The sequence below is a fragment of the Budorcas taxicolor genome, chromosome 5 (genome assembly GCF_023091745.1).
Source record: "Budorcas taxicolor isolate Tak-1 chromosome 5, Takin1.1, whole genome shotgun sequence".
In the NCBI taxonomy this organism is placed as follows: Eukaryota; Metazoa; Chordata; class Mammalia; order Artiodactyla; family Bovidae; genus Budorcas; species Budorcas taxicolor.
In genome coordinates, this window is record NC_068914.1 from 18,810,636 (window position 1) to 18,954,814 (window position 144,179).

At 49.4% G+C, this 144,179-nt stretch overlaps 1 protein-coding gene across 1 annotated transcript; it reads right to left on the minus strand.

The window, feature by feature from the left end:
- Window positions 1–12,612: 12,612 nt before the first annotated feature.
- Window positions 12,613–109,860, minus strand: ADAMTS14 (ADAM metallopeptidase with thrombospondin type 1 motif 14). Its single transcript, XM_052640147.1, has 22 exons — window positions 109,779–109,860; window positions 107,580–108,022; window positions 83,482–83,638; window positions 77,966–78,156; window positions 43,444–43,527; window positions 42,637–42,784; window positions 40,561–40,666; window positions 38,516–38,659; window positions 37,761–37,893; window positions 35,862–35,975; window positions 34,227–34,375; window positions 32,125–32,300; window positions 29,586–29,719; window positions 29,079–29,202; window positions 28,057–28,137; window positions 23,727–23,890; window positions 22,126–22,294; window positions 21,541–21,673; window positions 19,079–19,286; window positions 15,081–15,210; window positions 14,850–14,960; window positions 12,613–13,082 (listed from the first exon to the last, which is right to left on the minus strand). Exons 1-22 carry the CDS (start codon window positions 109,858–109,860, stop codon window positions 12,613–12,615), a joined length of 3,651 nt encoding a protein of 1,216 aa, XP_052496107.1.
- Window positions 109,861–144,179: the final 34,319 nt, after the last annotated feature.

Genomic DNA, 144,179 nt, shown 5'->3' on the forward strand with positions numbered 1-144,179 from the left:
CGAGACTCAGGTCCCAGGTAGGCCCTACTGCAGGCTCCTATTCACTAAGACCATCACAGTCACTCACTGATTCATTCATACATGCTGCTGCTGCTGCTAGGTCGCTTCAGTCGTGTCCGACTCTGTGCGACCCCATAGACAGCAGCCCACCAGGCTCCCCCGTCCCTGGGATTCTCCAGGCAAGAACACTGGAGTGGGTTGCCATTTCCTTCTCCAATGCATGAAAGTGAAAAGTCAAAGTGAAGTCGCTCAGTCATGTCTGACTCTTGGCGACCCCATGGACGGCAGCCCACCAGGCTCCTCCATCCATGGGATTTTCCAGGCAAGAGCACTGGAGTGGGGTGCCATTGCCTTCTCCGTCATTCATACATACATTTATTCAAAACACACTGTCTTAGTTTCTCCCCTACACCAGGTACTTCCTGTGACCATCTGTGCTCAAGGACTTCTCTGCTCTTCCCCCCTGACCAGGTGGATACACTATATGCAGACAAAGCCAGCAGCCCCCAGACTCTGGATCCGGCCAGCCTCCGTCAGATGCAGCTCTAGTCTGAGACAGCACTGGGGCAAGGGTCAGGAGAGGTCAGCGACACCACATGGCCCCCTGCCTGCCTGCCGCCCAGGAGATGCTCTGCCGCCCTTGGCAGAGATGGGAGCCACAGAAGAAGGTAACCTCACACACTCTGCCCTCTCACGAGAGTCCTCAGATATAAATGGAGGAGCTGGGCCAGATGATTTTGAAGTCCTCTGAGAGCTCCTGTTCTCAAAAGTGCTAGGCTCTCCTGAGCTTAATGTTCTAGGCTGCTTCACCTCTCTGGGAAGGTTGGTTTCTTTTTCCTAAGATTCTACAAGTGGCAGACTTTTATGTTTTGGCAACTGATTTAAAAATCTTATGTTTCAATATTTTTGCATATCAGGGGGAAAAAGGGCTGCCCCTAACAAGAGGACATCATTAGCCTCCACTCAAGTTACAAGAGTGTACTGCCTCTGGTGAGAAGAGGCAGAGTGCTATCTTTACATGTTGCTATTTTTCATTTTCAAAATAACCCACGCTCATTGCAAATATTTGGAAAACAGAGAAAACTGGGAAAAGTAAAAATAGAGTCAAAACACTAAAGAAAAGTACTAGTGTATTTTTAATGTCTTTTTTCATTCTCTAAGTCATAATGATAAATAAAAGAGCATCGTGGATTAAAACGTGTTTTAAAATCTTACACTCCAGTTATTTCCAGAATCCCAGTACCAAGTATTTCTGGGATTCTATGATTCAAACACTCTAAGATTTCATGATCTTAAGATTCCCTGGCTTCAGGGAGACCAGAGTCCTCTTTTCATGCCCTTGTGAGCTTCCACGTGGGCAGAAGGGGTAGAGAAAGGGTCATCCCATCCTCACAGCTCCCAAGGACCTGGTCAGGTTGTCTAAGCATCTCATCCATGCCCACACCATCCCTTTAAGGGCCCCTGCCTCCTCTGCACCCTTCCCCGCAACTCACTGAGGGTGGGGCTCTTGTGTTTGCCTCTCATAAAGTGCTGGGGGCGCCAGCTGCTCTGGCGCCTCAGCCACCAAGGCCTTGGCAGAGCCTGACCCGTGAAGTGCTGGCTCAGGAGGACCATACTCTTTCCTTCACTCACCGGTGGGAGCTAGACAGCTCCAGGTGGGTGCTGCCCACCAGAAGCAAAGGTCTAGATTAGGCTGGCGGGGCAGGGGCTCTGGGCAGATCAAGAGGACTCACCCAGGAGCTCAGCAATTGGGCCTTCCCGAGGTGGGGGTCAGAGGACTGATGGTGGAGGAGGGGGCTCTGCAGGCTGCGACCCACCTCCCCATGAAAGCATGTCATCCTCTGCTAACAGCTAGGGTGATAGAGCTGGGGCTGGGGACTGTGGGTGCCTTCTCTCTGCTGTTCTCTGTCCAGGCAACACCCGGAGCTTGTCTCTTTGTCTGTGGCCAGCTCAGTCAGGCTCCTCCAGGCAGAGCATGCAGGAAGCCCTGGCAGCGACTGGGCAGCTCTCCCCTACCGCCACCACCAGCCAGGCACGAGAGGCCCCGCCGCCTTCCCACCCCTAGTCTATCTTTCCTGTCCCTGCCACACCAGCCTATTCCTCACTCTGGGTTAGGAGCCACCCAGCTCTGCCACTGGATGACTCCTGAGAGCGTACATACTTCCTCCCTGGGTCCATCACCCCATCTGCAAAGTTGAGGGTCCAGACAATTTTCAGTCTCCCTCCAAGTACACAAATGCTTGCCCTGGCTCCATGGGACAGGAGTGGGGTCTCCTTGCAGGGAGGCCCTACTCCAACTATCCCAGCACAAATACTTGCCTCGTCAACAAAGCTGCTAAAGCAGAGGTGACTTCTCTACTGCAGCTCAGATGTCAGAGTGTGGTTCCCGCTCCTTGAGCTCCTCACCGCCCAGAATCTCTGCGCAGTTTGGGGCACTCCTCAGAATTTCTGTGACTTCCTGGAGTGTGCGGAGGGTGGGGGGCAGCCTGCTCAGCACCTCAGTCTCTGCCCTGCCCCACTCTTGCTTTCCAGGGCTATGCTCACTATTTTATCTTCAACTGTGCATCGTTTCATTTTTCTCAATTTCTACCAAAATAAACACAAATCCTGACTCCTGCAAAGTCCTCAATGTGGGGGTGGACATTCCCCAAGGATTGAGGGGACAATGCCAAAAAATAAACTATTAGACCCATTAAGCAAAACTGTATCCCCCAAAGTCCCCACCCAGCCATTCCTCCCTGTCCCCGCTGCCATCTCGGTCTGTGGTTCCCCCACCCCTTCTCTACAACCATTTTTTCTCCCCATTGAGGGTGCTCCCATGGTTACAAAGGGCCCCTTCTCCAGCCTCACTTTCCCCAGTGCCCCCAGCAGCACGGAGCTACTTACTCTGTGGTATAAATTCTGCTGCTCCCTTAGGAGGCAAAAGTTGTTGCAGTCATTTGCTTTCAGGACCTTGTTCTCTTCTTTTGGTCAGTGGTGATCGCTTTATCAAAGCCTCTCAAGATTTCCTTAGTGAGCTCCCCTAGCTACGTTTAGACCAGCATGAGATTTTCATACATTTGAATTCCAAAGAGTTTTTCCTTTCCTGCAGCACCACACTGAGATAAAGCGCAATCCTGCAATTCGGGCCTCAGGGAAGAGTGAGATTTATTAACCTGCAACCTGATGGAAGCCTCATGCCAGCCTGGCAGTGCCCAGCATGGGTGGGAAGGTCGAGGGGCCACAGGAGGAATAATCTACCCCAGGACAGTGAGCTGAGACCAGTACACCCTGAAGCCCCAGCCCTCCCAAACTTGGGTGCGAGGCTGCCTCCAGCACCCCTCTTCTCCCTGCCGCAGTTCCAGCACGCCCTCTCCCCACCCCAGCAGAGGCTGCCAGGTGGCTCCTCTGTTCAGGAGCCTGAGGAACTGGAGGGGCCCCCTCTCCTCACTGCTTATCCAGCATATGCCCCTCACCTGTCTCGGCCTGACCCAGGAGGCTTGGTCCCATCCCTTCACTCACTGGCCTCCTGGGGGTAGGGTCCAGATGCTCCATGGCAGAATCCCCACCTGGGCTCACATTCCAGCTCTGGATGCCTTCCTTGGGCAGGTCTCTTGACTCAGTGCATCTGTGTCCACGTCTGTAAAGCAGAAGCAAAGAGGTTACTTAGAGAAAGCACCTTACAAACTGGCCCTCTGCCAGTGTCAGACCCAAGCACAGTATCAGCAAGTCCCTGGGACTCTGGGACCCTCTCCCCTTGCCCATGGCTTCTAGGTGAGAAATCCTTGAACTGTCCCTGTTCCCACTGTCTAAAGATTTCTGGGGCTCCTGGAGACATAGAGACTTGGGGGGCTTGCTGCCTTTGACCCCAGCTCTGCCCCCTTATATCAACCCAGAAGCAGAATTTGGCTCCTGCACAAATCACCAGGATGAATCCAGTCATAATGAGCATTGGGGATTTCTGGAGATTTTGCAGTTTTGTGGGTCCTAGGGAAAAGCTCTGCTGTTAGCCCCTGGCATTCTACCACTAGGTGCCCCCCTCATCTCTCTTCTCCCATTGCCAGAAGCCCCCAGATAATGCCCTCACTTACAAACCATCATTCCCAGCCTTCAGCAGTCTTAATGCTAGGGGACCCTTGCCTTGAATCAGCATTCTCCCAATGGATGTTACCAAGGGCTCTCCCTGAAGGGCACCTCCCTCCACCTAACTGCCCAGAAATAGACGAACCACTCTCCCCAGTTCCCTCTGCCCAGGAGGGGACCCCAACCAGCATCCCTGTGTGGCTGAAAGCCTCTTTCACCTGTGCCCTCCTGCCACCTTCTCAGCCCCAACAGTGTGGCCTGGCCCGTGCACACCCCCATCCCTTCTTAAGCTACCTCTGCTCAGAGTCACCCTGGTCACACAGGAAATTCCTGGATGTCAGCAGCCCGCAGCAGGATAGCCTGCTGGAGATGGACGTTCCTGTGCCCCCGGCCATCCCCAGACCTCCTGAATCTGCAGCATGGGACCCTCACCACCACTCTCCCCTCAGGAGGCTGGGGCAGGGAGTGAGGGGGAGTGAGGCTGAAAATGGCAGCTAACACTCACACAGCACTTACCGTGTGCAAACACTGTCCTAAGGGCTTTGCATGGACCACAAGTATGTATGCAACGCAGGCAAAAATAAGCCATTTGATCCTCACTCCAACCCTGTGAACGGAGAAGGCAATGGCACCCCATTCCAGTACTCTTGCCTGGAAAATCCCATGGGCGGAGAAGCCTGGTAGGCTGCAGTCCATGGGGTCGCTAAGAGTCGGACACGACTGAGCAACTTCCCTTTCACTTTTCACTTTCATGCACTGGAGAAGGAAATGGCAACCCACTCCAGTGTTCTTGCCTGGAGAATCCCAGGGACGGGGGAACCTGGTGGGCTGCTGTCTATGGGGTCGCACAGAGTCGGACACGACTGATGCGACTTAGCAGCAACAGCAGCAACCCCTGTGAAATATGTATTATTATCCCCGTTTTATAGATGAAGAAACTGAGGCTCAGAAAGCTTAAATAACTCGCCAAAGGTCACACAATGAGGGACGGAGTCGGAACTAGAACCCAGGGACTTTTCCGGTGGTCCAGTGGTTAAGACTCATGCTTCCAGTGCAGGAGGTGTGGGTTTCATCCTTGGTCCGGAAACTAAGATTCCACATGACTCACAGACAAAAAACCAAAACATAAACAACAGAACAATATTGTAACAAATTCAATAAAGACTTTAAAAATGGCCCACATTAAAAAAAAAATTTTTTTTTAAAGGTAATCACAGTGATGTCTCTGTTTAAAAAAAAACAGAACTAGAACCTAGTAATCTGGTCTCTGCTCTTTTCCACAGGAGACTCCTGAGGCCACACCTCTATCACCTCCCCAGGCCTACGCTCTGCCTCAGATAGCACTTAGACCTTTGATGGGACAAAGGGTGGGAAACCACCAGCCCAAGAGACTTGAGATCTGTCAGGAACATACTGCTTGACCATAGGCAAAGCTTGACTCTTGGCCTGGACCCTGCCACCACTAGCGTGATTTGGGAATAGCCATTTGCTCTCTCTGGGCCTCAGTTTACCCATTTGTACAGGTGGATCAGACATCTGTACACAGTCTCCTGCTGATAATCCTATATACATGGAAGGCCTAAGCTTCCTCTCACTGATCCAGCCTGTGACAGTCTCTTCCAAGGAGACATAACCTCCAGCTGCAAGACCCAGTGGGCTCCCCACCCCCACCCTTGGCTTCCAGCTGCCTCTTGGTTTCCAGGGCCTGACTCCTAGGGAGAAGCTCGGGAGCCCTGTGGGGCCCTGCAGGGAGGCAGAGAACCCACCACCTCTGTGCATCCCTGTTTCCTTATCCTGCAAATACTGCATTTATTCAAAGCAAGTCCCACTGTCACGGGCTTATGGTCTAGAGGGAGGACAGGCCTTATTCAGTCACCACAGAGATCAACGCATAAGTGCACCAAGTTTTCTAAAGCAGAGGTGGAGAAGCATTCCCTGAAGAAGACCACCAGGCCTCAGCAGCCAGAGGAAGGACTTTGGTCTCCTCCCTAAGGGCGACGAGAGCCACCAAATGGCTTTAGTGGGGGCCTCTGTGAGGCAGAACTGAACCAGGCCCCAGCCCAACTCCCGGCTCCCTGCAGGTCTCTTTTATGTTACTATCCATCACCAGAATTTTAGGAGTAACCATAATCCCTCACTTGCTAAACACTTTCATAGACACTGTCTCCTTTGCTCTAAACCAACCTGTGAGTCATTTCATATTCCCTTTTTGCAAATAAGGGAGCTGAGGCTGGAAGGTGGGTGGTGACTGGGCAGCCTGCATGTGAAGCCAAGTGCTGGTGTGGAGCCTGAGCTTGTCCTGGGCCTCTGAGCTGAGGCGGGTGCCCTCTTGCTGCCACTTCTCTGGGATGAGGCGCTGCCAGCCCTGGGTGGTCACCTGCTCCCAGGGAGTCCTAGCAGCAGGAACAGGTCCTTTGCCTAGGAGCCGAGGACTTGGCCTGGGTGCCTCTGGCTGTCCTTACAAATTTCTTGCAGCATCATGCAGCCAGGAGTCCCAGAGGCCTCTATTGAGGCCTGTTGGGAGGCAGGGGGTGGAGGGAGAAGGACACAAATAAGAAAAGAAGCGTTCCTCTCCTCCAGCAGCCTACCTCCTAGGTAAGCAGAGACCCAGCACTCAGCACCTCAAAGAGTGATGAGCAATCCTGATAGAAAGAAGTATGCTCATTTTACAGATGAGAATCTAAGGCTCAGAAAGGTAAAATAACTTTTCCAATTCCAGGTGATAAATGGTGATGCTGGGAATCAAATGGGAGAGGGGAGCAGATGTTTTCTGCAGGAAAACAGTACAGTGTATTTGCAGAGATCTTGGGTGAGATGTCTCCCATTACCTTCATTATGTGATTTAATATTTTCTACGATACATAATTGGCATATAGGAGAGTTCACTTTAAAATGAGTGGGACCACCGCAATCCAGGCACCTCTGCGTGTCTAGTCCTCGACAAAGTCCTCCCATGCCCACTCACAGTCCTCCCTCCCACTCCCAGCGCTGGCAACCAGTGGTCTGTTTTATCTTTTCCAAAGTCTCCTATGAAGGGACTCACCTGGTATGTAGTCTTTGGGGCCTGCCTTCTTCCCTCAGCAGAACGCTCTGCAGATCTGTGCACGTTGATGTGTGCACGTCCATATGAGTGGTTCATGCCTTTTTGTTCTTGAGTGGTATTCCCTTGTATGGATACGTCACAGTTTATCTATCCATCCACTATTTGGTAAATATTTGGGTTGTTTCCAGTCAAGGTCTATTTTGAATAAAGTTGCTAAGGGACATTTGCATACAAATTGTTTTGTGGACAAATGTTTCATTTCCCTCATGTGAATACATAAGGCAGTCATCACTGAGTTGTAGGTAAATATATGTTCAACTTTATAGGAAGCATCTGAATGTTCTCCTAAGTGGATGTACCACTTTGCATTCCTACCTAAAAGAATGAGAGTTCCAGATGCCCAACATGCTCCCAACACTTGATGTGGCCATTCTTGTTAACTGTAGCTGTTCTGTGATGTGCTTAGTTGCTCAACTGTGTCTGACTCTTTGCGACCCCGTGGACCATAGCCTGTCAGGTTCCTTTGTCCATGGGGATTCTCCAGGCAAGAATACTGGAGTGGGTAGCCATGCCCTCCCCCAGGGATCTTCCCAACCCAAGGATCAAACCCAGGTCTCCCACATTGCAGGCAGATTCTTTACCATCTGAGCCACCAGGGAAGCGCTTAGCTGTTCTAAAGGTTATGAAATAGAAACTGCCATTTAAATTCCCCTTTCCCTAACAATCAGTGATGTTGCATATCTTTTCCTGTACCTATTTGTCATTGTACATTTTCAGTAAAGTGTCCAAATCTTTTGCCCATTTTGTGTGTGGGGGGGCATTGTTTAAGAACTCTTGATACATTTTGGATACAAGTCCAGTATCAGATACATTATGTGAAAATATCTTCTCCCAGCTTGTGTTGTTGGTTGGTTTTTTCCATTGTTGTTTTTGGGGTTTTTTTTTTGTTTGCTTTTTGTTTCTTGCTTATTTTTTTTTTGCCTTTTCATTTTCTTATCACTGTTTTTTGAAAAGTAGAAGTTTTAGTTTCAGTCAAGTTGAATTTGTCAACATTTTCTTGTATGGTTTGTGCATTTAGTGCCATCTTGGTCTAACCCAAGATCACAAAGATATTTCACAAATGTTTTTCCTCGGTAGGTTTTTGGTTTTAGCGCTTACCTTTCAGCTGATCACCCATTTTGACTGAGTCAGTTTTCACATATGATATGAGGTGAAAGTTGAGCTTTCTTTCTTTCTATGCAGAGCTTCCACTTTTCTAACATCATTTATTGGAAAGACTATCATATCCTGACTCAATTACTTTGGCATCTTGTTAAGAACTTATGGTTGCGGGGGTCTGTTTCTGGATTGTCTATTCCGTTCCATCGTTTCGTGTACCTATTACACCAAAGCCAAACCATCTTAGTTAGTGTAGCTTCACAGTCAGTCTAGAAATCAGGTAGTATAAATTCTCCCACTTTGTTCCTTTTCAGAATTGTTTTGGATATCCTAGGTCCTCTTTATTTCCATAAAAATTTGATGATCAGTTTGCAATTTCCAAAGAACACCCAGCCTGCTGGAATTCTGAGTGGAATAGCATTACATTTCTAGGTCTTTTTGAGAACTTGACCATACTGAGAGTTCCTGTAGCTATTCTTACACTGCTCTGAGCGAGGCTTTCTAATTTCCCCGTGTACAAGTAGCCTGCATCCTGATGCACTGTGAATCGGAATTGCTTCCTTAATCTGCACTCTCAGACTTGGTCAGAGCCCCAGAGGGTGCTCTCGAGGCTCACCTGTCCTGCCCCAGATCTTCCTCGTGTGCATCCAGCTGAGGACCGTGGACACGAGTGGATGAGTAGGTGCAGGCTCGCCTTGTGCATGGAGCTCCCAAAGATTCCAAACTGTCACCCTAACCTTTAAAAGCGTGTGAAAATTTCAGTTGCATTTTATCTGCTTCTCTGTTGACCACTTCCTTCCATGCTCTGCCTGAGGTAGATGAGCACGTGGAGCCTCTCTCTCCCCAGCGGGACTTGTCACCCTCTGAAATTTAACCCACCTGCTTACCTTGAAAACTCAGCCCCGTCACAGGCTGAAAGAGGCATGACACTGCAGCTTATCGGCTTCTTCTTATTTTAAGGGTAGGACTGATGTCTTCCTGCAGCTTTCTACATCCTAAGCAGGGTGTGGGTAACTTTTGGTCAGGGCCGTGGCCTGGGTTTCCAAGAGCAACAGTCCCCACAGGGATGAAAGGGCTTCAGGGAGACTGGGAAAGGGGCAGGATTCCACAGGGGGAGGCTGGGGACATCGAGGAGCCCAAGCCCTGACTCTGGTCTACTCCTGTGGCACAGCGACAGCTCATCCACCCTCCACGCTGACTGGATCCCTCAAGCCCCATTCCAGGAATAACCCAGGGACCAACGCCACACCCAGGAGACCCCTCGTCCACCATCTCTTGCATTTTCTGGTCACACTGTTTTCACAGGTGAGCAAGGCAAATGCTTTCACTGACATTTCTTCAGATGAGCAGAAGGGCTGAGGGTCCCACAGAACCTTACAGCCCACAGGCTCCCTAGAGCTGTCTCGTCCACACACAGGACTCTGCAGGGTCCTCGAGGCCAGAGGGTCCTCGGGGCTGGTTTCTTGGTCCCTCTTCCTCCACTTGGGCCATTGCAGTCCTGCTTTGAGATGCTGAGCCTGAACAAAGGTTCCCAGTGGTGTAAAAGTTTAAATTCACTGACCCAGTCTAACATCACTGTTTCTTGTCCTGGCCATGGCAACTGACCAGAGGTCGGTACCTGGAGCACTATGTGAAGGCCTCCGGGGGGAGTCTGGGCTCAGTGGGGAAGAGTGCGATGATGGATTGGCAATATCCGCCATGGGCACAAGGCAGGGCAGCATTGGCATGTTTCCATGGGCTATCCCTGCCCCATGAAATGTGCCAGTTACTGCTGTTAGAGCTGGGGTGTTGGAGATCTTAGAGCACCCCACTCCACCCATACTACCCACCACGGGAAGGCGGCTTGCACCAAGGTCAGGTACCCTCCCCCAAGGCCCATGAGTCCCCTCCTGCAGGCTACACTCGGAGCACACTGGCCTGCAGTATTCCTTACCCCAATAGTCCTGAGTGCAGTTCTGGGGCCTGTGGTGGCATCTCCCTAGGTACCCCGCTACGTGACTGGGTCACCACGTATGCACCCCTAGGTCCAAGCGACAGAGTGTTTAGAAGGGCTAGTTTCCACGGGGAAGCTGTTTGCACAGGGATATAAGTGGAGCTTGGACTTGAAAGCTAGACACACGTGGGCATGTGAGGTCCCTGGAGGGGGCCTCTGTGCCCTTGCCCTTGGCCCCACAACTGTCAGGGAGGGGCCTGTGGTACACTCATTGAAAGTGTGTGGTAATGGATTAGTGAGGTCTGTCATGGGCAAGGAGTAAGGTGTGGATCCACAGTTTTAAATTATACAGCAACTTCCACATCAGCCCTCCCCGCCCAATAGACCCATCATGTTCCTTCCACCTCCTGTCTGACATCCATGTCCCGCGTGGACTTTTCCAGGGAAAGAGTGCTCACCACCTTGCAAAGAAGCCACCCTCTGTGTGTTTGAACAGCTCTGCTCATGAGCATGTCCTCCATACGCAGACCCCCAAAGTCCTGCCAGGTGCTTCCACCCTTTGGACCAAATTCTGAACAGTGACTTGCCTAAGACCACACAGCTACTTGGTGGAACAGCCTAAGTGGGACCCCCCAGGCCCCCAGCCCTGCTCTCGCCTCTCCACCAAGGTGATGTCCAGAGGAACCCCAGAATAAGTGCGACCAAGGTGAGGAGGCTGGGGGCCATGTCTTCCTGTGGCTCTGACCCCTCCCTGTCCACCCGCAACCCCAATCATCTTACCAGCCCAGGACAGTAGAGCTCTGGCTTTGCTGTCCCTTTTTCGCTAAAATGGAGAGAAAAAGAAAAACACACCACAACTTTCTCGGGTCCAAAACAAACACCAAGGACAATGTTAATAAATACATAAAAATTTAAAGATCTCGATCTCAAAGGCACTTGATACAGGTGGGCTGGGTCGCACAGGAATGGTTCAGGGTGTATCCCAGCTGCCCTGGGAGGGGGTAGGCAGCAGGTGGAGAGGGCACCTGGGGAGCCCCTCTAGGGCCTCCATTCTCCAGGGGGTTTCAGGCCGGGGCCCACTGTCCCTGTTTCTCTAGCCTGGCTCAGAATGGCCTCTTTGCCCTGGGAACAGAAGAACTGGCCAGCACCTTACGGCCTGCTGAGGGGTCTGGGGGTCCTCAGAGTGCATGCCTCAGAGTGAGGATCCTTGGGAAAGGTCCTGGGAACTGGGTGGCTTCCAGAGAGCCAGAGGGCCCAGGGAAGTTACCTGCCACTGGAGGTAACATGGGGGGCGGGTGCAGCTGAGGCCCTACAGCACAGTGGGCCAGTGTCTCCACGAGGCAGAGGCTCACGTCCTGCCCTGGGGCACCTGGCCCTTGTCAACCCCAGAGTCTGGCTATGGGTGGACTCTGGTCCTCAGCCTGGGAGTCTGGTCACCCTCCTACCCCAACCCAGCACCACAAATACACCTCTGGCCCAGCTTAAGCCAGGTGAGAGAAGACCCTGATTCTAGCAGGAGTGGTCTTTGATAGAGGGCAACAGCGGATGGGGCTCAGCCTGAGAACTCACGTCTCTGCGTGCCCCACCAAGTCACCTTCGAGGCCGTGCTCCCTTCATGCACCAAAGCAATGACCACAGTGGCCATTCCTGGTCCAGCCAGGGGTCTAGCACCAGTTGGGAATCCCCTGGATGGTGAGGACACATACTCCAGGCTGTCCAGAGCTCACTTCTCGGGGGTGGGGCCTGGGGTGAGGTTAGGAGCCCACCTGTAACCTGGAGGCACCGGAAGTCACAGGACATGCCTCCTGCAGGTCCAGAGGTGGCCCCCGACACTGCCCTCCCGCCAGCACACTTAAGCTGGACTCTGCTCCTTGGCCTTGGCCGGAGGAGCTGTGTGGAGCTCTTGCTACAGAGAGCTGAGTCCGAGATGAACTTGCACGCTAGGCCTGTAGCTGAATTCCCCCAGCCCGCTTCCTCTCAGGCCACCTGCGAGTGTTCCCTGCACCTTTGCCTCTCTGGGCAGAGGGGCCCAGCAGACAGGGCCTCCACCGGGGTCCTCGTAAGTCCTGGCAAACAGATCCAGTGTGGGGCCCGGTGGCCGGGGGTGAGCAAGGGGTGGTAGCAGGCCCTCAGTCCCTGCAGGAGAGACAGACAGGAGCCCCTGAGAGGTTCGGTGCGGTCACCTGGGCTGCTTGCTGAGGTATCTCCGGTTAGGACTTTCCCTGATCTTTTTCTTCCTCATACACCCATTTCACAGGGTGAAAAGTGTCACAGCCCCAAACTAGAACGACAAGAAGGCAAATAATTTAAAAGGCAGTCCGTGCAGGCCCCCGCCCCGCTGTGTGTCCTCTGAGCCGGGGGTCTCGGGGCAGCACAGAGATTGTAAACTTGACTGGCGGGAAGGGCGAGGCGGGGCTCATGTCACTGGGGCCGTGGAGGGAAGGCTGGTGCCTGGGTGCTTCGGGTCTTCCCTGAGCAGCCCTTTGTTTTCAGAGGCTGGGGTAGGGGCCCCGGTCCAGCCCCAGGGGGCACTCGGGGAAGTGCCCCGGAATGCTGTAGGGGTTGGTTTCTGGGGAGCAAAGTAGCTTCGGGTCACGGGGGCACTTGTGCCCAGAGGTCCTGGGAGCAGCGTGGGTTGGTCTCGCTGACGGTGGTCTGATCCCGTTGGCCCCATAGAGGGCTCCACAGCATCTGGAGGGGCCACGGGTGCTGAGAAGGGGCTCCCAGGAGTGGAGAAGGGTGGTGGTGAGGCCAGGCCAGGGTCTAGGCTCAAGGCCTTCTTGGTGCAGGACTCGCAGCACAGCCGGTGGAAGCCGGGGATGGAGCAGTAGCGATTGAGCTCTTCCGTCCGGCAGAAGATGGACCTGTCCCGCACGCAGAGCTCCGCTGCACACACAGCACAGGACTGATGCTGGAGGTGCCCATCCGCCAGGCCCCACCGCCTACTCAGTCCCTCATCTCCCACCCTCACCATCTCCCAGTCAACCCGGAGGAATCTGATCCGCTCCGGCCAGGACCAGGCAGCTGGTAACGCAGTGTGACAAGCAGCCTAAACGTCCTGCCAGCAGTCAGCACGCATGTAAAACACGAAGCCCCCTTACCACTAACTATGGAATCTAGCAAATCTAGGTTTCATTCAAGGCTCTACCACTTAAAAGCTGCAAGGCCTTAAACTCTTCAACCCTCAGTTTCTTCGGTAAAAACGGGGATAATGCTGACATTTACCAAATGATAATAATATTATTATTGAAAATAGCATTTAAAAAGTTTCCGGCATAGAAGGGTGCTCGCTATATTAGTTTTGTTTGCTTTGGCTTAAATGTCATCTAAAAACGTTTTTGCATTTCTGTGATAACTTCAGGTAGGTCTTTCCAGACAATGTGAAGTCGGGAGCTTAGCTTTCCACTAATTTTTGCCAGGGAAAGAGGAAAGGAGGAGAAGGAAGGAGAGAGGGAGGGGACAGCGAAAGAGAAAAGGAGGAGAAGAAGGAGAGAGGGAGGGGACAAGGAAGAAGAGGGGAGGGGGAAGGAGAAAAAGCAAGGAGAGAAAATGTAGGGTGCAGGCTAAGGGGAATGAGGAAGATTAGAGAAAATGGAAAACAAGTGGCCTCTAGACGGCGCCAGAGTCCTAGGACCAGAGTAAGAGGTCCCCTTCGCTCCCGAGTGAAAGGAAAGGAAACCAGACTCTTGCACCACTTGAGCCTCAGCACAGGAGCAGAGCAGCAGCAAGACTAGAGCCAGGAGGTAACCTGAAGACATTTCATCAGACCCCTTTGTTTTACAGATCAGGTTGCTGCGCTCAGAGAGGTTCACAGATGTGCACGAGGTCACACAGCCAACCAACTGGTTCTCTCATTAGGAGTCAGGGTCTGGGATCTTCCTGCTACTCATCTTGACAGACCCTGGTCCTTGGGACAGTGAGAAAGGGAAACAGAGAAGAAACCTAGGAAGGAGCACAGAACCTAAAGCCTGGTAGGTTCTTGGTCAATGTTTATTAACAGATGGATAGGCAGATAGATGGATGGGCGGGCAGATAGATGGAAAGATGAGAGGGTGATCTGATGGGCTCAGGATCATGAAGCAGAGAGAAATGACTGCTACTGTTTTTGTTGCTGTTAGCTGACAGCTAGGCAGGAGTGCATACATTATCTCATTTAATTCTCTCAAAAGCCCTATAAAGACAGCTCAGAACTACCACTGCCATCCCCAAACCTTGGAACTAGATATGATTCACAGTTCAGAACTTTGGAAGTTAGAAAAGTAATCTTCACCGTATTCATATTATATAACATCCCCGGTGGGCCTGAGAGGTCACCTTGTAACCAAATATGGCAATGTTCCTGTAACAAAAGAATAACTAATCTCTTGTTAGTTCAGTTCCGATTTTGCTGCCCAATGAGTCTGCACCAGATTCAGGGAGACATTTGCAGCTTTCAGTTACTTTGGAACAGCAGATAAGGAACCATGGACCATTACAAGCATCACCCCCGCTCACAGCTGAGGAATCCAAGGCTGTGAGGTGGTGACAGTCACCTCAGGAGGCTAAGGTCACACGAACAGACTGGAAGCTGGGTCTGCTCCACTGCACGGCCCATGCTTGTGATGCTAGACACTGGGAGGCTGGGAAAGGGATAGGGTCCAGAGATATACTTACTGGATGATATCTTGTTGATGGGATCCAGAGGCCCAGACTGTGGCACCCACTGCCCCTCTGGGGTCACAAGTTCCCGGACGTCAGCCTTCACTGTGGAGTTCTGGAGATTTCCTGGGAGGGGCGGGGAAGAAGCTCTAGTACTGGAGGGTACCAGTGGGCTGGGAAGCCAGTCAGGCTGGGCCTCAGGTCTAGGCCAGAGAAGCTGGCCAACCCCCATCCTACCTGGCTCACCTCCGCAGGCGGGCAGGCTGCAGGCCTGGATCGTATCTGGCTTGGCCCCCTCACACTGCCCCAGACTGTTGGCATTGGTCCGGCACACCACCTGCCGCTGCTGGATGCCCTCTCCGCAGGTGACAGAGCACTGTCGTGGGGGGGCGGGCAGGCCAGGGTGGGGTGGAGGGGGGGCAAGGTGGGGCGGGCAGGCCGGGGTGGGCAGAGAGACAGAGGAAGGAGGCGGTGAGCTCCAGCCAACGTGCAGGACAGAAAGGGTACAGAGGAGGGTGCCAAGCCTCTGCTTGACTTGATCCTTGACCAGGATGCACAAGGACGGCACTCAACAGCCTCTCCAGGTCAGTGCAGCAACTTCAAATACCCCGCTGCTGCTGCTTAGCCACTCAGTCGTGTCCGACTCTTTGTGACCCTGTGGACTGTAGTCCACCAGGCTCCTCTGTCCATGGAATTCTCCAGGCAAGAATACTGGAGTGGGTTGCCGTGCCCTCCTCCAGGGGATCTTCCTGACCCAGGGATTGAACCCGGGTCTCCCACATTGCAGGTAGACTCTTTACCATCTGAGCCACCAGGGAAGCCCAAATATTCCTCAGCTAGGTGGGAAAGAGCCACTGTCCTGATCTCAGAACCCCCGAACCTCCCCACCTCCTGGAGGGGGCCTATGGGACCCCCTTTCGGCACTACTGCTTATGTCCACTGTGTCTAGTTTGTGCCTGGGTCCTCAAATAATTTGTGTATCACCCTGGCACACTCCCTGTTGCCATCCGCCAGTCCAAGGGACCTGCGGCAGGTCTATGCACTTGATGATACCTTGTCAAGGGGATGCAGGAACCCAGACTGTAACACCAGCTTAGCCAAGAGAGCTAGATGTCGGGGTCCCCACGGACCCCTCTATCTCTGACATTCATTGACTTTGCTCTCCAAAACTCAGCATGCAGAGACATGCTCAAAAGTATCCTGGCATGGGTGCTAGGAGCAAAAGGCCATTGGTGAGGACCACCACACACACCATCTCCAGGACCCGCCCCCAGGCTCTAATAGATGGGTAGGGTCACTTCAGGAAAAGCAAGGGAGGGGGCCCTATGTGACCAGGCCACTGGGCTTGTTTGTTTTGGGCTGTCTTTTGGCCACTGCACAGAGCATGCAGAACTCCCCCAACCAGGGATCAAACCCATAGCCCCCTGAGGTCACTGGGTTTTGCGAGCACTGACCACAGCCTCTCCCAGTGGGGTGGGAAGGACTTGCAAAGGTCCACTTCGCATATGGGGGCAGGTGACAACCCAGGGAGACACAGGGGTCACACACCACACAGAACCACGGGACAAAAACAGCTCATCTTCCCAGGATGAAGAGTTACAACACAATAGCTCTGGAATGTTTCCGCCAGTCTTACAGGGGCAAGATCTTCCACCAGCTGTCACCTCTGTTTTCTGTAAGGGGTCCCTTATGGACCAGCAATCTGTCTGTTTTACATTCAAACAAAGCTATATGTTACGGAGAAGAATATAAAATCTGCATGGGTTGTGTGGGGATTTTTAGTTATTTAAGATACTCTGTTTTGGACTTCTCTGGTGGTGCAGTGGATAAGAATCCACCTGCCAATGCAAGGGACATGGGTTTGATCCCTGGTCCGGGAAGATCCCACATGCCTCGGAGCAGCTGAGCCCGTGGGCCACAGCTACTGACACTGAGCTCTAGAGCCTGACAGCTGCAGCTACTGAGCCCTCGTGCCCTGGAGCCTGCTCTCTGCAACGAGAGAAGCCATCGCAATGAGAAGCCCGGGCCCCACAACCAGAGTAGCCCCCGCTCACAGCTAGAGAAAGCCTGCGAGCAGCGAAAACCCAGCGCAACCCCCAAAATTAATAACAATAAAACCCAGATACTCTGTATTGTGCCCTACTTCAAGTCTACAGAAAGGTATGAGGAAGCTGGTCATGAACGCCTGTTCAAACAGCCCACTAGCAAAGTTAATAAACCAGCATTCTGGCATATTTTCAAATATTGTGCTGTGTCTTTTTAAACTGTACATAAATAGTAGCCCCGTTGGAAGTCTTTTTGTCCTTCATACGTCAGTGCTTTTTCTCACCTATTTTTCTGAGGTTTATCTATGTTGATAAGCACAGTTCAAGCTTATTTATTTTTCTTGCTGTATAGTATTTTATTACGTGAACAAACCATGGGGGGTTTTTTGGTATAATTTCCTATGGATGGATATATATATATATAAATATTTCCTGGTATTTTTCTATTATAATAAGCATTATTGTGCTTATCTCTGTGATCAGTTGAGGTTTCAAAAATTATAGTCAAATATACAGACCTTATAATTTACATTGTGACCATTTTTAAGTGCATGGTTCAGTGGCATTGAGTATATTTACACTATTATGAAACTCTCACCACCCGGCTCCAGAACTGATTCTTCTTCCCAAGCTGACACTCTGCGCCCATCAAACATTAACTTCCCAGCCCCTCTCCCCCAGCTCCCTGGCAATCACCCTTCTACTCTCTGTCTCTATGGATTTCACTGTTACAGGTACCTCACGTTAAGTAATCCTACAGTATTCATCATTTTGTGTCTGGCTTATTTCACTTTACGTCATGTCTTCAAAGCTCAAACCCGATGAATTTTCAAGAAAACACAAGACCCTGTGGTCCCTGGACCCTTCCCCAGCCTTCTTATTGTCTCCCTTCTCTTTCGCTGACCTGCCAACAATGAACTTGCTACAGAGCTGCCAGAGTGATCTTTAAACCTGAAATCAGAGCTCGTAATACATGTCAAAACCTTTCAAGGTTCCCACTGCTCTTAGAATAACTGCTAAGTCACTTCAGTCGTGTCCGACTCTGTGCGACCCCATAGATGGCAGCCCACCAGGCTCCACCATCCCTGGGATTCTCCAGGCAAGAACACTGGAGTGGGTTGCCATTTCCTTCTCCAATGCATGAAAGTGAAAAGTGAAAGGGAAGTCACTCAGTCATGTCCGACCCTTAGCATGGACTGCAGCCTACCAGGCTGCTCCATCCATGGGATTTTCCAGGCAAGAGTACTGGAGTGGGGTGCCATTGCCTTCTCCGAAAATAGCCTCTGGGTATATTAAAAAAATTTTTTTAGAATAACTAACTCCTCATAAAGCCCTGCAGCGTCTGACCCCTGCCCACCTCTCCAAAGCCACCCTACAACCTCTGCCCCTCCCATTCAGCTCTAGTCCCTTTCTGTTTCTGGAATGTAACAAGGTTGTTCCTGCCTCAGGGTCTTCCTATGGCTCATGCCTCAGGTCACAGCTCTGATGTCACCGCCTCAAAGAGGCCCTCCCTGATATGTTATTCTGTTTATTTCTGCTCAGACCCAACTGCAACTTGTACATGCTTTTGTTTCTGGTACTTGTCTCATGTCTCCTTCACTGGACTGGAAGCACCACAAGGACAAGAGTCAGGTCTGTTGGAAATGGGTTCTAGGCATTCTTAGCACAGTGTGCCTGGAATGTAGCTGGTGCTCAGGAAATATTCCCTGAATGCAAGAACGTGCTTCAGGGACTTCCCTAGAGGTCCAGTGGCTAAGATTCTGTTCTCCCAATGCAGGGGGCCCAGCTTCCATCCCTGGTCAGGGAACTAGATCCCACATGCCACAGTGAAGATGGAGGATCCTGGTGAGACCCAGCACAGCCAAATACACATAAATACTAAAAAGAATGTGCTTCAATCCACGTATCTAAAACACAGGGATATTAGCCCAGGCCTCCTAGCTCTCAGTGAAGGTCAAAGCAGATACTGAATAATATAGAGGCCAAGAGCAAACCCATGTTCCAGCATACATGGGAGCTGTTGGACTTTGTTTTGAGAAAAATCAAATCAGATGTGGGGAGAGAAATTCAACCAGAAACTCTGCCTGCATGGACAACCAGAACTCTCGGCAGCTCCCCATCCCAGACCCACCTCTTTCTGGACTTTCCAGGGTAAGCGCCTATTAGCCCAGCCCCTTGCACCCTCTGAGAACAGCTCACCTGGGACCAGGCTCCTGTCCTCCACTGGAGTGGACAGGGCACGCGGAGGCAGGGCCGACGGGCCTCAGGCCGCTCCCCGGGGCAGGCCTTGGCCGGCATGGCCTTGTGAGTACCGTTGGTGAGGGGCAGCAGGCACTGCACCCCCCGACTCTGCACCCCGAGCTTCCCACAGCTCCGGCTGCAGGTGCCCCACTCCTCCGTCACCCACCTGGAGACAGACAGGGAGAAAGGTAGAGGGAAGGCAGGACTGTGGCATACTTTCTCCCAGAGCTGCTCCCACCCTCTGAACCACAGGTGGCAGGAGCCAGAGAGAAGGTCTGGGCTTCAGAATGCTTGGGGGCCAAGCCATCCACCTGACTCTGCAGCCACCAGGTGTGCGGCCTTAGGGAGGTCATTTATTCCCTCAGTTTCCTCGTCTAAAAAACGGGTATGCTGCTGCTAAGTCGCTTCAGTCATGTCCGACTCTGTGTGACCCCATAGACAGCAGCCCACGAGGCTCCCCCATCCCTGGGATCCTCTAAACAAGAACACTGGATTGGGTTGCCATTTCCTTCTCCAATGCATGAAAGTGAAAAGTGAAAGTGAAGTTGCCCAGTCATGTCCGACTCTTTGCAACCCCATGGACTGCAGCCTACCAGGCTCCTCCGTCCGTCCATGGGATTTTCTAGGCAAGAGTACTGGAGTGGGTTGCCATTGCCTTCTCCGATAAAACGGGTATAATGCCTATTTAAATCCTGCCACCCTGCATGTCCTTGCACCCTGCAAGCTCTTGACCGCTCTAAGCCACAGTCAGCCCACCTTTACATCAGGATTCTTTCAACACTCTGGATTTTCCTGGTGGCCGAGTGGTTAAGACTTTGCCTTCCAATGCAGGGGACACGGGTTCAATCTTTAGTTGGGGGACTAAGATCCCACATGCTGCAGGGCAACTAAGCCCGTGTGCTGCAGACCACAGAGCTCATGAGCTCTGGAGCCCACACTGCAGCTAGTGAGTCCGTGTGCCACAACAGAAGCAGAAGTACCCCAGCCCCCAGGGGGCTCTCGGGACAGTCAGAGGACACGTGTACGTAAAGCATGTGGCAGAGTGCATGGCACACGGCAGGTGTGTCATAGATGCAGGCACTGCCACCGTCACTGCCAGTGCCGGCAGAGCTTTGGCTGATCAGCCAAGCTGGTGGTCTCCAAGCATCTTTTAGCTTTAGCCACGGAGCAACTTCCCAGTGGCATCTTAAGCAGATGCCCACTGGAAGAGTTAGACCAAAGCAAAACTGCTCTTGTCTAGAAAGAGAAAATGCAAGACCCCTGTGGCAGGATGGAGGGAGGGCAGCCCCCAAATGCCACCTCTCTGTTTCCTGAGGCATCGTTTCAGCCAACCCTTTCCTTTAGAAAACTACACAAAAAGCCCTCAAACTTCACTTGGCATTTAACACATGAAGAGACAAGCCATGTTTCTGCCGGGCGACCTGCTGAGGGTCACGAAGGCATTAGCCCCACATACTCTGTGACCACCAGGGTCTATGGGGAAAGTGGCCGGAATAAAAAGTGATGCGTCAAAGAAAAGCATGGAGGGCTGGGGGCTGGGGACCATGGCCTGGGGCTGGACACAGGGAGGCCATGGCAGGCTCGAGCACCGGCCACCAGCTCCCACCCTGGCTCCAGGCCCCTCACCCTACAGGGGCAGAGCTGCCATGGGTCAGCAAGGATGAATCGGAATCCCCTTCCTAACCCTGAGAGGACTCCAGGGAGGCAGCAGGGCAGACTTGGTTCTCTGTGATTTCCTGCTGGCCCACTACCCTTGGCCCTGCCTGAGGGCCCCTAGAGAAGCCTGCTAGGGGCTGAGGGGGTGCTGGGCAACAGGCTCAGAGGCCAGATCTCGATCCTACACCAATCATGGCTCTTTTCTCCCCTAAGTCCCAAGAGAAAAGAAAAAAAGCCTCTCTTTTCTCCAAATACCCCCAAGAACGTGACCCTGTGCTCAAAAGAGCCAGGGAATCCCAACCAGGGACTAGACCAGGGCTGGGAGCTGGCAGGCCAGGCCGCGTCCCTGGGCCCCAGATGACTGGCCAGAGGAACTGGTGAACATGCCCCAGCCTAGGCCCTGGAAGCACTGAGCTCCTCTGCACCTCCATGGACCCCCTGGATCATGGAGAGAAAGCTGGGTCCACAGATGGGGCCTCAGCCTCCCCACCTGTAAAAGGATGCTGGGAGGGACAGAACAAAGGAGACATCTTCCTCTTTCTGGAAGTGAAAGCTAATCTAGAAACCTCAGAGGGGATGGATAGGCAAGGAGAGCAGTGCTGGCCATGGGCAGCGTCTGGTGTGTGGGTGCTCTCTGCTCAGAGTCCCGGCTGCCGGGTCTGTGCGCCCCCACGCTCCAGCGCTGGAGGAGCACCCCTCATCCTGAGGTCAGAGCTGCAGGACGTTTGTGTTCAGCCTCCTCGTCCCTCCCCCGAAGCACTCACCCTGGCTGGGCGCACGGGTGCTGGTTGCAGCGTCGGCGGATCGGCTTGGGCCTCTTCCTGTGGTCGCACAGGTGCCGCTGGACCATGTGGTGATCTCGTCGGCGCCGGCAGCCGTATTTGGTGAACTGGATCCCTGGAAGGAGGGCAGCCAGCTGTGGGGGCTCGGTTCTGCCAGGCCCCCCACTATCCTGGCCCAGAGCCTCAGGGACTGTGAGCTCTGAGTCCCACCTCCCTCTGGGCCTTTGCAACATCTCCTCCCCAAGTCACTTTCTAAGGAAGCCCCCTGACCAGCCCATCTCAGGTGTCCCTGCCACGGTGCAAGTGGGGACGTGGCTCTGCACCACAGCCTCTCCGCACAGAGGCGGAGCCCTTGCCGGGCAGAGACCCTGCCCCAGGTTTGTCTCTAGCACTCCCAGCCCAGCCCCAAGGCCCTGCCCAGGCAGGCTGTCACACCCCAGAGACCTTTGTGGAGAAACTGAGGCATGAGCTGGGGACACGGTAAGTGGAGACAATTTCAGGCCCCTGACCCCTCCCGCTCCTCTCCCGAGAGGCCCTGGGCTGCCCCACAGTCAGGCAGGCTGGTACCTCCTCCGCAGGCCTTGGTGCAGGGCGCCCAGCTCTTGAGTGCCCACTCGTAGGTGTCTGTCTCCTCCAGGAGCACGTTGTTGCTCCCGATGAGGGGCAGCAGGTCCTCGTGGATGATGTACTTGTAGGCCAGACTGCTGCGGGGGCCGCTTTCAGCTGGGGGGAGCACCTGAGGGGAGACGGAGGAGGTGGCCCAGGACTGGAGGCGGGGAAACAAGGCCAGCATAGAGAGACCAGAGAGGAGGCGTCACCAGGGAGGATGTGGGGTCAGAAGCAGAACCAGTGGAAGCCAGGAGGGGGCAGCACCGAGTATGGCCTGGGGAGGACTTTCAGACCCACAGCCACAGGGAAACTCAGGCCAAGCACCTACTGTGTGCCTGGCCTGAACAGGCTGTGTGCCCATCGGTGATTCTCCCTCCCACACACCTAAGTTCCAGCAAGGGCAGAAACCATGTCTGCTGGTCTGTCCTGCTCACGAGAGCTCTCACACTGCCTGTCTCCAGAAGATGGTCTATGACAGAGACGCTTATCAGATATATGACTGCAAACACTTTCCCCCATTCTGTTCAGGTTATCTTCTCACGTTCCTGAAAATGTCTTTCCATGTACGAAAGCTTTCAGTTTCCATGAAGACCAGTTTATCTTTTTTTTTTCTTTCACTGCTCATGCTTCTGGTATCGTATCTAGGAATCCAATCACGAATCTAATCATGATCTATCCCTCTATCTTCTCCAAGAGTTCTAGGGCCTTAGCTCTTGTTCTTGGGGCTTTGATCTATCTTGAGCTGATTTTGGTATATGGTGTGAGGCCAGGGTTCAACTTCATGCTTCTGCCTGTGGATATCCCGTTGTGCCAGCATCATTAGTTGCAGAGATTCTTCTTTCCCCATTGAATGTTCTTGGTATTCTTGCTGGAAATCAACTGGCCATAGGTGTATGTGTGGGCAGTAAATATAGGGTGAACAGGAAGCCCATGTTGGATTGAACTGATATACTGACACCGATTGGCTTCAGACCCTGTCCTCTAGGACCTCCCCGACTAGCGAGTGTCTCACCAGAAACAAAGCATGTCCAGGGTCTCCAGTCAGTGACGACAGAGGCTCTCCTGACCTGCTCTCCTAAGTTAATGATCCCTGATCCACAAGCTCTGGCTTATGGTCTAGGAAGAGGAGGTATGGGCAGAGGTGGGTCCCAGCTGGGACAGTAGCTGGCAGTGTCAAACAGCACCCGTGAGCCACAGGCCACTGGACGCACTTCCTGGCAAAGTCACAATGCAAGTGGACACCAGAAGACGGCAGAATAACAGGGGGAACCAACCCAGGTCCTCCAGCTCCTCCTGGGCCCTATCTCCGAGCCTGCATTATGGAGGACAGGCTCCCGCTTCAGGGAGTGCCGACAGTGAGACAACAGTTTCTTTTTCCCTTCTCACTTCCCATTCTACCAGCCTGGAAATACAGAGGGCACCTTGGCCTTGCCCAGGCTCCCAAAGACACCTGAACAGGGACAGGAGTGTTGGCTCGGCAGCAGAGACGGTGGGTTAGGGGACTGGACTGGGGCAGCAAGGGGAGTGGGCAGGGGCCACTGAACAGGGCGAGGGCTCACCAGGACAGTGACGGCTTCGGGCAGGGGCCCGCTGGTCTTGAGGCTCTCCTTGGCATCCTCCACCGCGTACTCCCACTCCAGGCCCATTGCGGTGAAGGTCCGGCTCGTGGCTTCCTTGCCCTTGGGGTTGAGGATGAAGCTGCCTGTGACCTGGTTCTTCACCGCTGGCCATGGGGAGAGGGTCACACAGATTTCTATTCCCCTCCACAGGAGCACAAGCCACACCTCGGGGCTTCAAGGCCGTCCCCGTGGGCCCCTTGGGGCTCTCTGCCTACCTGTCACTCCGTCCCCACCTGAGCCTTTCCCCAGTCAGATGGGTTGTCTACTGCCACCCGGCAGCACCCCTGCCTCTGGACCCCGGTGCACACCATTCCTCTCACCTGGCCTCCCCTTCCTCCTGCTGACAGATCTCCACCCACATTTAAGGTTCAGCACAGTAACAACCTCTATGCTGCTGCTGCTGCGACGCTTCAGTCATGTCCGACTCTGTGAAACCCCATAGACGGCAGCCCACCAGGCTCGTCTGTCCCTGGGATTCTCCAGGCAAGAACACTGGAATGGGTTGCCATTTCCTTCTCCAAACAATCTCTACAGCAGAGCATAAAGGCTAAGAGTATAGGCTCTGGAGTCAGACTGATCTGGGAAAGTTACTTAGAGTCCTTACGCTGCCTCAGTTTCACCATCTATAAATTGTGAATGCCCTTTGAGGATAATCACAGTATCCCATGCTCACCTACCCTGCCAAGGGGCTTTTGGGACAATTAAAGTTCATATGTGTAAAGAACGAGGCAGAGTACATGGCATGCAGTTGGCACATAATAAATGGTAGGCACTACTACTGTCATCATAGCCGCATCTGAGTTATAGTTGCCATTACAGACATCCTGTCTCTCCCACAGCCTGTCAGGATATCTCCTCTACCTGGTGTCCCTGGCCCAGAACAGGGCTGAGCATAGAGTGGGTGGATAAAAAAATATATATCTGTAAATGTCTACCCCTTACAATCCCAGCCAGTGAGTAACTCACAACCTATAACTGGAACTGGCTGGCAGGCAGGTGTGTAGGCTGCAGACACCCCAGCAAAGGCCCCGGTTCACAGCCTTATTCACCCTGGAAGCACCAGGGGTCGGAGAAAGGCTGCACCCTGGGACCCGACCCCCCAGCCAGGAAGGGAGGACAAAGGCTCTGGAGCCCTGGGGTGTCCCCACCTGGTGTAATTATAACATAAGAGCCAGGGATACAGGGCACCAACCACAGGCTGGTCACACTGCTCACTGCCAAAGTGCAATCCTCACATGCATTCTGAGGTTGGTGCTGTTATTAATCCAGATGGGGAATCAGAGGCTCCAAGATGGGCAGGGGTGTGTCCTGGACACGCAGAGGCTGCTGGTCCAGCTCTCAGCAGAGCCAGCCTCTTTGGTGAGCAGGAGGAGAGATGCCCCTACCCCCTACAACCTCATCTCGCCCAGCTCCAGAATGGCCAGACCCTCCGGGCTAGCGCCAAGCATCGCCTTAGGCAGGGCCCTTGTCTGTCCCCATAGCCCATGGCTACTGCTGTCCCCCAGCCCCTGGCTGTCCACCCCACCTGCCAGGGGGTGGTGGGCTGGACTCTCCACCATCCAGGTCCTACCAGCTCTGAGCCCAGGCCCTAACGACTGACCTGCTCCATATTTCCAGCAATTCTCTTAACCTCTCAGGGCCTCAGTTTCCTCAACTGCAAAACGGGGTAACAAGAAGGTTGTCACGAGGCTCCAACAAATGAAGAATGCCAGCTTCAGGCCCCGCACACAGTGGGTGTTACCAGCCTGGCTTCTCTCCCTTCACTTCCTTTCAGAGACCATGCCCCTAAATTCCAGGAGTGCCAAACGTGTTTGGACAGGGCCTTGGCCTTCACTGCCAAGGCGGCCACCTGTCCCAGGCTTCTCCAGAGAGCACACACCCTGTCAGCACACGTGTGCACACACAGGCACATGCGCACACACTCACACATATATATTCTGCACATTTTTGCCAGGGTTGCTGCGGATCTCACACACACAATAGTCACACAATCTGTGCCAACGACAGGTCTCAGTTCTGCTTCCTTCCCACCCAAGCTCCTGGAGAGCTCTAACCCTCAGGGACTCACCCCACAAACACATAGTGAGCCTGCCCTGGATGCCAGGAGCCTCTACCCCAACCTCCACAGAAGCGCATCTGCTACCTACAAGCCCATCGAGCTAGCTCCCTGGGAAGGCTAGACATCCGCACACGGTAGGGATGGATGGGAGGAGCTGGGCAGGCAGCCCAAGGGGCTGCCGACAGTATGGGATCATCCGTAGGGCTGCAGAAAGAGAAGCATTTGTAACCACCTTCTTTCAAGGGTAAACGACCTTCTCTCCCTGCCCCTGTCCCTCCCCAGCCCCTGTGCTGGCACAATTCCCCAGAGCCAGGCAGGCAGGTGTGCAAGGAGATGGCCCAGCCAAAGCCGTCCCATCTCACAGCCAGAGGTGTGGCTGGCAGGGGCATGCAGCTGGGAGATCGGACACCAGGGTCCAGACTGGCTCATCCTGCAGGTGAATGAGGGTGCACAAATCACCCACAACCCACTTAGGGCCTCAGTTTCCCCTTCTGCCTACTTCAACTCCATTCAGGTGCCCTCCAGAGCAGGTGAGGAATTTCTACAGCTGGGCTAATGTAGACGCGCAGGGAGCGCAAGTTCTCCAGGAGACTTTTTAAATGTTTTCTATTACTTTAATCGTAACCTAAAAATACGAATGTTGGCATTTTTGTAATATATGAACTTTCCCAGAGATGTTACATTTTGTGTTTGTGTTCATGATGAGCTGGTAACAAGCAGTGCGACTTGGTGGCTGTAGTAAGTAAGAGGGGGCTCTGGGACATGCCGTGGCCCAGGGATCACAACCATGCACCCTCCGTAAGGAGTCGGAACATAGACAAGTGTGGGGAATCCAGCACTGCCCAGCGTGTGGGCAGCAGCCTTCTGCCCACCTGCTCACCAGGAGCCTGCTCCAAACCATACTAATGTGCTTTCAATTGAGAAAAAATTTACCTTGGTGTGATTCTGTGACTGTGTAATCATCACCACTATCTAATTCCAGAACATTTCATCACCCCTGAAAGAAATCTGAGACCCATTTATAGTCACTCACCATTCCTCCCTCTCTCCAGCCCCTGACAACCATTACCATACTTCCTGTCTCTATGGATTTGCCTATTCTGCGCATGCTCATTTTTTGATGCCAATTTTAGTTTCAGCAAAAACAGAACGAAGCACAGAAACACACAAAAACCTCCCCTTCTTACATTCATGGGCTTAATTTTAATTCTACTGATTGATTTGGGGGGGCTGTCATTTTTAATGTCTTGGTTTTATAGCTGTATAACTGCTGTACGCATAAAGGGTAGGTATCTAGCTTAGAGATTATGTGTTTAAGCATCATTATAATAAGGATAATTGAAGGGTCCCTCTGGTAGACTGCAAAAACAGCCACAGATGCCTCCTACTCCTGTGGGTTCACCTCTCTGCACTGTGAGGTACCACATCTCCCGTTAGGAGATACTCTGCTTCTGCCTCTTGAGCCTGGGTTTGGCCATGGGGCTTGTTTAGACCACTCGGCCATGAGAAAGCAGGACACAAGCAGAGACCTGAAATGGGCTTGCACACCGGGGTTTGCCTGCTCTTGCCACTTCTGAGGACCATGCAACAGATCCCACGTGCATAATCCCAGGCTAGCCAGCTGGGGACATGACCCTGTCACCCCTGTAACCCCAGCTGACAGCCAGTACCAACCAGGTCCCTACACACCCACCAGCTGACTGCACTTGGGTGAATGAGTTTCCAGGAGGATGAGTTAGAAGAAGCACCCAGCTGAGCCCAGCCCAAACTGGGGATCCAACTGGGGATCCACGGAACTGATGCTAATAAACACTTGCTGCATGAAGCTGCTAAGTTTGGGGATGATATATTATACAGCAGACATTAACTAATACATTCTATGAAAAATGGGTTACCTTTAAAAGGTACCTATGTGCACAAGAAATGAACAGTGGTTGCCCCTGGGGAAGGAAAGTGCTCCTGGGGTAGAGGGTGGAAGGAATCTCCCCTGGATCCCCTTTCATACCTTCTGAAATCTGAAGCATGGAGCCTTTTTCCAATGCAACACAAACGAAAAATCAATCAATCAACAAAAAAGCATTCTCTCACATTATTCAAATTCAAGAAATGTCTCCCCTACATTAGAATCTTCTCTTCCATTCTCCCAGCTCCCCCACACCCGAGGACAGGTCCCAGGGGCCGGCTGCCCATCACTTGGCACCCTGTACTCACCAATGTGGTGGGGAACCTTCTCCAGCTCCTCAATCTGGATGTGCCTGGCACCTGCGGGGATCTGCACCAGCTTGAGAGCCCCTGCCATAGAAGTTTCAGCAAAACCATGAGCATCCTGAACTGGCAGCACCACGCCCAGCATCTCCCACCACCCCGCTCCTCATGGGTACCCAGGAAGCTCAGTTTCCTTATCTGCAAATAGGAATGGGCCCTTCTTTACAAAGTGCTGAGAGGATCACAGTTTGCGCAGCTTAAAATGCTCTATAAAAGCCACGGACTCAGTGTGTGTGTCACTTGCTACTTCCCACTGTCTTGACCCTCCTCTTCTCTCCTTAGGTTCCCCTCTCCCCTTTCTTCTCATACTTAAAGCCACTGTAGGGATTTAGATGAAACAAGCAGTGAAGACCCAGCATTAGGGGGTCCCCATGATCCTCCCAATCCGATGCCTGAAAACTAACCTTTCTCAGAACCATCAACTTTCCCCCAACAAGGAGAGACAAGACAAAGCTGAAACACCCCCCAAGGGGAAATGAATCTAATTCAAACTAAAGTGTAAAGGACTAATATCTGGCCCTTTGCAACAGAGGTATGGAGAGAAGTCAAGGAACTTAAAGGACCAGGAGTTCAAAGCAGGAAGCACTTCAGTTAAAAAACAACAACCACAAATGAAAAAGCAAGGAAAAGATGAGGATAGAAAGGGAAATTGCTAGTCCAGCCTGGGCCTCATCTTTAGACCTAGCTCATCCTCACTCCCACCAACAGGCCCAGGCCAAGCTGAGTTCCTATGACCCACAGTGCTGAGCAGGACATGCTCCGGAGCTCCTGAGCCCAAGCAGAGGCACAGCCCACCTGGATGGCGAGGGACCACAGTCAGGGCAGAGGCTCCAGGGCCCCCTCTCCCTGCCTGAACTGTGGCCTGGCTCAAGCAAGGAAGGGCTCAACTAGGGATGGCTCATTCTCTAGGGCCCTGGCTGGACCAGAACGCCACTGCTCCTGGTCATCCGCCACCCCCACCTGCTCACCTGCCTGCTTGGAGGCCTTGCCCAGTGTCCCCTTCACAGTCCTGCAGTGGGAGTTGTCGCCACCACAGACCCCACACTTGTCATCTGCCTTCATGGACCCCACTTCCTTGTCACAGCCGACGGGCTGAAATCAGAGATGGGGTCAGCAAAAGGAGGCTTCCACATCCGCACTGCTGCGTGCGGGTTGGCAGCCCCTGGCCCCCTCTCCAGTCCCCAGACATGTAAGGACCGTAGACTGAGAGGCATTCCTGGATGGGACTCTGCCACAAACATGCTATGTGACGCAGTCAAGCTCTGAAACCTAGCCGCGCCTCTCTCCTTGAATGCAGCTGGGCAGTGACCCCTTTCTAGCAGCATCCCAGAGTTACGCTGAGGACGAGACGTGTCATGGGTGGAGAAGGTGAGGTGATGCCTGTCTTCCCAGGGAACAGAAGGAGGAGGAGGCACTGCAGCCCTCCAGTCTCCTGGGGCAGGCAGACGGTGGGTGGTCCAGAGGGGGCCACCTACCACACACTCGCCGCGGGCACAGACACTGTACAGGTCCCGGTAGCTGCAGCGAGTCCCATCATGGACCACCTGGTTCATGAAGACCACGTCCCCTGTGTCCTCTGACTGGCAGATTAGTTCACACTTCTGGGCGTCTGTGGGGAAACAGAACACACTGAGCCGGCGGGGCTCCCAGAACGTGGGCTGGCCTAGGCCGACACTAGCGCGTGGCCGGAACAGGAAGTCCCAGGGGCCAGCTCTGGGCAACGCAGGGAAAACTAGGTGTGGAGCTGGGCATAAAATCCCTGCTCTGGCACTTAGGAGCCATGTGACTTTGGGTAACTTATCTGACCTCTCTGAATCTCAGTTCCTTATTACCCCCATCAGTAAAATGCCACATCATGCTGTTAAGAAACAGCAAGTGATAAAACAATAACAATTAGCCAACACTTAATGAAAGCTTACTATGTGCCAGACTTCGAAAACCTTTATACATTCTTGATGTACGACGTTAAATGCTTTTTGTGAATTAGCTAATTTAAACCTCTCAATACTCCCCAGGAAGTATGTTTTAGCATTACAGAGGAGGAAACCAAGGACCAAAGAGGTTAAGGAATTTGCTCATGGCCATTCAGCCAGCCAGGAAGTGGCAGAGCCAGGATTCTAACCCAGGCTGTCTGGTTTGGGCCAGACTCTGCTCTGATCTCTACATACACATCACCAGTCACACATATGATAGTGAATCTCAACATGTCTGTGAACAGTGGTCTGGGCTTGGGCTTACAAAATGGAGCAGCAGCGACGGAAGGAAGGAGGTCCCTTCCGGAGCTCCTTTCTAGTTTTAACAATCAAATGTTCTCTGTCTAGGCTATTAATGTCCTATAAAAGTAGATTCCAGAGAACATATAAACATTTGCTGTGTTTCTTAGAAAAAGGGAGATTGGGGTTTAGCTAACTTCCTGGAATTTGTGTAAAAGTCCTGGGAAAACCCAAAGTCCAACCGTCCCATTGACCTTGCAGCCCTTCTCCACCCCATGTTACAGCAGCCTGTGTGGGTTCTGGATGGATCTGCAAAGCTTCCAAAGCAAAATTTGTCAGGAACCATCTGGCTCCTGGCTCCTCAACCCTAAGGTCCCTGTTGCGCAGTGACATCACGTCCCAACACTCAGGACTTGAGTCTAGAGTCCTAACATCCTGTTTCATTTTGGATCTCACACACAGGAGCAGCCATACTTCCAGTGGGACCTGGGCCAGGGGCCGAGGGGTAGGGAGCTTTCACCCTCCCAAAGGCAAGACCCTGACCAGTACACCTCAAGCAAAGGGGTTTCCAGGCAGCCCCGAAAGCCAGCCAGCAGTGGCATGGAGGTGGGAAGCTCCCCAGACTAGGGGGAGTCTAAGCAGGGAGGAGACACTCCCTGCAAGCATGTCCTGGAGGAGTCTGCGCACTGGCAGGCAACACACAGGCCCTCTGAGGTCCCTTCCAACTTGAAGACTCTCATTCTAAATGAGAGCTGAAGAAGGGAGGGTCTTGCAATGGATACTTGGAAACCAGGGCTACGAGGAGGAGGCCCTGGGCTCAGGAGAGCAAAGGCCAACCTGAGGGCTGGCTGGTACGGAGTGAGCATCAGGTCGTGGAAGGATCATGGAGAGGCTGGTGAAGCAAGGGAGATTCAGAGGACAGCTGAAGGTCCTTCCAGCCTGAAGGCACTAAGCTGGTGTGAGTCCCAACCCTTCACTGGCTTCTCTCTGCCGCCACGAGTTACTGTTGTTCAATCACTAAGTCATGTCCAATTCTTTAAGATTCCGTGAACTGCAGCACACCAGGCTTCCCTGTCCTTCACTCTCTCAGTTTGCTCAAATACATGCCCATTGAGTCAGTGATGCTATCTAACCATCTCATCCTCTGCCACTATAAGAGATATCACTAAAAAAGCTCCAAAATAGATAGGCACTGGCTTAGCCCCAAAGTTCTGACCCTCTGCATGAGTCCCACGGCCTGTGTCCAGGGCAGTTTGGAGGGGCTCAGTGGGAGGATCCCACAGGTCCCATTGACCTGACTTTCCAATCATTTTCATTAATGCCTGAAACAGTAGTACAATCAGTAAAAACCTAAAAACACGGTCAGTAATAGCACTGAGCTTCTCTGGACACTGGTGATGCAAGGCGAGGAATGCCTGCACCTGTATAGGGCCTTCCGCACACGGCAGGACATGTTTGAAAGCACCCACCCCGCCACCAGCACTGCCTCCAGCCTCAGTGGTACTTCTGGGCCAAGTGACCCCTGCTCAAGACATTGCCCTCGCATCAGCCAAGAAACAGCATAAGAATTCAAATCCAGGATGATTTTCATGACGATGGCAGGCCCACAATGTATACAGTGCAAAGGTCTGCACAAAAGCATGGGGCAAACCTGGCAACTGCAATGCCCCTTTGGGTGCCGCCACTGTCCCTCCATCTCTATTGGTGGGCCAGGCATAGAAGGCCCTGCCTGGGAAGATAAGGACCCAGCAGATGCCCAAGGCCACGGGGCGGGAGGTGGAGGGAACAGGGCCCCACTCACCATCGTCCGGCTCATAGGGGATCCAGTTGTGCTTGGCGTTCTCGTGGACATAGTAGGAGTTGCGCTTGGCACACTGCTGGGCCCGGAAGTCCTCATAGGGCCCCGGACACTCCTCGCTGTTGCAGATCTGGTACTGGAACATGGGCCCTGAGCACATGCGGCCTCCGTAAGCTGGGCTGGGACAGGCATAAAGAGACTGTGCTGGCTGGAAAGGCTGGACGGGTGGCAGGCTTTCCCATAGCCACCTGGGTGGCTCAGCCCTTTAGAGAAGCATAAAAAGGGGCCCTACTAACTTGGAAATTAGGGGGGAACCACACTGTGAGGGCTGCTGAGCTCAGAGTCTTTTTGGTCCCTTCAGGCATATGCCACCCATTTGTGTGTTTGTGTGATCAGAAGAAGAGAGAATGAAAGAAAGAAATGGGGCAAGAGATGGGGTGGAGAGGAGGAAGACAAGAGGGAAAGACTGACCGCTCCAGCTGGCCTGGAAGAGAAATCAGTCTTCCTCATCTGCGCATATTCTTTCACCCGTTACACAGGCCTGACACACAGTAGGTCCCCAACACACGACTCAACTGCTCTGATTTGCATCCACTTCCATTTAATACCACCATAAACTAAGGAGTGGTAAAGGAGACTTGGGTTTGGAGTCAAAAGATCTAGCTGAATCTACACCCAAGTCCTGCTATGCCTTAATTTCCCCTTTCAAGGAGGGACCATAACACCTCTTATTTTATCTACTTCCTGGTGTGTCTGTGAAGAATAAATTTTAAAAAGGTATCCTTAAGCAATCTGTACTCTCATCCCCATTAAATTAAAAGGATTCGGTAAGATTACGGGTACAAAGTATTCAAGTGAACGGGCTTACTGGAACTCTGTACAGAGGTGCTGGGAGGGTTATGTGGGTTTATGCACAGGAGCGCTGAGCACCCCACCTGGCGCAGAGAAAGTGGTCCATACCCTGGAATAATTAGAACAGAGGCCATCCTTCATTAGCGCTTAAACTGTGCTGGGGAGAATACACATAATATTTCATTTAAGCCTCATAAAATAAAAATAGTTATTTCAGAGCAGTTTAATAAACAGGAGCTTCGATCAAGGGAGTAACTATGTGCCATGACCGGGAGGTGGTTTATCCAGAGTGGGCACCACTGGCCCTTTCTCTAACCTAGCTTTCATACCCCCAACAGCCTGAAGTTACAAGGCTGTTCTCTTTGGCTCCTACTTGTAAAGGGTCAGTACAGCCATCTGACATGGGAACAGGCTGCTCCAGGAGGCACTGAGAGTCCCATCCCTGGAGGTATACACACAGCATAGTAGGAAGGACTACTCCTGAAGATGCTGGAGAGAAAATGACCACCTGAGCCTCTGTGATCCTAGGACCCTGCCGTTCTGAGGTCGCCGTCACATCACTCATTGCTGTGAGGGCTAGGCTGGCCCTGCCACACGCAGGTTCTGTATCCCTGGTTCCTGGGACCAGCAGACCCACAGGGCCAGACTGGGCAGCCCTCAGCTCCCACGAAGCTGTTCTAAGCAGGCTGCATCAGCTTGGGAGATGGAGGCCATAAAGAGCTGGTGCTCAGAGGTACTGAAACCACTGGAGGGGAACCCCATGAAGAGGATAAAAGGGAGAAATAGATTGCTCCCCCAGGATGCTAAAAAATGGAGGGGGGGAGGTAAGGAGAGGATTTGACATTAGAAAGAGATAAGAAAAATTGAAGAAGTTTTGCCTCATGTAGTAGGAAACAGACTCGGGGAATTTATTCTCCTAAAGCATGGCTAGTGAACAGTGTTTTTTCAAAGTTTAGCTAGAGGATCAGGGTCACAGAAGGGCTTGTTAAACTGACCAAGCCTTGGGCCCACCCAGACTCCCTGCACATGAGATATTGAGAATCACTGGCTCAGACCCACTCTCAGATGTCAGACCCAATGGGAGATGTCTGACCGAGGTGGAAGTGATTTGGTGCCTGCAACAATTTGGGGTCCTCATCTACTAGAATATGTAGCCACCTGCAGGGGACCTCTTCTTGGGCCCTGCCCCCCAGTGCCTCCCCCTCCAAGCCCCTCAGGCCCCTGTCCTGCCCACCTCAGCCAATTGCACTCACGTGGGATTGTCACAGCTCCGGCTACGGGATCGAACCCCGCCCCCACAGGACCGTGAACACGACCCGAACTTGGTCCAGGAGCTCCAGCCTCCATCCTGGCCATAAGTCTGCTCCGGCGACTTCCAGATGCAGTGACCTTTGAAGCACCACTGGGATGGAGCAGAGGGTGTGAGGTCACCCGGGAGCCACTGCCATAGAAAGTGCCCAACTGGGTATTGTGGGTGAGCCCAGAGAAAGGGATGCTAAGAGCACCAGCCTCGGGGTTACATGGAATCCAATGCCTACTGTGCGCTGAATGACCCTCAGCAAAGAATATCCCTCTCAGAGCCCAATCCTCAGCTGGACAATGGGGATAACAGCACTCGCCCCCAGGGCTGCCGTGAGCACTCACACACGGCCCTCCACTAACAGCAGGTGATATAACAATGATGACAGGAGCTGCAATTATTTGGTTAACCACCCCCAGAGGCACAAAGAGCTGATAAGGAAGAGAAGACATAATCTTCCCACACAATCTAGAGTTGGTCTTGGCTCTGGACCTCGAAATCACCATCTGGGACCCCAAGCAGGTATGTTCATAGGAGGGAAGCCAGCTACCCGGGAGGTCTAGCCACACAGTGGAGGGTGTATGCCTCAAGTTCAAAAAGCCCGGGTTTGAATTCCGACTTGGTCATTACTAGCTGTGTGTGGCTTTGGCAGAGCTTCACCTTGTTGAATCTCAGCGTACTTGCCTGGTAAATGGGACTGTTCTCAGAACTGAAGGCAACCACACTCACAAAGGCCTCAGCACAAGGCCAGGTGCAAAGGAGAGCTCAGTACAGGTTAACTCCCGTCCCTCTTCTTGTTGGGTCATAGGTAAGAAATACAGTAAAGCTGTCCAGGCCATTTGCAAGAGAGAACTCAGTGTTTCTCAGCCTCAGAGTCACTAGGGGAACTTTTAAAACTCCGGATGTCTCAGCTTCACCCCCAGACTGAGTCAGACTCTGTAGGGATAGAGATTTTTAAAAGAAGCTCCACCCATCTGTGAAGGGACAGACCATTTACAGATGCGAGTCTGCTGAGGGCCGAGGGTGAAAGGCAGAGGACAGGCTGGTGGGGGCAGCACCCTGCTTCTTCCCAGTGCCCTCATTTGCTTTGACAGGACTCCAAACTTCACAAGAAGCCTAGGAGAGGGATGTGCTTGGTTAGAGGATGGCCCAAGGTCACCACACAGAGCTGCGGGGAGAAGCAGGGCCAGCGAAAGAGCAGAGGTGGGGTTTCAGACGTCAGCTCAAGACTCTCAGACCTGGGGACCCCCTGAACAACTGCCCCCCCTGCTAATCAGCCTCTGTTTGACCTCCACAAGTTCCCTAATCAGCCTCAGCCTCACTCTCCTCATCTGTAAAATGGGAGTAAGCATGCCTGCTGATGCACTATGAGACAAGGCCAAACTTGGTCTCTGTAGAAGCCGAAGACTGTGGTCCCAGGGAGGAGAGGGGGTGTGTGTGAGTTCACGTGAGGGCTCCACATCCATCTGCCTGCACGCAAGGCTCACCCTTGTCCCACACTCCCACGCCGCCCTGGCCACCATGCATTCACATCCACACTGGGTGGAGGGACAGGTTCCCCTGGGGGCCGGCACCAGCCCACAGCTACCTTGCCTGGCGCACACTCAGTCCCGTCCAGCGGGGGCCCCTTCTTGGTCTTGCAGAAGTACGGGTTGTCGGGGTGGCTGCACCAGAGCTGCTTGCAGGCCTCGAAGGTCCTGAACTGCGCGGCAAGGGGGACAGGGTCACTGGGCTGGACTGGCCCTCCAGCTCTGGCAAGTGGTCCAGGGGAAGCAACAGTGACAGAGAGGGGCCAGGATGTGGATGGGCGCTGAGGCCAAACACTGCCAGGGAGGCAGGAGGGGCCCATCCAACCAGAGCCCCGCATGTCCACCAGCTCAACCCCACCCCAAGTGCCAGCGGCCTCCAGCAACCCCACCGAAAAGAAGGGCCAGCCACAGCCCACTGCTCTCCCCTCCAAGGCCTCCCTCCTTGCCTCGCAGAGGCCAGTCTGTCACCAAGCAGGGACCAGGGTTTGAGGCTGTGGGGAGGCTGAGTCTGCTGATGCCCCATGAGCTGTGTGCCTGTGGGGGGCTTGGAGGGAGCTGCCAGTCTAGCCCAGATCCTGCAGCATCCAGACAAGGTCAGGACTCCCATCTCCCTCTCATATAAGGTTGGGGTGGTGGTTTAGTCGCTAAGTCATGTCCAATTCTTGTGATCTCATGGACTATAGCCTGCCAGACTCCTTTGTCCACGGGATTTCCCAGGCAGGAATACTGGAGGAGGTTGCCATTTCCTCATATAAGGCTGGTAACCTTATATTTCACATTGTCTAGGGAAGCCTCAATGTCCTTTTCTCTATCATCCCCTGCCAGCCAGACTCATGTCCTACAAACACACCCTCTGGGCATTGAAACCCCATTTCCCAGATGCTTCTCCACCCTCAAAGCGGAGACCAGGTGTCCCAGGGTGGCCTGGGCCATGCACAAGATTGCCACACACAGGGCCTTCAGGTCCTGCAGAGCTGAGGAGGGGGCTGCGTTCCTGCATGCGGGAGGTATGACGTACTCAAGGCACCAAGGCCTGACCCCTTGGGACATCCCCCTTGCCCTGGGATGTCCCCTTCTCTGAGCCTCTGCCTGGGCCCTGCTCAGTGGCTGTTTGATTCTCCCCTGGGGGGCTCAACTGATTGCCAGGCTCCAGGCTCTCCCTGCCTTGTTCTGCAGGGGAGGACAGGGCTCTGCTCCCTTTAATCTATCATCTCAGGCACAGGGCAGAGGAGGGAGGGAGCATGCGACTGACCCCCTGGAGAGAGATCACGTGGGACAGAGGAGAACTTCACCAGGGTGGGAAGTCTGCCCCAAACATCCTGCCAAACATCCAGACAGCTGCTGCTGCTGCTGCTAAGTCGCTTCAGTCATGTCCAACTCTGTGCGACCCCATAGACGGCAGCCCACCAGGCTCCCCCATCCCTGGGATTCTCCAGGCAAGAACACTGGAGTGGGTTGCCACTTCCTTCTCTGATGCATGAAAGTGAAAAGTGAAAGTGAAGTCACTCAGTCGTGTCCGACTCTTCGCGACCCCATGGACTGCAGCCTAGCAGGCTCCTCTGTCCATGGGATTTTCCAGGCAAGAGTACTGGAGTGGGGTGCCATCGCCTTCTCCGCCAGACAGCAGAGGGTGGCAACTATTTCTCTACCAGCCCAGAGCTAGTATCTGATCTGACACACGGGCCACTTGGCAGATAAACGCCCCCAGTGACCAGCCTGGCCTGCCAGGACCCCATCGGTGCCCCACCCTGTCCCCATCCTTCCAGGCATTTTCTAGCCCCCGCACACACTGTCTCCCCACCCCTCCATGGGACTGGGTATGGTGGGGACATAGCAGAAGGTGGCAGGGCCTAGACCCTGGTCATCCTGTATCCCCCTACAGTGGCTCCGTGAATGACCAGCCTGGGACCCAGGAGGCTGGTCTGGCATCCTGGCTGGCAGAGGCCATGGGAACTCACCGCCGAGCAGGTGTGGTACCCGGTGCCAAAGTCAAAGCGACACTGCTCATCCATTGAGTAGTCAATGCCAGGCAGCTCCGGGGGCTGGGGCCAGGCAGGCGCAAAGGGATCGTCAAGGAGACAGTCGTAGGAGCTGCGGGCAGAGGCAGGGAGTGAGCCGGGTAGGGCAGGAAGGCCCCATCTCTCCCTTCACAGAGGAGGGTGCGGGAACCAAGCTAGGAAGGCCTGCAGGGATGCGCCTGCTGCTCTGTGCTGGTTGCTGCGCTCTCCAGGGAAAATGGACCACCCCACAGGTGCCCCTGCTTCCACTCACAACCATGTCTGGGCTCCGAGGCAAGGCCACCAGGACCAGCCTTAGGCATGCAGCTGGTGGCTTTCTTAGAGGGCCCATTCACCCACATTACAGAGTTCACGCCATGGCCCAGAATAAGAGCTGGCTCCCAGACAGCTTGAGGGCTCACTGCACTGAGAGACGAAGACAAATCAGCCCACCGTGTGGGACATACGCTGGGCCCCAGCCGATCGCTGCAGAGGTTAGTGACAGTATCTCTGCCGGCACCTACCCAACCCAAATCCACCCTGCGCCCATCCATGGCCTTGAGCTCCCAAATCCAACACTCATCCTGGGCCTCCACGTCCCCGGAGGCCCAGGAACTGACCAGCAAAGCCGGACTGGAGCGTGTGTCAGGGGCGGGATGGTGCTCTGAGGGGAGATGATGGGGGAGGCGCAGAGGCAGAGGGCGGAGGTGACCTACGGGAGGTAGCGGCTGAGCTCCAGCTTGCTGCAGCGAGACCAGTGGAAGCGGTGGAAGGCGGCCTGCACCAGGGGCGCCATGACACTGCCCAGGCTGGTCTCATCCGCACAGCCGTTGGCCTGGCCGTCGTGCTCCATGCCGAGCCTGGAGGTGGGGGAGCAGAGAGGGCAGTCCTGAGTCTCATCCAGGGAGCCCACCCCCGGGAAGACGAGCAGGTGGGCTGGAGACTGCCCTCACCAGGCTTCAGACTTTGCCTTTTGGCCTCAGTTTCCCCACTGTGCAGTGGGGAGAGCCACCCCACTGGATGGAAGCTGAGGTCCCACATTGCCCCTCAATCGGGCTGAGCTCATTCTGCCTTCCAGCCCCCTCCTCAAACCCTCCCTAATGTCCTCACGGTGTCTGAAACCAGCTCAAGCCCCACTCTGGCCCCGGGACACCCTTCCTGGCCACCCTGCCCAGGGGTGGTCTGCCCACAGCAGGGCCTCCTGCAACGTAGTTAACAACTTTCACACCATGCACTGTCTTCCCTCCAAACCTGGGGCCTCGTGCGCAAGGACCAGTTTCATTCTGTTCAGTATGACTTGGCTTACAGCGCCCTCTCTATGTACCAGCCTCTTTAGCTTCTTCAAGACCTGGCCTTACAGAGCTATGTGTGTGGTACCCACCTGCCATAAAGATAGTTTAAATGTAAATGTTTGCTCTTTATAGTTAGTGTGCATGCTAAGTCGTATCAGTCATGTCTGATTCTTTATGACCCCATGGACTGAAGCCCGCCAGGCTCCTCTGCCCAAAGGATGCTCCAGGCAAGAATACTGGAGTGGGTTGCTGTGCTTTCCTCCAGGGGATCTCCCCAACCCAGGGATCGAACCCGCCTCGCTTACATCTCCTGCACGGGCAGGTGCGTTCTTTACCACTAGCACCATCTGGGAAGCCCTTTAGAGTTAGTATGTAACACTGAAGCCCAAAGGTTCTACATTCTTACATGTTCCCAGACGTCTGCATCTGGCCTTGACCACTAGACAGACACGTGGGCCTCTAAGCTTGACCTTGTCTCTCCGTAGGCAGCGGCTCTGTGAGTGAGGAGTGCCCCCTGCATACAGGAAGACAAACTCCTGGCTCTAGAATAGGTGGAAGTATTGGCTGCCAGGGCAGGAAGGGCCCTCGGAGATTTCCCCAGTGCCAGCCTCTGTGCTGCAGCTGAGGAAATGAAGGCCCCAGAGAGGAGGTGCCACCCGCTCGGCGAAGGGCAGGGCTGGGGTGAAACCGCAGGGGTAGGCAGATGCGGAGAGGGGCACGGCTGACTGTGGGCAGCAGGCTTGCCCTCGCAGCTGGCACACTCCTTCCCATGTCCTTCCAGCTGCAAAAAATGGCCCTTTCTCTATGCCTTGGCTGGGAACAGGCAAGCTGGGGGCGCGTCCCTTAGCTCTGCCCTGTGGCCAGACAAGGCCAGGGGGCGTGACCGTGACAGCTGTGCGTCATCGCTGGACACTGGATGGTGGATTAATTGTTTTCTCCCAGCACATAGCGTCTTGCATGCTTTTGCGTCCCATTCTCCACAGAAGCCCTATTTCTAGAACAGGGCCTGGCACACAACAGGTGTTCAAGAAATACTGGTTGACTGAATGAATGAATACATTCTAAACTAAATCCAGGTCCGAGGATCACGTAAGCCAGCCACCAGCCTGGCCCGAGTCCTGGATCTACACGCACCTGTTTAAGATGGACTCTGGCCAGCCCTCCACACGTGAGCATCAGGGATGCCTGGACGGAGGGATAGAGGCCACCCAGAGAGCACAGTGCTGCCTCTGAGGGGACACTGCCACTGAGCTGCCAAAGGCAGGGCCCCGTCTGGTCTCCCACAGCCCTGGGATTTGGGGGCTGGGCCCAAGGCAGACCCAGAATTGCTCTCTGGGCCCCGGGGCTCCCTCCCTCTCAGGGCAGCTCCTCTGGAGCCTGGGATGGGACTCAGAACTAGGACAAAACCTCCCATTCCCACAGACCTCCTTGGAGCTCAAGGCACAGTCCACCCTCTCGGGGCCACTTACACGTGGCCGGTCTCATGGGCCACCACAAAGGCCGAGGAGAAACCGTCTTCGTGGTTGAGGGCACAGCTTCTCAGGGGGTGGCACATGCCGGTGACAGGTGCGTACCCTGCCGGGGATGGGGAGAGAGGGCAGAGAGAGGTCACACGCACGTGAGGCAGGACGCAATGAGGTCTGTGCTGAGCCAGCCACTGCAGGCACGTCTGGATCGGATCACTGCCAGAGGGTTCCAGGAGGAAGAAGGATTCTTGCAACGTCTTGCCCTGGATGTATGCAGCTGCAGTATGGCACCTGGGCCAAGCTGCCCCCGCATCCTTCCCTCCTGGCCTGCGGCTCCCTGCGCCTGTCAGCCCCTCCTCTAAACAAGGCAGCATGCCCAAGCCTGCACAGACCCAACTTCCAAGCAGCAGCCAGCCAGTCGGTCAGTTGACAAGCTCCACACATCTGTGCAGTGTGACAGCTGGCAGTGTGTTAGACACTATGGGGAGAACAGAGGAATCAGGTGCCAGCCCACACCCCCTTCCTACAGCACATCCACACCCGTGAGGGGCAGACACTTTCGCAGGCAGACCAGGGTCAGGAGGTTACTTAGGGGTGGGCCTGGAGGGCTGGAGTTCCAGGAGCTCAGAGGGATGTGTGGGGATGACTGGGAGTCCTCCAGGGAATGGGTGTAATGGAAGGGGTTGAGGGGACCAGGGAATGGCTTATGAGCGGCCTAGAGCTGGGGCTGGGGGAGAGGTGAGAGACTCTGGGGAGGTGGAGGTGGACACGTGGAGCGGAAGACATGGGCAGAGTGAAGACACGACTGTGCAGGCCTCAGGAGACACGGGCAGTGCAGGGGGCCAGCGCACCGTAGCCACGGTGAGGCCAGCACTGGCTGAGCGGCTCTGTGTGAGAGGCTTATGATCCAGGGGGCTTCGTGCCCGCCTCCCCAGCCCGTAATCGGCTGGGAGGGCAGCCTGGGCTGGGGAAGACCTCTGAAGAGGGGGCAATGGTAGAGAACGCTCCATACCTTGGGCTTTCAGCCAGCCAGGACCAGACAGCTATCCTCTGTCTTCAGAACTGCCAAAACCCTTTCCTGAGATGGTCCTGGGGGTATAGAGGTTTCTGGGGTCCTGTCTGTCCTGGAGGTCTGGATGTGCTCAACAGCACACACGAGTGCACACGTGTGGCTGTCGGTGTGCACATGTGTCTGGGCAGAAGTGCACATTTGTCTGTACATGTGTGTGTCAATCTGTGTGTGTACAAGCTCACCTTGGGGATTTCAGGGATTCAGACAAGCAGCCCTTTGGGTACAGGCTGACCCTCTTCTAGCGCCAGACCAGAAAACATTAAGAAGCCTTCAACTCGGTGCCTCGAGATCCAGTCTGAGTTTCAGCTCTGTCTCCTCTCTGCAGTGGGGCCTGGGCAAACCTTGTTGCCACTCTGGGCCTCGGTTTCCCCTTACAAAAAGCTAGGGGCGGGGGTGGTGATCCAAGCTTCCTGAGTTTGCAGAGGGCACTCAGCCACCTCCATCACAGATACTGCATGCATCCCACGGGCCTTTTAGCAGCCTGGTAACAGAGGACAGCAAATATACTCCTATTTCCTCCACTCCACAGTGGGGAGAGTTCTGGGGATGAGTAAGCTCAGCTCACTGGACTGCGGACTCATGGATCAGCAGAGAGAGCAGGGCCTTCCTTCCAGAAGCCCAAGCTGGCCCTGTTGCAGGTTCCCCATGGCCAGCTTCTGAAGATGGAAGGATACAGTGTGGGCAGGAGCACCTTGAAGGTCACTGAGACCCTCGAGCAGCCAGGTCCCAGGACGGTGAGCACAGGGCCAGAGCCTGATGCCCAGCCAACTGCAGTTTCAACCAAAGCAGCAGGGACCAGAGCAGGACCCCTTCACTCTCCCTGGTCCCTAAGAAACCACTGCAAAGCTTGCCTGCCACCTGTCCAGCCAGGTCCTGCTCCAAAGTCCCAAGGATCTTTTTGTTGAAATAAACCCCTCCAGTCCTCCTAGGATGGCCCCAGAGACAGCCTCGGCCCCTGCCCTGCAGCTGCACACACCTGGCCATGGCAAATACAGTACCTTGCATACCTGAGGGTCCGAAGTCCTGCCGAGTGAGGAAGACGACGTGATCGTGGTGCTCTGCGTGGCCAGGGTCCTGGCGCTGCTGAGAGTGGGCCCAGCGACACACCTGCTCCAGGCTGCGAGAGGGGTTCCCACGCTCGATCAGGCTCAGTGACTGTGGGGCCAGAGAGCAGGGTGGTTGGTCAGATCCCACAGACCACAACAGGCTCCCATCAGCAGGGGACACCGAGGCCCGACTGATAGCAGTGCCTTCCCCAGGGTCACTGATTCTGGCTGCCGCAGGCACATAGTCCCACCCTGCTTCAGGGAACGTTCCTGTGCCAAGCCCCGTGTCAGGACCCCTATCTGCTGAGAACTGATGGTCTCTAATCCCTTGACAGTCAGGTGCTGTTCTGAGCCTTTCCTCCCTACATTCATTGTCACTTAATTTTCACAGCAGCCTCTAGAGGAAAACTCTGTTTTTACTCCCATATGCGGGAGAACAAGCAACAGAGCCTGGGGCCCAACCCTTGCAGAGCTTATCTTGGTCACTGTCACCTCTCCAAGCTCCACTTTCCCCATCGATTCAAGGAGTGGGACCTCCAGGTATAGGGACCAAGGACTGTCCATTTATCTCACTGGAGGGAAATTGTAAGTCCCACTTATCAACCCCAGATGCCTCTGCCACTGAGACCTCATGGTCTCTGGGCTCTGATTCTGGAAATAAAATGTTTCCTAGACCCTGCTTCCCTTGCCCAACACCCTAGCCTGTCTGATGCTCTTGCCTCACACCCCATCTCCCTCCCAATTCTGCCTGCTGACAAAGAAGTTTACCTGTCGGTAGCCAACCATGATCAAGCGGACAAGGGCGATGTTTATGTGGACCCCCAGGGACTCATCGTGGTAAATCTCATCCACCTGCAAGAAGAGACGAGTGTATGGTGTTGGGAAAAGCCAGTGTTCGTTAAAGGCCCACTGAATGCCAGGTACCTGACATGTTATCCTACTTCATCCTGATCATGGCCTTATCCAGCAGGCATTTCCACCCTCAGATGAAGAAACTGAAGCAGAGGGAGGCAAGAGAAGCTGCCCAAGGACACACAGCTAATGACCTGCAGAGCTGGGATTCAAATCCTGGCTGGCTGTATTCTAACACTGAGCTCTCTCCATAAAGCCAAAGTGGGAAGTGACCTGTTCTCAAACCCAGCAACTCAGACTCTCATCTTTTTATATCTCTGAAGAGGCCTTTCAGAAATGCCACTTAGCTCAGGTCACTCATCCTCACAGCCTTGTTTACCTTTCCCGTGACCCCTGGCATCATCTGTTTGCTCTGTAATACCTGGGCACGCCTCTAGAGCAAATCCAGAGGGAAAGTGCTCCAGGGCCTTGGACCAGAAGCTTTAGCATCACTTGGAGCTCATTAAAAATGCAGTCTTGGGCCCACCTTCTGAATCAGAGTCAGAGCTGGAACGAGCTCCCCAGTGATTCTCAGGGGAATCACTGATTTTCAGGCATTGTCAAGTGTGAGAAGAGAAGCAGTGCATTGGATTACTCCCTTATCCCACAGGCTCAGGGACCTGTGGGGCAGTCCTGGCACAGTTCATCAAAGAACACAGCCCCCATCCACTCGCCTGTTCAGGAAGTCCTGGAACCATGTCCATGACAGATGGACACCACCTCTGCTTGTCCATCTTCAAGGACAGGCAGCTCACCCGCTCCTAAAGTTGTCCATCTCCTGAGTGGTCCCACTAGACTACTCCAGCTTTTTTGTTTTAAATAACTTTTATTCCTGGATATAAAATATTTCACTCTAAAAACTTTGAAAAGCAACTACCACACCCTAAAAAAAAAAGAAAAGCAAAAAGTCAGAGGTGATCAGAGATGGAATAGTAACGTGAAGGTCACCTCCTCCCATGTACATCAAAAATACATCTACATGTGGAACGATTCTCACAGAATATCTACCAAACGTTGGCAGAAGACTCCCAGCCTCTGAAGAGCAAGACAGTCTCATGGAACTGGGCAGGACAAAAAAGAAAGGAAAAGAAAAAAACTGAGGAAGGAAGCAGAACTGGACCTGTGCCCCCTGGAGGAAGCTATTAAGGAGGGAAGTTTCCTGCACCTGGGAAGTCCCCTCACCAGCAGGGAAGTCAGCTGGGACAGAGGGGAAGCTTTGGAGCCTTGGAAGAGAATGTAGCAACTGGTTTGAAGCAGCTAGAATGGAAAGAAACCTGTACATACGGTCAGTACCATCACTCTGCACTCCCCAGCCTGAGACACGTGGCCACCAGTGTGGACAGGGGCTGGGTGCAGAAGCTTAGGCTTCGGAGATCGGACCTGGGGAGGGGCCTGAGGTGGACTATGAGCAAAGGGGCTAGAGTTTGGTGTGAACCCATCTGAGGGTTTATGCAGAGGAGGCCTGGGCTGCCTTAGGGACCAAGTGCCACTGTATCGGCAGTGCACAAGAAGAGGGGCAACACTCACCATTATAGCCTTTTTCCCTACATGCGCTCTCAGATGGCAGGACATTACCTACAGGAGCTCCAGGCGTGCGTGTGAGCTGCCATTATTGCTCCCCTCCACTCCTAGACTTCAGGCACAGTCACATGCCTCTACCATCCTCCCCAACACCTTGCCCCAGGCTTCAGGAGCTGTCTCGAGCTACTGCTTTCATCTCCCAGGCTCCAGAGGTGGTCACAGACTCCCTCTGCTCCCATGGCGTGCTCCAGGGGTGCATGTGAGCTGCCACTGCCACAGAGAACCCCATGACCAGGCACCAACTGCTACATCTGCACATCCCCATCAAGGAGATAATGGCCAGCACACACTGAGGAAAGAGGCGACAGGCATCCCTACTAAAAACAACCCTTGCACCAAAAACAGTAAACCTACACAGGGATGTTCCCACATATAAACGCCCCTCTAAGACCACAGTAGATAACTGTTTCTCCTAAACTTGCAGAATAAGAGAAATATAAGCAAGATGAAGGCGCAGAAGAACCATTCCCAGCTAGACCAAGATAATTCCCCTGAAAGAACAAACAATAAACCAGATCTCTTGAGTCTAATAAACATTGATTTCAAAAAGGAGATACTGAATGAATTAAGAAAGGCTACTGACAGAAATTCAGAGTACTGTAAATAGGAACTAGAAACTACAGAGAGGAACCAAGAAAAATAAAGCTCATTTGCTGAGATGAAAGTGAACTAAAGGCAATGAATAGCAGAATAAATAATGCAGAATAACAAATAACTGAGCTAGAAGACAGAATGATGGAAATCACCCAACAAGGACAGTAGACAGAAAGCAAAATGAAAAAAAAAAAATGAAAGCAATATAAAACAACTATGAGATAAAATAAAACATGCCAACTGATACATAATTGGGATTCTAGAAGGGGAAGAAAGAGAAAAGGGGATTAAAAATGTGCTTGAAGAAATTATGGCTGAAAACCTGCAAACCAAAAGACAGAAACAGATATCCAGGTATAGGAAGCACAGAGGGTCCCAAACAAGGTAAACCCAAACATACCTATACAAAGATATAATAAAAGTGGAAAAAGTTAAAGAGGCTTCTAAATGTAGCAAGAGAAAAGCATAGAATTAATTACAAGGGAATCCCCACAAAGCTATCGCTTGATTTTTCTACAGAAATATTGCAGACCAGAAGGGAGAGACAAGATATATGCAAAGTCCTGAAAGGGAAAAAAATCTACAATCTATAATACTCTACCCAACAATATTATCATTTAGAATAGAAGAAGAGAGAAAAATTTTCTCAGATAAGCAAAAACTAAAAGAATATCGCAACACTAAACTTATTCCAAAGGAAATATTAATAAGTCTTCTCTAAATAGAAAAGAAGTAAGAATATACAGGAAAGATGGGACTTCCCTGGTGGTCCAGTGGCTAAGACTCCATGCTCCCAAAGCAGTGAACCTGGGTTCAATCCCTGGTCAGGGAACTAGATCCCATATGCTGCAACTAAGTCCCAGTGCAGCCAAATAAATAAGTAAATATTTCTTTTTTTAAAAAAAGAATATATAGGAAAGAGAAAATCACAATTGGAAAGCAAATCACCTAAATAAGACAGTACACAGATTTAAAAAAGAAAAAAATTTCTGTGGAAGCAATGATAACCACAATTAACAGCAAAAGGATGAACATGAAGATGTAAAAAAGGTCATCAAAATCATAAAATGTGGGGGAGGAGAGTTAGAAATGTTGATTTTTTTCATTTCTTAGAATGTGTTTAAGCCTATAAGACTAGCAGTCTAAGGCAAGTAGACACAGGATGGAGTTGAAGAAAAGGGTAACCACAAATCAAAAACATGCAATAGATTCACAAAAACTAAAAGGAAGAGAACATAAGTATAATACAAAAGAAAATCAACAACCCACAAAAGGAAAAACAAACAAACAAAGGCATAGACAAGAAATATAAAATCAACAGGAAAACAAGACTTAAATGGCAATAAATACATATCTATTAATTCAAATGTCAATGGACTAAATGCTCCAGTCAAAAAATACAGACTGACAGACTGGATAAAAAAAACAAGCGCTACAATATGCTGCCCACAAGAGACCTCACTCAGGGTAAAGGACACACATAGATTGAAAGTGAAGGGATAGAAAAATGTATTTTTTGCAAACAGAAAATAAAAGAAAATGGGGGTCACAATAGTCATATCATACAAAATAGACTCTAAAGCACAGACTATAAAGAAGGGCAGTATATAACGATAAAAGGATCAATACAAGGAGAGGATCTTACACTTGTCAACATATACGCACTTAACACCCAAGCTCCTAAATGTGTAAAGCAAATAGTAACAGACCTAAATGGCCAAATGTGTGAAACAAATACTAACAGGCATAAATGGAGAAAAAAAGACAAGAATACAAAAACGGTAGGAGACTCTAACACCCCATTCACATCAATGGACAGATCTTCCAGACAAAAAATCAGTAAGACAGCACATATCCTAAATGATACAATAAAACACACTTAATGGATATTTTCAGGATATTACATTCCAAAAAAAGCACAGAATACAGATTCTTTTCAAGTGCATATGAAACATTCTCTAGGACTGACCACATAAAAGGACACAAAGCAAGCCTCAACAAATTTAAGGATATAGAAGTTATCTCAGGCATCTCTTCTGACCACAATGGCATGAAACTAGAAATCAATCACAGAAAAAAAAAAAAGTGAGGAAAAAACAATTACATGGAGACTAAACAATACGCTACTAAAAAAACAATGGGTCAACAATGAAGTCAAGGAGAAAAGTTTAAAATATCTTGAGACAAAGAACAATGAAAACACAACCACACAAAATCTGTGGTATGCAGCGAAAGCAGTTCTAGATGGAAGTTCATAGTGATATAAGCTTTCCTCAAAAAAACGAGAAAAACCTCAAATAAACAAGCTAATCTACCACTTATAAGAATTAGAAAAAGAAGAACAAACGAAACCTAAAGTCAGGAGAAAGGAGGAGTAATAAAGGTCAGAGGGGAAACAGAGAGAAAGGAAAACAATCAAACCAAGAGGCAGTTCTTTGAAAGGATAAACAAGATTGACAAACCTCTGACCAGGCTCATCAAGAAGAAAAGAGAGAACTCAAATAAACAAAAAAGAAATGAAACAGGAAACTAACGATCAATATTGCAGAAACACACAAAAAGCCATATGAGAATACTGTAAACAATTATATGTCAACAAATTCAATAACCCAGAAGAAATGGACAAGTATCTAGAAACATACAGCCCACCAAAATTGAATCAAGAAGAAATACATAATTTTAAAAGACCAATCACTAGAGGTGAAACAGAATTTTAAAACTCTCTACAAACAAAAGTCCAGGACCAGATGGCTTCAAGGCAAATTATACCAAACATTCAAAGAAGAATCTATACTGATCCTTCTCAAACTCTTCCCAAAAAGTTGAGGAGGAGAGAAAACTCCCAAAGACATTCTATGAAGCAACCACCACTATGATATCAAAACCACAAAAGACACCACCACAAAATTAAATTATGGGCTGGTATCATTGATGAATATAGATGCAAAAATTCTCAACAAAATATTAATATGCTGAATCCAGCAACATATAAAAAATCATATACTACAAGCAAGCAGGATTCATCATTCCAAGTTCACAAGGATAGTTCCATACATACATATTAATCAATGTGTTACACCACTTAAACAATAGACAAAAACCACATGATCATCTCAATAAATACAGAAAAAGCACTAGACAAACCACTCATGATAAACATCCTTACCAAAGTGGGTACAGAGGGAATCTCTCTCTACACAGAAAAAACTATTTATGATGAACCCACAGTGAAAAGCTGATACTCTTGCCACTAAAATTTGGAACAAGATAAGGATGCCCACTCTCACCTCTTCCACTCAACATAGTGTTAGAAGTCCTACCCACACTTATAAGAAAAGAAAAATAAATAAAAGATATCCAAATTGGAAGGCAAGAGGTAAAACTGTCATTACATGCAGATGACATGATTCTATATACTCTAAAGACTCCACACAAAAGCTACTAAAACTGATAACTGAATTCAGTAAGGTAGCAAGATACACGATTAACATACAGAAACTGGCTGCATTTCTTTACATTAATAATTAAATATCAGAAAGGGAATGTAAAAAAAACCAATAACTTTCAAAATCACACCCCCCAAAATAAAATACTTAGGAATAAATCTGACCAAGGAGGTGAAATAATTACATGCTGAGAACTCTAAATCATTAACAAAGGAAACTGAAGATGATTCAAGGAAATGGGAACATACAAAATGCTCTTGGATTGAAATAATTAATATTGTTAAAATGGCCACACTACCCAATGCAAACTACAGATTCCATGCAATCCTTATTAAACTACCTATGACATTTTTCATAGAACTAGAACAAATAATCCAAATTAAACTTACATGGAACCATAAAAGACCCAGAATTGCCAAAGTAATCCTAAAGATAAAGAGCAAAACAGGAGACAAAACCCTCCCAGACATCAGATAATACTATAGATCTATAGTAATCAAAACAGCATGGTATTAGCACAAAAAAGACACACAGATCAGTGAAACAGAATCGAGATCCCAGAAACAAACCCACATACCTACTGTCACTTAATATTGAACAAAGGAGGGTCCTAATCAAGCTTACAAGCTTTTGCACAGCAAAGTATACTATTAAAAAAAGAAAAGAAAAGACAACCTACAGAATAGGAGAAAATATTTGTAAACAATGAGATTGACAAAGGCTTAATTTTCAAAATATACAAACAACTTATACAACTCAACAAAAAAAAAAACTGTTTAAAAAAAATGGGCAGAAGACCTAAACAGACATTTCTCCAAAGAAAAAATACAAATAACACACACATGAAAAGATGCTCAACACTGCTAATTATTAGAGAAATGCAAATCAAAACTACAACGAGGTACCACCTCACAATAGTCAGAATGCCCATCAATAAAAAGTCTACAAATAACAAATGGTGGAGAGGATGTGGTGAAAAGGGGACCCTCCTACACTGTTGGTTGGAATGTAAGTTGGTACAGCCACTATGAAAACAGCATGGAGGTCTTTCAGAAAACTAAAAATAGAATGACCACATGATACAGCAATCATTTCGCTCCTGGGCATATATCTGGACAAAACTATAATCCAAAAGATACATGCACCACACTATGTCCATAGCAACACTAATCACAATAGCCAAGACATGGAAACAATCTAAATGTCCATCAACAGATGAATGGATAAAGAAGATGTGGTACACACACACACACACACACACACACACGCACGCACGCACACACACACAATGGAATACTACTCAGCCATTAAAAATGAAATAATGCCATGTGCAGCAACATGGATGGATCTGGAGATTATCATTTTAAATTGTCAGACAATGACAAATACCATATGATATCACTTACATGTGGAGTCTAAAATATAACACAAATGAACTAATCTGTGAAACAGAAACAGACTCAGACACTTAGAGAACTGGTAGGTTGGTGTTAGTAGATATAGTTCAGTTCAGTTCAGTTCAGTCGCTCAGTCGTGTCTGACTCTTTGCAAACCCATGAATCGCAGCACGCTATGCCTCCCTGTCCATCATCAACCCCTGGAGTTCACTCAGACTCACGTCCATTGAGTCCGTGATGCCATCCAGCCATCTCATCCTCGGTCGTCCCCTTCTCCTCCTGCCCCCAATCCCTCCCAGCATCAGAGTCTTTTCCAATGAGTCAACTCTTCGCATGAGGTGGCCGAAGTATTGGAGTTTCAGCTTCAGCATCATTCCTTCCAAAGAAATCCCAGGGCTGATCTCCTTCAGAATGGACTGGTTGGACCTCCTTGCAGTCCAAGGGACTCTCAAGAGTCTTCTCCAACACCACAGTTCAAAAGCATCAATTCTTTGGCGCTCAGCCTTCTTCACAGTCCAACTCTCACATCCACACATGACCACTGGAAAAACCATAGCCTTGACGAGACGGACCTTAGTCGGCAAAGTAATGTCTCTGCTTTTGAATATGCTATCTAGGTTGGTCATAACTTTTCTTTCAAGGAGTAAGCGTCTTTTAATTTCATGGCTGCAGTCACCATCTGCTGTGATTTTGGAGCCCCAAAAAATAAAGTCTGACACTGTTTCCACTGTTTCCCCATCTATTTCCCATGAAGTGATGGGACCGGATGCCATGATCTTCGTTTTCTGAATGTTGAGCTTTAAGCCAACTTTTTCACTCTCCTCTTTCACTTTCATCAAGAGGCTTTTTAGTTCCTCTTCACTTTTTGCCATAAGGGTGGTGTCATCTGCATATCTGAGGTTATTGATATTTCTCCCGGCAATCTTGAGTCCAGCTTGTGTTTCTTCCAGTCCAGCGTTTCTCATGATGTACTCTGCATATAAGTTAAATATACAGCCTTGATGTACTCCTTTTCCTATTTGGAACCAGTCTGTTGTTCCATGTCCAGCTCTAACTGTTGCTTCCTGACCTGCATACAGATTTCTCAAGAGGCAGGTCAGGTGGTCTGGTATTCCCATCTCTTGAAGAATTTTCCAGTTTATTGTGATCCACACAGTCAAAGGCTTTGGCATAGTCAATAAAGCAGAAATAGATGTTTTCCTGGAATTCTCTTGGTTTTTCCATGATCCAGCAGATGTTGGCAATTAGATCTCTGGTTCCTCTGCCTTTTCTAAAACCAGCTTGAACATCAGGAAGTTCATGGTTCACGTATTGCTGAAGCCTGGCTTGGAGAATTTTGAGCATTACTTTACTAGCAAGTGAGATGAGTGCAATTGTGCGGTAGTTTGAGCATTCTTTTGCATTGCCTTTCTTTTTTTTTTTTTTAAGTTTTTTATTTTTTTAATTTTAAAATCTTTAATTCTTACATGTGTTCCCAAATGTGAACCCCCCTCCCACCTCCCTCCCCATAACATCTCTGTGGGTCATCCCCATGCACCAGCCCCAAGCATGCTGTATCCTGCGTCAGACAGACTAGCGATTCAATTCTTACATGATAGTATACATGATAGAATGCCATTCTCCCATATCATCCCACCCTCTCCCTCTCCCTCTGAGTCCAAAAGTCCGTTATACACAGCTGCGTCTTTTTTCCTGTCTTGCATACAGGGTCGTCATTGCCATCTTTCTAAATTCCATATATATGTGTTAGTATACTGTATTGGTGTTTTTCTTTCTGGCTTACTTCACTCTGTATAATTGGCTCCAGTTTCATCCATCTTATCAGAACTGAATCAAATGAATTCTTTTTAACGGCTGAGTAATACTCCATTGTGTATATGTACCACAGCTTTCTTATCCATTCATCTGCTGATGGACATCTAGGTTGTTTCCATGTCCTGGCTATTATAAACAGTGCTGCGATGAACACTGGGGTACATGTGTCTCTTTCAGTTCTGGTTTCCTCGGTGTGTATGCCCAGCAGTGGGATTGCTGGGTCATAAGGGAGTTCTATTTGCAATTTTTTAAGGAATCTCCACACTGTTCTCCATAGTGGCTGTACTAGTTTGCATTCCCACCAACAGTGTAGGAGGGTTCCCTTTTCTCCACACCCTCTCCAGCATTTATTGCTTGCAGATTTTTGGATCGCAGCCATTCTGACTGGTGTGAAGTGGTACCTCATTGTGGTTTTGATTTGCATTTCTCTGATAATGAGTGATGTTGAGCATCTTTTCATGTGTTTGTTAGCCATCCGTATGTCTTCTTTGGAGAAATGTCTATTTAGTTCTTTGGCCCATTTTTTGATTGGGTCGTTTATTTTTCTGGAATTGAGCTGCATAAGTTGCTTGTATATTTTTGAGATTAGTTGTTTGTCAGTTGCTTCATTTGCTATTATTTTCTCCCATTCAGAAGGCTGTCTTTTCACCTTGCTTATATTTTCCTTTGTTGTGCAGAAGCTTTTAATTTTAATTAGATCCCATTTGTTTATTTTTGCTTTTATTTCCAGAATTCTGGGAGGTGGATCATAGAGGATCCTGCTGTGATTTATGTCGGATAGTGTTTTGCCTATGTTCTCCTCTAGGAGTTTTATAGTTTCTGGTCTTACGTTTAGATCTTTAATCCATTTTGAGTTTATTTTTGTGTGCGGTGTTAGAAAGTGATCTAGTTTCATTCTTTTACAAGTGGTTGACCAGTTTTCCCAGCACCACTTGTTAAAGAGATTGTCTTTACTCCATTGTATATTCTTGCCTCCTTTGTCAAAGATAAGGTGTCCATATGTGTGTGGATTTATCTCTGGGCTTTCTATTTTGTTCCATTGATCTATATGTCTGTCTTTGTGCCACTACCATACTGTTTTGATGACTGTGGCTTTCTTTGGGATTGGAATGAAAATTGACCTTTTCCAGTCCTGTGGCCACTGCTGGGTTTTCCAAATTTGCTGGCATATTGAGTGCTGCACTTTCACAGCATCATCTTTCAGGATTTGAAATAGCTCAACTTGAATTCCATCACCTCCACTAGCTTTGTTCATAGTGATGCTTTCTAAGGCCCACTTGACTTCACATTCCAGGATGTCTGGCTCTAGATGAGTGTTCACACCATTGTGATTATCTGGATCGTGAAGATATTTTTTGTATAGTTCTTCTGTGTATTCTTGCCACCTCTTCTTAATATCTTCTGCTTCTGTTAGGTCCATACCATTTCTGTCCTTTATTGAGCCCATCTTTGCACGAAATGTTCCCTGGGTATCTCTAATTTTCTTGAAGAGATCTCTAGTCTTTCCCATTCTGTTCTTTTCCTCTATTTCTTTGCATTGATCGCTGAAGAAGGCTTTCTTATCTCTTCTTGCTATTCTTTGGAACTCTGCATTCAGATGTTTATATCTTTCCTTTTCTCCTTTGCTTTTCACCTCTCTTCTTTTCACAACTATTTGTAAGGCCTCCCCAGACAGCCATTTTGCTTTTTTGCATTTCCTTTCCATGAGGATGGTCTTGATCCCTGTCTCCTGTACAATGTCACGAACCTCATTCCATAGTTCATCAGGCATTCTATCTATCAGATCTAGGCCCTTAAATCTATTTCTCACTTCCACTGTATAATCATAAAGGATTTGATTTAGGTCATACCTGAATGGTCTAGCGGTTTTCCCTACTTTCTTCAATTTGAGTCTGAATTTGGTAATAAGGAGTTCATGATCTGAGCCACAGTCAGCTCCCGGTCTTGTTTTTGTTGACTGTATAGAGCTTTTCCATCTTTTGCTGCAGAGAATATAATCAGTCTGATTTCGGTGTTGACCATCTGGTGATGTCCATGCGTAGAGTCTTCTCGTGTGGTTGGAAGAGGGTGTTTGCTATGACCAGTGCATTTTCTTGGCAAAACTCTATTAGTCTTTGCCCTGCTTCATTCTGCATTCCAAGGCCAAATTTGCCTGTTACTCCAGGTGTTTCTTGACTTCCTACTTTTGCATTCCAGTCCCCTATAATGAAAAGGACATCTTTTTTGGGTGTTAGTTCTAAAAGGTCTCGTAGGTCTTCATAGAACCGTTCAACTTCAGCTTCTTCAGCATTACTCGTTGGGGCCTAGATTTGGATTACTGTGATATTGAATGGTTTGCCTTGGAAACGAACAGAGATCATTCTTTCGTTTTTGAGATTGCATCCAAGTACTGCATTTTGGACTCTTTTGTTGACCATGATGGCTAGTAGATATAAGCTATTATATATGGAATGATAGACAAGATCCTACTGTATAGCACAGAGAAATATATTTAATATCCTATGATAAATCATAATAGAAGAGAATATTTTAAAAAAGAATATATATATATAGGTGTTTGTGTGTATAACTGAACCACTTTGCCATACAGAAAAAATACAACACTGTAAATCAACTATACTTCAATTTAAAAAAAAAGCTCCCAAGTTATAGAAAATAAGAAAAAATAGTTAAGTCTATTAATATCAACCAAATATATAAGAAGTACCATTAACACAGCTTCCTGCCACACATGGGTACGCATGTATGTCTTTACAAAATTAGAATAATACTGAATATACTTCTTGCAATTTTCTTATTTCACAAAACATCATTCTGTGGATGTAAAAGCACCACCTCTAATGCCTACATGTGATGAGCCATCACTTATGTAACTACTCCCTAGAAGAAGCGGCTTATCCAGGAGGAGAAATGATGTGTTCACTGAGTCAGTGTCAGTACCCAGCAGTGCAGCTACCAGGAGTCAGAGTCCCGGGTTTAATCCCCAGCACTGCCCCTTAGCAGCTGGGTGGCCTGGGGCATGTCAGGTGACTCCTTCAGTTCACCTCAGTTGCTCAGTCGTGTCTGACTCTGCAACCCCATGAATCGCAGCACACCAGGCCTCCCTATCCATCACAAACTCCCGGAGTTCACTCAAACTCATGTCCATCAAGTCGGTGATGCCATCCAGCCACCTCATCCTCTGTTGTCCCCTTCTCCTCCTGCCTCCAATCCCTCCTAGCATCAGGGTCTTTTCCAATGAGTCAACTCTTCACATGGGATGGCCAAAGTATTGGAGTTTCAACTTTAACATCAGTCCTTCCAATGAACACCCAGGACTGATCTCCTTTAGGATGGACTGGTTGGATCTCCTTGCAGTCCAAGCGACTCTCAAGAGTCTTCTCCAGCACCACAGTTCAAAAGCATCAATTCTTCGGTGCTCAGCTTTCTTCATCAGTCCAACTCTCACATCCATACATGACCACTGGAAAAACCATAACCTTGACTAGACGGACCTTTGTTGGCAAAGTAAGAATCTCTGTTTCTGTAGAATGGGGACCATAATGGCTGTCATGGGGCTGGCATGTGGATGCTCATGCCAACTCAATATCTGGGGATGATGAGTGAGCACCACAGGCAGAGAGGCCTATGGGTATGGTCAGTGATGGAGCAGAAGTGGAACCCAGCCTCTGACTCTTGCTGGCACGGCTTCCTGGGAGTGAGGACAAAGATTTGTGCCTGACCCTATTCTCACCACTTTACCCCACCATGCCCTTCAGCTCATGAGCAAAGGAACCAGCCTAAAATCCACAAAGGGATTGCTGTCCAGCAGATGGAGGAGTAACAGCATGGCCAACCCTACACATGAGAGTCCCACGGGGATGGGAAGGTCGGGGCGGGGACCAGAGATCTGTTTCTGCACTGATGCACCCCTCCTGGGCCAGGAAGGACAGAGCCTGTGAGTACAGAGCTGCAGGAGCAGAAGCCCGGGCACCACGGAGCCCCAGCCCACTCTCCCAACCATAAATGCGTGGACTCCAGAGGGGCCAGCATCAGGCTTCCCCCCTTCCTGGCACCCATGTCGGGACCCAATTAGGACCAGAGACAGGGCCTGCTGCAGGACAGCAAGCCCCCCAACCCCCAGCACACATAACAGTGGACAGTGCGATGGGCGGGGGGACCTCCCTCCACCCTCCTCCCCTCTCTGGCAGGAGCAGAGACATCATGGGAGCCAAGTGCTCAAATGTATAAACAAACAGATGACATCCTTTTCCACTGCCTGCCCATGACTCATCCTAGGAGACCATGAACATGTATTCTACCTCACAGGATTCCAACCTGAGGACTCTGATGACTCACTGAAATGATATTCAAGCAACAGTAGGATGATACAAAGAACCCCAACATCTCAGCCCCTCCAACACTGCTACAGGGCCTTCCCACCACACAAGGGCATGGCTGGTGTCTCAGACCCCACTGATGTGCACTGTAAGTTGCAGCCAAGGATGGGGTGATAAGCAATGCACGCTCCACACAGCCACATCTGCACACCTCATATACACATGTAAATCCACCAGTGACCCCAGGACAGGGAAAGAGCAACTAAGATGCTTCATGCATCATGGCCAAAGGAAAAAAAACTAGAGTACCCAGGCCACTACCTTCCTGCCCTCCTGTCTCTCCAAAGTGGACCAGGCAGAGTGCTGCCAGAATCCTGCCACGTGACTCATATGTGTCCCTCACTCAGCAGGCCAAGCTCGCCGATCAAAGGCTGCAGTGAGCCCTGTTCTAACACTGCATCTCCAGGCTGGCACGCTGAGAGAGAGGGGGCTGCTGTTCTCTGTGCAGGAGGGAGAATGAGAGCCAAGTGTTTGATACAGGTGGGAGGTTGAATGGCACTTCCTGACAAACTCCCAGTCCCAGGTTACTGTCCTAAATGCAAATACAGAGCAAGCAGGAAGGGACATGCCATCTGGAGAGACCCCCTCAGTGCTCTGGAATAATCTGGACACTAAGGAACAGACAGGTGTACCAAGCCTTTGGCTCAGATCCCTCATGCTCCTACCCAGGGGTCAGGAGAGAGGAAGACAGTGAGTGTGGGAAGGAGAGGTCAGACAGGTCTTACCATAGGAGCCAGAATGATCCTTGACTGAGAAGGTCATCAACTCTTCACAGGAGATGGGCAGAGGCTTGATGTAGGGGCGGGGAAGTCAGGAACCACATGAAGCCACCGTGAGAGTCCCAAAGTTATTGGCAATCAAGGTAACTGAGGCCACCTCCACATGACGGGGTTTCTTCCTAGCCCATCAAGGCACTCTTGGCCCTTAGAAAGTTCCCCGTGCCATGAGACCCACTCAGTCTTCCCATGCACCTCCCCCACTGGCCTCAAGTCTCCCTCTTGAGTGTATCGGCTCCACTCCTGGGGACAGACAGTGACCACAGTCTCTTAGGAATTTCCCTCCAAGCTCACATCAGTCAAAGAGAATGTCTTACAGGCAGCAAGAGAGAAAGAAGACAAGTCACTCACCAAGGAAGGACCACTGTGTTGGGAGTAGGTTTTCAACAGTAACAAGGGAGACCCTGAAATAACACCATCAAAGCACCAAGAAACCATCAACCTAGGATCCTGGACACAGCAAACCATCTTCTAAGAACCATGATGAAATGAAGACATTAGCAAGTAAAAGAAAACTGAGACAGGCTCATGGACCCCACTAAAGGATCCATAGGAAAGGAAGATGGAAAATGAACCCCGTCTTCAAAGACAGCCTAAGTACAAGACTGGATGAAGAGTTCTGAGGCTGTGATAGGTGCATGGTTCAGCAATGAGAGACAGTCTGATCTTTTCTTAGATTAAATAAGGATAATGAAAAGAAAGCAGCTAAATTTTCTCTCTTATTCCCCCCTCCAAAAGTAGGGTTGGCCTTGCCATTTCAGGTCCCCCAGTCCAACTGTCTCTGGGGCTCTGGCTCATCTATACACATCCTTCTTGGCCCTTGAGTGGGACCTCAATGGCTTTGATTCAGCTGGAGCTACACTGACACTCTGCACAGGACAAGGAGGTGGCTGGACATGACTGCCACGCTCAGCAGAACTGCAGAGGCTGCCAGGCACATGGGTTCCACCCACAGCCCTGAGCTGGTGCTGGAGCCCCAGAGAGAGGGTGAGGCTGCCTGAGTGGCCCAGGACCCCAGCCTTCTGGCACACACACAGGGCTGCTCCCCAGCAGGCTCTGGCCTGGCTGTGCACTCAAGGCCTGGCTCTGTCAGCCTCTGCCCCTCACGACTACTTCTCAAATGCCAGAGGTGAGGCCAACGAGCCAGCTCAGGGGAGATCAGGAATTGCTTCCCGTGGTTGTATACACAAGCATGATTGCTCCAAGACACACCCATGGAGCAGAAAACAACACTGTATCTGGTCTCCCTGCTCCCCACACCTGGGCCAAATTCAAGGTCATCTGCCAAGACTCCCCCAGGTTAGAGTTCCACATAACATATTGGTCTGGGATGGCTATTGGTTGTGTACCAGAAAAACAAGGAAAGGTCAAGACTCTTTCTGATCAAGGGGAGACAAAACCACAGAAGGGAGACAATGGCTAGAGAGCACTAGGGTTGGAGGGCAACTCTGGTCACTCAACACATACAATGTATCAGGCATCATGCTGAGGGCACTCTTCCAGGGGCAGGAATTATTCTTGTTTCACATGTGAGAAATCCAAGGCTCCAAGAGGTTAAGTAAGTAACTTGCCCAAGGTCACCCAGCTAGAAAGTGGGAGGGCTGGGATCAAATCTTTGTGGCTCTTAGCCACTATACACAGTGGCTATCCAGAACCAGTTTCAGTGGCAGGCTGGCTGGGGTGGTGGTGAAGATGAAGGGAGGGGGTTTCTATGTCCAGTGAACAGTCAGGGATTGTTATAAAAACCCTTTCTCTGCTCTCCTGTTAACCCTGCATGGCCAGGCCTCCCAAGGGCCTTGTAGTCAAGCACAGGGAGCAGGAAGAAGGGAAGGAGGCTCTACTGGATGGGAGCTCTGCCTGAAGGCAGGGTCAGACTCAGGGTGCCTGTGGCAGAAATGCCCATGTTTCAGCCCACGGTTGGATGGGGAGAGCTAAGCCCTGGGGAGCCCATGTGAGTAGGCCTTCCCTTCTGGACCAAGTTAAAATGGGCTTCTCCTTCTTGCTTCCAGCAGAGACGGTTCCTGGCCAACCTCACTCCTAGGGACCATTGCTTCTGAGGGGCTACAGAGCACAGTGCCCACCTACTGCCGGGCAGCTAGGTCCAGCAGGGCTCCACAGGGAGGGGCAATGTGGAGAAAGCCAGTCCCTAGAGTCTCAGGGCCGCTCTGTGCTCAAACAGAAGAGGGCACACACTGCCACCCAAGGGCTGACACAGCCCATACTTCCTAGCATCATCTCCACAAACCCTCCCAGCAACCTGCCTGGAAAGAAGTCATAATCCTTCTTTCCTTTTAAATCAATATACTTCAAACTTTAGAATAGCTTCAGATTTTCAGAAAAGTAGCATGGAGAGTGCGGAGTCCCCTGTGATTAATATCTGCCATGACTAAGACACATTTGTCACAATGCACGAACCAATACTGACACACTCTGTGTGTGCGATAGTCGTTCAGTCATGTCCAACTCTTTGTGACCCCATGGACTGTACTCCACCAGGCTCCTCTGTCCATGGGATTTTCCAAGCAAGAGTACTGGAGTGGGTTGCCATTCCCTTCTCCAGTGGGTCTTTCTAACCCAGGGATCGAACCCAGGTCTCCTACATTGCAGGCAGATTCTTTACCGCCTGAGCTACCAGGGAATTACTTATTAACATCCATATTTTTTTCAATGTTCCTAATTTAGGGGTGTTGTCCCTTTTTTGGGCTCCAGGGTCCCATCCAGGTCAGCGCATTGCATTTAGTCATTTTAGCTCCTTCTCAGACAGCAAGGAGATCAAACCAGTCAATCCTAAAGGAAACCAACCCTGAATATTCATTGGAAGGACTGATGCTGAAGTTCCAATACTTTGGCCACCAGATGGGAAGAGTCAACTCATTGGAAAAGACCCTGATGCTGGGAAAGATTAAAGGCAAGAGGAGAAGGGGATGACAGAGGATGAGATGGCTGGATGGCATCACCAACTCAATAGACATGAGTTTGGGCAAACTCTGGGTGATGGTGACGGACAGGGAAACCTGGCATACTGCGGTCCATGGGGTGGCAGAGCTGGACACGATTTGGCCACTGAATAACGACCATTAACATCTTCTTTGGCTGCTCCAGGCTGTTTCTCCTTTCTGATGTCCCTCAGACTTTCCTGGTTTTTGATGGCCTAAATGGTTTCTAGAAATATTGGTTAACTATTTTACAGCCGCTCCTTCAATTTGGGTATGTCTGATGTTCTCTTCATGGTTAGACTGAGGATATGGATTCAGGGAAGAAGACCACAGAGGTGAGCGCCCTCGTCACATTATGTCACAAGTACATGAAATGGGACCTGCCTGGTGGTCCAGGGGTTAAGACTCTGTGCTTCCACTGCAGGGGGCACAGGTTCGGTCTTGGTGGGGGAACTAAGATACCACATGCCACGTGGCATGGCAAAAAAAAGAAAAAGAATGTGTACTACAAACATGACATCACTGTGGATGTGGACCTTGACCACCTGCAGAGAAGCTGCTTGCCAGCTTTGCAGAGTCACTACCTCCCCCGCCACTCAGTCCGGCTTCCATACTCTGCTCTTCAGAAGGAAGTCACTATGCACCATCCACAGTTGAGGAGCAGGGAGTTAAAATCCACCTCCTGAAGGGCAGAGGATCTATGTCAGTTATTTGAAATTCCTCTGCAGAGATTTGTTTCTTCTTCTCCATTTATTTATATATTCAATCATTCATTTATCAGTATGGACTTGTGGATATTTATTTTATACTCTGGGTTGTAATTCAACACCTCATTGCTTATTTTATTGCTGGAATTGTCCCAGCTTTAGCCATCAGGAGCTCTTTCTCTTGGCTTCTGTCCTTTTAACACATGCCCATCATTTTTGGCTTGGGGGTCTTGAGGGGTACTTCCTTACTTTCTGGTATTACAAGATGCTCATCTTGGGTATTCTCTGCCCTAATTCTAGAGTCAGCCATTCCTCCAAGGTGCTCCAAGGAACAAGGTATGTTATCCATGTTTTCATGGCCAGAAAAGCAAGCCCAAAGTGATGCAGGCACTTGTCTATGGGCAGCAACCGTAGACAACACACAACTGTAGCAACCACAGTTGAAATTCAAGGCCAGGCCCCGCTCATGTGCCTACCCAGGCCCCTCAGTGCCTCTGAACCTGAAGAAATGCAAGCAGCATTGCTTAAAGGCAGGGGAATACTGACAGTAACACTTCTGGCCCTTTCTCAATCCTGGGCCCTGGGGCCAGCCCTACTGTCCCTCAAGCTCTAACCTTTCTAGCAAAAGGGCATGTGGTAACTTGCATGAGGCTAGGATGCCTGTCCGCCCTGTTTATGGCTGTAGAAGGCCAAATGGCAGTTCTGGTGTATTGCTACTGCCTGTTCTAGCAAGAGTCTCTTGTTATTCCTGGTGGCTTCATAGGATACTGCAATCCATCAACATTTCAGATAATGAACTGTTCAGGGACTATCTGAGGAAGGTATGTGAACCATAGTTGTCTGAAAACTTGCTTTGCCACCTTCCGGTAGGATCAAGAAAACACCATGTGGATTCATCTCTGGGCTTTCTATTTTGTTCCATTGATCTATATTTCTGTCTTTGTGCCAGTACCATACTGTCTTGATGACTGTGGCTTTGTAGTAGAGCCTGAAGTCAGGCAGGTTGATTTCTCCAGTTCCATTCTTCTTTCTCAAGATTGCTTTGGCTATTTGAGGTTTTTTGTTTATCCATACAAATTGTGAGACTATTTGTTCTAGTTCTATGAAAAATACCGTTGGTAGCTTGATAGGGATTGCATTGAATCCATAGATTGCTTTGGGTAGTATACTCATTTTCACTGTATTGAATCTTCCAATCCATGAGTATGGTATATTTCTCCATCTATTTGTGTCATCTCTGATTTCTTTCATCAGTGTTTTATAGTTTTCTATATATAGGTCTTTTGTTTCTTTAGGTAGATTTATTCCTAAGTATTTTATTCTTTTTGTTGCAATGGTGAATGGAATTGTTTCCTTAATTTCTCTGTTTTCTCATTGTTAGTGTATAGGAATGCAGGGGATTTCTGTGTGTTAATTTTATATCCTGCAACTTTACTATATTCATTGATCAGCTCTAGTAATTTTCTGGTGGTGTCTTTAGGGTTTTCTATGTAGAGGATCATGTCATCTGCAAACAGTGAGAGTTTTACTTCTTTTCCAATCTGGATTCCTTTTATTTCTTTTTCTTCTCTAATTGCTGTGGCTAAAACTTCCAAAACTATGCTGAATAGTAGTGGTGAGAGTGGGCACCCTTGTCTTGTTCCTGACTTTAGGGGAAATGCTTTCAATTTTTCACCACTGAGGATAATGTTTGCTGTGGGTTTAGCATATATGGCTTTAATTATGCTGAAGTATATTCCTTCTATGCCTGCATTCTGGAGGGTTTTTATCATAAATGGATGTTGAATTGTGTCAAAGGCTTTCTCTGCATCTATTGAGATAATCATGATTTTTATCTTTCAATTTGATAATGTGGTGTATCACATTAACAAATCACATTGATTGATTTGCGAATATTGAAGAATCCTGCATCCCTGGGATAAAGCCCACTTGGTCATGATGTATGATCTTTGTAGTATGTTGTTGGATTCTGTTTGCTAGAAGTTTGTTGAGGATTTCTGCATCTATGTTCATCAGTGATACTGCCCTATAGTTTTCTCTTTTTTGTAGCATCTTTGTCTGGTTTTGGTATTAGGGTGATGGCGGCCTCATAGAATGAGTTTGGCAGTTTACCTTCCCCTGCAATTTTCTGGAAGTTTGAGTAGGATAGGTGTTAGCTCTTCTCTAAGTTTTTGGTAGAATTCATCTGTGAACCCAGATAAATTCACGCACCTATAGACACCTTATCTTTGACAAAGGAGGCAAGAATATACAATGGAGAAAAAGCAATCTCTTTAACAAGTGGTGCTGGGAAAACCGGTCAACCACTTGTAAAAGAATGAAACTAGAACACTTTCTAACACCATACACAAAAATAAACTTAAAATGGATTAAAGATCTAAATGTAAGACCAGAAACTATAAAACTCCTACAAGAAAAATAGGCAAAACACTCTCTGACATAAATCTCTGCACAATCCTCTATGACCCACCTCACAGAGTAATGGAAATAAAAGCAAAAATAAACAAATGGCACCTAATTAAACTTAAAAGCTTTTGCACAATGAAGGAAACTATAAGCAAGGTGAAAAGACAGCCTTCAGAATGGGAGAAAATAATAGCAAATGAAGTAACTGACAAAGAACTAATCTCAAAAATATACAAGCAGCTCATGCAGCTCGATACCAGAAAAATAAATGACCCAATCAAAAAATGGGCCAAAGAACTAAACAGAGATTTCTCCAAAGAAGACATACAGATGGTTAACAAACACATGAAAAGATGCTCAACACCACTCATTATCAGAGAAATTCAAATCAAAACCACAATGAGGTACCATTTCACACCAGTCAGAATGGCTGCTATCCAAAAATCTACAAGCAATAAATGCTGGAGAGGGTGTGGAGAAAAGGGAACCCTCTTACACTGTTGGTGGGAATGCAAACTAGTACAACCACAGTGTGGAGATTCCTTAAAAAACTGGAAATATAACTGCCATATGACCCAGCAATCCCACTGCTGGGCATACACACCAAGGAAAGCAGAATTGAAAGAGACACATGTACCCCAATGTTCATCGCAGCACTGTTTATAATAGCCAGGACATGGAAGTAACCTAGATGTCCATCAGCAAACGAATGGATAAGAAAGCTGTGGTACATATACACAATAGAGTATTACTCAGCCATTAAAAAGAATACATTTGAATCAGTTCTAATGAGGTGGATGAAACTGGAACCTTTTATACAGAGTGAAGTAAGTCAGAAAGAAAAACACCAATACAGTATATTAATGCATATATATGGAATTTAGAAAGATGGTAACAATGACCTTATATGCGAGACAGCTAAAGAGATACAGAGATAAAGAACAGACTTTTGGACTCTGTGGGAGAAGGTGAGGGTAGGATAATTTGAGAGAATAGCATTGAAACATGTATATTACCATATGTGAAATAGATTGCCAGTCCAGGTTTGATGCATGAGACAGGGCACTCAGGGCTGGTGCACTGAGTCGACCCTGAGGGATGGGATGGGATGGGGAGGGAGGTGGAAGGGGGGTTCAGGATAGGGGGAGACATGTACACTGATGGCTGATTAGTGTCGATGTATGGCAAAAGCCACTACAATATTGTAAAGTAATTAGCTTCCAATTAAAATAAATAATTTAAATTTTTAAAAAACACACTTGAAGCTTGAAGAACGGGTGTTGGTGCCTTGGATGACATCGCAGAGGAAGAGTGGAGTGCTTCTCCCTCATCAGCAGTGCTCCTGACGGCCCAGGGGACGATACTGTGCTGAAAAGCACAGATTTTGATGACCGTACACTGAAAGTGACTTGGACAAGTAATACTCTAAATGTGAGGAAGTTATGGGAATACTTGACTTCCCCATATTGTCACATCTATGTACATACAAGAGTAATGTATGATCAAGGGGACTTCCCTGGTGGTCCAGTGGCTAAGACTCCATGATCCCAATATAGGGGGTCGGGTTCAATCTCTGGTCAGGGAAGTAGATCCCACATGCTGCAACTAAGAGCTCCCATACCGTAGGCCGCAAGATCCCATGTGCCATATGAAGACAGACGATCTCAGTGCCACAATGAGGACACAGTACAGCCAGGTAAATACTCAAAGTATTAAAAAATGAGTAACATATGATCAAAACCTAAGGCTAAATAAGGGTAAAGAGCTCTTCCAATAAGTACAAATACAAATGCCAAGTGATAAGAAAGCATTGTGTCTGTGTATCGTGTGTTAGTTGCTCAGTCATGTCCGACTTTGCGACCCCATGGACTGTAGCCCACCAGGCTCCTCTGTCCATGGAAATCTCCAGACAATAATATCGGAGTAGGTTTCCATGCCCTTCTCCAGGGGATCTTCCCAAGCCAGGGATCGAACCCAAGTCTTCCGCATTGCAGGCAGACTCTTTACCATCTGAGCCACCCAGGAAACCCAAGAAAGCATTATATCAGAATTTAATTAGTAGTATTTTCCCTCTTCCTCAAGTTCATAAAATAACAGAGGACCTGACAATTGATGGGGTCTTTGATTTCATCAAATATGGTAATAGTGACGCGTTTACACAGATGTCTAAACTCATCTGTGTGTGCACATGTGCATGCATCCATGTCACACACATAGACGTGGGCACATGTATATGCACGTGTGTAAACACTTGTACTGTACACATGCCTGCATGCATACACGTGTATGTATGCCAGTGATACACTGCTGCCCACAGCCTGAGGTCCCTGTTCTCCCCCAGCCCTCAGACGCTGACTCACTCAGGCAGGAGCCAGAGCTGGGCCCTGCTGTGCCCTGGGCTAGCACTGAGACCTCACAGGGGAGTCACGCTGACTCATGCCATGTTGGCAGGCCCTGCCTTCGAGGTCACCAGTGAGATCTCAGAGGTGCAAGGTGGGAGGAGGGTGTTTAATCTCCTGTTCCTTTCTCAGCTGCTCTATCCCCACCCCACAAGTTCATGATCACGGGCTGGTATGGACTATAACAAGCCTGCACTTTAAGCTACCGTCTAACCAGCACACCTCTTCAGGTGCAGCTAACCCTGGGGTTCCCAGTGCCTCCTGGACCCAGCCATTTAGGCCACTTCATGCCTAAGCTGTTTGTGCAGACTGATTCCAGAGTGCCTAGAGCCTGGCCTCCCACCCCAACAGAGGCCCTGTTATGAGTCCACAATATTCAGCATTTCTCTCCCATGACTTATCTCCAAAATGCAGGGGCCATTTTGGCCTTGGTTGGCCTGCCTGTGAGTGAAGAGGGGCCATGTGGAAAGAGCCACACTCTGGGTGTGTGGAGGCCTGAGGACAGAAGGTGAGGCAGGAGTCAAGTGTTTGGAACAGCGCCTGGTGCACAGCATGGGCTCAAGCAACAGCATCTGCTACTTAGTTTAAAATGGCTACCTCGCACCTTGGGGGCCGAGAAGCGGCCTAGGAGATCAGACCAGAATCGGGATTTCAGGAGTCTGGCCTCCAGAGTGTCCCATACTTGCAAAGGAGAAGCTGGACACGATGAGAGCCCTTGGTGAGCTGTCAGGCTCTCTTCACACAAGAGCAGTCCTCTTCATTACCACGTCTCTCCTGCCAGGAATGCCTGCCAGAAGTTACAGCACTGGGCCTCTGGCGGGCGCTGTTTACCCAGTGGAATTCTTGTGTGGGGCAACTAGAGATCATAATACCTTCCCCCCTTTTTTTTTGCTTGCACCACGCGGCTTATGGGATCTTAGCTCCGTGACCAGAGATTGTACCCAGGTCCTTGGCAGTGAAAGCATAAGTCCTAACCACTGGACCACCAGGGAACTCCGGATTTATACTGTAAGGCTGGTGGGCAGGGGGGTCACATGTGGTCACTAAGGTCACTCTGATGCCGACGATTCTCTCTTGTGGGGCATCCTGTGTACTGGAGGGTGTTGGCAGCATCCCCGAGCCCCTCCCATCAGATGCCAGGAACACCCCACCTGCTCCAGCTGTGACATTCAAAACATTTCTCCAAACCCTCCCAAGTGTCCCCTGGGATGCAAAATTGCCTCCAGTCAAGAACCACTGTCTTAAAGTGAATGAATTTTTGCTTTGTGGGGGAAGTGGTCTCTGAGTGCTATCCAAGCACTGGGAAGCTCCGTGCGGAGAAACAAAAGAAGGCAAAGGACATAAAGTGAGAGAGGAGGGGGATTTGCATCCTCCCAGTGAGCAGGGAGGTTGAGCTGCTCACATACCCCTGAAGGGAAGAGGTCTGGTAGAGCAACACTCTGTCAGCAGGAAAGAGGTCTTTGTGCTGTTCTGAACCAGCTGGTATGATGAATATCTAACACAGTGACAACAGAAAGCCATGCTCCTGGGTGAGGCACCTAGATCTAGGCCTGAGAGCCAAACCTCCAGGATCTGGAAGGGGTGCCAAGCTTCTCCAAGCAGGGCATCTGAGAGGCCTTGGTGCTCTGCATCTTTGTAGTAAGAGCCGAGTGGGGCAGGTAGGGATTGAGGCGGGCAGGGGGCCTATCACCCAGACAGGGGGGATACCAAGAGGGGTCCAGCCACAGACTGGCTTGGGGAGGACTGATGAAAGGTCCTCTCTGCCTTCTCACCTCCCTCTGCTCTGGTTCTGGGCCTGAGGAGTATCTCTGAAACTCATATCCACATGATTCTTCATCCCAGAGAGGATTTGGTACATCACCCCAGGCAATGAGAGGGTACCTGACTGCACCAGCCAGTCCGGCCACAGCCAGGAGTCAAGATCAAGAATGTCTCACAGTGAAGCTCATGATCCTGACTCTGCCAGGGAGACCCATCTCAGGAAGCGGTTCCTTCTGCAAAGGGGCAGCGTGCTTCCCACCGCCAGAGCTGGGAGCCCAGCAACCCTCCCACCTCAAGTCCTGCCTCAGCAGCAGCGGGACAAAAGAGCTAACTTTGGAATCAGACAGTGAAGAGTCTGAATACCAGTGTTGCCATTTGTCACTCGGCTTCTGAGACCTGCAGAACATCACTTGTACAAGGCATCAGTGAGGAGGCGAGGAGCCTGCCCATCAAGTCCTCAGCCCTGCGTCTGACATGTGGTAGGAACTGGAATAACACTGTGATATTTGAGATACTTGCCAGTAGCTTGGAGTCCTGGAGTCCTGGTTCTTTCTGCTGCCTTATCACAGCCTCAGCTGGCCTCTGGCATCCATCTGTCCCTGTCATATATCCACCTGTGTGCCGCCATCAGGCACTATTCTTCATGCATTCTCTCCATCTGAGAGTCCATGCTACTGCCTGATGGACCATCCTGCCAGAGCTGCCCTCCCGAGAGTTCTCTGCAGGCATTTGCCACCTCCCCTTCACACTGCTGCCACCATTCTTGGCCTGCACACTCTTCATCTTACCAGACCTCTCCCTGCCAAGGTGGGCCCAGCACCAAATGCCTCCAGATAGCCTTCCTGTTTCCAGAAGTCCACAGGGACACCATCTCCTTCTGCACTGCCCTCAAAGGTCCCCTAGGACAGGAGTCCATATGTAATACTATGTACACACCAGACACTCACTAAATGCTGAAAACTGCCCCTTACATTTCAAGTGGTTCTCTTGGTCAAACAAATCCTAAGAAAGAAAAACAGCTGAAAGAAATCAGGCTCCTTGACTTCAGACTATACTACAAAGCTACAGTAATCAAAACAGTATGGTACTGGCACAAAAAGAGAAATATAGATCAATGGAACAGGCTAGAAAACCCACACATTTGTGGTCAATTAAGGAGGCAAGAATACACAATGGAGAAAAGATAGTCTATCCAATAAGCAGTGTTGGGAAAACCAGACAGATACATGTAAAAGAATAAAATTAAAACATTCTCTAACACCATACATATAAATTCAAAATGGATCAAAGACCTAAATGTATGGCCAGACACTATAAACCTCTTAAGGGGAAAACACTCCTTGACATAAATCACATCAATATCTTTTTTGATCCACCTTCTATAGAAGTGAAAGTAAAAATAAACAAATGGGATCTAATTAAATTTAAAAGCTTCTGCACAACAAAGCAAAACATAAACAAAGTAAAAAGACAACACCCAGAATGGGAGAAAATATTTGCAAACACACCAACTGACAAGAGATTAATCTCCAAAACACACAAACAGCACATGCAGCTCCATGTGGGCAGCTCTAATGGGGAGAAGATCTAAACAGACATCTCTCAGGAGAAGCAGAGACATCACTTTGTTGACAAAGATCCACATGGTCAAAGCTAGGGTTTTTCCAGGAGTCATGTACGGATGTGAGAGTTGGACCATAAAGAAGGCTGAGCACCAAAGAATAGATGTTTCTGAATGGTGGTGCTGGAGAAGACTCTTGAGAGTCCCTTGGACTGCAAGGACATCAAACCAGTCCATCCTAAAGGAAATCAACTCTGAATATTCTTTGGAAGGACTGATGCTGAAGCTGAAGCTCCAATACTTTGGCCACCTGATGCGAAGAGCTGATTGGAAAAGATCCTGATGCTGGGAAAGACTGAAGACAGGAAGAGACAGGGACAACAGAGGACAAGATGGTTGAATGGCATCACCGACTCAATAGACATGAGGCTGAGCAAACTCTGGGAGAGTAGGAGAGGGAACCTGGCATGCTGCAGTCCATGGGGTTGCAAAGAGTCAGACATGACCAAGTGACTAAACAACAAGAAAGGAATTCCCTGGCAGCTCAGCAGTTAAGACTACATGCTTCCACTCAAGGGATATGGGCTCCCTCCCTGGTTAGAGAACCAAGATCCCACAAGCCCTGTGGTGTGGCCAAAATATATAAACAGATATTTCTCCAAGGAAGACATAAAGATCGCCAAAAAAACCACATGAAAAGATGTCACACCATCACTAATTATCAGAGAAATACCAACCAAAACTACAAGGTGTTATCACCTCACACAGGTCAGAATGGCCATCATCAAAAAGTCTATAAACAATAAAGGCTGGAGAGGGTAGGAATGTAATTTTATATAACCACTATGGAGAACAGTGTGGAGGTTCCCTAAACAACTAAACATAGAACTATCGTATGACCCAGCCATCCCACTCTTGGGTGTATATCCAGAGAAAACCATAATTCAAAAAGATACATGCACCTCAATGTTCATCGCAGCACCATCTACAATAGCCAAGATATGGAAGCAACCTAGACGTCCATCAACAGAGAAATGGATGAAGATGTGGTAACTATATACAGTGGAATATTACTCGGTCACAAAAAAAGAATGAAATAATGCTATTTGCAGCAACATGGATGGATCTAGGGATTATCATACTAGGTCAGACAGAAAAGGAAAATACAGAGAAAATATCACCTGATATCACTCATACGTCAAATCTAATTAAAAATGATATACATGAACTTATTTACAAAATAGGAACAGACTCACAGATTTTGAAAACAAATTTATGGTTACCAAAGGGGAAACATCGGGTGCTAGGGTGGGATAAATTAGGAACTTGGAATTAAACAAACATACTTTACTATATAACAAAAGAGATAACCAACAAGGACCTACTGTATAGCACATGGAACTCTACTCAATATTCTGTAGTAGTCTATATAGGAAAAGAACCTGAAAAACAGTGAATATATTGGGAGCTTCCCAAGTGGCTCAGTGGTAAAGAATCCACCTGCCAATGCAGGAGACAAGGGTTTGATCCTTGGGTCAGGAAGAACCCCCGGAGAAGGAAATGGCAACCCTCTCCAGTACTCTTGCCTGAGAAATCCCATGGACAGAGAAGCCTGGGAGACTACAATCCATGGGGTCACAAAAGAGTCGGACAGAACTCAGTGACAGAACAACAACGAATAACTGAGTCACTATGCCGACACCTAAAACTAACACAACATTGTAAATCAACTATATTCTAATAAAACTTTTTAAACATGATCCCTTGCCCTGAGATTTAAGAAGCCTTAAGGAAACATCCTCTACACAGATGGGTAAACCGAGGCACAGAGAAAGCCAAGTCCATCCAGGGCACAGCAGAATGTGAGGGAAGGCTGAGGAGTCGTTGCCCAACATCTGAAGCTCTATGAATATTTATGGTACATCCATCCCCAGGTTAACACAAAAGAAAAGTGAGAAGCAAGAAGCCCCTGAGAGCCACAGTGACTGAGACCTGATCAGATCATTCTGAGTTCCACAAAGGGCTCTGCCCCTCCCATCCACCCTGGGAACCATATCTCTTCTCTTTGATCCCACCAGGCCACCCCTGGCCCTGGAAACCAGGATCAGAAATGGTCACAGGCAGGCAGGTGCCGTGAGGGAAGAGCAAAGGGGCACCCTTTTTCCTGGCTTCATGAGATCCCGAAGGGAAGCAGGGCTTCAAGCATCCCAGCCAAATACAGGTTTCCACACAATGGATAGGATGAGCTGCTGATCTCCGGGGAGGGACAGGTTGTCTGGGCCCCTCCACTCATGGTCACAGGTGGGATTCTGGCTGGCTGGCTGCTGTCCCCCAGAAAAGTCAGAACCCCAAACCTCACTTTCCCCCTGTGGCAGCTGGAGGTCTGCAAGGCAGCAGCTCCTGAAGCGAGGTCCATCTCAGTGCCCTAAGCCTTTCTCCTAAGAGGAAGGAGCCCTTGTGGGAAGCTGCACCCCTCTGCTCCCACACCCACAAGGGCAAGGCAGCAGCGAGCAAGGAACCAGCCTCCAACAGCACTCCAGAACCTCTGAGAAGACACAGAACCGAGACCATGGAAACAGGCTCCACAGCAGGCCCCCCTGCAGGGTCTTCAGTGCCCGTGTGTCTGGTGGGGGCCTTCCCAAGGGCACACAGTGGTGCAAAACCTACAACACGTGAGTTTCCACCCCAAGCAGGGATCTCACGAACTGGCCATGGTCCCTCCAGGACACGCACACATCCACTCACTCACTTCCTGGGGTCACTCCCAGGGTCCCACTCCTGGCCTGGGTGGGGACCCACTCAGAACTCAGAGTTGGTATAAATATTAGTTTAAGCTGAAGACACTTGAGATTCAACAGATGCAGAAATAAAGCATCTCAGAAATTCCCGGGAGGGAGTTTCAAAAGGGAGGGGATATATGTACACCTATGGCTAATTCATGATGAGGTTTAACAGAAAACAACAAAATTCTGTAAAGCAATTATCCTTCAATTAAAACAATAAATTTTGTATATATATAAAAGAAATTCCCTCCTTTGACAAAGCAGCAACTCCCGAGAAAATGAGCTGCTATAAATCCTCTCCCCAGGGGAATTTCATGGCCATTTAAAAAAAAAGAAAGACCACTTGCACCTGAATAAACATGTATCATCACAAACTTTCTTATTTCCTACTTGTTCTCCTAAAGTCCACTTGTCTTTCCTAAAGAAACCTATCTGCCCTTCCCATGGAGCCTCTTCTCCCCTCTCTTTCCCTTATTAAGTTAAACATCAGTTCGGTTCAGTCGCTCAGTCGTGTCTGACTCTTTGCAACCCCATGGACTGCAGCACACCAGGCTTCCCTGTCCAACACCAACTCCCGGAGCTTGCTCAAACTCATGTCCATTGAGTCAGTGATGCCATCCAACCATCTCATCCTCTGTTGTCCCCTTCTCCTTCCGCCTTCAATCTTTCCCAGCATTAGGGTCTTTTCAAATGAGTCAGTTCTCTGCCAAAGTCTTGGTGGCCAAAGTATTGGAGTTTCAGCTTCAGCATCGGTCCTTCCGATGAATATTCAGAACTGATTTCCTTTAGGATTGCCTGGTTGGACTCCTTCCAAATTGGGAAAGGAGTACCTCAAGGCTGTATATTGTCACCCTGCTTATTTAACTTATATGTAGAGTGAAAGTGAAAGTAAGTTTGCTCAGTCGTGTCCAACTCTTTGCGACACCATGGACTGTAGCCTACCAGGCTCCTCTGTCCATGGGATTTTCCAGGCAAGAGTACTGGAGTGGGTTGCCATTTCCTTCTCCAGGGGATCTTTCTGACCCAGGGACTGAACCCAGGTCTTCCACCTTGCAGGCAGACGCTTTACCGTCTGAGCCACCAGAGTACACCATGCGAAATGCCAGGCTAGATGAAGTACAAGCTGGAATCAAGATTGCCGGGAGAAATATCAACAACCTCAGATATGCAGATGACACCACCTTTATGGCAGAAAGTGAAGAACTAAAGAGCCTCTTGATGAAAGTGAAGGAGAGTGAAAAAGTTAGCTTAAAACTCAACATTTAGAAAATGAAGATCATGGCATCCAGTCCCATCTCTTCATGGCAAATAGATGGGGAAATAATGGAAACAGTGACAGACTTTATTTTGGGGGCTCCAAAATCACAGCAGATGGTGACTGCAGCCCTGAAATTAAAAGATGTTTGCTCCTTGGAAGAAAAGCTATGACAAGCCATATTAAAAAGCAGAGACATCACTTTGCCGACAAAAGTCCGTCTAGTCAAAGCTATGGTTTTTCCAGTAGTCATGTATGGATGTGAGAGTTGGACTGCAAAGAAAGCTGAGTGCTGAAGAATTGATGCTTTTGAACTGTGGTGTTGGAGAAGACTCTTGAGAGTCCCTTGGACTGCAAGGAGATCCAACCAGTCTATCCTAAAAGAAATTAGTCCTGAATATTCATTGGAAGGACCGATGCTGAAGCTGAAACTCCAATACTTTGGCCACCAACACTTTAGCAAACTGACTCATTTGAAAAGATCCTGATGCTGGGAATGATTGAAGGTGGGAAGAGAAGGGGATGACAGAGGATGAGATGGTTGGATGGGATCACTGACTCAATGGGTATGGGTTTGAGCAAGCTCTGGGAGTTAGTGATGGACAGGGAAGCCTGGTGTGCTGCAGTCCATGGGGTTACAAAGAGTCAGACATGACTGAGTGACTGAACTGAACTAAAAATCTTTCACACGACACCTGTTTTTATTTTTGTATGAAAGTCATGATTTTGCTTTTTTTTCTGAAAATTATCTTTTTAGCAAACTCTGGGGCTGTGAATAGAGCTCATTCATACTCCTGGGGTCTTCACGATCCAGGACCAAGGGTCCTAACACTCAGGGCTTCCTAAGGGCTCCCCTGGCCCCTTCCCCAGTCCCTCCCCCCCGTTCCTGTTCTCCACCTGCTGGCTCCAGGGGCCAACTTGGCTCTCTGACTAATGGGATTAGTATTCAGCTGTGTGGTCTTAGGTCGGACTAGCAATTTACAGTCTGGATGGGTGGTCAAGTGCTCCAGTGAGGTGGGTGTGTTCATACACATAGTTACCCTCCCTCTCTTTCTCAAATGGCAGCAAGTGGTAGACTTTGCTCTCTGAGTTGCTAGCCACAGGCTGTCTGTGCGTGTGTTATTTGCTCAGTCATGTCTGTGTTTTTGAGGCCCTATGAACTGTAGCCGCCAGGCTCCTCAGCCCATGGGATTCTCCAGGTAAGAATACTGGAGTGGGTAGACATTCCCTTCTCCAGGGAATCCAGGGATCGAATCCCAGGCCCCAAGAATAACAGAATTAGTATTCAAACAAAGAAGTGGCAAGGGGCAGGCTTCCTGGCACTCCTCCCCTCCCTGGGGCTCCTGTAACTGGAGCGATCTCTACCCTTGCCCTTTTCTTCACAGTGGCATTGCAGACAGACATATACTGTTTCCCCCTTTTCCCAGGCTGGCTCCCTGCTTCTCCCATTGACACCATTCACTTCTACATTTACTGATCACCTATCAGGTGTTGCACTAAATACCCATGCTGTGTGGTCTTGGCGGTTCAAAAAAAGTCTAAGTCAAAGTTCTCATCCTCAAGGAATCCACCTTCAGAGACTCAGACAAAGAACCACACAAACACACAAAGACAATACAGCTATAAGAATGCAGAACACACTGCTTGAGCATTCCCTAAGCGCCAGGTGTGCGCTAAAGACCTCGTACACATTCAACCCACAAGCAGACAATATTATGAAAAATGGAGGCTTTCAGGGATTAAATATTATTATAACAGACACAGATTGGGGTGCCTGGTGAGCTCAGAACAATTTCTCCAGGGCCCATGCCTGTGTCCAGTCCCTCTTGTCCTTTGGGAAACTCTGTCCTTCTCCAACATATAGTGATTGGTCCAAAGAGTGGTCGTGTGACTCAAATTTTAGAGTCCTGCTCCAGGAACTTTTGCCTGGGAACTCAAGGGGAAACTTCTTTTGTCTCTGGTCAGGGAGCTATCGTAGTAAGAATCAGCTTCACTGAAAAGATCGTCAACATTGCTAATTATTAGAGAAAAGCAAACCAAAACTACAGTGAGGTACCACCTCACACCAGTCAGAATGGCCATCATTAAAAAGTCAGCAAATGACAAATGCTGGGATGGGTGTGGAGAAAAGGAAACCCTCCATTCCTCCAGGTGGGAATGTAAGTTGGTGCAGCCGCTGTGGAGAACAGTAGGGAGGTTCCTTGGTAAACTAAAAACACAATTACCATATGATCCAGCAATCTCACTCCTGGGCATATATCCAGACAATACTATCTATATAATTTTAAAAGATACATGTGCCTCTATGTTCATAGCAGCACTATTCACAAGAGCCAAGACGTGGAGACAACCTCAATATTCATCAACAGATGAAGGGATAAAGATGAGGTGGTAAATATAGACAATGGAATATTACTCAGCCATAAAAAAGAAAGAAAGACTACCGCTGCTGCTGCTAAGTCGCTTCAGTCGCGTCCGACTCTGTGCGACCCCATAGACGGCAGCCCACCAGGCTCCGCCGTCCCTGGGATTCTCCAGGCAAGAACACTGGAGTGGGTTGCCATTTCCTTCTCCAATGCATGAAAGTGAAAAGTGAAAGTGAAGTCGCTCAGTCATGTCCAACTCTCAGTGACCCCATGGACTGCAGCCTACCAGGCTCCTCCGTCCATGGGATTTTCCAGGCAAGAGTACTGGAGTGGGGTGCCATCGCCTTCTCCGGAATGCCTTTGCAGCAACATGCAACTAGAGATTACCGTACTGTCAGAAAGAGAAAGACAAATGTCATGATATCACATATATATGGAATGTAAAATATGATACTGATTTCATATGTAGAATGTAAAATATGACACAAGCGAAGCTATCTCTGAAACAGAAAGAGAATCACGGACGTAGAGGACAGACGAGGGGTTGCCAAAGGGTAGAGAGTTGAGGGCGAGATGGAGTGGGAGGCTGGGGTTAGCAGATGCAAGCGTTCATATACAGAATGGACAAACAACGAGGCCTAGAGTACAGCACAGAGAACTATGTTCAATATCCTGATAAACCATAATGGAAAAGAATATTTAAAAAATAATGTGTGTATATACATATGTATGATGGAATCACTTTGCCATACAATAGAAATTAACACAACATTGCAAATTAACCACAATTTTTAAAAATTGGGGGGGGAAAAAATATTCAGCTTCATAATGCTCATAGCCAGAATCTGTCTTTTTGAGAAGTTGGTCAAGAGAATCAGAATGTGAAGAGGACTTGAAGAGTCCATGTCAGCCTCTAGTACCGATTACACTTAAAACAGTTCCATCTTGTTCTCCCACAACCTGGCCCATATTTTTAGCCCCATTTTCCTTAATCTAGTTCAAGTTTGTTTTCCATCATTTGCAAGTTACAGAATCGGAAGAATACAGGTCCCTTGCCTGAGGTCACACAGCTAACAAGGGGCTGGCCGCATGCCCTCCCAGCAGCTACCTCACCTCCCGTGCGGCTGGATTATAGACGCCAGACAGCACAGGCAGCATCATGCTATTTTATTTTGCTATAAATGTTGCCGGGGGGTTGGCATGACGTGGGGTTGGCACTTTTGCTCATCAGCAGTTCCATTCCCAGAAATGCGCTACCACTCCCCTCATGAAGGTCACATTATCATCAACGTCCACGGTTGGTCCCACTTGCACCTAGACTGGTCCCCATCCTCCCAGAGCCGCAGCCACAGGCACTTCCGACAAAGGCCTCTTGTCAGAAGAGAACCAGTGCAGAGCCCACCTCTGATGTTTTCCACCTCCCTTCCTTTCTGGTCTCCCTCATCTCTGCGCCTTTAGGTCAGAGCTGCCCATCTGTAGCCCAGAGGCCAAATGTGACATGTAGATAGGTTTTATTCAGCATTCACAGCGTTTTTATTTTAGCATTTTAAAAATTAGGAGTTTCACTTAGATATCACAATTTAAATTTTCCACATAAAAAGTTAAAAAAAAAACAAACTCTCTGCATTTCTGACTTCTCTTTAAAAAAAAAAAACAACACTGGCCTATCCATGACAAGAGCCGTGCATCTCTGCATGAGCACCTCTGGCAACAAGTGAGCAGTAACCACTCACAGCTTCACCTGTCTCAAAATGTACCCAGAACCCTCATTTTCCCTGCCTGTCCAATCTCAGTGAACACCCAGGGCCACGCACTGGGGGGCTGGGATCTCTGCTAACATGACAGCCCAGTGGCCAGTCTCTCTAGCCTAGGACTGGGCTTTTTCCCCAGATGATGAATCTCAGGGAAACCCCTTCAACTCTAAAACAAGTGGGACCCCTAGCCTCACCTGACCCAGGCTCTGAATATGTCCAAGCCCAGAAACCACTGACCACAAGCTCCAGTTTGCCTGTAGGTACCTCAGCACAGTCACATGCTGCTGATGCAGGCCAAGGCCCAGGATGGACGCCAGGCCAGCTCAGGCTCATCTCAACATGGAAACCGTTCAGCTGGACATGGGAGCAGGCAGTGACTTCCCTGAGCCCACCCGGAAAACCAGCGCCACCAAACCATCAGACGAGCGCCAGGGCCCCCCAACCCAGCCCCGGCACCCAGCCCCAGGCCCTGGGCACACTCACGATATTCATGAGGGTGAGGACGTAGTTCTGCACGTGCTCCTTGCCGTGGAAGCGCACCACCGAGTCGTCCACCGCCAGCAGCACCTCGATGCTGTAGCTGCCCGGCGTGGCGTGTCGCCGCTTCCGCTCTGCTTCTCCTAGCCGGTCTCCCACCAGGCCCAGCAGATTAGGAAGGTCACCCAGGCCAAAAGCTGGAACCAGGACGAGAAGAGACGGAAGTTCAAATCCACATAAGGAACTGTCACCATGATGCTGCCCACTGATCGACCGGTCCCCATCACGTGCACCCCTTCCCCTGCCTCTGACAGCAAGAGGGTTTGTGCCAGGCCACGTAATGGGTGGGCATGAGCCCTCTCCCTGACGTGAGGGTGTGTCAAATCTCTGAGGCAGTGAGGAGCGGAGAGGTGAGAACCGGCCCAGGCTCCAGTTCCCGCTCAGTTCTATCTCCTTGTCACGTCCCAGCCCAAGCCCCTCCACCTCTCTGGGCTCCCCTCCCGTCCTGTGACATAGGAAGGAATAATCCTTGATATCCTGCCAGACATGCTTGCTGTAAAAATCAAAGATGGCAGTGGGTAGAAACATCATCATACAGGAAAAAATGTTTTGTGGTATTACCGTGGCCTATGGAGGGCACTTTAGGGAACCCTGGAGGATGCCCCATGCCCCTCAAATTCCTCTCAATCATTGCCAGCAACTCCAAAGTTCCCCATCACAGCTTTGACCTTTTAGGTAAGGTTATTTTTTTAACCAGCATTTATTAACTTGTATGACGTAATCTAGGACCTCTTCTGTAAAGGATCAGATAGTAAACATTTTAGGGTTTGTGGTTCATCTGGTCCATCTCAGCTCTTCAATTTGACTACTGCAATATAAAAGCAGCTACAGACAATATATAAACAAATGAGTGTCTCTGGGTTTCAGTAAAACTTTATTTACAAAACAAGTGGTAGGCCTCATTTAGCTCATGGACTTTAGTTGGCTGACTCCTAATCAAATCCAATCCAATCCTTAAAGACAACGCTGTCAGAATATTGACTCTATTATACAAGTAAACAAGCTAAGCTTCAAAGTAGCATGTCCAGGTCTGTCTGAATCAAAAGGTCATGCTTTGAAACATATGGCTATTTAGAAAGGTACCATCTCAAGCAGTTATCAGTCATTTACACCATAGCCCAAATAAGGATCGGAGCAACACTTGTTGGGGCAGCGGAGTGAGGAGTACATGACGACACCATAGGAAGCAGGATAGGAGGCAAGGGTCTCTCAGGAAAGCTTCAAATGTCTTAATGACTCTCCTGCCATCCCACCCTGAAGCTCTGATTCTTGTGCACTGATTTCTAAGAATATTCATTTATCCACAGTTATTTCAAAACCCCTTCGCCTGCAAGATGGGGCTGAGGCTCTAAAGATGCCACCACTACAGTCCCAGCACATCTCCAGAGGTGTGGCTGCAGAAGGGGCCCCACACTACTAGCAGGGCAGACGGTGGTGGGTGAGGAAGGCAGGACCCTGTCCTTGAGCTGCCCTGCCTAATGCAGGTGGCAGATAAGAGACTGGGCAGCAACAATAGAGTACCATCAGGTACCAGCCAGTAGCACTAACTAGGGCCGGCTTCCACACCGAGACCCGAACCGGGACAGGGGGGCTGGAGAGGCTTCTGGAGGAGGGCACACCTGAGCCGGCCAGAGGGGGAGCGGGAGACCTGCTCGAGCATGGGGACCGCAGGGCCCACTGTGACTGAGGGTAAGGAGCTACCGTCCACAGTGTGGTGATCCTCAGGGAAGACGCGATGGGCACCCAAGTTCTGCCTCTAAGCCTCCATGCACATGGGTACTCCAGGGATTGAAGGCTGAGTGCGGAGCAAGGAAATCACAGTGCTCCAGGCTGTTTCTATTTCCCCTTTGGTTAGTGGCACTGCCATGCAAAGGAATCTACCATGCCCTAGATTTAAGAGTTGGGGAATGCATGGCCACTGTGCCTAGAGGAGAGCCCAGAAATGGGCAGCTGGCCCTCTGAGCAATGCACAGGCTGGCGAGCAGGGCTTGGGCCGGGGTCCCTCCTCACTGCCCCTGAGGCCATGCCTCTCGCTTGGCAGGTGACACTGCACAGAGCTCCTGGCGGCCCTGCTATCTGAGCCCAACAGTGAGCACAGCAGCCCAGAGACAAACTCCCGGGGGAGAGTGGAAGAGACCCCCAGCAGGGGAGGAGGAAGGTCAAAGGCTCTCTCCATGGAGTGAGTTGAATAATAATAGCCACTCCCAACACAGGAGCAGTGCCTGGAGGTTTCAGCACTGCAAGGGAAAAGGGGAATTGACTCTTCACAGCTCTCCTTGCCAGGTCTATCAAAGGGAGGCTCAGAGAGGTCACCTGACTCATCACAGGTCGCACAGCAAGTTCATGGTAAACATCCAGAATGTAAACCCAGGCCTGCCACTCCCCATTATCACACCCTAACAGGGCCCACCCAGATTTCTCTCTCAAAAAACAGTGAGAGGCATTGCGGAGGGCCTGCTGACATCAGCCACAGACCTTGGAGAAGATCCATTCACACCCTCTTCTGTGTGTTTCTCATCCTGCAGGCCACATATAGGGAATTCTCAAAGCATATAGGGAAGGGTGGGGGCAGCAGGTCACCAGAAACTTTCAGTGAGCCCACCCAAGAAGCCCCGAGAAAATGTAAAATGGTGCAGCTGCTTTGGAAAACAGTTTGGCAGTTCCGCCAAAAGTTAAACACAGTATTACCACAGGACCTACATCTTTATAGCATCTTACGTATATACTGAAAACAATGGAAAACACATGTTTACATGAAAACTTGCGCATGAATGTTCACGGCAGCCTTATAATAGCCACCAAATGGAAACAACCCAAATGTCCACCAACAGATGAACAGACAGACAAACTGTAGTTTCCCCACGGGGTGGAATATTACTCTGCCATGAAAAGGAATGAAGTACTGCAACATGCACCAGCGGAGACTGACTTTGCACACTAAGTGACAGAAAGCCAGTCACAAAAGGCCATAGACTGTATGATTCCGTCTATAGGGGATGTCCGAAAGAGACAAAGCTCCAGAGAGAGAAGGTCGATTAGTGGCTGCCAGGGAGCTGAGAAGGGGAAAACGGGAGTGACAGCTGATTCATGGGCATGCGGTATTTTTATGGGAGTGATGGAAATGTTCTAGGATTAGATAACGGTGATGGTGATCCATTAATATGGGATGTAATTGTGATGGTGAGCACAATAATGGTGATCCCACAAAACTGTGAATATAGTTTAAAAAAAAACTGAATTGTATATATTTAAATGGATTTTCTCTCAATTAAAAAAAGGCAGCAACAGCAGCGTTAAGCCCCAGGCTGGCTGGTTGCCCTTGAGGGGATGAACCACCCTGGTGTTTGGTGGCCCCAAACCCCAGCCAAGGAGCCAGAATTCTGGCCACGGGCACACAAGCATCCAGGTTCCAGTGACCTAGATGGTGGGAAGAGGGCTACAGAGCAGGACTGTGGGTTGAGGGGGGACAGGACATTAGGAGCATGGGAACGTGCAGGGCACAGCCTTCGAGGTCAAACCTTTCATCTTAACCAAGAATGTTAAGTGGAGACAGGCACACCCAAAAGAACGTCACATACCAGGCTCAGACCTGCTGCTCGCCTTAAAAATAACAGAGTGAGTCACAGGTTTCCAAGAAAGTCCCCTATCACCCTTGTCTTCCTAAGGAAGAACCCAGATGGGCCCAGGGCACAACACCCCCTGCAGGACGAACAGCCAGGCAACCCGACGAGGGGGAGACAGGGCAGCGTTCAAGGCGTGAACCCCACCCGGAGCTCAGTGGTCTCAGCCTCCCCGTTGTTGATCACGGTGGCCGACTAGGGCTGGTTCCAGGCTCACAGCCCTGGAGGAGAACTTCCCCAAGGTCTCTCTCAAAAGGGAGGATTTGTGGTCTTTTGATTCAGAGCTGGCCTCAGATAAAACAGACCCCAAGGGAGACTCGTCATTCCCTCCAGCAGTGGTGGAGGTAACAGTTTGGGTCACCACTGAGCTCCTGAAACCCTGCCCAGCCACCTGAGGCTCTGCCCAACCCCTCCCCCATCATAACATAACTGCAGAGCCCTCCACCGTCATAACATAAGTGTGGCGTCACTTAAGAGCAACACGGGGAGAGCAGCTGAGGCTTCAAAGGACACATTGTACATGGGGACTACTGGTTTCCAGGCATTCCTTCACGCTGGGCCCAACTCTGCCAGGGCCCAGGCAGGAGGGGGTGTCACTCATGGCCAGACTCCACCCAGGAATGAGGGTGGAATCCATGCATGTCCTCATGGCCAAAGGGGCTTTGAGACAAAGCTCAGTTGGACTACGAAGTTGGCACAGGCCTAGGACCAGCACACAACACATTCATCACTTCACTGGCTCAACCATGGGTCCTGCGTACTGCTGGTGGGCAGGCTCTGATGCTGCCCACTGGCTACACAGAGGCCCCTCTCAGAGACTCTCACCCCAACATGGCAGCAGTTACCTTAGTAACAAAGCCTTAACAAGAGCAACCATTCATCAAACATCTACCACGCGCCAAGCTCCATGCTGAGAGCTCTATACACATTACAACATTTATAACATTATAACACATAAAACCTCAGAGTTAGCAATGACCATCCCACTTTACAGATTAGAAAAACAGGTTCAGAGATGTTAAGTAACTTGCTTAAGGTCACATAGTAAACAACATTGGAGGTAGGATATCTTCTTTTTTTTTTTCACATTTAGGCTTTTTTTAAAAATTATTTATCCATTTATTTTTGGCTGCACTGGGTCTTTGTTGCTGCTCATAGTCTTTCCTCCAGTTGCAGCAGGTGGGGGCTACTATCTAGTTGTGGCGCACGGGCTTCTCATTGCAGTGCCTTCTCTTGTTGGAGAGCTCAGCCTCTAGGGCATGCAGGCTTTAGTAGTTGGGGCACACGGGCTTAGTTGCCCCCTGGCACGTGGAATCTTCCCGGACCAACAATTGAATCCGTGACCCCTGCACTGGCAGGCAGATTCTCAACCGCTGGACCACAGGGAAGTCCCTGGAGGTAGGATTTTTAAATGGTCTTTTGGACACAGAGCTGACTCTGATGGCCTGACCCCAGGCAGTCTCCCTACGAGTACCCTAAAAACCTCCTTCCTGTGGTTCCCAGAGGTGGAGATGATTTCCAGGGGGAGAAGCTAACTGCAGTCATTCCACCTTCTGTCCTGGCAGAAGAATAGCCTTGCAAAGCAACGCTGAGCCGCTCCGAGACTCAAGGACCTCTGTTCAGGGGACTCAGGTAGCTCCTCTGGCCCCCACTCCAGCCTGCTATCACAGCCCCTAAAACAGAGGGCAGTTTCCCTGCGGGTGCAGTAGATCTATACGGCCCAGACCCATTACACCAATGAGAAGACTGAGGCCAGGAGTTGAAAAGCGCAGGCCAGAAGTTACCTGGAAACATCCCTGAGATGTGGAGGGAGGCAGGCCTGGCACCCCGACCACAGCCTACCTTCATTGTGAAGGTCCCCGAGCGGCTCTGTCCGTGGCTGCCTGACGACTTCCCGCCGGTACACCACATGCTTCCTCCCGCCGGCCTCCATCTCCTGCTGCCCGCGCTGGAAGGGCTCGATGAAGTAGTCGGTGCTGTCTGTACGGATGAGGCCGGCCTGAACCAGGGATGCGGCAAGCAGAGGGGGAGGGGGAGAGAGCAGAGATGTGAACACACAGCAGGACAGGTGTGCGTGTGTGTGCGAATGAGTGTGACCACGCGAGAGCAGGCTCTTCCTCTAGGGGCTTGGATGCCAGCAGGGAAGTGGGGAGAGGGTGTTAGGTGGCCAAGCAAGGGCCCGCATGCCCATCACAAGCAAAGCAGAGCCACTTTTCTTTTTCTTTATTTCTAATTGAAGGATAATTGCCTTATAATATTGTGCTGGTTTCTGCCATACATCAACATGAATCAGCCATACGTATACATATGCCCCCTCCCTCTTGAACCTCCCGCCCACCTCCCTCCCCATCTCACCCCTCTAGGTTGTCACAGAGCCCTGGCTTGAGTCCCCTGAGTCATAAAGCAAATTTCCACTGGCTATCTACTTTACATAAGGGAGTGTAGATATTTCCACGCTACTCTCTCCGTTCATCCCACTCTCTCCTTCCCTCTCTCCCTCCCTCCCATCGTGTCCATAACAGATCCACTTTCACTGTGCTGTGCACTCATGGGGTTCCACGTCACATTTCCTCTAAACAAAGGCGCATGCACGCTAAGTCGCTTCAGTCATGTCCAACTCTTTGCAACCCCATAGACTGTAGCCTGCCAGGCTCCTCTGTCCATGGGATTCTCCAGGCAAGAATACTGGAGTGGGTTGCCATGCCCTGCTCCAGGGGCCCTTCCCGACCCAGGGATTGAACCTGCATCTCTTACGTCTCCTGTATTGGAAGGCGGGTTCTTTACCATCGGTGCCACCTGGGAAGTCCCCCTAAGGTGGGCACTGGACCCCAGTTCCAGCAAAGAGTGCTGTTATTTCAGATTTAAAGCATGTGTGTGTGCAGCTTGTGTTTGCTGACAATAAACGAGCGAGGACAGTGCCCCAGGAGCGTGTGCTCCATGTTTTCATCTGATTTTTCACCTGCATCAAAAGAATTCCTTAAAAATATCAAGTGCTGGCTTTGGAAATAAAAAAAACATAAAAATATAACCTTGGCCGAGCCCAGCCAACATGTTATTAGGTCCCAAATGAAGGCAATATTCACAGGGGTAAATGAAACATATAATGAAATGTGTGTGAATACATATGTAGCTATATAGCCTCCCGCCCCCACGCACACGTCAGCTCTATAAAGCAGTGAGGGACACCCGCCACGGTGCCTGGAAAATAGGAGGCAATGCTTAATAAATACTTACTTGTTGAATTCCTTCACTCATTCCACAAACACCTATGGAGTGCCTACTACATCCCAGCCCTGTGCCAGACACTGGGAATGCAGCTGTGAACACAAAACAGGGAATGAAGGAAACTATTTTTATAAATCGATTGGGCCTTCCTGTTTGAATAGGAGCTGCCTCTTTTTAAAGCAGTCATTACTTTACGCAACTAAATTCCACCAGTTTTCCCACCTCAGCCCGTTTTGAGCTTGCTTCTTAGGGAACTCCCTTCAAGGCTCCCTGCACACACGACATCGAACCTCCTGGAGCAGCCCATCTTCCTCCTGTCCTTCCCAGCTATGTCTCTTCATCAAACTGCCAACACCATCTTGGATCAAAACCAAGATAGCTGCCTTCTGCACCAATCAGGAGGCCAAAAAGTCTTCTAGGGAAATTAGCAGCATTACCGGAGTAAGTCTGGAGCTCCTCAGGGTAACCATTTTATCAGGGGATGCTCAACTGTCTGCAAAAGCTCCAGTCTGCTTATTAAAATGTCAACGTCAAACTCTATATTAAGCAGGCATCCTTTCTTTTAAAGTGCTTTCTCTTTTTAACTTCTGCACCTGCCACGTGCCCAGGGCAGTGAAAAACAGATAATGAGGCCCAGACTTCGGCTGTGAGTTGTTCATCATCTGAAGGGAGGAGACTACAGAGAAGATGATGGCCAAACACCTGCTCTGGCAGGTGTACCTGATGGGCAGGGACCCATCAGGCTCACGGTTGCAAGGGGCAGAAATTCAGCTTGCACCCTCTTGGACCAAAGGGGAGCATATAGATCGCTGGATAAACCATGGCAGGTGCAGGCGCTGGAAATGAGGGGCCCAATGCCTTGGCTCTCTCCGCACCCTCCTCATGGGCCCTCTGCATCAGCTTCACTCTCCCAGACAAGGTATGTTCTCACAGCTACATCTCTGCTCTGACACCAGAGACAAGAAGGCTTTCCTTGCATAGTCCCATCTGATACAGCCCAGGAGACCTGTGGTCAGTCTGGCCTGACTCACACGGTCACCCAGGGATTGGTAGTTCTTGCTCGATCCCCATGGCCAGCAGGAGGGTAATTATTATAGTGAAAGAAGGGAGAAACTGACAGGGTGGCAAAAGAAACCCACAGGAGCTGGAAAGGACACAGCGGGTAAGGGACCTGGATGCAGATGAAGGAGCAGGAGGGCCCATGTGGGGTTGGGGAGGCATTCAGGCTCATGGGAAGAGGCTATGCGAAACCTGCACAGAAAGTGTGTTAGTCAATCAGTCGTGTCTGACTCTATGCGACCCCATGGACAGTAGCCTCCCCAGCTCCTCTGTCCATGGAATTCTCCAGGCAAGAATACTGGACTGGGTAGCCATTCCTTCTCCAAGGGATCTTCCCGACCCAGGGATCAAACCTGGGTCTCCTGCACTGCAGGTGGACTCTTTACCATCTGAGCCACCAGGGAAGCCCTGCGTAAGTGATGGCCAAGTCGAAGAGCCTCTGCCACTGAGGATATGCACAGCCCCTGAAGGAAGCCAGTCTTCCGGGTACACAGGATGACAGGGCTCAGGGCTTTCCACCCAAAGCTACTGTAGCTCAGCTGCCAAGAGACACTCTCCACCAAGGCCCCTGCCCATCCATCCCATCCCACCTCTGTACGCCTGTCTAATCCCCAAGGTCAGTGCTCCCACCCCACTGAAGCCCCCCTGCAACGAGCAAAGCAAGAGACCCTTACAGCAGAAGTCAGATGACCTGTGCTTCATCCAGGCCAAACCCACACAAGCCCAGGCTCACCGAGGGTTGCAGCTGCTCTCTCTCTGCCCATCACACCTCTCCTCTAGCAGAGAAGAGTTCTCTAGACCAAGGGGCAGAAGACTCCATTCAGCAACCCCCCACAAACACACACACACACTGGGTCACTTCACCGTAGCCTCCCCTGTTCTGGAACTTGGTTAACCCACTGCCCCAGAGGATCCTTCAGAATCTGGCATTCCCTGCGCCCCACCACCCACTGAGTCACCATGGCCACCAGACCTCATGGCCTCCCATGAGGGTTGCAGGGCACAGAAAGATGCGGGCAGAATGGGCTGGGCTACAAGGCACTCCCTTCCAGCTCACGCCCCCCTTCCAGCTCATGCCCCCCTTCCAAGATCACCATGTCTGCCCCAGTCTCAGGCTTCAATACCCTAGTCAGGGGACCTCTGATATTTGCTTGGATGCCTCTACTGACAGAGAGCTCCCCCTCTCAAGATGTAACCTGATCTCTGCAGGGACACTCTTACTGTCTTACTGAGCTGAACACACTTCCCTGCATTCTGCCCTTTGTGAAGTCTTATTACCATCGCTAGTAATAAGTTAGATAGCATCACTGACTCAACGGACACGAGTCTGAGCAAACTCCGGGAGACAGTGAAGGACGGAGGAGCCTGGTGTGCTACAGTCCATGGGGTCCCAGAGTCGGACATGCCTTATCGACTCAGTAACAACACTAAGAGTGTCTGCCGCTCACATTTACACATCTTAATTCATCTTTACAACAACCTATGAGGTAGGCACTGATATTAGACCCATCTCATGGATGAGGAGACAGAGGTATGGAATGGTTAAATAACTTGCCCAGAGTCACTCGTCAAGTTAGGGACAGCACTAGAGCAGAGCTCAGCTCCGGGTGGCTCTTCATCACTATGCTCCATTACCTCGGGCCATCCCGGGGCCGCTCCTGACCTGGGGGCCCATTTGGAGCAAAGAGACATTCCTCTCATAGGCCTATCTGCAGGTCCCTGGGCCTCTGGTTCTGACCTTGCAGAGCAAGCAGGTTGTTCACTTCCCACCTCTGGGCAAAAACACTCGATGAAAACCAGTCCACCTTCTACCACTGCCGTGAGGGTGAGCCAAAGCTTCAGCATTCAGCCCTAAAGGGAGCCAACCCCACCCACTGCCCAGGTGGCCTCTCCCCTGAAAGGGCTCCCACCTCACACAGCACTCTGCTCCAGCAGACAAGGAAGCCCATGGATTCCTGGGACTAGCCTAGCCCCCCAACACGTCCTCGGGCCTCTCCCCAGGGAATAGCTAGAAGAATCCTTATTCTCCCACCCCAGTGAACTGTTTAGGGAAAAGACCCAAGGCCCTGACATGCAACCTGGAAAAATGAGCTTCAAACCTCTCTGTAACTGAGGATCTCACCAGCCCTCCCTGGCACTGAAGGCAGGACCTCCCTAGTGATCATCTTCATGTATTTTGGGCATCACGCCCAGGTCTTGACAGGCAGTTCCAATCCAGGTCTGGGCTCTCTCATAGTGTCTAAGACCCTCCTCCTGGAGAAGGGATGGGAAGGCAGGCCCAGCCACCAGATCAGGAGGCAGCCTGGGCTGGTCCCTTCCAAACGCCCTCGGTTTCCCTGTCTGCACCAGGAGAGGTTTGGCCCACACTCCCCTTCAGCACTGCCCTGGCCAGGAAACCAGGCACCACTCAGGGCAGACAGACTGGCAACGGGAACTTTCTGGCTCTCCTCCTCCTCTCCAAATTACTCCTGTCTCTCAATTTATGAGATGTTTATATTTCTGAAAAGTGGTAGCTAATTTTAAGACACTAAAATCAGATCAAATTTCTGTATAAGAAATCAAGAATCGGGGAGAAAATAAATCCTGGTAGAATGGAAAATAAATGTCAGCCATATCTGTTTTCACCCATAACTTATTCTTCTGGAAACAGTAAGCAGGAAATATATACTGGAAAGGCTCTTTATACAATAAAAACAACAACAACAAATAGCTGATTCTATCCAATTGGGCCACACATTGTACAGGCCCTCAGGCAATTTCTCCAAATAGAAACCCACCAGTGGGCAGGCCTGGCCCCCTCTGCCCTGGTCTGGACCCTTTAACACAGCTGCTTCTGAGGGCCCTTTCCTGGAAGGTGCATGGCTGATGGAGGGGCCAATTTTATAATATGGCTGTGACATTGTTTTTGGTTGCAAAGGTGACACCTGCTGCTGCAATCCTTCATCCAGAACCCTTCAGGTCATGCTAACTGTGGTTTTCCTGTCCAGTTTCCCCTCAGGAAAAAACCCAAGTCCAAAGCATAATTCCAGGTCATCTGAAGGAGACAGCTAATGACTGGGTAGGTGACTACTGTGGGTCATAAATGAGTTCACTTGGTTACCAGCAGCTATCTGTCATCAGGGTGAGGTCCCAGATATTTCAGCAGATAACTGAAGTCACATTATTTTGAAATTAGTATGTACATGTTAGAATAACATGTTTATTCTAAAACTGCACCTATTAGCATGTAAACTGGGAGGGGAGAGTACAATGAGCCAACAGACAGATCTCCAGGGAGGCCACAGAAAGAGATTCCCAAGGGATGCCCTGGACAAGGGCAAGGGTCCATCTGTGCTGAGTCAGGTGCAGAGACAGTGAGCAGGGGTCAGCTTGGGTCCAGGTAGAGCCAGTGACTTGGCTCTGAGAGGACAGCTGCAGGTCCTCTGGGAAAAGGGAATCCTGAGGTCCCTTGCTGCACCCTCAGATTGGCTAACATGTGTCAAATGCCCAGAAGGAGGGCCCATTTCAAGATGGAGTAGTGGGCCAGTCTCCCGTTCCTTCTCCTTCCAAAGCCAGTCTCTGTGGGGCCTCCCCAGAAGGGAATCAAGCAGTGCAGGCCACCCCCAACCCAAGCATCCTGCCACCTCCCAAGGAGAGTGTGTTCTCAGGCTTGAACTTGTCCTGGAAATTCCATCACGAGGCTTTTACTGCCAGCTGTGCTGTCTTAGGTTCTAGGCTTCCAGCAAATTTAACCTGAAACTATGCCACTGGAGGAGACAAAAGATAACCCAGCAAGTGGAGGCTGGGACGATGCACACAACTAGGAGTGGCATGAGAATCAGAAGCGGCTTCCACCAGCTCCTCCCCCAGTAGAGCCACCTGCTTCTATCCCCAGCCACCGCCCGCCAGGCTCCCCGCAAGACCACATCACCTGGTACAACCTCAGGAACTTTGACTGTGGGTATCTCCTTCTCTCCCTCAGGAACTTCAACGTGCTGGCTCCAGCTACCATTAAAATTCGCTAAGACTTCCAACACATGACCCCACCATTCCACCGCTGTCAATCTCCCCTCCAAGTCCTTACCCCCTCTCATCACCTTGCATTTCTCCATCATGATACGTAATAGTTCTGCAGACACTCATAACTCTCTCTTGCCCTTCCCTCCATCTTGCTCTCCCAGAGAAGCCTCTGTCCTGGTTCAACCCAAGTCTCCACCCACTCCATGTCTGCACACTGACAGAGGAAATGCTCATGGTGCCCACGGGTCTCCTTGAAATCAGGGGCCAGAGCTCTCAGGTGAACCCGATGCTGACCGGGGAATCCACAGCACCGCCCAGTTACACTGGCGTTCTCACTTTCCCTTGGGCTTGGACGTCTAGCATCCACCCTCCCCTCCCCTCCTGTTTTCAAGGAGAGAACAGGCACCATCAAGCACGCTTTCCCATCACAGCATGAACTCCCATAGCCGCGCCCTCCCTCTCCTCCCACCAAACCCTGAGCTTAGGACCAGCCCCATCTCACCTCCTCAAGACTTAACTCCTGCAATTAGCATCCCTCTTTACAGCATCACCAGGCCCTCTCTGTCTCCTGGATCATTTTGCTGACACATGAATGCACTTGATCTCTGTGAAATTCCCTCCCAGCCCTGCCCAGCTATGGCCAGGGTCTCTTTTTCCCTCCACAGCACAGCTGTCCACACTTCTCACTGCCTCCACTTCTGTGCCTTGTACCTCTCCTCCATCCACCCCACAGGGGCTTCTAGAACCACTACTTCCTGGAAACTGCCCTCATGAGTCACCTGAGACCTCATGTGTTCAGAGCCAGACATTGTTTCTTTGTCCTGGTCTCTCTCAGCTCCTCCAGCCACACACATGCTCCCTGGGGACTTCCCCTGATCCCATAGCTTTACATACCATGTATTTGCAGATACCTCCCAAATTACATCCTCAGCCCTGACCCCTCCCTGAAGTCCACGGAGGAATGTCCAACAGCCTCCTTGATAGAGACCCTGGGCTTCCACTGGGCACCTCAACCTTTAAAGCAGACCTATTCCTCCCCTTGCCTTCCCCATCTCAGCAAATGACACTCTTTTCCCTAGCTGCTCAAGTCAAAAATCAAGAGGGATTAGGTGTTTGTAAGTCTTCCAACCTCCCTCATGGTTTTGTTAAGTCAGTTGGATGAAAGATGCATCCAACATAGCCTGCAGGGACCAGCCCCTCTGAAAGATCATCCTGGGCCATTGTCTCTGATTCATGACAAGTGATGGGGGGCAGCCCTACCCACAAACCCCTACACCCTGAGGCCATCCTTTCCTCCCTCAATAGGTCCTCACGTTTTCATGAAGCATCTACTGCATGCTGGGCTTGATGGTGGGGTACAAAGACATAAGAAACCAGCCTCAGCTCTCCTTATGAGTGAGATATCTAACATATATAAAGAACACTTACTGCTCAATAATAAAAAGACAGCCCAATTTAAAAATGGGGATAGAGGGACCTTACTGGTGGTCCAGTGGCTAAGATGCCATGCTCCCAACGGAGGGGGCCCAGGTTCAATCCCACAAGCCATACTGAATTCCTGCTTGCTGCAACTAAGACCCGGCACAGTCAAATAAATAAATTAATAAATAAGTAAATTTAGAAAACAACAAGAAAAAGAAATTAAAATGGGGAAAGAATCTGAGCATTTCTCTAAGGAAGATATACAAATGGCCAGTAAGCACATGAAAAGATGCTCAGCATCATTAGTCATTATGGAAATACACATCATAAACACCATGAGATACTACACACCCACAAGGATGGCTAGAATCAAAAAGTCAGACGCTAACAAGTATTGACAGGATGTGGAGAAACTGTAACCCCCATACATTGTTGGTGAGAATGTAAAATGATGCAGCCGCTTTGGAAAACAGTCCGGCAGTTCACAAAATATTAAACAGAGCTTCCACATGAGCCGGCACTTCTACTCAGTATAAACTCAAGAGAAATGAAAACATAAGTCTACAAAAACCTTTACACAAACGTCCACTGCAGCCTAGATGTGAAACAACCCAAATGCCCATCAGCAGATGAATGGATAAGCAAAATGTGGTGTATCTGTACAATGGAATGTTATTCAGCCATAAAAAAGAAAGAAATGCTGAAAAATTCGACAACATGGATGAATCTTGAAAACATTATGCTAAGTGAAAGAAAGTGAAAGTGAAGCCGCTCAGTCGTGTCCAACTCTTTGCGACCCCATGGACAGTAGCCTGCACCAGGCTCCTCCATCCGTGGGATTTTCTAGGCAAGAGTACTGGAGTGGGTTGCCATTTCCTTCTCCAAAGTGAAAGTCGTCAGTCACAAAAAGTCACGTATTATACAATTCCATTCATGTAAAAGCCTAAAACAGGGAAATCTAGAGAGACAGAAAATAGATTAGTGGCTGCTTGAGGCTGAGGTTATGAATTTGGGGTGATGGGTGCTGATAAAAGACACAGAGCTTCTTTTTGAGAGAGTGAAAATGTTCTAAAATCGAACATGGTAATAATTACATGGGCTTCCCAGGTGGTGCAGCGGTAAAGAATCTGTTTGCCAATGCAGGAGATTCAGGAGACGCAGGTTCGATCCCTGGGTCAGAAAGATCCCCTGGAGGAGGAAATGGCAACCCACCCCAGTACTCTTGCCTGGAAAATCCCATAGAGAGAGGAGCCTGGTAGGCTACAGTCCATGGGGTCGCAGAGTCAGACAAGACTGAGCGCATATACACGATAGTTACATGGCTCTGTGCGTTTAATAAAAATCCACTGAACTGTACACATTAAACGGGTGATTTGCATGGTGTGTAGATTGTATCTCAATAAAGCCGTTAATAAGGCCGGTATACAGAGATACGAGACAGGCAGAGAAATGACATATACACACGGAAACAAGGGACACGCAGCACCCAGAGCACAGAAAGCGACAATACACACAGAGACACAACACACGAGCAGGCGAACAACACACATGCCCTCAGCCGACTCACACGCAGGAGGCATGCAGGCTGCCTGCTACCACGGAAGCGTGACTCAGCACAGCCAGGATGAAAGCCTGCGGACGCTGAGATTCCACATAATTCAAACCTGATGTGAAGCCCCAAGCCGCAGGAGCTCTGCTGGACGCTGGGCTGCCAAGGCCTGGGCCCAAGCCAAGGGGAGTCTGAAAGCTGATTCACGCCGAGCTGCAGCCCTGGGGACAGGCCGGAGGAAGGCACCCTCGGAGGATGGAGCAGGGAGCCACCAGGCTTGGCCCCAAAGAGCAACACACACCCAACACAGGCGGCATCAGAGCTCCCAGAACCGCCAGAGGCTCGGAAGAGACACAGGAAGCAGAGAGCCTCCACCAGCTGGAGGCAGTTATCTGGGATGAACGCTTGCGGGCTTGGCCCACTCCCAGGGTCATGACCTCTGCAGGCCCCATACCGTGGGAGCTACCGGGTGAAAGGCTAGGGAAGCTGGGGTGGGCCCAGGCCATTGGCAGCAAAGATCCTTCTCAAGGAGAAGCAATGTGGTGGGTGTGCTGGGTCAATGCAGGGATCCTAGAGCCAGGATCCCTGGGGCCTGTCATGGTTCAAACCATGGAGTCTTGGACAAGTTACCAAACATCCCTGTGCTTCACGACTATAAGGATACTGATCTTATGAGTTGCTTGGAGAAACACACATGGAAAATCTAGAATGGTCCGAGCCAGCAGCACGGCTGTCTAAGTGTTACCAGTGGCTCATGAAGGAAGCAACATTCTGGAACTACCGATGGTTCACCCCTAAGTCCTGGCTCCACGGCACCCTGGCTTTGACCTGCTCAGATCCCCTGTCTGCACACGGGAAGAAATCCCTGAGAAAAAATACCAGTGGTTAAGCATCCTTAAGGAAAGAGTCCTTACTAAGAAGAGGCTGGTTCACAGGAATTGTAAACGTGAGAGAGAACATGGGCAGACAAACAGAGTCACAGATGGAGAGAACAAACTTACGGTTAGCAGGGTGGGGAGTAGAGGGTGGGATGGACTGGGAGACTGGGAACATATAAAATAGATAAATAATGAGGGCCTAGTATACAGCACAGGGGACTCAGGGCTCTGCAGTGATCTACATGGGAAGCAAACCTAAAAAAGAGTGGATGTGTGTATGGTAGATCAGATTCACTCTGCTGTGCAGCAGAAACACACCATTGCTAGGCAACTATGCTCCAACAAAAAAATTTTAAAAGGAACACAGGCTGACAAAAGGTTAGTGGAAATGCACCACCTAAGTGTGAAGTTGTAGGCAATTTCCTTCTCTATAAATGTTTAGGTGTCTTCTAACTTTTCTGATGCCCCTGTCTAAACAGGAAAGCTGATTCTGCACAGAATGCTACAGTGAGCAGCTAAAAAATACATGACAATGATTTTAAAACCAAGTGTAAAAGGAAATAAACCCAGTCTCACCCCTGTCTTCTATCACCCAACCTCCTTGTAAAGATGTGGCAGCTACACCTGGAAGTGAAGCACCCGTGGCTGGGACCCAGCTAGCACCCTTCCCAGCTGGGTGGTTGGTGTTCAGTCGCTAGGTCGGGTCTGACTCTCTGAGACCCCACAGACTGCAGCACACCAGGCTTCCCTGTCCTTCACTATCTCCCAGAGTTTGCTCCAACTCAAGCTGCTGGGTGATGCTTTCCAAGCCTCAGTTTCCACTCCTGAAACTAAAGGGAATGACATAATGAGGAGGAAATGTCCCCTCCTGAGGCCCAACCTAACAGCAGGCAAGGCAGCCTTTCCCTTCCCTTCCTTCTTCAGCCTGGCTCTCCTGATTCCCCATCTTTTCCATCAAACACAAAGCAGACTTTCCCAGAACGCTATTGCAGTGGGTCTGACCCCTTGATGCCCATTGGTATCACCTGTGGAATCTGCAGAATGCCCGATGCCCAGGCCACACCCCAAACAAATGAATTACATCTGTGGTGGGGTCGGGGAAGCAAGCATCAGTAGTGTCTCAAACCTGCACAGGTGATTCTAATGTGCAGCCAGGGCTCGGAACCCCTGGCCTCAATTCTGGAAGCTTCCAAATGGTGTAATCGTATGAAATGGATATTTAAGTGATCATCCATGTTTCACAAAGAGAGCAGTAGCAGCCGGGAGTGTTTGACCAGAATTAGTTTGCCATTATACAGGAAATGGGCAAGAAAGACAGAGAGGGGACAAAGGACGATGAGTACACGCCCTGACCGAATGGGATGCGGGGAAGGGAAGTCCAGACAGGCCGGGTGACTGCACGCCTGTTACACCTTCAGCATCGCCCTGGGCTGAGCATGGCCAAGGATGACCTGGACCACATGTGATTTTTGCCTTAGGTGCTATCTCAGAACCTCACCACCCTCTCCCCTGAAGGTGCCACTCCACTCTGAGTGAAGAGTCCCTGAGCTGAGTGTGTCCGGGAGGCAGGGAGGGAATCTGTGACCTGCTGGTGTGGCCAGTGGCCAATGATGTCACAACCCCCCAGCTAGGAGCCCATGGTGCAGAGACTGAGGACAATTAGTAACAATATCTTTTCTATGATGCTGCTGCTGCTGAAAGCAGTGAGTGATTCTGTCCTCTGGCCCCATGGAGAACAGAGTTGCTTAGATCTTCTTGCAACTTCTTCCAGCTTGGCAAATGTGCTTAAAGGGAGGGCGCTCGCTTTTTATGATGCCCCTCCTCCCAGCAGCAGGGGTCCTGGCCCAGCGGCAGGGCAGGGCCTCACCTGCAGGTGCTCAGAGAGTCCCCTTGTGCGGCAAACCCCCACCCTGGAGCCCAGCCAGGGTCCAGGGCAGACCTTGCCAGGTTGGCAGCCGCCACCAGTTTCCATTCCCCATGCCCAGGAGCCACGTGGCTCTGAGGCTTACCCTTCTATCACCACCATGGATGGCCCACCAAGCTTGGGCTGGGAGCTCTGCCTGGCCCCCTGGTTGGCCCAGAGTCCTGGCAGTGGTGGGGGCTTCAAGACGAGGAGACAGAAACCAGCCCTCAAATGCCAGGAGGCAGTGTGGCTGCCAGGCCCTGAGCTGGGGAATGGTTCCCTGCATCAAGGCCTGAACCCTACAGCTCAGAGGCAAGCCAGAGGCTGGCAGGGTGGCGCCAGGAAAAGGTGTGGCTGCAGCTAAGGGCTGGGGCCCAGCAAGTCACTTGTCCCAGCCAGGGCTCCCCTCTGATCCACCCTGACATCAGCCTACTCCAGAGGGCCCTACAGAAGGCATGAGAGCACAGGATAATGGAAAGATGAGTGGACCTAGATGCCTGAACTCTTGACAGGCTCCTGACAACATTTAGGCATCAGTGACTTCCTCTACCGGAGAAGGCAATGGCAACCCACTCTGGTACCCCTGCCTGGAAAAATCCCATGGACGGAGGAGCGTGGTAGGCTGCAGTCCATGGGGTCACAAAGAGTCGGATATGACTGAGCGACGTCACTTTCACTTTTCACTTTCATGCATTGGAGAAGGAAATGGCAACCCACTCCAGTGTTCTTGCCTGGAGAATCCCAGGGACGGGAGAGCCTGGTGGGCTGCTGTCTACGGGGTCGCACAGGGTCAGACACGACTGAAGCGACTTAGCAGCAGCAGCCTTCCTCTATAGAGAGGACAAGTGGACAAAACCACATTAGCTAGAAAGCACCATCAAATGAGGCCTATTGTTATCTTTAACCCTGCCCAGGACCCGGCACCATTAGCATGTTTTCCCAATTTTTTAGAACTCTGACACTTCCCCAGAGCTTGTTTGTGTTAACCCCTATTACTAGCAGTTCAAATGCCCACGTTCCAGTCACTCAGGCCACTCACCAGGTTCCCCACTCACTCTACATGTTCACTTACTTACATCTCTGCAATTTACTTCTCCTAAACCTCTGTCTGTAATACTACTCATTCATTCCTCAGATGATTGCTGAGCAGACCCCATTCCAGGTATGCAGGGGACACAGCCAAAAATCCCTCCTCACCTGGGGCCGACCTTCACTAGAGGTGAGACAGGTGATCCATAAGAACATGGGACACCAGTGGAGAAACAGGAAGCAGAGCAGAGAACTGGAGTTTGAAATTTTAAATAAGGGAGTCAGGGAAGATGTCACTAAGAGGGGACCCTGGAGGACAACCAACGGGTGAGATGAGGGGTGGGCGCAAACAGCATCTGGGGAGGGAGGAGAGTGGAGGGGGCCGTGGAGGGATGGCAGGGGTGTCGCAGGCAGCCTGGAAGGAGGGAGGCTGCCCAGGGCCTGCTTGGCTTCTCTGGGAGGAGTATCATGGGGAGGACTTGGCTCCAACAAGACTGCTCTGGCTGCTGATGGTAAAGAGATGGCCAGGGGCATGGATGGAAGCGGGGAGGGCCGTTAGGGAGGGCACTGCCATCACCCTTGGACCACCCCACCACTTGTTATTCTTGTCAAGCCCTGTTTGTTTCCCTTTGGGGATTATTAGAGACAAAAATCCCCCCTGCTGAAGCCTAACAGGGCCTGTTTTGTACCGGGAGCCATGCCTGTCCACGCTGGTCTCATGCCTGTGCCCTGCAGACAGCTCTGTGGATCCCTTCCGGCCCAGCTCAAATGTACCCATCACTGCCCCCTCCAGTGGTTCCTGGCAGATGCTCTATCCCTCCCAGATAAGTCTGTCTATCCCTCTTCTAGATGTGAGCTTCTCCACAGGGGGACAAATAATGATCCACCACACAGGACCAACTTCGGAACAAAATCACCTTCAGCAGACATCCTCGAATCCAAGTTTCCAAAATGAACCCTCTTGGGCCCTTAATGAGAGAGACCTCTCTCACAAAATGTGGTTGTGGCTCAGGGGACAGCCTCGGGACTGTGAATTATGAGGTGACGAAACATCAAGGGCTCAACGAGGTTTCTCTGGCCTGGAGGAGCTAATTCAGTGTGGGTTCCTGCCAACCTCAAGGGACGGAAATGAACTGCTGCTGCGGGGCGGGACAGCCTGGGGGTACAAGTGTCTTCTGGACAGATCAAAGGTACAAATATTTGGCTGGCTTAAAAGCAAAAACTGACAAAGGGCTTTAAGTAACCTGTTGGGAATAAGGTTTGCATTCAGAATGACCGTCCCCTAGAGAACACGAGACGCTTCTCTAAAAGGGCCTGTTGTACTGACCTCTCCACCATGTTATGGAAAGCAGAAGAAAAGGAGACCGAAAGGGTTTTCATGTTCCACGACAAGCAGTGTGTGCAGAACAGCAGCCCACTGCCCTCCAAAATTATGAAAACGGACACAGCAGTGGCAAAGGCCACTTGGAGCTGACAAGCACCAGGAGGTTTCATCATTCTTCAAATCCTGCTCACAGGGAGGCTGGCTTTTTTTTTTCCCTTAAGGGGCTTCCCAGTCTTCAGGACAACGACTTGAAGAAGTTGAGCCACTCACATTTACAGTGGGAGCCTTACAAACACCCCCACTCAGAACCCAGGCACAAGGACTCCCAGGACGCCCCCCCATGGGGCAACTGATGGACCAGTCCCTTAAGCATCTGTGTTCTGAAGTCGTCATGGCCACCGAGTCCTGGCCTTACAGGGTTTGACCTTGAGGAGCAATTCCTATTCACTAACTCAGGAGAGGCCCCCCGGGATCGTGGCGGGGAGGGTGGAGAGCACTGGACTGGGACTCAAGGGCCTGAACCCCACTGGCCCTGATGATAACCCACTGTGTGACCCTGGAGGAGTCTCCCTTCCCTGAGCCTCAGTTTCCTTGTCTGTAAAGTGAGGAGGGGACCGAGAGGCCCCCAAAGTCTCTTCCAGTTACAGCTGCCCACACTCAGGCCAAAGTTAGGGTAAACTCTGGCAATGAAGCTGAGCTGGAGGTGTTCATAACATGAGGGTTATTTGTGCTGATAGGGAGCTCCTTGGAGCTGCCCGAGATGAGGCAGTCCACAAATATTACCATTGTTCTTCCTCTTGCTGTTGTTCTTGTTGTTTCTAAGGCTTTAAAGGCAGGGGAAGGCCTGCATGCTGAAGATAGAAGGCCTGGCCTGGCAGATGGTTTGGGAACTTTCCACTGCAGGGTCCAGGGAATGCGGAAATTCCCCAAGTCCTCACCAAAAGCCCACCCCTGGGCCTGGACCACACTGAGGCTGGAAGGCAGATGGAAAGCAAGCGCAGCCCCCACCACACCCACCAGCCCACAGAGCAGCCCACAAGCCACCCTCCCTCCAGCCAACCTGAAGATGCCAGGGAAGAAAAATAAAACCACCCCCCAGACCAACTCTCCCTAAGAATGGGAGGCCGGCTCTGCTTGGAAGGAGTGGCAGTGAGCTGATGTCTGGCTTCTACTCCATATCCTACATACATTATTAACCCAGGGCAGACAGCAAGGCACAGCCATGGGGAGACTAGAAAGGTGAGAATATAAGATCAGATGCCTTGAGGAGTGGAAAACCATCCAAGACCCAGGCCCTGGGCCACTCAGACAGAGACCCCACTGGCCTTCTGGGAAGCAAGAGCACTAGAATGAGCATCCAGGGGTCTGGAAAAAAACCCACTGTGGAACCTGCCACAGTTTCTGTATTTATCCCAAGAGACCCACAATAATAGTAGCAAATGCTACCACTTACTGTTCTGGGCACTGTGGCACCACTTTTAAGTGCCTGATTTCTAATCAACAAAACTACAAGGTAGGGATAGCCACTTTACAGATACAGAAACTGAGGCTCAGAGAGATCAACCCACTTGCCGAGGGTCTGTATGGGAAAACGACTGCAAAGATGGGTACACTATTACTCCTGTCCTTGAGCCTAGGCACGCTGTTCCTCCCTCTCCGGCAGGGGTGAGAAGATGCCAACATGAGCTCCATGCTGCTTCTGAAAGCAAGACGTCCATGTTCCCTCTACCCATCCGTCAGTTCACACAGCATCCACTGAAGGTCTAGCCTGTGGCAGGTGCTGGGGTCGTACAGACACACCCATCACTAGGCTCAGACCCTGGCCTTCAGGAGACTAATGGGAATGTTCCAGGGGAAGAATGCAAACTGGGGCAAGGAGCAAGCTGCAGCCTGAGAAAAAATGAACAGGCCTGGGTAGGGCTGGGAGCAATGGGCTCTGCCCTCACAGATGAAGGCCCAGAGACCCCTCTAGGGGTGTACACAGAAAACTCCGGTGCTCTTGACTTCCTCTCCTCTTCTTTCCCACACCCAATCCCTCAGACTGGTAGACTCAACCAATACATCTACATCATTCAATAGCAAGGGCTGAAACCTATCAGGTACTAAAAGAGCTGAAAGAGCCCTTTGCACACATGACAACTCTTATAGAGTGACTAATATCATCTTCACTTTACAGATGAGGAAACGGAGGCATAGAGAGGCTCAGCAACTGCCCAAGGCCACACAGCAGGAGAAAGGTAAGGCTGGGATTTCAACCAAGGCAGTCTGGTTGCAGGGGTCATGCTCTCATCCCCTGCATGTACAGCTCACTGGCCAAAAAAACCCCAAAAAAACCTGCCATATTGTTATACTGGGCCCACAACCCTGTCTTAAAATATAGAATACTTTGCTTAAAGATCTCTATTTCTGATTTCCCCTTAAAATACTCAAATGTGACACCAGACTGCCACTCCCTTCAAACAGGAGTTTGCCGCAGCCCCACCTCTCCCCTAGCGCTTGGCCCTCTTCTCTTTCTAGTGTTACGCCCTGCTCCTGAAGTCATGACCTCCATTGTATCATGAGCCCAGCCCCGTGCTCAGCATGCAGAGAAATCAGACAGTTCCTGACTTCTGGGAAGCGGGTGGCCAAGATGGCAGATGCCTCAGCAGAGGGAAGGGGAAGGCCCTGGCGGAGGTGTGAGCAGAATGAGCAGAGGCAGGGTCTGCAAAGAGAGGTGACCACACACCAGCCCAGCTAGGAAGGGCCAGGGGTCTGCAGAGCAGGTGCCACCACCAAGGCTGGAGGGGCACATGGAGCAAGAAGACAATCTCCGCATCAGTGTGGGGCCAGATTTCCTCTGCCCCTCCCAAGGCTGTTGGCACAGACGTGTAGAGATAGGCAGCCCGCCGGTCAAGATGTATGGGGACAGGCATGCTGGACGGTTGGATGAGGGCATCTCTGAAACTCCAAGCCTCATACTCCACATCCCAGGACAGGCACAGACAGCAAGCCAGGGCCAGGGGCTTCCCAAGGAGCTGTCAGGAAAGCCCACTTACTCCCTAGCCAGCAAGGAGCAAACCCAGGGCAAGGATGGATATTGACACAAAGACACCGATGAGTCACAGGCAAACCTGCTACAATGGCATTGTGCTGGGATGCAGCTGGAAAGATTAGCATCGTCCCCAAATACAAATGTGACTTCTGCTTACAAACCTCCCATGACTCCCTATGGCCACAGGGGCAAGGCTAAGCTCCACAATGAGGCACAGCTTCTCTAAACTACATTTTCATCACTCCCTTCTTCCATGGACAGCTGTGAAGACTTACCATTTCCTGAATCCTATGAAGACACAGGATTTCCCTCCCTATGAATGCCTACAGTTCCTACCTCTTAGCTTTAAAAGCTCTTATTGATGCTTTTATGCCTTTATACTTGGCCCAAAAGTACTCTCCACTGTGAAGCCTTCCCTGAGTTGAGTTAGTCACTCAGTTGTGCCCGACTCTTTGCGTCCCTAGGGACAGCAGCTCACAGGACTCCTCTGTCCATGGGATTTCCCTGGCAAGAATACTGGAGTGGTTTGCCATTTCCTTCTCCAGGGGATCTTCCCGACCCAGGGGTCGAAGCCAGGCCTCAGCTCAGTTGGTAAAGAAGCCTTCCCTGAGCACCATTCTTTAGCACTCACCTGCAGGACACCTACCAAGTACCTCATGCAGAACTTGTTTTATGCTGTCTGCTGTGCATATTTGTCTTCTCTTGAAACTGTGGGTCCTGAGCATAGGGAGAAAGGGGTGAGTTTCAACCCTGCATCACCAGAGCCTGGTCAAGGACCTGGCTGGGGGAAGGGGCCCGCAGATCGTTAACAGAATGCTTCGCTTGGCACCTCCCAGTATCCACCTGCCCTGGAAAGTATTTGTCCAGGGGCTATTACAGACCAGTCGTTATATACTCCCATGCACTGAACAAGCACCATTTGACTCATTCTGCAGAAAAAGTAGCTGTAGCAGAGGGGAGGCAGGGCTTGGTCAACCTGGGAACCAGAGGTAGCTTAGGGCTCACATCAGAGAGCACTGATAATCTACATACTGTTGTTGTACAAGGGACTTTAACAATATTTACAGTTATTTCTCATCATTAATGATAACTGTAATTATTGTAGCAATTACTATAAAAACAACAAATGTTACTATTAACAATCCCCATATTTTAAGGCTGCACCATATATCAGACACTTCGCTTTTTTACTTATCTTATTTAATCCTCTGAACAACCCTATAGATGACTGTTCTCCTTGCCTCCTTAAAGATGAGGAATACCAAGCACAGAGAGATTTAGATATTCATTTAAGGTCACACAGCTAATCTGCGCTAGAGTAAAGCGAACCCACAATTTCTGCCACCCTAATGACTAAAAATCATTTTTTCCTCTTAATGACTAAAAAATGCCTGTTATAGGGCTTTCTATAGGCCAAGTACTATTGGTAACAGATTTATTGAACCATAATTCATGTACCATACAATTCACCCATTTAAAGTACAGAATGTGATCATTTTTAGTATCCGCATAAAGTTGTGCAACCACCACCACAAGTTTAGGACATCTCATCACCTCATTAAGAACCCTGGACCATTTAAACTGTCAATCCCCAATATACACTCCCTCCACCAGGCACTGTGATTCCATTTTAAAGACAAAGGACTGAGGCTCAGAATGCTGCTGGGATTTGCACATTAGGCAGGGGCAGGAAGCAGAGCCAGCATCAGCCTCCCCTGCCCTCTCCTCACACTGCCTGCCAGGGGTCTGTCTCCTCTGTAACCCGTTAAAAATTCACGTTCTGCAGAGGGTGGAAAACAGAGCCAGATGGTGACAAACCTCCCACGTGCGGCTGCTTCCGCGCCAGGCCCGTGACTCACGGACCACTGAGGGCAAAGGGAGGACATGAGGCAGTCTGGCCCCCATCACCCCAGTGCAGAGGTGGCGAGGCTCAACCCCAGGAGGCAGAGACAGCAGTGGGGTAAGTGGCCTTCAGGAGGCTGGCAGCCTGGGTTCCAGATGGTTCACAGGGGCCCCACTCTGCTGACCCCATTCCTGCAACCCACAATCCCTCCAGGACTCACAAAGTGGCCCCCACCCCAGGCTTTCATGTGCTTCCCAGGACTTCAGAGCCACAGTTGCTAGCAGAGGGTCTATTTTGCATCTGCCCCCAGCCAGGGGTCCTGAGATGACCCAGGTCCTCCCTGCCCAGAGACCCTGAGGTTTCAGGTCACAGGAGTATTGAGGGGACTGCCACTTTGATTGCTCAGGCTCCCCCAAGGGAAGCCCTGCAGAGTGGTCCTGCAGGTTGCTGCCACTACCTGGGCCCACTCCCAATCTGGGACCCCAGTGTCTGACAGCTGCCCCCAACCCCAGAGGAAGCCTTCTACAGGTACGACTGGGCCTCGCCACATCGCTTATTCCCCTCACCTACACATCCTCAAGAATGCCCTGGATCAGCAGTTCTCTCTTGCTGACCAAGGGCTTGACATTTTCTTTTGTGTTTATGTCTGAACAGTCTTGAGCCGATGCCACCTCCTCTAGGAGTCTTCCTTGATGACCTAATCAAAACAAATGGGTCTTCCCCCTGCTGCCTCACAAAAGATTGCAGTCTGTCTGCTTTTATGTCTGAGTCCCATTACCCTCCAGATTCATCCAGGGCAGGGATCCTAGCTTCCTCATTCTTGGGTTCCTCCTCTGAGCCCCTCCTGACTCTGACACACTAGGTTTTCCAGCAAAGCCAGCAGGAAGTAAGCTAAAGGGCCTGCTCCTGAGTTTCAGGTATGAATATAACTGCAGTGCACAAAAGCCACCTATGTCTGTCCCAGGGCCCATGGTGAGTGACTCTGGGATGACAGGAGAAGTGGAAGAGGTTATGTCACTGCCTCCCACTGCAGATTCCAGCTGGAAATGAGGATTGAGTCACCCACTTAGACACAGCGCTTCTTACCAGAACAGCTCAAGTCCGAACGGCTGCAAGTCTGTCCACACAAAGGAGGGTTTGTTCAGACCATTTACAACTGGAAGGTCTGCCCAGCCATGAGGGCCAAGCTCAGGACTAATGTCCTTCATCTCCACACCTGCTGCCCTCGTAAGACCTGGTAAGAACAGGTCCCAGGCCCCGCCAGGAAGGGGCAGTCAACTATAGACTTACAGCAGCCTTGCTTCAAGCTTCTCCAGCGAGGCCTGCCCTGTGTCACAAAGTACCAATGCCAGAGGTGGAAGGGCTCTGAGCTTATCCAGTCCAGGCTCCAGGATACACCCGGGAGGCAAGGGAGGCCCAGAGGGTGGTAGCTTGCCTGGGATCACACAGCCATGTCTCCCAACACGTGGCCCAGACTCTTCTCAGATGACAGATGGCCACGTCGCTGGCCTGGGCACCCTCTCCCTTCCTGTGCTTCCTTCAAGGTCAGAGCAGGGCCCACCTGCCCAGTGTGTCTTCCAGGATCCCCTCCCTGGCCCCACCAGCATGCTGACAAGCTCTTTCCTCTGCCCAGAATGCCCTCCTCACCCACTGGCCCTAACAGACTTCTATTCATCCCTCAAGGCCCAGTTCAAATATCATCTTTGCTAAGACAACAATAATAATCAGTCCTATTTGCCAAGTACCCATCCCCACTATGTTATGGGAAACCAAAAAGTTAATGTTGATGCTATTTGTGGGGTACCCTAAGCTCCCTAAGGGCAGGGACCTAACTCTGCAAGGCAGGGCAACAACGCTATATGCACATACAACTCGTACAACTGAAAGTTTTACAAACTGTGAAATCCTGTGCCAAGAGAAGCTACCTGTGTTATCTCCGTATCTCCTCCCCATGACTCAGTTTCCCCACCTATGTAACGGATGAGCTTAGCGAAGGCACGTGACAGTGTGTGTGCTGCGCCTAGGCTACGGCTGTGGCTCGTGACTGTCACTGTTCTTATTTGTGTCCCTTGCACTTTCTTCAGTCTCCCTGTGGACCCTGCCTGTGGCCAGCTCTCATTACATATTTTTCCGGAATGAATGACTGTATTTAGTATTTAAGATACGGAGGAAGATGGGGTTAAAATCCAGAGGGCACATAAAGATGGAGAGTTAAATCTGATCATCAGATGGGCTGCACTGTGGACTCTGAACCCCAAGGTGGCTCAGCTGGGTGAGAGTGAAGAGCATCTGATCTCATGGGACACAGGGCAGTTTTCTGGAGGGGACTGGAAGTGAGGAAATTCTTGCCTGGGCAGGGGGCCTCTGTGCTGGACCATGATCCCTGTCAGGGAACTGGTCAGGGAGATTCCCGAGAGCTGGACTTAGGAACTGGTCTCTGGGGACAGCTGAGGGTACAAGCAGGGGCCCAGCCCATGACATCCACTTCTTCCTCCCACCAAAGGCGAGGGGACCAAGCAAGCCACTCCTGGAGCCTCAGTTCTACTGTGGAACAGGCCTATCTGTGGATAGCCTCCGACACCGGATCCAACTTCTGCAAATGTCACACAGAATAGATTTCCATCTGCCAGCAAGCAGTGAGGGCAGCCCCTCTTTGGACAAATGAGAGGAATAAGCCCAGAGAGGGGGAGTGGGCTGCCCAGGTCACACAGCCAATGAGAACATTTACTCAGAGGCCACCACGAGTCATCAATGTCAGCTAAGCATCCAGTGCCCACTTGTCAACGCCTGCTGAGCTGGTTCAATGACAAGGTCTCCAGAGTGTAAAGACGGTGGGTAGCTATCTATTACTGGCAATGATCACCACTCACGCCTTTGTTCAGATCCCCATAGACATTAATGGAGGGGGTCAAGGAGACCATCTCTGTCACCAAACAGCTTACAGCCCATGTGACTGATGACTTCAGGTAACCTTGACATTCAGCCCAAGCCACCAACATGCCCTGGTGCTTTTTGTCTATAAAGACACTGCATCTCTGGGTGACTTCCCATGTCACTCTGGATTTTCAACCAAAACCGGTGGCCACAGGCCGACTGAGGGCTCCTGCTGAGGAGAATCCCTGGACTGCTGAGCCAGGGTGGGCTGGCAGCCAAGGCTCACCCTGGCAGCAGGACAAGGTCTCAGCCTCCTCCAGCTGGCCTTCCCGTCTGGGTTCCTCCAAGTCTGCTCCACAGAACCTTCACATCCCAGGTGATTCTGGTATACACTTCACTCTAAGAAACAACCGCTGCCTAGACCATGCCTTTCAGTGGGGGCTCTGGTGTCTCCAATGGGCAAAAACTGATTCTTTGGGAAGCAAAAAAATTCACTCATCTCATACATAAAACATAGATAAACAGAGAGTTTAAAGACATATTCAATATAGTTATGGTCTTAGGGTTTCATCGGGGAGCAATTAGAGGAAACGTATCTAAAAGGCTCCTCCACGGGATGATAATAAAAAAAAGATTGAGAAACACTGATCTAGATGAAGGAGCCATGACATTGAGCAGGAAGACACTTCTTAAGAACGGGAAAATGGTAAGAAGTGCTCCCAGCTCTGCCAGTGAGGAAAGAACCCCCCCTTACAATTGCACCATCTGATTCATCCCTCTCGTAAAGCCGAAAGGCAGAGGGGCGAGCAGGTCCTTTCCTGGACACATCAGCCTGTGCTTGGTAAATCAGAGACCATGAAAACAGCCCCCATCCAGGCCCTGGGGCTGCTATGGAGGCTTACGAGGGCCTGACACACAGCAGATGGAGCAGCGAGGGAAATGGGATCCAGCAGGAGTTGAGTGTGAGGAGGACAGAAGCCACCTGTGGCTTTCTGGTTTGCAACATGGAACCAACTAGCAGGAGGTTCCCTGTGCCTGGGAGGACGGAGTCCTAAGAGAGGGAACTGAGGGCAGAGAGCCACGGAAGAGCAGGCTGGCTTTGGGGCCAGAGACAGTGGGGCATGAGAAAGGACACAGTAGTAAAGATAGTAACAGCAGCTGGTACCGACAGCCTTGACGATGTGCCAAGCAGGTGCCAACCACTGGCCATGCTGCCTGGTGAGGCCGGTCATATTGTCATCACCAGCACATCCGGTCCGGGAGGGCAGGGGCCATGTCTGTCTTAGGCAGTGCCATATCCGCCAGGCTGGACACAGGAGCACGTGCGGTAAATACGTGCAGATTAAACACTGCTCCACATGTAAGGGAAAGGACCACCGGAGGGCAAGTAACATACCCAAAGCACTGTGGCTCATGAGTGGCGCAGCCAGGACCCAACCCCAGCAAAGCCCACCTGCCTCACACCTGCATGCATCTGTACTCAGATCCCTGACAGGTAAGCTGCAGTCCCGGTGGGTCAGTGGATAGTGGGGGATCAACAGGATAAGGTACCATCCTATCTTGGCCACTTTAAAGCCGACAGAGTGTCAACCTTGTGACCAGTGGGGCATGTGGGGTTCTCTCTGGAAAGCAGCACAGCCCCCGACTTGGCCCAGACTTCAGGCCGTGCCCACAGGAATCCCAAACACATAGGAGCCAAGGAGAAAACCACATTGGTCTGGCTCATGGGCGGAGGGCAGGGGGGACAGTGGGAAGTGAAGGAGAGGAGGGGGGAGTGGAACTTGATGAGAGGCTTGTCCCTTACCAATCCATCACAGTTGCTGATGGCGACAGCTGCCCCTGGCATGCCCGTGACACCCCCGGTGTAGACACACTCTCTCTGCAAGGGCTGCCGGAACAGCTCCTGAAAATCCTCCTGCCACTCCACCGAGGCTCCAGGCACAACCAGCCGCCGGTTGGGCCGCAGGTGTAAGTGCAGTTCCTCCCCAAACACAGTGACATTGAAGTACAGGGAGGAGCGCCCCACCCTGCCAGGCTTCAGGGTCACGCCTTCAGGGCGCAGTGGGCTTCGAGCCACCCGCAGGCGACCGGAGTGTGACAGTGGTGAGGGCGGCCCGTCCCCCTTCATACTCCCTGCGGAGACTGCCGCTGGTCCGGACACCACATGGGAGAGGAAGCGTCCCTGAGAATCTGTGCTGCAGGGCACTGTCACGCCATAGTCACTGAGTTTTCTTGAGAAGCGCAGCTCTGTTGGAAATAAAGAAAGAGTTACTGGATGGCTTGGCAGGTAAAGAATCAGCCTGCAATGCAGAAGACACGGGAGATGCAGGTTCAGTCCCTTGGTCAGGAAGATCCCCTGGAGAAGGGAATGGCTACCTACTCCAGTATTCTTGCATGAAAAATCCCATGGACAGAGGAGCCTGGCAGGCACAGTCCATAGGGTTGCAAAGCTGGAAACCCCACAGAGACAGGAAAGGATATGCAACCTTGACTGTCACTTTTGAGAGACCCCCTTAGTCCAAATTCATCCATTTCTCACCCAGTGCTTCCTCAGCTCTTGGGTCTCTGCACTCAGATGATCGGTGTTCAAGTTCATAAACTGCTAGACACAAATTGCTCGCAATAATCCCCAGGTCTTTGTTACACTTAGCAGAGGAAAATAAATGATGCCAAACAGAATCCTGTCACTCTAGCAACAAACCTTCCAACTTTGGGCACTACAAAGGAAATTCCCCGAAAGCCCCTGGGCAAAGAGAGGGGTGGCAGGATGTGCCCAAACTCCCCAGGGAACTGAAGTCACCAGCCCAGCCTGGGGTAGGGCCCTCCTCGCTGAGCTCCTGGAACACAGCTGGCAAAACAAACACACCTAGAAACTCAGGGCATCCTGGGCACGCGTCAGGGAGAAAAGAGGAGCTGGAGAGGGAAGGGAAGGAATACAGGTTCTACGTTTTTCCAAGTTTAGAAAGGAAACTTTTTTAAGCAGCACAGTGGCTGCCGAAATTTCTACATGGCCCAGCTCCAAGCTGGGTAAATATAGATCTTCAAAAATAAAAGGAGACGCACGGGTGACCTGCCCACTCGGACTGAATTAAGTGTGAGGTCATGGCCCCATGCTCCAGGCTACATGCCAGCAGCCCGTCCTTACACAGCTCTCGCTAAGCCCAGCCAGACCGGGCAGGAATGACAGCTCCCTGGCTTCCAGGCCGAGTGATTCATGGATAGGAGCTTGGGAGGAATTTTCATTTCCACAGGGCTCTATCTCTTGCCTCCCAGCCCCCTTCACGACACTGATAAAAACCTAGAAAATGATGTGTCCTGAAAATCCCTTGTGCCCAAGGCAGTTATGAGGGGTGGGGGACAACAACCTCTCCTCTGGTTCTATCCAGCCCAGCAGAAGACCCCCAAGACTTCAGCCAGAGGGATCCTGCTTCCTACATGAGCAGAGCTTAGACAACCAGGCACTCTGCCGGGGAAAGACCAGAGCCCCCTCCCCATGCTCAGCGACACCAGAAGGGCACCCCATACTGCACGGGTGACGGTGGAGTGTGTCTGGTGTCTGTGACAGTGTGTCTGCAAGGCACAGGGTGACAATACTGGGGGAGAGAGATATATGTGTGTTTGTGCAGGAGTGTGAGTGCCTGGTGTTCACTTGACACACACCTACACGCGCTTATCTGTACACACATGCATACAAGCTGGAGACAGAGAAGGCAGTGAGAGGAGAGAGAGGAGAGTGAGAAACACCGAGGCGAAGAGGCAGATACACAGCCCCTCAGAATAGGCGTCTATCCCCCAATCCTCTCCTGGGGTCTCTTCGGCGTTTCGCACCAGAAAAGGAGAGAAATCCCCGACAGCTTCGGCGGCACTGGGGAGAAGAAAAGAGAGCACAGCCAGAGTGTGCGCACAGCCTCCCACCCACTTCAACGCTGCCGGGCACCTCGGGGCATCCCGACCCTCGAGCATACCGACCCAGTGCGCCCCCGCGCACCCAACCCGCACGCACCTTCAGTCCCGCTGCCCGCGGCGGCGCAGAGCGCACAGTGCAGGAGCAACAGGCAGGACAGCCGCGCGCAGAGAGGAGCCATGCGGCTGTGGGCCGGGCGGGCGCCGAGCCCCAAGCTCTGGGCTGCAAGCGAGGCTGGGGCGCGATCGGGGCTCCGGCCGGCCTCCGCCTCCTCCGCCGCCGCCGACTGCCGCCTCGCAGCCTCCTGCCGCCCGATCCCGGCCCCCTGCGCGGCGCCGCCGCCTGGACCGCTGGCTCCAGGCGCCCGAGGCTGCCGGCGGGAGAGCGAAGCGACCGACGCGCCAGCGTCCCCAGTGCCAACTGCCGGCGGGTCGGTCCGCCAGCGCCTCGACGCTCCGGGACGCTCCGGGAGCCAGGCGAGGGGACTACGGGGCGGGCCGGGGGTGGGCACACTGGCGGGGCGGGGCCGGGCGCGGGTCGGAGCAGGGGGCGCAGAGCGCCCGTGGGCGGGGCACAGGGTGCGGATCGGAAGTGCCACGCGGAGCCAGAGCTGGGGCTCCGGGCGCCCTGGGAGCCTGTCCCCTCAGCCTCTTTGGCTCCCCCGGAGTGACGGCCCTTACTTTCCTAGGCTCCTCCGCCCCGCTTTACTTGACGGCCCCCCTTGCTTTACTTGTTTCCAGAGCCACTGGGCCGATGGGATGTCCCACTGCCTTTGGATGGGAGATAGTGAACACCCCGCCCCCACCCCCCGCCCCGAGAGGGTCTCCTTTCTCTCCTAATGGCCTTGATGGCCCCAGTATTCTTCCACCGTTTGAATCTATCCATTGTGGAGTCTAGTCACCTGCCCCCAAGTGCACTGACTGATCTGTGTCCTAGTCCAGAGCAGGGCTGAGCAAGGTGGGCAGAGAGCCCGGCCTTTACAGTCAAACAGCCCCGATTGCAATCCCAGCTCTGCACCTCAGCTTCCTCATCTGTGAAATGGGTGTTAATTACAGCACACAGTTAGGTTTCAGTAAATGATAACCATCCTCTGCTTCCAAACGTACCACTCATGTCACCCGCCAAACAGCCTTCCGTGGGAAAAAAAAAAATGAGTCTAAGAGATAAGAATGCGTGCTGGGTTTGCAATGTTGCTGAGACCCGTTCAGTAGTCAGTCAAAAAGCCCAACTCCTGCTTTCTTTCCTGCTTTACTCTATAAATGTGCTCCTAACAATTTGTAAATGCACTGTAAATCCAGAGGTGGGAATTGGAGAAAGCAGTTTTGTCTTTTTGTTTTGTTTTTAAGAATTGCCAAATAAAAAAATCTTTCTGTAAAGTGTATAAAGACCCCTAATCTTTCCGCTTCTGAGCTCAGACATTTTGTCATAAGGCTTTTTTAAAGGGAGGCCAATGTGTGGATGGAAATTCTCTGAGCTGACTTCTCTTAGGAATTTCTGGGTCCCCTGAAGGAGGACTTGGGTTCCTGCTGTTTTCTCCCCACTTGAGGTTTCCTAGTCTATACCCTCCCTGGGCTCTGAATATGTTCCTGCTTGTGGGCAGAGAGCTAGAAAACTCATCCTCACAGCTCCAGGACCTGACTCAGGGCCTCCTCAGAGGCAGCACTCGTGGAATGAATGAAATGCCATCAGGATTTTGGAGGGCCAGTGCATTCATGAAGTAGGTTCAGAGAGCTGAAATGACATGTCTCAGGTCACACAGCTCATTTGCAGCTGAGCTGGCATCAGAACCCAGAATCTAGTGCTGAGTGGGAGAGAGAGACAAGGGTAGGGGTCAGAAGACTGTTCTGGGCTAGACTCTGCCCAATACAAAGTGACCAAGGGCAAGTCACTTTTCTCTGTATTGCACGACCTCATCTGTGAAGATGCTGGGAGCCACAGATGTAAACTCTGAAGTCCTGTGGAAATGCAATGTGTGTTCTAGTCCACGCAACTTCAGAGCATCCAGTTATTTGAAATGGCATTACCAAACTGATCTATATTAAGTCTGGGAAGAATAGAGTTCTCTTTCTCCTCTTTCTGGTTCTTTAAGATCTGTGAAGTCAAGGGCCAGAGTGTGGTTTTGTGTGTGAGGGCTGATGAAGCAAGAGTGTGAGGGGGACCCATATGTTAATGGGAACTTGCCTGGAAAATCCCATGGACGGAGGAACCTGGTAGGCTGCAGTCCACGGGGTCGCTAAGAGTCAGACATGACTGAGGGACTTCACTTTCACTTTTCCTTTCATGCACTGGAGAAGGAAATAGCAACGCACTCCAGTGTTCTTGCCTGGAGAATCCCAGGGACGGGGGAGCCTGGTGGGCTGCTGTCTGTGGGGTCACACAGAATCGGACACGACTGAAGTGACTTAGCAGCAGCAGCAGCAGCAGCAGGAGAGGCAGTGAATTGTCTCCATTTTGGCCCTCCATGAACTCAGCAGGGGCGCTCAGGATAAAATGGCTTGCTTCCCTTCTCAGGGGATCAGTTTTCCCAGCTGCAGAGTGGGGGGCCCTGTGGTGACAGAAGGGAAAATTCATAGTATGTGATTGATAATTTTCTCCCTCTTTGGGGCCATCCCAGAGAAGCTTGCCTAGAAACCTCAGGGGCCCAAGTCTCCTCCTTGGACTCCACCCCCTGCTTCCTGCCTTAGACTTGGTTAAATCAAGAGGGAGAGACTACAGCTGGGACCCCAGCAGCCTGACTCATGAACTGTGGGCTGGGGCCTTCCCTGGAGCCAGTCTTGGCAAGCAGAGAGCAAAACCTCACCCTGGCTCTCTACCCCAACCCCCTTCCCTGGGGCTACAATGGTTGCTTGTGTTGGCAAACAATGTATGTCCAACCTCCTTTCTAGTGAGGACGCCTTTGTTGGAAAGAGGGGACAAGAGAGCACAGTGAAGAGTCTGGGCCAGAAGGTGGGGGAAGTGGCTGGGTGGCCGGCCCTGTTTCTGGAGAAGATCAGAACCAGAGCAAAGCAGTCGACAGGCATCTGCTGGCACCCCCCAAGGAAGGCAAGTTCTGGGTCCCCAGTCTCTCACCTGAGATCCTACATGGGTGGGGAAATGGCTTGGATGTTTCTTGTGCTCAGGGCCCTCCGACACTTGCTCAACACTCCTCCCATCCAAGGCCCTGGTAGGGAAAGAGGAGATGCAAACAGCTTGCACTGCAGTCAGCGACCCCCTGGAAGATGTGACAGGTGTGTGAGAAAGCCTGATGATTAGGGGAGATGGGGATGGCGAAGCAGCCTGTGGATGAAGGAGCAGCATCCCCTGTGAGCACCCCCTGGGGAGGAAGGCAGCCTGTTCTCTGGGCGCAGGCAAAACCCCAGAGACTTGAGCCAGAGATGCCCACAGACAGTCTCCAAGCCAGTGCCCCACCCTCCATTTCACAGGTGCCCTCTAGAGAGGGAGGGGACCTGCCTCTACCCACCCAGCGAGAGCAAGAATGGACCCTGGCTTCAGAACCCAGGCACTTGCTCAGTCACTAGCAGGAGCACAGCCTCTCTCCTCCAGGCACTGGTTCTTTCCCTCCCCTGCTCCACCTTCCAAAGGGAAGAGGAAGTGGTCTGCAGTTGAGACAAAAAAATCTCCCCTCACAGGGGGAGTCACAGATGCCCCCTAAAAGAGTAAGAGTCTCAGCCTGAGACCGGGGGGTGGGGGGTGGGTACAGGGACATGAGCAAGACACAGCGGTGGTGCAGTGTTGTCCCAGTTCAGGGGCACAGCAGGTGGCTGTCGGCTGTTGAGTGCCAGCTGCTGTGCTTTAGATGTTACCCTGAAACACACACACAGCATCCCTTTCTTACAACTGCTGGTGTAACCAGTGACCCACTGGGCTCTGACACACTCAGGTGAGGAGAGAGGGAATCCTGCCCTAGTTCAGTGAGAGCCGCCATCATCCACCCAGTTAGGAAGCCCGACTGCCAGGCCACCCTAGTCACCAACTTGACTCCAAGCCCTGTGTAATCTACTCCAAAGGACCCCCAAATACAGCCACTTCCATCTCAATCATGCCCCCCAACCCCAGTAGGTCACTAGCAGCCCTACAGTGGCCACTGCTGTAAGTTTGCCCTAACAGATCCTCCTCCCCCCAGCTCTGCCCCCTGAAACCTCTACTCCACCTGCATCCGAGGACATATTTAAAGCACACCACAGGTCATGTAACTGCCTCTGCTATAAACCTCCAGAGGTTCTCTTACTCTGCGGATGAAGACCAGACACCCTAACACAGCCTCTGAGGCTCTGCACAGGGTGGTCCTGCTGACCCTCCTGCTTCTATGTCCCCCCTAAATTCAGATAGAAATGATGGTTGCACAATTCCGTGAATATAATAAAAACGCTGAACTGTACACTTTGGGAGAATTAATTTTATGGCATGTGGATTATATCTCAATAAATCTGTTTTTAAAAAGAAAGAAAATTTGGAGAGTTTAGTATTTCTCAGAATAATCATTCCAGGGGGAAATTCGAGACATATTCATTCACAGCCCTCCAGCCTAGCTCCAGGTAGGCACCATGCTCGTCTTGCCTCAGGGCCTTTGCACAGGCTGTCTCCTCTGTCCTGGATGCTCTATCCTGCCTCTGCCCAGACAATCCCTGTCGTCACTGTCTGAAGCCTGTCCTACCCTCCCAACTAGGTCACATCCCGTTGTGATGTGACCTTCACAGCACTTCTCACTGTTAAGTTTTACCTATTCGGTGTGATTCACAGATAACACCTGCTTCCCCCCTAGATCATGAGTTTCACAGGGAGCAGGGAGCTTGCCTGGATTTTTTTCCATCTTGCATCCTCAGTGTCTGTCCTGTGTTTGGCACCTAATGGACCCTCAATAAATATTAAATAATCAAATGAAGGGGAGCTGGAGAAGGTACAGTTCATAGAAAATTTGGGGAGATATAAGGAAATGGCAACCCACACCAGTACTCTTGCCTAGAAAATCCTATGGACAGAGGAGCTTGGTGCAGGCTACTGTCCATGGGGTCGCAAAGAGTCAGGCATGACTGAGCGACTTCACTTCATTTCACTTCATATAAAAACTGGCTAGAACAGATAAATCTGTATAGAGATACTAAGTAGGTTATCTGCTGCCAGGGGTTGAGGAGGAAAAGAATAGGGAGTGACTGCTAATGGCTATTTGGGGCTTCCATCTAAGTTCAGATAGAAATGGTGGTTGCACAATTCCATGAATATAATAAAAACACTGAATTGTACACTTTGGAAGAAAGAATTTTATGGTGTGTGAATTATATCTCAATAAAGCTGTTTTTAAAAAGAAAGAAAGAAAATTTGGAGGGTTTAGTATTTCCCAGAATAATCATTCCAGGGGGAAACCTGAGACATATACTCACAAGTTCTGATTCTATCATCAACATGAACGTCACTAGGCTCCAGGAAGAGATGGGAGAGAAGAGTTGTCTTTGTGTCTCCCCCAAGCCTTGAAAACATATTAAAAATAACAAAGCAGTCATCACAGCTGCCACTTACTGACCAGGCACTTTGCATACTTGCCTCCATTCTCACAACTGCCGTGGAGTCTAAATCCTCAACCCCCTTGAAAACTATAACACATACAGAAAAGAGCCATCTTCTCATTTTATAAAGCACTAAACTGAGGCCCAGGGAGCAAACATGATCTTTTCAAGTCACACAGCGAAATGACTCAGAAGCAAAATAACACCCCAAGATTCCTGGTTCCTGGTCAGATGATTTTAGAGCATCACCACTCTAGGCTCCTCCCACCCTGGATGAGCCTTCTCTGGCCATTTATCATTGGTTCCCACCTCAGCCCAAAGTAACAACAAACAAAAGTTTGACTATCTTCTTCCTGATACCTGAGATCCACTGTCCTGCCAAGAAGTTCTAGGCCAGTGGTTCTCAAATCAGGCTTCCCCAGAGCAACAGAAAAGGCATCACTTCAGAGTCCATCATCAATGCAGATTCTCAGGCCCTGGGCCTGTTCAATCAGAAGCTCAGAAGGTGGGTGGGCCCAGATAATCTGTGTTTTAACAAGTCCTTCAGGGGATTCTGATGATCCTCATTAAGAATCACTGTTGAGGGCATTCCCTGATGCTTCAGTAGCTAAGATGCCACACTCCCAGTGCAGGGAACCCTGGATCAACCCCAGGTCAGGTAACTAGATCCCACATGCCACAAATAAGACTTCAAATGCTACAGCTAAAAGACCTTGTGTGCTGCAACCAAGACTCGGCACTGCCCAATACATGCATATATATAAATATTATACACACACACACACACACACACACACACACACACACACGAGAAGACTCTTGAGAGTCCCCTAGACAGCAAGGAGATGCAACCAGTCAATCCAAAAGGAAATCCGTCCTGAATATTCACTGGAAGGACTGATGCTGAAGCTGAAGCTCCAATACTTTAGCCACCCGATGCAAACAGCCATCTCATTGGAAAAGACCCTGATGATGGTAAAGATTGAAGGCAGGAGAAGAGGGAGACAGAGGATGAGATGGTTGGATGGCATCACTGATTCAATGGACATGAACTTAGACAAACTTAGGGAGATGGTGAGGGACAGGGAAGCGTGGCGTGCTGCAGTCCATGGTATCTCAAAGGGTTGCTACAGTCCATGGACTCACAAAGAGGTGGACACAACTGAGTGAACAACAAGATGTGTGTGTGTGTGTGTGTGTGTGTGTGTGTGTATGTGCTTAGTCGCTCAGTCATGTCTGACTCTTTGCAACCCCATAGACTGTAGCCCGCCAGGTTCCTCTGTCCATGGGGATTCTCCAGGCAAGAATACTGGAGTGAGTAACCTATCCCTTCTCCAGGAGATCTTTCTAACCCAGGGATCAAACCGGTGTCTCCTGCATTGCAGGCAGATTCTTTACCAGCTGAGCTACCAAGGAAGCCTATAGTCACTGTTGTAAGCAAAGCCTTGAAAATCAGGGCCAAATTTGGACTGAAAACAGACTCATTGAGGATTTGGGACCTGTTCCTTATAGAAGGCTGCCCCCCTTACCTCCCATCCCATCTCCAAAGCCTGGGCTTGAGTTTATGTGACCTCTGAGTCCTGGGCAGAGCTCTGGGGCATCCAGAGGAACCAGACACTATGGCCTGTGGCCCTTCCCCACATCACCTTCTCCTTTTATCCCCCAGCATTCCCTCTGCACATTTTTTGGCAAATGTCTAATGACCATATCTAGGAGACCCGGATGGGTTAAGTTAACCACAGTGATTTGTCATACATTACAGAGCAGCTGATACCCTTGAGACCAGCTGAACCATGAGATCAGTTAGAAACAATGCTTTTTGTGCCCTGTGTGTGGACGTTGTATGGTTGTGGTTACTGTGTGTTGAGGGTTCACAGAGAAGAGCACTCTGTCCTTGTAGGGAAGGATGCCAGAAAGGCCAGCTGTCCTTCGGGAACTCTGCTTCTGCCATTTCCTCTCCAAAAACTGGCAGTCTATGATTGCAATATTAGCATCCCATCCTTCTAGCCAAAGCCCAGTGCAGCCTGACATTGGCCCTTTGGGGTTCAAGAGAGGTAGGTCACAAGCAGGGACTGCTTCCATTTCCTAGAGCCACTTGTATCTGCTAGAAGGACTCAGAGTTTTGGCAAGGACCCACTTCTCACAAACCTTTCTTACAACCCTGGTGTCCCCTTAGATGCCATGGTGGCATCCTGCAGCAGAGAGGAGCCAGGCCTCCATTCTGTTCCCATTTCTAGATCAGTGGAGTTACATGTAAAAACAACAACAAAATTAAATATAGCTTAATGTATTACCCCACATAATATGGAATACTGAAGCAGGCACATTCTGGGCTGGTTAATCTGGAAACCCAAGAGAACCAGCCAGCACCCAGTTCCTTCCTTTTTTGACTTTGCCAAGCCTGGCATTAATCTCGTCCTCCGGCTTGTTCCCTCTTAGTCACAAGAGAGCTGCATTAGCGCTGGTAACATATGCTCACCAGATGCGATGATCACCGGAGGCAATGGAAGAGCGAGTTCTTTCTTGTCCCAACTTTTAAAACATTTTACTACTCAAATTTTCAAACACAGGCCGAAGAAGATAAAATAGTGTGCAGATCCCCACCCTATTACCTATAACCCAGCTTCAATCATTATCAGCACATAGATGGTCTTGTTTTCTTTACTCCCTCCCTTCCACACCCTAGAAGGTGGTTGGAACTCAGGCATAATCTCCCATTTAGTATCAGTAGTTAATGTGATAAACACTCTCTCTTCTTTTCTTCCAAGGAGCAAGCATCTTTTAATTTCATGGCTGCAGTCACCATCTGCAGTGATTTTGGAGCCCAAGAAAATAAAGTCTGACACTGTTTCCACTTTTTCCCCATCTTGGAAGAAAAGCTATGACAAACCTAGACAGCATATTAAAAAGCAGAGACATCACTTTGCCAACAAAGGTCCATATAGTCAAAGCTATGATCTTCCCAGTAGTCATGTATGGATGTGAGAGTTGGACCATAAAGAAGGCTGAGTGCCGAAGAACCGATGCTTTCAAATCGTGGTTCTGGAGAAGACTCTTGGGAGTCCCTTGGACAGTAAGGAGATCAAACCAGTCAATCCTAAAGGAAATCAGTCCTCAATATTCATTGGCAGGACTGATGCTGAAGCTCCAATTCTTTGGCCACCTTATACAAAGAGCCGCCGGCTCGTTGGAAAAGACCCTGGTGCTGGGAAAGGTTGAGGGCAAGAAGAGAAAGGGGCGACAGAGGATGAGATGGTTGGATGGCATCACTGACTCAATGGACATAAGTTTGAGCAAGCCCCAGGAGACAGTAAAGGACAGGGAAGCCTGGCCTTCTGCAGTTCATGGGGTCCCAAAGAGTTGGACTCGACTTAGTGACTGAACAACTCTCTTTTTAAAAACAAAAACAAAACAACGTCAACAACAAAAACCATGTCTCTGTCACACCTAACAAAATCAACCACAATTCCTTAAAATCATCCTATATCCAATCATTGTGCAAATTTCCCCAACTGTCACAGAATTCTTGTTTTGTTTAGTTTTACTTTTAAGACTTGGTTTGTTCAAATCAGGGTCCAGACAAAGTCCACACAAGGCATTTGGCTGATGAATCACAGAAGAGTCTTTTCATCTCAACCAGGGGCAGGCAAACTACACCTGGCCAAATCCCCACCACCGCCTGTTTTGTAAACACTCCCAGCCACCTCCCCTTGTTTACATGTTCTTGGGATCATTTCAAGCTACAAAAGTGGAGGGGACTGGTTTCTCCAGAGCTGGCATGACCCACAAAGACTAAAATATTTATTACTTGGACTTTCCAGAGAAGTTTTGCATATCCCTTATCTAAACAATTTCCTTCTCCTTTTTTCCTCTCCATTTTTTTAATTGAAGAAACCAGCACATTTGTCCTGCAGAATTCTGCATTTTCTTGTGTCCCTTTTGAAGAACAAGGTAATGGCTTCCAGAGGCCCCCTTGGCCCTCAGGGTCCAGAATTTCCCTAAGCCTGTTCTTCAGCCAGTCCCCAACAAGGGCCAAGGCCCTCCTTGGAAGACACAGCTGCTCTGACGAAGATGGACAAATCAGGTTTCTATGAGAAGGAGGGAGGGGAGTGAATGGTTACTAAGGGGGGAACTCAGGATGATTCCAACCTTCCAAAATGGGCCAGCTGAGCAAAGTACCACAGCTGGTCCCATCTCCCTCTGTGGCTCAGGGCAACCTCCCTCACTCCCAGGACATGGATTCTCGCTGCTGCAGCTTCCAACTCGTGGCCAACATCTAACCTCCCCCTGGCATGCCCACATCCCAGCTCTGTGCTGGGCACCGGGGGTCCAGAAGTGACCATGGCAAACCAGTCTGGGTGTTTTGTGCTCACCGTTGAGTGAGGGTCAGACAGACGAGGGGTGACCCCAGGGTGACCTGGGCAGTCCAGGTCGGGGGTCGGGGGGGGGGGGGGGCGGGGTATGACCTACTTAGAGGGGCGTGGACACGAATGCTTGAGGGCACACAGCAGGGACTCCAAACCTACAGGTGAGCCTTTAGAAGACGCTTCCAGGAGGAAGTGCCTGTGGCTGGTGGAGAGAGGTGAGTGGATCTGACCTCGAGGGGCCTGAAAGGTCGTGCTCAGGGATCTGGCCCATCCGGAGGGCTCTCAGTAGCCACTAGAAAGCTTTTATGAGTGGACAGGGGGCAGTGTTAGGATTTAGAAAGCTAGTGAGACTTAAAAACTGCTCTCAAATTCCTCATTCACACGGTGGCACTGAGTACTTGAGGGTTTAGAGCCCAAAGGGATGAAAACGTTAAGATACAGTGGAAGGGGGTGCTTATCTCTTTCTGAAATATAGCAGATATGTATATATATATTAAGGTATAGATCTTTATGTTATAGTTTATATTTTAATATATAGTTTATATAATATATACTATAAAATGGGAGATGGTGAAGGACTGGGAAGCCTAGTGTGCTGCAGTCCATGGGATCGCAAAGAACTGGACACAACTGAGTGACTGAACAACAACAATAAATATTATATATCTTATATAAATATGGCACTTCCCTGGTGGCTCAGAGGTTAAAGTGTCTGCCTCCAATGCGAGTAGACCCGGGTTCAATCCCTGGGTTGGGAAGATCCCCTGGAGAAGGAAATGGTAACCCACTCCAGTATTCTTGGCTGGAGAATCCCATGGATGGAGAAGCCTGGTAGGCTACAGTCCATGGGGTCACAAAGAGTCGGACAAGACTGAGCGACTTCACCTTCACCTTCACCTTATATAAATATAAATTTATATTATTATATCATAAGCTATGATATTAAATGCATAGCTTATATTTAATGTATAATTTAATAACTATGTGTTGTATAATTATATATCAATATAAACTATAACATAAAGATATACACTTTGGTTCGTATATTTGATACATTTCAGAAAGAGAATATGAGTCAGTTTTTATATGTTATCAAAACAGTGGAATAGGACTTCCCTGGTGGCTCAGACGGTAAAGCATCTGTCTGCAATGTGGGAGACCCGGGTTCGAGCCCTGAGTTGGGAAGATCCCCTGGAGAAGGAAGTGGCAACCCACTCCAGTACTCTTGCCTGGAAAATCCCATGGACAGAGGAGCCTGGTAGGCTACAGTCTATGGGGTCGCAAAGAGTCAGACACAATTGAGCGACTTCACTTTCACTTTAAAACAGTGGAATAGCAGTCTGATGGTAAAATTGTCTGAAACACAATTTAGGCAATGGTGATTTCGCTCTCTTTACCCAAGGCCAACTTTGCTTCAATAGCTTACCCTGGGTTGTAGCGCTTCTGAGTTTCAGTTTTCTAAACCTGGACAATGAGACTACAAATGTCTATCTCCCATAAGAATGGACACACACCACACCAGTCATGTCTGAAAGCTCTTTAAGAACAAGGACAGCGAAAGCATAATATTATTGGCACTTCTGCTTCCTTCTTAGGCCCTAAAACTGAAAGCCCTGAGTGACTGAGAAGGCCTCACTCCCTGCACCACTCAAAGGGCAGAGCAGCTGGAGGTGCATCTATGTTCTTTCATTTCCAGGATGACCTGCCCCCTTTCAAACTGAGAGCAGCTCAGGTGCTCATGCTTAGCCTGTGAAATTCTTGCCTTCGAGCGCACAGAGCTTTCCCAAGCCCTAGCTTCAAGCCATCATGAGTTGAAAACTGGTATCGTGTGCCCTCCAAAAGAGGGAGAGGCTGTCACCCACCATCTAGCCATGGAGAAGCCTGCAGACATTTACTGAGCACCAACTCTGAACCAAAAAATTGAGGGCAAGAGGAGAAGGGGGCAACAGAGGATGAGAAGGTTGGATAGCATCATCGACTCAATGAACGAGAGTTTGAACAAACTCCAGGAGATGGTGGACAGGGAAGCCTGGTGTGCTGCAGTTTCTGGGGTCATAAAAAGTCAGACGTGACTGAGTGACTGAACAACACCTCTGTACAAGGTACCGTGGAAAGCACTGCCCAGACCCTGGTAAACGTCAGCCCCTCTAGTTCTGCTCTACAAACTTTGAACTAAATTCAGATGAACTGAGCGTACACCTGCTCATGATTCAAGTCAGGAAGACGATGTTTTGTACAAAGCCTAGTGTTTGCTCAGCAAGAGGAAATACTTGGCAAGAAAGTTAGGAGCCCAGATTCAGAACACAGCTGCTGATTGGCTGGGTGGCTCTGAGCAGTCCGTGAAGCTTCTGCACCAGGAGTGGGGGGATGAGGTCGCCTTTGTGGTGCCTCTGAGCCCCAACTGTCCATGATTCAGCCCCTAGGCCTTTGCATGGGCCATTTCCTCAGCCGGGGGCGGGACTTCTGGCCCATGCTTCCATCCCGCAGGCCAAGACTCTTCCTTCAAATCCTGTATCAGCAGTTACCTCCTCCATGAAATGCTCCCAGAGACAAAACTACTCCCACTCTCCCAGCTAGCAAAACATCCAATCACTCCCTCTTCTGCTCCACATCTTTATCTTGGAAAGTCCCTATGCTGAAAGCACTTATCAGTTTAATAACTATGAACTAAAGGTCTCATCCCACCTTTACTTACTACCTAGCACATAGTCTGAAACATGCTAAATACTTTGTAAATGTCTGACGAATCAATGAATGAATGCATCAATTAGTCATTAGTGCTTTCTGAAGTCTGGTGTGGTGTTAGGAGATTCCTGTCGTGGTCTGGAAAAAGATGCATATTTCTTATTGAATCATTTCTTATCTAGTTCTTAAGGATGGAGCCATTCTTGGCTCAGGTGTTGTCTCAGCAGGGGGCTTGGCACCCAGTAGATGCTCAATGGACGTGTGTTTCATGGACCAGCATCAAGGACCCCTCCCCTCAGCCCTACACACTGGGTGAGCTCCCCTCTCCACGGGGCTCAGTGATTTCTCTAAGCGTATGAACTCATTGCCATGAAGGGCATGTGGATTCGTATTAGACTAGGATAGAAAAGATCCACACTGGCACCAGTGTGGGCAGCTGCAGGCCACGCTCCCGTTGGCAGAGTGGATAACTGCAGAGGGAAACACACCAGCTTCTACAGCGTGCCCCAAAGGACCATGACTACCACGGTTTATGGACCTGGGCTTAAGTAAAAAGTCCCCAGTGAGAGAGCCTCTCCTATCTCCTGTTAATAAATAACAATGATAATGATACATTGGTGGCCCAAACTGTGGGTACCACAGCCTGCTGTTAAGGGCAGGGCTAGGTCAACTTGGCCTTCAGGCAGGGGGACGTTGTGGTTGGGGGTTGGGTGGTGGCTGCATATTCTAAGTGTGACCCAGCCAGGGATACCATCTCCTTCCCATAGGACCCAATGTCAGGTTAAAATTTATTTTACTATCCTGATTCATGTAATCCCCGTTGGGCAGGGACTGTCCCACTTCCAGATGAGACTTAAGTTGAGGTCCAGAGAAGTTAATAACCAGCCGAAGTAAGCAACAGTGTTGGGACCTGGAGTCAGCTCTTCAGACGCCACAGTCCACCCTCTCCAAGCTCCTGGGGGGTCTGCAGGCCCACCATTTCTCGCCAGATCGTGAGGGTCACAGTGGCTCGTCCTCGTGCATGCCTTCCTACGGCGCCTAGGGCAGGGCTGGACCCACGCCAGCTCTCAGTGGCCGTGGCTCTGCAGGTCACTGATGAAGTTCTACGCCTGGTTGAGTTCTGTGTGTTGATTAAGCTCTCAGTGGCTTAAGCAACCCCATCTAGAAGTTGAGAAAGGCTATCAGCCTCCAGGGACACTGAGGCCTTGGGAACTGAGTGAGGCGGAATACACATCATCTCACAGCTGACGGCCACAGCCCCAGTGGTCACCATTAGTCACCCCAACGCCACCGGCACTTCTGTTCTTTTTATAACTCCTAGCAGCTGAGGCCAGTGAGCCCCGCAGCCAGCCATGCACATTTACACTCTGCAAGCCTCCAGGATATATTTTTTGGCAAGGCCTCCAGATCAATTAGCCAAGTCAGCCTGGGAAAGTGGGAGACTAGTAGGGCTGGGAACCGGGTCAGAAATCCCTCCCAGGGCCCCTGACTCAGTCACTACATGGTTACTTAGGGTCAGTGGAGCTGTGCCTGGGGCGGAGGGGTAGAGACACAGAGACAAGGTCGTGGAGAGAGCAAAGCACAGGAAGAACTGAGGTACGGAGGGAAAACTCAGATCCAGAATAGGATAAAAGTGGACCCCAGATTGTACAGGCCAAACTGAAAAAGCCGGGCTCCCGAGCCGTGCGCTTCCTTGAGTCTGCTCCAGCTGGCCCAGAGGAGGCTTCTCCCACTCGGAAGTGACTGACCTCCACCGAGTGGTCAGAATACATCCACACATCCTTGTAGCCCCATGGTCCAGAGAACAGCTGAGAAATGAGCCCTCTCTGGAGGCAGCCACACCCTAACTGCCTCACAGAGGGGAGAGCCCTCCCTCTGTCCTGAGGGAGTGGCTTTTGGAAGGTGCACTGCAGTCATAGGGCAAATGGCCCGGGAAGCAGGTGGATTGAGCCATCACCGGAAGAGATGCCCACAGTTGCGGTCCATCCCACACTCTGGGTTTGCAGCAGCGCTGCAGCAGCCTGAGCTCAGATAGGATCCAGCCAGCACTGTCTGCCAGCCTCCGGGACTTCTGGCCTCGTCTCCTCCTGGCTGCAGGAGTGTGAACAACAGCCAAAGTGACAGGCAGAGAGCATGCTTCCCTCCTCCCTCAAGCCCTATGGCCTCATCAACAGGGAGGACAGTGAAGGACCTTCACTCCCCAACCAGCTGCCAACATTTGGAGAGCCTCTGCCACCACATCCATGGGGTACATCCCCATCTCTGCCTCCATCAGGTGCTTAGCGTTTCCTCTTTGAGAAAGACATGTCTCCATCTTGACTCATCCTCATCACCAAACCTGTGAAGAGCTATGAAGGGTCTGAGATGTCACCCTTCTTGGAGGCTAGTCCCCAGTTTCTTGGCATGCTAAGTCACTTCAGTCATGTCCAGCTCTTTTGTGACCCCATGGACCACAGCCTGCCAGGCTCCTCTGTCCATGGATTCTCCAGGCAAGAATACTGGCCTGGGTTCCACGCCCTCCTCCAGGGGATCTTCCAGACCAAGGGATCAAACCCACATCTCTTATGTCTCCTGCATTGGCAGGTGGCTTCTTTACCACTAGCACCACCTGGGAAGCCCCTAAACTCCTGGATTGAAGACCAAGAACCTGGTTGCTCATGGCATTCTTAGCAGCATGGGCTTCATGTCCCCTCGTCCCCAAGCCCCACCAGGCTGGAGGCAGGCCTAGGTGGACACTGGGCCCACAGAGGGTTGTTCACAAATGAGGAACCCTGAGTTTAGGAAATTCCAATCTTACAATAAGGGGCTGCTAAAAAGTCTGCCTCATCATTGCTCTGGGGGCAGAGCAGCACAGTGGACAAACCTGCCCTCTGCCCTGGGAAGAGATCATATCCTCACCTTGTTATACAAAAATCCTCAAAGATAGTAGCATACAGATACTCAGGGCTTCCCAGGTGGCGCAAGTGGTAAAGAATCCACCTGTCAATGCAGGGAACTTGAGAAACATGGGTTTGATCCCTGAGTCAGGAAGATCCCCTGGAAGAGGACATGGAACCCACTCCAGTATCCTTGCCTGGAGAATCCCATGGACAGAGGAGCCTGTCGGGCTACAGTCCATAGCATCACAAAGAGTCAGACACAACCGAAGTGACTTTGCACACACACACACACACATACAGAGACCCACAGGCATCTCCCTAAAGATACTGTGGGGGCTATATAAGACTATAAGCTAAGCGAGAGCGCCTACCTGCCTCATAAGTACAAGGGCAAGCCATGAGCCACATCCTCTTCTTCCCTCGGCTGAGCTCTGCCTTGGACGAGAGCATCTGGAAGCAGAATCCAAGACACTCCAGGTGACAGCCGGTGGTAGAGCCAGGTGACTGCAGTCTAGGAGAGGGAAGGAGCCTAGGGACGGAGTGGGCACTTCTTGGACCACATCAAGCTGCTAACTCCCCCTGGAGTGCAGCCCCTGACTTAGATGTGACTGCCAACAGAGGACTCCTACACTGGGCCTTCTTTCCTGCTTGATTCGCATTACTTCCCTGACCCTAGCAAGAGAGAAAGCCCCAAAGGAACCCAGATCTCATCCAACTGGGAGGAACCTGAGGCCTCCACACATTTAGCCCAGAGGTTAAAGCTTTGGGCTCTGGAATCAAACAGGCCCAGGTTTAAGCCCAGGACACCACTAACCAACCACCCAAGTGACCTAGCACAGGTCACTTCACCTCTGTAGTGTCTCCCTTCCCCTATCTGTAAAATGAAAAGTGAAAAGGTACTTACTCGTGAGGGATCGTATAAAGATTAATCCGATAACCCACAGGAAATGCTAAGCTGTCACAAAGTAACAGTGCTGCAAATGATGACTACTAGTATGCCAACAGCTTCTGTGGTGGGAAACTGAAGGCAGAACATGGAGGTGAACTGACCAAAGTCATGCCTCAGGAGAACATGAGTCTAATACTCCAACCTGGGTTCCCCCCACAGCCTGCCCAGGGCACCCGCACTAACTGGAGGCACCTTATCAACCACCTCCACCTCCTTCTGTCCATCTTCTCTCCAACCTCAGCAGCCTGGTACTCCCAACTCAGGGAGTAGATGCTGCGGCAGGGGGCATTCTATGGACTGTTACTGGTTTGTCCCTGTCAGATGCAGGATCCAGAAGGGCTTAAGGACAATAAGCAATGCTGGCTTGCCACTTACCAGCTCTGTGACTTGGGGGATATTTCCTGAACAATCACCGTAGCACGTTTCAGCTTTGTCATCTGTAAAGTGGGAAAATCACAGAGCTGGTTTGTTGGACCGTCACTGTACGCAAAGTACTTAGCAGAGTGCCTGGCACATCATAAGGACTTGATAAATGTCTGTGGTTATTCTGACTGCATTTAGTATTCTTGCTCTAAATGAGGATGACAAAATACTCAGATATGTGGGTCTGGGGGCTTTGGTATAGTCTGTTCTCTATAAATGAAAAATTGAGAAATTACCAAAAAAATTGAGCATGGATGTGAAAGCCCCTTTAAATTGTACTAAGCTGTAAAGGTGAGAGAGGCAATGATTAAATGGCCCACAAACGTGCTTCCATAAGAAAGGCCTGGAAGCAGAGCAAGTGAACAGAGCTGCAGCAGGGTACGGACATGGTGACTGCAGGCTGGGCTGAGTTTTCTAAGCTCTCCCCACTGAAATGAGAACAGGGGTGAAGATAACCAGAATGCCAGCAGCCACTCATCAGAGGTCCCCACGAGGTCCTTCCACATCCACAATGATCCAGTGTGATTTGCTGGGCAAATCACAGAGGCTCTGGCCCACAGTCACAGAGCCAGAACTGGAACCCATTCAGCACAGCCACCAAGGTCTCAAAGATGTAGTGACCACAGTGGGGCCAGAGCCACGTGGGTCTAGAGGGCCTTTGCCCTATTTCTCACAGATCAAGAGTTGGCTCAGTGGGTGACAAGGGTAAGCAACTCCTCCTGGTTTGCCCAGGACTTTCCCAGACACAGAATCAAAGACCCTATTGGGCAAACTGGGATGGTTGGTCATGAAATTGAGCAAGACCAGTGGTGCCTTCCCAGGACAAACCTCCCCTGTCCCCTGCATCTTGCTTATAGAAAGGCATTCCCCAAGTTCCAGAGAACAAATGTAATGAGTTAATAATTAGAGGCGCACAAAGGAAAGCAGTCAAACAAAGCAAGATAATAATAGCTTAGCCATAAAACAAAGTCAAGGACACTTCGTTCCTCCTAAAGGGCTATAGATATCATCCTAACACACATCCTTGAGTTATTTTGCAGAACCTAAGACTCACCCCCACCCTCTTGCCAGGCAGAGGAAGTTAACTTCACGATGACAGTCAGAACGCAGACCCAAGACTGGTTGGAACTAGAAAATTGATTGAGATTCCCGAAACAACACCATGTCAGCTCTCCACCAATCAATCAGAAGAACGTCCATGAGCTGATCAACATACCCCGCGACCCTCACCCCTAGTGTGCCTGTGGAAACCCTGGCCTGAAAGCCATCAGGCAGTTTGGCTGTTTTGTGCGTGAGCTGCCCCTTCTCCTTGCTTGGCACCCTGCAACTCAGGCTGTATTTTCCTTCACCGCAACCTAATGTCAGCTGACTGGCTTCACTGCTTGTCGGACGAGCAGACTCAAGTTCAGTTCAGCAACAGTGACCAAGACTCACTGGCTTCAGAATGGGGCCTATTTCCTTCCAGAGGGCCCCTGAGAACACTCAGCAGAGCCACTCTCAGCTCCTGCTTCACACCTGACACTCTGCTCTGCTGTTGCCAAGGAGACCTACCCGTGCTGGAGGTGGAGGTGCTAGAAAGAGGGCAGGTGTGACTGAGTCAGTGCTGCGTGGAGAGGCTGAGGAGGGAGGGAGGTGAGAAGGTGCAGAGACCTGCTTTTATATTTCCTTCTCGGGCTCAGCTCCCCGTGAGCCAGTGCCCCTGACTCCACAGCTCTTTCAGGCACCCACCTCCCGCTGTGACCCTTGGGCCCAGCTTGTGGCTGGTGGGGGAGCACATGGATGTGACCAGCCTCTGACACTTGGGCTCCTTCCTGGAGGACATGTAGCACTTCTTGTGGCCCAGTGACACTTGCACCCTCTGGTCTGATGTCCTGCAGCAGGCTACCCTGCAACGCCTGTGTTAGGCCCTCACCCACTGGTCCACCTAGGGCTCCAGCTCCCAGCATTACCTGGCCAGGGCCAAAACCAGCTCTCCCACTCTCCCAAGAAAGTGACCCGGGGTTTGTCTGATGTTCCAGGACCAGTACAGCGTCTGCACACACTTGGTGGAGTGCCGCTTCTTGCAGAGGTGAGGCCTGCTGGGCGGGGGAACGGGCAAGGAGAATGTAACGCTGGGAAGGAAGGAGTAGAGCCATGTTCCGTCTGCAACGAGAAGCATAGAGACAGAGAGGGGGATGAGCAGAGACCACTTGGGAGGTTTCAAAGGAGCCTTCCTGGGATAGGATTGACCCTGCACTGCTAGCTTACTAAGAGGGGAGTCAGTGATGTGGTTGGAGATAAAGATGGAGAATTCTGCTGAGAGAGCATTTACTATGGTGGTTTGAATAATTTTTCTATGCTTTCTAAACTTTTAACATGAGTAAGTATTGCTTTTATAGTCAGAGGGAAACATTAAACAAAATCAAAGCTATGAGCTCATCCATACCCAGTGCCTCTTACACAAAGTTTTTTCTGGCTCCTGGAGGGACAGTGGAAGAACCTCAGTGACCTCTGCCAGTGTGTGTGCCATGGCTTGGTGGCCACCAACCAGGACTGCTGTCCCCAGCAGAGGGGCTGGACTGGTTGGAGGTCATGAACTTCCTGACGACAGGCCTGCAGGGAGACTGGTTCAGTGGCACGGATGCCCATCTGAAGGTCTTCTTCAGCGGCCAGGAGCAGAGAACCATCACAGTGTGAAACGATAACAACCCCAGGTGGACAACATGGCTAGACTTTGAGGACGTGCTCCTGGCCACGGGGTGGAGGGAACCGAGGGTGCAGGACTCTGGCCGGGACAATGCCTGCCTTGGCTCTTGTGACCTCAAACTTACTGCCCAGAAGTCAGAGGTCAAAGACTCCTGTTCCCTCAGTGAAGGCTCTCTGGAGTTCGTACATGAGGTTCCTGGTGCCCCACCCCTGAGAGTAGTGGGTGCCTGCACTCCAGCCCTCAGGAAGTCTAGGGGGAGCTCCCAGGAACCGTGGTAGGGTTTATGGGGAGGGTTCATCCCACGCAACCCAAAGGCTGGGCCTGCTGCCTTCCCCAAGAGCAACCAGGGATGCCTGGTTCCCAGGAAGCTCCACTGAGGTCCTCTGTCCAGGAAAGAGAAGGCTGGGAGGTGGCTGACGGGGCAGATCAAGAGCTACTGGGAGGGAGTGGGAAGTGGGTATGACCTCCCTTGCTTTTTATTTTACCAGATGCTCTGTGAAGGTGCCCTAGCTGTGCAAGGAATTCATGTATCATTATACAACCCTTAGCTAGCCCCTCCAATGCTCTACCAGGTGCTGAGATCCATGCTGCTGGGCTCTGAGAATGAGGACAACCTGCTGTTAAGTTCATGGACCCTGTAATGTGGGCTCTGGGTGGTTCTCCGGCCCTACCTGTCCTGCTCAGAGCCCCTTGCTGCACAGGGAGTGAAGGGGCTACAATGAACTTGACTTTGCTCTAGTCCCAAATCTCCTCAGACCACTTAGGGGCCTTGTTTTCATCCTCCTCATCCTGGAATGGGAACCAAACAGGGCTGTCCTAGCCTCCTCCTCACCCTACTCAGTGCTAATCACCTGCCCCAGGTGGTCAATTCATGGGAAAGTTTCAGATACCTCTGAAATCAGTAGAAGTTGCTCTGAGATTCCAAGGAACAACAAACATGCCTGTCATGAGTGTATTTCTTTTGATGGAAATTCTTTTCAAGGAGAAGAAAGAGATGTACCAGTCACTGGGCTGCTGATGCTCAACAAAACCATTTTATAATTCTCCAGAGGGCCTTATGCTGCAGCAAAGACCACTTTCAAACCAACCCTGGGTCTGAAGCCTGTGGATTCTGCTGGCCACCTCTGTGGAGGCTCCTGACTTCCTGTCCCTCAGATGTCCTCTGCTTGCTGCCAAGCCGTGTGTTGCCCACCCTGGGTGGGACTGGAGACAATCACACTTCCCACCCCACCCCCAGGGGCCAGGCTCTGAAGCCTCCTGTGGGTCTCAGGCAGAGGGAAGATGACTCCATCCCTCACTGCACACCTCAGACCCGTAGGCCTTATCCCAAGGCCCCTCAGAATCTGATCCATTCTCTTCCTCTTTTCCAAAGGCTCATTTTAAAGTGGATTCTCTTTTTAACCAAAGCTCCATCCTTAAGCCAAAGATAAATTCAGTCTTTTAGATCTTTCCCAAACCAAATGAAGAACAAAAACAGTAAAAGATCTGCCAGTCAGAATGGCCATCGTCAAAAAGTCTAGAAATAAGAAGTACTGGAGAGGGTGTGGAGAAAAGGGAACACTCCTAGGCTGTTGGTGGGAATATAAATTGGCACAGTCACTATGGAAAACAGCATGGAGGTTCCCTTAAAAACTAAAACTAGAGTTAGCATGTGATCCTGCAGTCCCTCTCCTGGGCATATATCTCATCGCAGCACTATTTTATAATAGCCAAGATATGGAAGCAACCTAAATGTCCATCAGCAGAGGAGTGAATACAGAAATGTGGTAAATATTAATATAGACAATGGAATATTACTCACTTGTAAAAAAGAATCTAATAATGCCATTTACAGCAACATGGATAGACCTATGGATGATCCAACTAAGAGAAAGAAAAACATGATACCACTTACATGTGGACTCTAAAAAAAATGATACAAGTGAACTTATTTACAAAACAGAAAAGAACTCACAGACACAGAAAACAAACTTATGGTTACCAAAGGGGGGAGGGGCAGTGGGGAGATAAATTAGGAGTCTGGGATTAACATACACACATTGCTATTTATAAAATAGATAAACAACAAGGACCTTCTCTATTGTACAGGGAACTAAGTTCAATATCTCCTAATGTAAAGGAATCTGAAATATATATACATGTAAGTATGTTTTTCCTGTGGTCATGTATGGATGTGAGAGTTGGACTGTGAAGAAAGCTGAGCACAGAATTGATGCTTTTGAACTGTGGTGTTGGAGAAGACTCTTGAGAGTCCCTTGGACTGCAAGGAGATCAGCCCTGGGATTTCTTTGGAAGGAATGATGCTGAAGCTGAAACTCCAGTACTTTGGCCACCTCATGCGAAGAGTTGACTCATTGGAAAAGACTCTGATGCTGGGAGGGATTGGGGGTAGGAGGAAAAGGGGACGACAGAGGATGAGATGGCTGGATGGCATCACGGACCCGATGGACGTGCGTCTGAGTGAACTCCGGGAGATGGTGATGGACAGGGAGGCCTGGCGTGCTGCGATTCATGGGGTTGCAAAGAGTCAGACACGACTGAGCGACTGAACTGAACTGAACTGAAGTATGTATAAATAAATCACTTTGCTGTGTACCTGAAACATTGTAAATCAACTATTCCTCAGTTAAAATAATCTGCTTGTAAACCTAAAATAGCATTTTCCTCACTCCTTGACAATAAGCTTTCAAACGTAGCAGGGTCTACCCCTAGAACTCTTTTTGCGTTGAGAAGCACAGCCTCTCAGAAAGCTAGAATCTCAATATGAACTGGTCTTGGAACTGAGATGACTCATGTCTTGTCTCCCCCAGGGCACACTCTCCATCAGCTGCTTGCCTCTCCCCAGGGGTGGGAACTCACTACCTCTGACGGATGCTCATTTCATAACAGGATGATTCTGACTTGTTAAGACAGTCGTTTCTCACCTTAACCTCAAGACTGCCCTGCTCCCTAATGGTCTCATCTTTTCTCTAGGCACCCAAACGCCCCCTTCCCTCAGCATCACTGGACAGCGATAAAGACCTCTGATGTTTGCTCACCGGCCTGTGTTCACGCATAGTGTGTTTCTGCTCCCTGGAGCACTAGACCAGCTCTAGCTCCTTGGGCCTCACAATAGCCCTGGCAGTAGACAGGGCTGGCATGGGAACAGATGAAGAGGTGACACTTTCCCATCACCTCCAGGTTATGCATACATCAGTGCACCAGCCTGGAAGCTGGGCCTCCCTGTTCCTCAATCAGGGCTACCGTCCTCACGTTGGGTCCCCTCCCAGGAAGCTCTGAGGTCGGATGTTCTGTGTCAGTCCAGCTCCACTTTCTGCTGGCTGAGGGACCTCTGAGTCTTATTTTCCTCATCTGCAAAATGAAAAGCAGAACAAGAAAACATGGGGTAAGAGGAGGAGCGACTGTTCAGGCAAGGATCACTCTCCTCCCTGGTATTTCACCCCAACTGCTGTGTTGCAGGACTGGCTGCCCACAACCCTGCACAGAAGCCACCTGCTCGTCAAGTGCAATTCGGGACTGAGTCCACCCAGTCTGGGTTCAGACCCAGCTCTGCTGATTCCTATGTGACCTTATGTAAAGATTAAATGAGATAATGCACATTAAGGGCTTAACACAGTGTCTGCCCCAATAGATGCTCAAAACAATATTTTTTAACTCAATCTTTAATCCTCTGCTATCCACAGTATGCACCCTCCCTCACTGCCAGCTCCTCTGCCTCCATGATTCCATCTGATTTGCCTCCAGATGCCTAGCTCCTATTTGGTGCCCCCCGCCAAGTTGGATGTTTATCCCTTAGGCGGTAGGGGGCATGGAAGGTGGTTGGATAGGGGAGCAATCTATTCACCAGGAGTGGATCTGAGCACATGAGGGGCTGTGCAATAAGCCACAGGCAAGATTTGGGGGCCTGATCTTATTGTCTTTAGGTCTAGCAAAGGGGACGCAAACCTGAGAAGAAGATGAGTGACTATACATTGTTGTTGATGGATTGGAGGGGCGAAAGGAGGAGCAAATGAAGATGATCCCATTGGTTCTTGCCTTGGGGATTGGAAGCTGGTGGGAGTCATCCCCCGAAATGAGGAAGAGAAGTTCAGAAGCGAAAGGGAAGAGTTGGTTGGGACAAAGGTTTGAGGTTTCTGGAACTCAGTCAGGGGAACCCATCCCAGCTTCCTGGGCTGCGGAGAAATGTGAGGCTCATCAGCCTCTGATAGCAACAGAAGCCACAGGAGAGGGTAAGCTGACTCCACTGCCAGTGCACGCAGTCAGAAGAGAAGCTTGATGATGGAATTAAAACACTCCTAGTAACTGGAGGTCTTGCTCTTTGAGAATGCCCTTCATAAGGTTCTTAGGTGTAGCTCAAGGATAGACATATATCAATGAAATAAAATTGAAGACCCAAAAATAAATGCATGCTCTTTTTTTTTTTTTTGGCCATGCTGTGCGACTTGCGGGATCTTAGTTCCCCAACCAGGGATCGAACCTGCACCCTTGCCAGTGAAAGTGCAGAGTCTTAACCAATAGATCACCAGGAAAATCTCTAAATACATGCTTTTATAGTCAACTGATTTTCAGCAAGTGTGCCCAGATCAATCAATGGGGGAAAATTAGTCTTTTCAACAAATGGTCTGGAACAACTAGCTATGTGTGTGTGTGTGTTTGTGTTAAGTCATGTCCTATTCTTTGTGACCCTATGGACTGTTGTTGCCTACCAGGCTCCACTGTCCATGGGAACTCTCCAGGTGAGAACACTGGAATTAGGTTGCCATTTGTCCTCCAGGGGCTCTTCCCCACCCAGGGATCAAATTCGCGTCTCCTGCAGCTCGTGCCTTGCAGGTGGATTCTTTACCATTGAGCCAACAAGGAAGCCTCAACTAGCTATACATATGCGGGGAAAATGAAGCTGAACCTTTACCTCACATCATTTATAAAGTTAACTCAAAATGGATGAAAGGATGTTAACTTCATCGTTTGTTTGAAATGTGGTAATCATTTCACAACATAGGCAAGTCAAGTCATTATGCTGTACGTACACCTTAAACTTACACAGGATCTCAACAAAATTGAAAGGGAAAAATAATAGTAAGCAGGAATTCTCTTTATTCCACCATTACATCATCCAGACTGTATACTTTAGGATTAGATTTCTCATATCCATACTGTCTTTTTCATGGTAATGTTTATCATTGATAGTAATCATGTTTTTCTAATAGTGGCGATTTTCTTAGGATATTTAGCAAAATTAATTTATCACCTGAAAAAAAGTGGATCAAAGACCTAAAGGCAAAATCTGATATCACAAAATTTGTAGAATAAAATACAACTGTAAGTCCTCATGGATTAGGCAATCCTGCCTTGTATTGGGCAACTGTTTCTTAAACTTGACACCAAAAACATAAGCAACAAAAGAAAAAAATAGATTGAACTTTATCAAAGTTAAAAACATTTGTGCTTCAAAGAATACTATCAAGAAAGTGAAAAGGACACCCCACAGAGTGGGAGTGGAGTTTTGCAAGTCATACATCTGAAGAGAGTCTAGTATCCAGAATACACCAAAGAAATTTACAACTAAATGGTAAGACAAACAACTCAAAGCCACTTCACATGCACTAGGATGGCTATAATCAAAACAACAGATAACAACAAGTGTTGAGTAGCTGTAGAGAAACTGGAACCCTCATACACTGTTGGTGGGGATGTAAAATGGTGCAGCTGCTTTGGAAAAATAGTTTGGTGATTTCTCGAAAAGTTAAACCTAGAGTTACAATATGACCCAGCAGTTCCACTCCTAGGTATATGTCCCAAAGAAATGAAAAAGTACGTCCACACAAAAATTTGTACATGAATGCTCATAGCCCCATTGTTCATAACAGTGAAAAAGTGGAAACAATCTATCACGTGATAGTTAGATAATCAAAATGTGGTACCTATAACTATACAATGGAATAACATTCAGACATGAAAAATGCAGAACACTGGTAAATGTTACAACATGGATAAAATTTGAAGGCTCATGCTAATGAAAGCATCCAGACACACAAGACCACATATATGCATCATATGATTACATTTATAAGGAATTCCTAGAATAGGCAAATCCACAGAGAGAGAAAGTAGATCAGTTGTTGCCAGGGACTGGCACTGGGAGGGGAGGAGAAATGGGAGAGTGACTGCTAATGGACATGCGTTTCTTTTCAAGGGTAACGAAAGTGTTCTGGAACTGATCACAGTAATGGTTATACCACACTGCACATGTACTTAATGCCACTAAATTTTATACTTTAAATGGGTGATTTTGTGGAACACACATCTTAATCATAAAAAGGAAAAACATTTATTTTCTAGGTATGAGCTTATTCCAGTTCTTTATTTCTCTCCATGTTAGCTTTAGTAAGCAACAGTTTTAAGAAAAGTATTAATTATCTAAATTGTCAAATTTATGGGCATGAAATTGTTCCTAATATCATCTTATGATCTTTTTATGTTCACAGGCCCTGTAATGATATCATCTTTTTCAATCCTGATCTTGTCAATTTGTGCCTTCTCTTTCTCTCTTTTTCTATATATCTTGCTAAAGGTAAATGATTTTTGCCATTAAAAAAAAAACAAAACAAAACTCTGTGGTGGATTCATGTCAATGTATGGCAAAACCAATACAGTATTGTAAAGTAAAATAAAGTAAAAATAAAAATTAAAAACAAACAAACAAACAACTATAGTTATTGATTTTTCTTTATAGCATATTTGCTTTCTAGTTCATTAATTTCCTCTCTTTATTATTTCCTTTCTACACTGGATTTAATCTTCTACCCTTTTATACATCTTGAAATAGATACCTTAATTACTGATAATAAATCTTTCTCCTTATCTGATACATGTATGACCGCAAATTTCCGTCTAAGCATGACTTTCATCATATTCCACATATTTTAGCATGTTATATTTTTATTATCATTCAGTTTAAAGTATTGTCTAATTTATTCTTTGTCTTAGGGTCTATTTGCTGATTTCCAAACATCTTGGGATTTTCTTTTTTGTTGTTGTTCTTATTATTGATTCCTAGCTAAAACCATTAGGTAACAATAATATCTGTAAAATTTCAATCCATTGAAATTGATTCCATTTCTGAGACTTATTTTATGGCCCAACAGAGAGATGATTTAGAGCAGTGTTCAGTGTACACTTAAAGATGAATTTCTTCGGTACATGAGTGCAGTATTCTATGTATATTAATTGGATCAAGCTTACCAATTGTGCTTTTCAAATCTTTTATATCTTTACTGATTTTATTGTTGTCTATTTGTTTAATTAGTTACAGAGGGAAGTAAATTAAAGCCTTTCACTGAGATTGTGTATTTACTCTGTTCCTTTTCCTATTTCTTTGCTTGAATTTTCCTCAGGTTCTTTTATACACAGGTTGGATCTTCTCTTCCATATCAATCATTTTCTCTCATATCCTTTTTCCCCCCATTCTCCAGTTTATTTTCATTTCTTTTTAATTTTCCTCCTTTTTATCTTCTATTTCTCTTGTGATATTATTTGTGTTATTTACTCCTTCCTGTATTCACATGCTTTCATTTCTGAGATGGCTTTTCTTTTTAAAGGAGAAAAACACTTTTTCCTTACTGAATTCTACACGAACTCTTTTTAAGTCTTTTTTTGTCCCATCATCTCATTTATGAATTTTTATTATTCTGTGTTATGGTTTCATTTCATACCTTTAGTCATTTAAAAAAATTTTTTAACTTATTTAGAAATATTAAATTAAAATTTTCAATTGTTTTATAGGCATGCTTTTCTAGGGAACCTAATTGTCTGCTGGCCTGTTATTATGCTCATCAGTTCCTTTTCTTATAAGAACCCTGAGTTTCTCCCTTCAGCTCTTTCCTGTTGCCCACCTTTAAGTGGGGTAGATTTCCCTGTTCTCCTGAATGGGAAGAATGGGCAAATTTCTTGGCCAAGATTCATGACTCTAGGGCTCCCCCTTCTGTTGTACTGGAAAATGTCTTTAAAACATGACAGGAATTTAAGAATTGCATCCTGTTGTTCAGTCCTTCAGTCGTGTCCGACTCTTCGCGACCCCATGAATCGCAGCACGCCAGGCCTCTCTGTCCATCACCAACTCCCAGAGTTCACTCAGACTCGTGTCCATCGAGTCAGTGATGCCATCCAACCATCTCATCCTCTGTCACCCGCTTCTCCTTCTGCCTTCCAGCTTTCCCAGCATCACAGTCTTTTCCAGGGCTGGCTCTTCGCATCAAGTGACCAAAGCACTTGACTCTTCACTGTCCCATTTGGTTCAGATTCCACTCCTAACCATTTCTCTTCAGTGTAAGGCTTTCTCCTAAAAGAGGTATTTGGCTGGCAAGTTTCAGCATTTCATGGGGATATTTCATGTGGTATTGGGAAGATTAATTTACATCATAATTTTAAAGCACTTCTCAAGGTGCCTGGCAGATAGTGAGTATTAAATGTGTGATATTTATAATATTTATAATCACTAATACCTACCTATCTTTCCCCTACATACTAGGCCTACTCATAAACACAAGCTATTTCCTTGATGTGAGTCTCTTTTCTGCCAATGCTCCTGCTATTCCACTCCCTGAAAACCTCTGCACCATTGCCACCTGCCAATCGTTCAAGAGCATCTTAGTCTGGTGACATCAGTGGGATAACTGAATCTAAAGCCACCACTCTGGACTACTCTAGCTCCTCCTTTCTAAGCCATACATCCAAAACCCTCTTTAAGATTTTATGCCAGCAACCTACCTTTTGTTTAGATCTTTCACTCTGTGCCAAGCCCTTTACATACATTACCTTTTAATCTCCACAGCAGTCCTCTGAGTTATAGGCACAGCTGAGTAGGAACAATCACTGGCCTTATTTTACACATGAGGACACTGAGGCTGAAAGAGATTACTTATCCAAGGCTGATTGTCAGTTGGGATCAAGCAGTGGTTTTGACCAGGCAGTTCACAAGACTATAAAGTCAACTAGGGTGCTAAAACTTCTCTGGACTATAGTCTCCATTAAAGATAGAGTCTTATCTTATGGTTCTATTACTGCCAGCACCTAATTTATAGTAGGTGTTCAGTAAAGCCTTCATCGTGAGTTACAATAGATGACTGTGCACAGGACAGAGTTTTAAGATGAAATTTTTCTAGCTGAAAGGCACATGGAAAAGTCTCAGACACTGCTCAATTTCTTCCATAGAGCCATTAGTCAGACTCTTACTCAGAAATTCTTTTTTTTTTCTTTTTTCCATTCAGGTTTAAGCTCAGTGAGACGTGTATATTTTCACAAGCCCTTGGCCACTAGTAACCCACTGCAAAACTCCCGATATGGCCAAGCATAGCCCTCAAGACATTCAAGAAACCCACAGTGGTTTTCTAAACTCTGTAATCTGAGGCCACCATTCTCACAAAGAAATCTCAGACCTTCTGTTCTTTAATAGAAATCTCAGAAAATTGGGAGTGCACTGATGAGTTAGAAATTCAGTTTTTCCAGACATTGGAATTTCATTTGGATGTGGACTTACCAGGCAGCTGTATGTGAGCTGGGCTCCTGAGAAAGACTCGGTCTTGAGCCAGAAAACCTGGGTTTGGTCCCTGCTCTGCCAATTGTTGGCTGTGTAATGGTGGGCCAGTACTACTCGTTGGGTTTCAGATTTTCATTTAATAAAATTATTAGGAAGAACAAGATTCTGCTTATGTCACAACACTGTTAGATATTGATTCAATAATGTATGTGACAGTCTTTGTAAACGTAAAATCCATGCTATACGATCAAAAGGGTGAGCCCTGGGAGCCAACTGGGAAGGCTGGGCTGCCATGTTTGCTGACTGACCCACCAGGCCTCCCACGGCCGCCATGTTTAAACAGCCGCGATGGAACCACCGAAGCAGCTGAGTGAGCCAAAGAGGCGCCTAATGAACATGCAGAGTGGTGCAGAGAAACAAGAGGGCATGAAAGAGGTGCAGAGTCTGAAAGAGAAATACAGAAGGGACAGGAGAGAGGAAGAGCCTGACGTCTTCGTAGTTTCCACATTCTGAGAGACTGCCACAGAAACATATCCTTAGAGCAACCTTCATTATCTCCAATGATTTTTTTTTAAGGAACTTCCCTAGCAGTCCAGTGTTTAAGACTGCACTTCCAATGCAGGGGGTGGGGGGCTCAATCTCTGGTTAGGGAACTAAGACCCCACATGCCACATGGTAGAGCCAAAAAATTAAAAAAGAAATTAAAAAAGAATTTTTAAAGGAGATTCTACTTTTTACTACTCATTTGTGTGATATACACATTAGCATTCCAGATTCCTAGAATGTTTTATTAACATTGTTTTGTTAATACAGATTTATCAGTAGAGATTAGTGTGGTGGGATGAACCTCAAACAAGGGTGTTACAAATGCCCTCTTAGTGCTATCCAAGTTGGGTTGACTTCACATGAAAATGTCAGCACCCACCATGCTTAGATCTCTTTGTTAAAATAGGAAAGAATTTCCCATTAATTTAATAGTGCGTGAATTAGCTGGTGGTTGCTATACCAATGAGCATAATCTTTTTAATCTTTTGGAATAAAATAGAAGAAATAGAATAGCCTAGCACATGGTAGGTGCTATTTTATTTGAATAATATGGACATTTGAATAAATATTTATTTAAATGAGTATTTGTGAGATCAAATACTATAGAATAATTATCCTTAAAATTTCCCTTGCTGCAAAACACCAGAAAGGCCAGAGTAAATATAGTAACATGTATCAGAAAACACAGATGAAATTGAAAATAAGTAAGAGAAATCCCAAGATGCCAAAAACCAAAGAAGTAATAATTAGGGAAAAAACTCCAGTGTTCCTGCCTGGAGAATCCCAGGGACGGTGGAGCCTGGTGGGCTGCCATCCATGGGGTCGCACAGAGTGGGACACGACTGAAGCGACTTAGCAGGAGCAGTGGCAGGCAGACAGCAGAGGATGCCTTGAGGGTATGTGTCTATCCAGGAAAACCAGAGCTTAAGTTACAATGACCAGAGCTGTAAAAGGCAACCATGTCTTGGGGAGGGGTGTGGAGGTAGAGAAGCTGAAATCATCTCACAGAAGGCCTAAATATATGCTCAAAGGGCTAATAATGTAAATCAAAGGGTAGACTCGAAAAAGAAATTTATTTACTGGAAAGGGAGCCAAGAAAGACATTTGTTTGTTTCACTCTCAAATCTGAGTGGAAAACACAATCTCTCCTAAAACATCATAACCACAGATCTACTCTCCTTCATTTGAGGTTCACATTTATGCCACATGTATGGACCAGAATATGCCAAGCCAAAAAATAAATACAGATAGTTGGGTTGGTCAAACTGGGAAGTGCCTCACAAAACCAAATGCAAATCGAATTGGAGGAATTTTTCAACCCAGGTGAAGACAGTCAAGCATCACACAATCTCAATTTACAAACAAAACACTCAAAGATACAAGCCACTAAGAGGGGAAATTCAGCTGACATAACAACATAAAGAGGTTGATGCACCAAGGGTGACAGGTATTGGCATGACTTGACATAAAATTTTAAATGAGTATGTGTGAATGTTTTTCAAATTTTTTAAAGGAATGGAAAACATCACAAAAGCTGGAACAGAATGAAACAGAGTGTTTATAAGTAAAAAATAAATCACTGAAAGTGAAAAATGAGGGACCTGGCAGGCCAGTTGTTAAGACTCCATACTTCCATTGCAGGGGAAACAGGTTCAATCCCTGGTCATGGAACTAAGATCCCACATGCCATGTGACATGGCCAAAAAAGAAAAAAGAAAGCAAAAATGAACTGAACAAAAATCGGGAAGTTTGACCACATATTCTACAGATAAGACTAAGGAAAACAGGCCTACACATGCATTGCTGTAAGAACAAAAATTGATGTCAAACCTATGGAGGGTATATATAAATATATATACATGTGTATGTGTATATATTGTTGTTATCCAGTCATTCAGTCTTTGAGACCCCATGGACTGCAGCCATGTGTGTGTGTGTGTGTGTATATATATATATATGCTTAATATATATATGCATATGTATACACATGTGTGCATGTAAAGACTATAAGCAACTCAAATGTCCATCAACAGGAGGCTGGCCAAATTATGGTTCATCTACATAGTAAAATACTATGCAAGTGTTTAAAAACGAAAAGGATGAGGAAACTCTCTATATGCTGATATGTAAATATCTTCAAAGAATATTATTTAATAACAAAATCAAACTGCAAAGCAAGATGTATAACATGTTTTCTTTTGTGTGGGAAAGAGAGAAAATAAAAAATTTTACAAGAATTTTCTTATATTAGTGTGGGAAAAAAATCTGAGATGATATCAAAAAAACTCAAAAAAGAAAAAAGAAAAGAAAAAAGTGGTACCTGTGAATATAAATCAGAGGGTTAGGCAGGTGGGGAAAGGATCAGGAAGTTTAGTCACTGTATATCTTTTTATAGTTTTGATTTTTGCATCATGATGAATGTATTCAGTTCAGTTCAGTTCAGTCGCTCAGTCGTGTCCAACTCTTTGTGACCCCATGAATTGCAGCATGCCAGGCCTCCCTGTCCATCACCAGCTTCCGGAGTTCACTCAGACTCACGTCCATCGAGTCCATGATGCCATCCAGCCATCTCATCCTCTGTCATCCCCTTCTCCTCCTGCCCCCAATCCCTCCCAGCATCAGAGTCTTTTCCAATGAGTCAACTCTTCGCATGAGGTGGCCAAAGTACTGGAGCTTCAGCTTCAGCATCATTCCTTCCAAAGAAATCCCAGGGCTGATCTCCTTCAGAATGGACTGGTTGGATCTCCTTGCAGTCCAAGGGACTCTCAAGAGTCTTCTCCAACCCCACAGTTCAAAAGCATCAATTCTTCAGCGCTCAGCCTTCTTCACAGTCCAACTCTCATATCCATGTATGACTACTGGAAAAACCATAGCCTTGACTAGACGGACCTTAGTCGGCAAAGTAATGTCTCTGCTTTTGAATATGCTATCTAGGTTGGTCATAACTTTTCTTTCAAGGAGTAAGCGTCTTTTAATTTCATGGCTGCACTCACCCTCTGCAGTGATTTGGGAGCCCAAAAAAATAAAATCTGACACTGTTTCTCCTGTTTCCCCATCTATTTCCCATGAAGTGATGGGACCAGATGCCATGATCTTCGTTTTTTGAATGTTGGGCTTTAAGCTAACTTTTTCACTCTCCTCTTTCACTTTCATCAAGAGGCTTTTGAGTTCCTCTTCACTTTCTGCCATAAGGGTGGTGTCATCTGCATATCTGAGGTTATTGATATTTCTCCCGGCAATCTTGATTCCAGCCTGTGTTTCTTCCAGCCCAGCGTTTCTCATGATGTACTCTGCATATAAGTTAAATAAGCAGGGTAACAATATACAGCCTTGACGTACTCCTTTTCCTATTTGGAACCAGTCTGTTGTTCCATGTCCAGTTCTAACTGTTGCTTCCTGACCTGCATACAGATTTCTCAAGAGGCAGGTCAGATGGTCTGGTATTCCCATCTAGGCTAAAATCTCAGTTCTAGATTTCCCCACAGGCAGCGGGGACTTTTCAGGGATTTTAGATAGTAGCTGATATTTTGTATGTTATACCTGGTATGACGTTATGTGTCTTTCATGTGTTATTTGGTCCCTAAAATAACTCAGTGAGCTATGTGCTACTTTTAACCCCTTTTTAAGATGAGGAAACTAAAACTGACTTTACTGCAATAATATTTTTTTTAATTTTTGAAATAAATAAATTTCACTTTTAAAACGTTAACTTAAGCAAATCATAACAGGAAAAAGCAAAACGTTTACTGAAGAAAAAATGTATATTCATATCTAACTTTTGCTCTTGTAGGTTTTTTCCTTTTCTTTCTTTTTTTTTCAGATCTCCACATCTCTCCAAACTAGAATTCTTCCTCACCTGCCACAGTCTCTAGCAGTTTTGTTGATGTGACTGTAACAGGCTTCTAATCCTTAAATATATCTTATAACCCAGTAGTCCTTTTACTCAGAAGTATAGATTATACCCTAAGATGTTGGTATTTAATGATGAAATATCATTAATACATCCATTTTATCTTTAAAAAAATGAGGAAACTAAAAAGTTTGAAGAAATCAATTCACTTGCTAAAGATGAGTCACAGAGCTGGGATCTGAGCTCCAAACCAACTCTAAACCCCATACATTTTATCAGTTCAGTATACCTGTGGTCTTTTAAGAAAATGTGAGACTTGTCCAAATTGCCTTCTGAAAAATGAAAAGAGAAAAACCCAGTAAAAATAAATAACTTTAGCCACACCTCAAACCAAAACCTCGATGGATGAATTAAATAGCAAATTAGACAAAGCTGAAGTAAGAACCAGTGAACTGAAACAAAGAACTGGAGAAAAATAATGAGAACACAGTACAGAGAGACAAAGAGCAGCCAATAAGCAGCAATATAATAGATCAGGAAGAGAGGAAGAAAAGGCCTCCTCCGTCGCTACTTGGCATTCCAAAAGTCGAAGATGGAGACAACGAGGAAGACGGGATATATGGGAGAGCAGCCAAGATGATTCTTAGAGTGATGAAAGATGTGAATCCTCAGGTGCGGGAGGAATAAACCCCAAACAAGATCAATTCAAAGCAATTCATACCTGGACACATACTTTGCTGTACAGTTTTAGAAAATAAAGCATGAAAAGCTCTTAGAAACAGTCCCTTCTCTGCACAAAAACAAGAAAATTCTCCATAAAAGGAATGATACTTAAACTACAGCAACAATGGAAGCCAGAAACAGTGAGAAAAAAAAAAAAAAAAAACTTCAAAGAGCTGAGAGATGCCAACCGGCAATAACTTCAAAGCACCCGTCAGCTGAAATCACGATGCAAAAACAAGGGTGAAACAAAGACGTTTGGGGAAACAGAAAGTGAGAGTGAGCACCACCAGAGACACCCACTGAAAACCCTTCTGACGGGCACACTTTAAGAAAAAGCAGAATTGTCCTCAAAGGGA

What these genes read in the sequence shown, in the direction of transcription:
- ADAMTS14 (XM_052640147.1), bottom strand. Translation starts at nt 109,860, where the DNA reads ATGGCTCCTCTCTGCGCGCGGCTGTCCTGCCTGTTGCTCCTGCACTGT. An exon ending in CGCGGGCAGCGGGACTGAAG is followed by an intron (nt 108,023 to 109,778) that starts GTGCGTGCGGGT and finishes TATTTCCAACAG; the next exon opens with AGCTGCGCTTCTCAAGAAAA. An exon ending in GGTACCACACCTGCTCGGCG is followed by an intron (nt 35,976 to 37,760) that starts GTGAGTTCCCAT and finishes CTTGCCGCGCAG; the next exon opens with TTCAGGACCTTCGAGGCCTG.